General features: G+C 35.2%; 4 protein-coding genes and 3 long non-coding RNA genes across 26 annotated transcripts; 6 read left to right on the forward strand and 1 right to left on the reverse strand.

Annotated features, from left to right (window-relative positions):
• The first annotated feature begins 1,561 nt into the window (after nt 1-1,561).
• LOC117573108 (osmotic avoidance abnormal protein 3) lies at nt 1,562-9,539 on the forward strand. Of its 2 annotated transcripts, XM_034256031.2 has the most exons (8): nt 1,562-1,576; nt 1,865-2,059; nt 2,132-2,356; nt 2,425-3,057; nt 3,490-4,310; nt 8,475-8,664; nt 8,714-8,837; nt 8,899-9,539. In XM_034256031.2, the coding sequence occupies exons 2-8, from the start codon at nt 1,988-1,990 to the stop codon at nt 9,045-9,047; spliced, it is 2,214 nt and encodes a 737-aa protein (XP_034111922.1). In that variant the 5' UTR covers nt 1,562-1,576; nt 1,865-1,987; the 3' UTR covers nt 9,048-9,539. The 2 variants fall into 2 exon arrangements, with proteins under 2 accessions (XP_034111922.1, XP_051864321.1); XM_052008361.1 differs by lacking the exons at nt 1,562-1,576; nt 8,714-8,837; nt 8,899-9,539 and having other exon boundaries at nt 1,616-2,059; nt 3,490-4,057; nt 8,475-8,614.
• Nucleotides 9,540-15,491: 5,952 nt separating this feature from the next.
• Nucleotides 15,492-18,132, reverse strand: LOC117573092 (polycomb protein PHO). The gene is made up of 7 exons (XM_034255996.2): nt 18,033-18,132; nt 17,527-17,810; nt 17,232-17,397; nt 16,437-17,170; nt 16,068-16,365; nt 15,887-16,006; nt 15,492-15,820 (listed from the first exon to the last, which is right to left on the reverse strand). The coding sequence occupies exons 2-7, from the start codon at nt 17,639-17,641 to the stop codon at nt 15,673-15,675; spliced, it is 1,581 nt and encodes a 526-aa protein (XP_034111887.1). The 5' UTR covers nt 17,642-17,810; nt 18,033-18,132; the 3' UTR covers nt 15,492-15,672.
• A 4,507-nt stretch (nt 18,133-22,639) lies between these two features.
• On the forward strand, nt 22,640-23,619 carry LOC117573093 (40S ribosomal protein S3a). Its single transcript, XM_034255997.2, has 2 exons — nt 22,640-23,013; nt 23,087-23,619. The coding sequence occupies exons 1-2, from the start codon at nt 22,673-22,675 to the stop codon at nt 23,550-23,552; spliced, it is 807 nt and encodes a 268-aa protein (XP_034111888.1). The 5' UTR covers nt 22,640-22,672; the 3' UTR covers nt 23,553-23,619.
• Nucleotides 23,620-23,725: 106 nt separating this feature from the next.
• Nucleotides 23,726-27,497, forward strand: LOC127566339 (uncharacterized). Of its 2 annotated transcripts, XR_007955637.1 has the most exons (8): nt 23,726-23,888; nt 24,070-24,103; nt 24,304-24,708; nt 24,885-24,910; nt 25,507-25,596; nt 25,810-25,937; nt 26,485-26,612; nt 27,160-27,497. It is a non-coding gene; the product is annotated as an uncharacterized LOC127566339 (long non-coding RNA). The 2 variants fall into 2 exon arrangements; XR_007955638.1 differs by lacking the exons at nt 23,726-23,888; nt 24,070-24,103; nt 24,304-24,708; nt 24,885-24,910; nt 25,810-25,937 and having other exon boundaries at nt 24,925-25,596.
• A 26,657-nt stretch (nt 27,498-54,154) lies between these two features.
• Nucleotides 54,155-95,633, forward strand: LOC117573248 (protein pangolin, isoforms A/H/I/S). 13 transcript variants are annotated; one of them, XR_004572691.2, is made up of 13 exons: nt 54,239-54,837; nt 55,962-56,377; nt 57,154-57,202; nt 59,516-59,613; nt 66,429-66,540; nt 70,654-70,741; nt 72,768-72,848; nt 72,928-73,077; nt 80,807-80,999; nt 83,664-83,823; nt 85,157-85,226; nt 91,128-91,628; nt 92,975-93,095. XR_004572691.2 is itself a non-coding variant. In XM_034256311.2 (12 exons), the coding sequence occupies exons 2-12, from the start codon at nt 56,213-56,215 to the stop codon at nt 94,257-94,259; spliced, it is 2,457 nt and encodes an 818-aa protein (XP_034112202.1). In that variant the 5' UTR covers nt 54,155-54,837; nt 55,962-56,212; the 3' UTR covers nt 94,260-95,633. The 13 variants fall into 13 exon arrangements, 8 of the variants coding, with proteins under 8 accessions (XP_034112202.1, XP_034112203.1, XP_051864323.1 ...); XM_034256311.2 differs by lacking the exons at nt 83,664-83,823; nt 91,128-91,628 and adding an exon at nt 81,840-82,005 and having other exon boundaries at nt 54,155-54,837; nt 92,975-95,633; XM_034256312.2 differs by lacking the exon at nt 91,128-91,628 and having other exon boundaries at nt 54,247-54,837; nt 92,975-95,633.
• A 2,739-nt stretch (nt 95,634-98,372) lies between these two features.
• Nucleotides 98,373-102,786, forward strand: LOC127566340 (uncharacterized). 2 transcript variants are annotated; one of them, XR_007955640.1, is made up of 3 exons: nt 98,373-99,237; nt 99,309-99,479; nt 99,562-102,786. It is a non-coding gene; the product is annotated as an uncharacterized LOC127566340 (long non-coding RNA). The 2 variants fall into 2 exon arrangements; XR_007955641.1 differs by having other exon boundaries at nt 99,355-99,479.
• Nucleotides 102,787-104,112: 1,326 nt separating this feature from the next.
• On the forward strand, nt 104,113-108,312 carry LOC117573135 (uncharacterized). 5 transcript variants are annotated; one of them, XR_007955639.1, is made up of 11 exons: nt 104,124-104,350; nt 104,410-104,568; nt 104,640-104,750; nt 105,176-106,224; nt 106,308-106,385; nt 106,448-106,512; nt 106,618-106,661; nt 106,725-107,445; nt 107,494-107,629; nt 107,695-107,900; nt 107,986-108,305. It is a non-coding gene; the product is annotated as an uncharacterized LOC117573135 (long non-coding RNA). The 5 variants fall into 5 exon arrangements; XR_004572642.2 differs by having other exon boundaries at nt 104,130-104,350; nt 106,101-106,224; nt 107,986-108,303; XR_004572641.2 differs by having other exon boundaries at nt 104,113-104,350; nt 104,410-104,580; nt 104,640-106,224; nt 107,986-108,312.
• The last annotated feature ends 9,761 nt before the right edge of the window (nt 108,313-118,073 follow it).

The raw sequence follows: 118,073 nt of genomic DNA on the forward strand, positions 1-118,073 counted from the left end.
ATACTTGAATATACCAAAGGCTATATTTGCTCTATTGGTATGGTACACATTCGAACTATATCATACCATAATACTCTATTTAGACCAAGTGCATCTGCTTCAATGATGTAGTTCTATGATGCAAGTGCTTACACCAAAACTGCATCCCGCGAACAGCTGTTTACGGGTGAAAAAGTAAAGAAACTCAGACAAAAAGAACAAGTAAGAAAGTTACAGTCGAGTGTGCTCGACTGTGAGATACCCGCTACCCATTTTTAATAAGGGCCAAATATTGCGGTATTATTTTAAAAATATACCGAAAATACTAAAAAATACTAAAAATTTACCAAATGATATGTTTGGTATATCGATACAGGACACCATTCAAAATATACCACAGACGGCACAATGTACCAGATTGTCGCCCAAAACAACTAAAAGCCCTAGTAAGTAGGCGTTTTTGCCCATACAAAAGTATTTCTTTAATAACTTCCACAATTTTTATCTGATCGCAACTAAATTTTCAGAAATCATAACTACTATAGTAATTATAGTATATACCAAAATTCGCAACTCTAGCTTTAAAATTGCGCTTGTTATTCGATTTTTTTGATTTGCGGGGGCGGAAGTGGGCGTGGCAAAAATTTGAAACAAACTTGATCTGCGTGCAAACATAACAAATGCTATCGAAAAAAAATTATAGCTCTATCTCTTATAGTCTCTGAGATCTAGGTGTTCATACGGACAGACGGGCATGGCTAGATCGTCTCGGCTGTTGACGCTGATCAAGAATATATATACTTTATAGGGTCGGAGATGCCTCCTTCTTCCTGTTACATACATTTCCTGACGGCACAAAGTTATAATACCCTTCTACCCTATGGGTAGCGGGTATAACTACCAGTTAATTGTCAATGAAAAAAACACAGTTCAATTTTTACCACTGCCAAATGTCATGGATAGACAATACATTGTTTTTCATAAGAAAAAGAATTTACTTTGGAAGGACCTGATGGGACTAATTATCATTTTCATGATCTCCGTAAGTGCCGGGAGAGCCGGGAGAGAGTCACGACAATGCTACAATTCAGCCTGATCTGTGCAGACGTGGATTTGACATGAAATCCTTGAGTGGCCACCATACCCTTAGATCTCAATATTATCGCGATGATCTGGGGGTGGTTGGCTAGGAATTTGTACATGTCCGAAAAACTATATATTACTAAAGATTAATTAATCGAAGCAATAAAACACGCTTGGTCAACTATTTTTTTAAATTATGTCAATCAATTATTCCCAATCGAATTTATGAAGTAATTTCAAATAGAGGTGGATCCTCACATTATTAATTATTCTTAAGTTTGTTTAAAAAATAGTATTTAAATATTAAGTAGGATTTCAAATTATCTCATATGGCGGCGCATTCGGTTTTGCCTACGCGTTAGTTAGAGGTGGAGCTAACCTGATGAAGCGCAGTGTATATTTGTTGGATATAAAAGCCTTCCACCCTATGGATAGTGAGTATATAAACTGCAGCTTTATCTGTTTTAGTTTTTGAGGTGTTTATACGGACAGACAGGCAGGCAGACAGACGTGGGTAACGTTTATAAAATCTATTATCTGTATTTTTAATGAAACATATATTAACTTAACAGACGATTAAATATAATTTATTATATATATATATATATATGAATAATAAAAGTCAATTAAGAAATGCATGCATATTATCACCAGGAGCCATGATCTACACGTATCATATGTATGTACATATACATATATATTTGTGGTCACCTAGGTTTATTTTTTTACAAATTAACTAATAAAAAAATTTAAATCATGTAATTAAAAGTGATTTTACAACTGATATCTATGAAATTTGAAGATAGTAAACATTCGAGTGTGCGTTCAAGTTCAAGTTCAAGTTAAAAATCAATACACTGAGCAACGGTGCACGACCAACTAAAGAGTTCGTTTAGTGAAAGTAGTTTTTAAATTATAATACATCATGGGTGAACATGTGAAGGTTATTATACGCTGTCGACCAATGAATCTAAAAGAAATTCATGAAAAATGTGATGTAAGTGTTTAGTAAAAGAAAATTCGCACCATCATGTATCTTATTTCGTTGACAATGCCTTTATTTTGCAAGAACATTGTGGAAACTTCTGATTACGATGTTTCTGTGTTAAATCCCTCGGCACGAAGTGCACCAAGAAAATCGTTTAGATTTGATAGCGTCTATAATACATTTTCGAAGACCGAGACTATCTACAATGATATGTGTTATGCATTGGTGGAGAGCACATTAGAAGGGTATAATGGAACCATTTTTGCTTATGGCCAAACAGGTTGCGGCAAAACTCACACAATGCAGGTAATTACTTACAATTTATGTATATATATAACCACGATGACTTTAATGATAAGTTGTTATTTCTTAAGGGCGATGGATCGATAAAGGATGCCCCAAATAAGGGCATCATACCAAGATGCTTTGATCACATATTTGAGAAAATTTCGATAGCAAACAACGTCAGGTACCTCGCATTAGTAAGCTATTTGGAGATTTACAACGAGACTATCAAAGATCTTTTAAGTGAATCGGACTCATCATCGCATACAATTAATCATTCATTAAAGGATGTACCAGGTATCGGCGTTACAGTTCCTTCCTTAACTACCCAGCCGGTGAAAAATGCAGAAGAATGTTATAATTGGTTGAAGTTGGGTAATAAGAATCGGATTACAGCAGCCACATTGATGAACGAGACAAGTTCACGATCACATACTATATTTACAATAAGTTTGGAGCAGATTGAAAGTTCTGTTACCCAATCATCAGATTTGAATAATATGTCGCCCATAATTGGATGCATTCGAAGAGGCAAATTGAATCTTGTCGACCTTGCCGGCTCTGAAAGACAATCCAAGACAGGAGCTATTGGTGAACGTCTAAAAGAAGCTACAAAAATTAACTTATCGCTTTCGGCTTTGGGTAATGTTATATCAGCGTTAGTTGATGGCAAAACAAAGCATGTACCGTATAGGGATTCAAAACTGACGAGATTGCTTCAGGTAGATATAAAAATTGTTAATTATCGTTCAAAGTCTAAGTTTTTGCACTGGTAAACAAACAATTTACAATTGAAAGCCAAGTGATTGGTATCGCTGAGCGGCTTGTTGGTAAGTCAATATGTCAACGTCCAACAAAAAAAAAAATCTTTAGTCCAAGCTTTTTGTCACACTGAAACCATTTTTTAATAAAATCGTATTCTTACTTAAGCTTTTAAATTATGCTGTCTTATTCTGTCTGTTACGTACTTTTCCTGTATAAAAATGAGTATTTAAAAAAAGAAATTAAGTCCCCATTGACAAAGTCTGTTGTACATATGTACATGGGCATATAAAATATTTGCAAATAATACATTTTTGTCGCAAATTAAAAATGGCGTGTAGATTATTTCCAGAGTCGATTGCAATATTGATATTTATTGTCACTTTTTATAGGATTCCCTGGGAGGCAATACAAAAACTATTATGATATCATGCATTTCGCCAGCTGACAGTAACTATGATGAAACATTGTCAACTTTACGGTACGCGAGCCGAGCGAAAAATATATCCAACATTCCCAAAATCAACGAAGACCCAAAAGATGCCCAACTGCGTCAATATCAAGAGGAGATAGTCAAATTACGAAAAAAGCTTGAAGAAAGTAATCAGACCGAAAATGAAATATTTCAAAAAATTTCTAAGGATAATGAAAAATTGCGAAAATTATGGCTGAATGAGAAAAAATCTAAAATGCTTACACAGGAGTTGAATAATAATAAGGACAATAAGCGAACAGGACAACCCCTCAATAAAGATCTATCAATTGAATTTCAATCTGATGATGGAGGAGGAAAGGAATGCGTTCAATTAAATGCACGTCGGCATATTGATCTCATTAAGCATGCTCTTATTGGTGGTGAAAAAGTTAATGACATGCAACTTCGAGAACGTCATAGACAACGCAAAAAGGAAGCTCAGCAACACTTGAGTGCGATCGCTCAGGCATTAAGCCGCATTGAAAGTAATGATCGTAACCTATTGCAAGTTCATTATGCAAATATTCAACACGAAATTTATACCAAAAATGATCGTATTAAGATGTTCAATCAAAAGATTAGGATGCTTGAGCGGGAGATTGAAGATTTAAATTCGGAGTTTCAATTGGACCGCGAAGATTATTTAGATGAAATTCGACAGCTTGGTCGCCATCTGAAATTCTATCAACTACTGTTTGAAAAAATGTGTCGTATTCTTCGTAAAAATGGAAAGAATTGGTAATTTGAATTCTTTGTGTGTGTTTTCATCTTATTTGCCAACTCTAAACAATATCCTGTCTTGTTGGTTTGATATTCCTTGCCACTCAGGAGGGTTGCTTCCGGCCTAGTTTTCTTTTTTCTCGAATATAATTGATCATCTGATGCTGGATAACAGAAGCCTACGAGATTATACACGTTTTTACGTGTGATTAAATTAAACAGGGCTCGACTAACTGCCTAAAACTCGTCCACATCTGTACGTTTCAGCTCAGAGAAGTTTGATCCATAGAAGTGAGCTATTTAAAAATAAAAATTAGCTTCAATTTTACGACAAATTTTTTTAAATATTTGGAAAAACATGTTTTTCAAAAGATGTTTACGGAAATTGCAAAAAAATCGTTTAGATTTTTTAAAAATGTTGAAATTTTTCCCGGTCGAATGATTCAAAATTGATTGCAAACGATAGTCTACACCACAGAATTTAAAAAAGTAAAGCTCTCAGATTCTCCAAATTATGAAAAATATGAAGTCTATGTCCAGTGTTGCAGTTTAGGTTATTATAAGCTAGTTCTAGCATATTTGAAAATTGAAAAGCTTCTAAAGTTTGTATCTAGCTATAGCTTGAAATATAGCTTTTTTTAAATTCATCTAGCAGATTCCAGTTTTAAATGTATTTGCGACATAAACGGTTTGTTATTATGGCATGAAAATATAGGAGCTTGTACTTTTTTGGCCGATGGTTATGTGCATTTCATATGATCGTGAATTTACTTCTAATCGATAGTGTCATCGAAGATCGATAGGTTGCAGCGCTCGCAAATAACTGTCGACCGTTTCTCGTTGTCTGCAAATAAGTTTCTTTTCCTGACCATACGAAAAGACTCAGTGAGCAACCGATTTATGGGTTCTTGAATGAGATCGCTTGCGCTCATAGCGAAACCCTTTTTATACCCGCTACCCATGGGGTAGACGGGTATTATAACTTTGTGCTGGCAGGAAATGTATGTCGTCGTGATGGTGGGGTTTTAATTGCAGTAGATGCTCAATTTGCTTCAGAATTGATTGATCACACTTCTGATATGGAATTATCCCTACTTCAGGTGTTGCTCTGTATTTAACTAATTTTTCTATAATTAATAACATTTGTAACATGCTTTCTGATCGTGTTTACTTTATAGCCCTTGGTTATTTCAATATTGTTGGTATCTCATGGCATTTCGCCAATAATTTGAATGGCTGTGCCCCTCTACATCCCATGTTATTATTTATAGTCTTTACGGAGTATCATTGTCTCAGATTAATGGTATTCCAAATTGTTTAAACAGGTCTCTAAACCTTATTTTTGTTCTAGACCCGGATTCCTGTTTTCTATCGAGAACATTTCCTATATCCTCTCCTGAAGACCCTTACCATCCAACTCTAGAAATTATGCTGGAACTCCCATATATTGCGTCAGAGTCTAGTGTACGTTGTGGTGAGCGTTCTCGTTGTTTTCGGAAAACCGATTTTGAGAAACTTGCCCTGCTTATATCTGGTCGCAACTTTCTTGATGCTTGTGTTCCATCAAGAATTCTAAATTTGTCTGATAAACCCTTATGGTTTATTAAGAAATTATCGAACTTAAAAAGTCGTAAGTCGAGACTTTACAAAAAATTCAAGGAAACTGTCTCTTTTATTGATTTTCTCCGCTATTCTGTTGCTCAAGCTGCTTTACGCAGTCATAACAGTGAGTGTTATAATAATTATTTGAGTAGGTGCAGAATAAGATTTCAGCGTGATCCAAAACGATTTTACGACTTCGTTAACTCGAATCTACACGGATCTACTCGTAATCGAAACCTTTAATGTCTTTGGAGAATATGACAGTATCTAATGGTCCTGATATTGCCGATTTATTTGCGGACTTTTTCCAAACGATATATTCTGTTCCAAGTTTTCATCACCTCTTACTCTATAAACTTAATCTTTTAGGGTTGCCTCATAGCCTAATTAAGTGGATCTCCTCATACGTTTCCAACAGAATACCGAATGTTTATTATAATGGCTTTGTAATACAAAGTTTGTATCTAAATGTGTCCAAGTTACTTTTGGTGTGCTCCAGGGTAGTCATTTGGGTCCGCTATTGTTCACTTTGTTCATAAATGATGATGGTGTTAAGCTTTGCCTGACATTTAATAATAGTCTTGCGAGCTCACTGTTGCAATGTGACCTTAATCGTCTAGAATCTTGGTGCAGTGTAAATACATATATTACATCTCAATTGCAATAAATGCTTATGACCTTCTTTGGGGTTATTCTAACTATGTTTTATATGATACTCCTCTAGAGAGAATAGAGTCTATGAATGACTTAGGGGTTTTGCTTGATGCAAAACTAAAATTTGGTAAACACATTCTGTCTGTTGTAAATAGGTCCAGCAGACAGACTGTTGTAAATAGGTCCCAGTAGACACTGGGATTCATAAAACGCTGATCAAAAGAATTCAACGATCCCTACATCACTAATACTTTAAACGTTTCATTGGTTCGCCCCATCCTTAAGTATGGATCTCTTGTCTGGAATACCCAGTATAGGGTTTATCAAGATAGGATTGAGTCGGTGCAGAAACAATTCTTGTTATTTACTCTTCGTAGTTTAAATTGGAACCCTAATATTAGATTACCACCCTATCCCAGTAGACTTTTATTACTAAACCTTCCTTCTTTTTCTGACCGTAGATCTATGCAAGGTGCTGTTTTCATTCGGAGACTAATTAATGATGAAATAGACTCTTTGGAGCCGTTAAGTCAAATTAGTTTTGCGGTTCCGTTCAGAATCACGAGGAATCTTCTTCCTATACTCATTTCACGTAGCTCTACTAATTTTACTTGCCATAATCCCTTCCGTATTCTATGTGCGAATTATAATAATCTCAATAACGTAGTTTGCTTTAGTAAATCTATTCCTCTGCTCAAAACCTTATTATTAGCATATTTATCGAGTATGTAATTGTTTATTATCTTATTATACATATACCCTAACATATTTTGCTTCCCTATTAATATAGTATTATTAGTGTATTTAATTAGCGTCCAGCGTCTTTTAATATTTATTCGCGGCTTTCGATTATTACGTGCTGTTCACAAATTTATTTTGTTTTGTCCACGCGTCAAAAAGCCCGACTTAATATTACTGCCATTAGTAGGTCAACGTCCAAATAAGAATAACAATAGCAGGCATAAATACTAAATATAATAACGTAAAAATAATAAACTTAACGAGAGCGAAGGCGAGGATGCGGGCTCAACTGTGTAGAATATATACATATATGTATATAATCTTTACAGTAACGTGTGGTATGTGTACATATGTTTTATCTAGAACATAAAAACCTAAGTCCTGTCACCACTTGTAGCAAAAATATTTGTGCGTACCTGTCGGAATTATTTAAATTCAGTTCCTTTTATATTTTTTAGCTTTTAAGCCCATTCAATCCAACGAAAAGCTTTCGAAACTTTTGAAAATGTATTAAAAAAAAGTAGCCAAGACACTTAAAAATATAAATATACAGGCGTGGTAAAGTTTTCAATTTCCGTTAGTACGTTTTCGATTTTAGATGCTCCGGTATTCAAAACATTCGGACATCGTTTTCAATTTTTTATTTCTTTCTGCTGAAGAAGCTGATTTGTGTTTTGGTCAAAAGTGAAGAACTGCATAGATCTTTCACGATTTCTTATGATAACAATATATTTGCCTTTTCTCTTTTACGCAAATAAAGTCATATAACTTACATTTTCTAGAAACAGTTCAGTTACCACCTTTTTAATCAATTGTATTGCTGTGATTTAAACTAATCTTTTCATTCACTTTTAGCATTTAAGTAATTAAATTAAACATATTAATTTACAAAAAATATATTTACCACAAATTCAACTATATTGATATCATCCATTTCATTATATATCAATTTGTAACTAGTTTTTAATTCCACCAAATATACGGAAGCTTTTGCGATAACTCAGGGAGACAGATATATGTAACAACAGATAATTGTTGTTACCAACGGCAACATTTTATTTCCGAATTCGAGCTGGAGTCAGAAATAAGTAGATTTAAAAATAATTACAAGTTTAAATGAACTTCTGGCGAACAAGTACTATTCATAATAAGTACAAACTTTTTTTTATAATAAATTTATATTAGGAATCCTGAAGAAATTATGGAAAATTCCGTTTGGAATGATGACTTAAAAACATGGAGATTACCAACCGCATTAGGAAATACTATAAAGTTACCTAGAACAAATCCTGGATCATCTTTTCAAATAGCCAAAAACAATATATTCGATGCGAATGATAATAAATTTAATTTGAGGGATTCGGAGGACAGCGATGTGAGTATTGCAAAATACGTTTTTTGGTCTAATCTAAAATTATAATCAGTTAAGCTTGACCGGATCTCCAGAAAACTATAAAATCAATATATTAAAGAACTATTTTCGGCCAAATCGGAAAAACATAGATCAACATGCTCAAAGGACAAATAAATCACAAGTCTATATGCGTGGTAAATAAGATAAAAAATAATTTTGCGAATAATTTTTATATTTATAGAATTCATATTGTAGAATTTACAGCTCATAAGAAGGCATCGATGCCTGTTCGAGAGTTGCAAGCGACAGCTCTAAATAAAATTGAGACTTTTAATCAAACTTTTGAAGAAGTAGACAATTCAAGCGATTATATGGACAAGAAGAATCCGACACCGATTACTTAAATTTATTACTGACATATGTACAAATTGACAGTGCAGTTTTTTTTTCCTTTTTTTCATCGCCCCGTTGCTCATTACAAGCGTTTTCGCAATATCCGCTTACAGCCAAACGAACTATGTACATGCTAAGTACCTGAGAGAACTCTCAAAATATCAGCTGTGATACAACGTCAATAAGTTCGTTGCCAGCAGCAAACCCCCGGCATCTGATCAGTATCAAAGTGCATTAGCATCAACAGTGCACGAGGCTGCTTCAAGAATCAAGACAGCTAGCGACAGCAGACTCAACCTGACAAAAGTAATGTTTTCAAAAAATAAGAAACTCAATTACTCTACTTTAATATACAAAATATAAGTTAACTGAATTCAACGTTCTCTGGAATATTGAACTGAAAACGACACCAGCAACAAATGCTGGCCGCTATGTTACGATTGCGAAACCATGAGTTTCACATTCGAAGAAGCTTTACAATCACAAAATTGTATCCCTTAGTTTAGTATTGGAATTGTCTTGCGTATCGCTTTATTTCATTAATAAAAACTAAATTTCAATTCTCAATAGTTTTTTTTATTCTCAAACAAAGTTCCAGAGTTTGATCGGTATTCATGTAGATTACTGTAAGAAGCTAATTTATATCTTTGTGCATTCTTAACAGCGCATCTACCAAGGAATTGTGTTTAAGGTTGCGACCGACAGATCGCCAAAACTCGGTTCTAATCTTTTGTTTAATTAAATTAATTATTAATTTTTCGCAAATACAACTCTGCTGGTAATCACTACATCTATTTAAATTACTCATGCGCTAACTAAAACTGTCTTTTCCAAGTTAAGCGCTGTTCCCAGATGAGCAAAATTTTCAATATGTGGAAAAGAAATATATTTCGCAAGTTCCACAAATTTTAGAGTGTTCGTTATTGGTAACACCTATGACCCTAAATTTGGCACGGAAATGGTAAAAAACAAAAGTTTATGGCCACACCACTTTTACCTATTACCTAAATGCAATTATTGCAAAAAAATAGATGATATAACATTGATTGCCTATTTCTAAAGCGACAATCAATCCCAGTCACATATGAAAACAAAAAATACTGCTGCAAATGTTAAACTTAACGGCTCACCAATTCCACAAAATACCTGTGTGAAATATCTGGACTTGCATCTCGACCCCTAATAAACATAAAAAAACACATTAAAGCAAAATGTCAGCAACTCAGTCTTAAAACACTAAAAATATCATGGTTGATAAAGTCGAAAATCAGAAACCACGTTGGGAAACAAAGTTCGCCGCTACAAATCCATAGTGAAGCCTGTTTGGACCTACGCTATACAGCTCTTTGGGACTGCTAGCAATTCAAATATTAAGATATTTAAGCGTCACCAATCAAAAACTGCTACCAATTTGTTGTATATAATGCAAATATTCACAAAGATCTTAATATTCCAACCAAAAATGAAGAAATAAAAAAATTTAATAAGAAATACATCGATAGACTCCATAGCCACGAAAATAATTTAGTCTTAAATCTAGTAGACAACAATTTAACAGTAAGAAGACTAAAAAGATAGATAGATACTCGATCTTCCCGATACATATATCCAGCCAACTGAAAATATGTTACACGGGCATTGGAAAACTGCTATTTCTGTTAATTTAATATAATTTATACAATTTACTTATTGTTTAAACAGACGGATTGTAAATAAAAGAAATGGCAAAAAAAACATATTATTGCAACTTGTTGCAATATTTTATTGATTTTAAGTTAAAACGATTGCAATTCTTAAAAAGAAATCAAAGTTGAAAATAAAAGGAAATACATATAGGCATAAGAAAATATTTAAAGAATTGGTAATTGGGTGAAATAGCGATTTCACTTTGTTGGCATGTATTATCTAAAAAACGAAACACTTTTTAATAATTTGAATTATATTTGTCAGCTCAAAATAAAAATGTGAGCTTATGAGTGGAAGCTTTGAAAGCTCTCCGAAGCTTTAAAACTGGACGTTTTCCGCATGATACAATAACAAAAGGTAGTCTCGTCAGAAAAAAGCTGGTACCCTGTCTATGTTAGCAATGAGTGCGAGTGAAAGAGGCACAGCGTGGTAGTGTGAACGAGACGACAATGAAATGCGCATTAACCCTTAGACGATGATATTAATATTTACATATTTTGAAGCTAATATTAATGTATCCTTGACTTATTTTTTAAATGTAAATTGTTTATGAACAATATTAATAATATATATGAGAATTCTCTAATTCTCTAAATGTTTTAATTCTATCCGTGTCTACGGCATACATTACAACATGTCATTTTGCATAAGGGTTAATTGCGCTAAAAATTCGTCCGCAGACAACCTCTTGCGTCGAAATACGAATGCGCACTGACGAAAGTTTTTTTCCGACGAGACTACCTTCTATTATTGTATCATGCCTTGTATAATTGTATCATGGTTTTCCGTGTTACTTAAATGCATCATGCATTCGCGCGCAAAAATTACTGTGTGATGCGTAGTGTGTTTGTGTTAATTAATAAAAGTGAAATAACTTCAAAATCAGCCAAATAAAAATTATTGTTCTTGAAGGTAAGATATTTATTATACAAATCAAGTTGAATATATGCAACTTTACACAAATAATTCGTTGCAGCGGTGAAATTGTGATGAGTGCCTTGAGGCACTGTTGGGATACCACGCGACCTTTTACAAACACCGCTTATTTCACAACTGCATGCAATTTTTGTGTTTGTTTCTGTTTATTAAATGGTTTCTCATTGGAGACAAACCGAAATGGCAGGTCGAATGCGTAGGCGGTTTAAATTATCCGAGTTGACCGATGAACAGTTGTTAGATTTGTTCAATGATGTTGAAACGGACGAGGAACTCTTGGTGATGACGATGAAGACAGCTTGGATTTAGTAGAAGCACTTAACGCGGCATTAGAGGACGCCGAAACTATTTCATTTATAGACAATAGCGGTAATAATGACAAAGAAAACGTACAGCAGCTGGAAAATTCCCTAAATCCTGTAAAGAGACCTCCTTCACCACTGCCGACAATTGAATACTCAGTGTGTACATCTGAGCCTTCTTCTGGTGGTTTTAATTGTGCCGGTAAGAAATCTAAGTTATAAAGTGGTACTCAAATAAGTAATTATTTTATGAACAGGTGTTGCATTAATAAACAAGGTGCCAACTAAGGTAACATGGAGGCAGCAGTCGATGCAGTTACATGTCAACGACATAGCTTTTCGGGGAGATTCTTCACTTCCAGATTGTATAAAGGAACTTTGCAACACTTTTGCAGATTTTCTGTTACTTCTTCGATTCACAGATTATGAATATGATTGTTGAAGAAACCATTCGGTCAGCAGTAACGCAAAACATAGCCAATCAATTCAAATTCAGCATTGACGATGTCCATCACTACATTGGAATTTTAATTTACATGCCAATTTATCGATACCCGAATATAAAAAGCTACTGGGGTATAAATGCATTTGGACCTGTAAAACACACCATGTCGCGAAACAAGTTTGAAGAAATCAAAAAATACTTCTCACTGTGGGATGAGAGCAAGCGAATCCAGAAAGGTGAGCCAGGATACGATTCACTGTATCGCACGCGTACGTTTTTAAATCACCTTAACCAGAGGTTTGACTCCGTGCCAAGGCAAGCACGACTCTGTGTCGATGAACCACACCATGTGCACCACAAAAATGAGACACCACCTTCGGCAGTATATGCCCAATAAGCCTCATAAGTGGGGTATTAAGCTGTTTGTGTTGTGCGACTCATTTGATTATGTTTACCGGTTTGAAATTTATAGTGGTGCAGGTGCCAACGTTATCTTGCCTTCTCATCCAGATCTTGGAGCTTCGGCAAACATTGCTGTACGCCTGACAAAAACGGTAGAAAGTTTCAAAAACTACATAATTTATTTTGACAACTTTTATACTTCTTTACCGTTGATGGTTTGTCTGCGTGCTAAAGGAATATATATCCTAGGAACAGTGCGTGTTAATCGCATTCCAAATTGCAAGCTTCCGAATGACATTACGATCAGGAAACAGCCGAGAGGTTTTTCAACTGAGTATGTCGGTTCGTCATAAGGCATCGATATAACAAATGTATTATGGAAAGACAATAAAGCCGTTTGCTTGCTATCTACTATGTTGGTATTAAGCCATTTTTGATATTAAATGCAAATGAAGGAATAGCAAAAATAGCTCGTTATGGCAAGAAATCTAAAAGACGCATTGAGGTTGATTGTCCACAAATTATAATGCCCACATGGTTGGTGTTGACCTCATGGATAGACTTATGGGTCGTTATCATATTCGAGCAAAATCACAAGATGCAATGATACGAATTTTTTACCATTTGGTTGATCTGGCAGCGACAAATGCGAATGTTTTATACAGGAGCATTAAAAAAGGCAAACAAGAGCACAGACAAATTGTTGGAGCTTCCGGAGTTTCGGGTATCAATTACTGCTGGTTTAGTGGCATATCAAAGCAAGCGTAAGCGCGGTCGCACATTCCGTGATTATGATTGGAAATTTCCGTCACCATCATCCCAGCGAACTGCACAACCAGGTTGGACAATGCAATCCCCATCCACGCGGAGATCTTCAAAGCCATCGCTCACAGTTGGTGAAAAGTCAAAGCCTCCAGTTTCGGATGTACGGTTTGATGAAGTCAACCATTTTCCTGTTTGGATGAGTCGAGACAGTGGCAAAAGATGGCGCAAACACTGCAAGAAATCCCAAACACAATGTACATATGTGCACAAAATGTAATTTGCACTTATGCTGTACGGCAAATAAAAGTTGTTTCTTTGAGTACCATAATCAAAATCATATACATATGAAAAAATTTACTTAAAGCCCCAAAAGTGTCTTAAGGCAGTTATTTACCTTTGTTCGATTTACAGGTAAACTAAGATTAGTACACACTTCTTGAGGTCATATTTCAAATTAAAAGCTATCAATAACCTTAAAAAATATTATCCAACATAGTTTTTTTTTTATATTTCTACAATTGGGGCTTAGAGGGTTAAGAGAAGGAATGATTCTGAAAAGGTTGGTATATTTTGTGCGATATCTATGGAAATCATGTGATTATTCACTTGCCAATTTTGGCGCCTTAAAAGAATTTCAAACTGCTTTGCAATTCTTTGAAAAAAGCAAAAGTCAAAAAATGAAATGAAATAAACAGAGGAATACGAAAATAAATAAAGAAAGCCATCCGCTATTAAATATTAAGTTGCAGAGCGAATTGCTTATTATGATGTAAAACGGAAAGAAGTAGAGCCATTTGATGAATAATAAATAAAATGTATATATACTTATACTTTTTGAATGCTCTCAGAAGCGCATAATTTATTTAATTGCTTATTTTCGATGGATTTGTTTTTATTGCTATTAATATTTTTCTTTTATCTGGATAAATTTGTTTATTTTTTCACCCATAAACAGCTGTTCGCGTGATGCAGTATTGGTATTAACACTTGCAACGTAGAACTGCGCCATTGAAGCAGATGCACTTGGTCTAAATAGAGTATTATAACATAGCCTATTTCCACTGCCACTCAGTTATTTTACGTTTTGAACCCTTTTTCCTTATGAGTTTTTACATGGGGCGAGCGTAACATTCGACCTGAACGGAAAAGAACCGAGTTTTTTTGGTGCAGTGGAAATAGGCTATTAGACTTTGGATTGATGGTTCAGTCGATCGGGACAAATGGTTTTCCATATGGACACTTCCAGACTTGGAAACTGTATTTTGTTTAATTCAGAAGGTGATTTATGGCTTACGTGTACCCAGCAACATTTCACTCAAAATTTTTGTAATATATCACCAAATGAGATACAAAATAATGAATAGGTATAAAGAACTACGATCTCTCAAATTCATACAAAAACAAATGTTACCCAGTTTGGAATTTAGCGAGTAAGTGAGACAACTTCAAAACTCACTCCTGTTTTTCGATAAGTAACGCCATCAGCTTTATTTTTTTTGACATCAGAGTGAGCGCGAGAAGAAGCCAGCTGCATTACTCTGTACGCTCTGAGTGAGTTGAAGCGAGAAAATTGTATGCAAACTGTTTTCTCGCCTTGCAGTCGATCGCTTCGCTCTCACTCGGACATCTCTGGAGCAATTGCACATGAAAAAATATGCAGTGAGTCATCGCTCTCTCTCTCGCCCATTATTATGGCATCGCTTCTCGCGCGCACTCTGACATCAGCCTTACATACTTTGAATCGATTCACTCAATTTCCACCAAAATATTTTTTAATTTTGTGCATGCGATAGTCGTTATTTTTGTAATATTCTGTCGTAAATAACGTAGCGCCATTTTGGAAATTCCCATATATTAATGTTTCTTTTAATCGAATTGTTGGTTCTAAATGAATTAATATTGGAAACTCAATTCACTGATTTTTATTAAATCTATAATTAGTTAAACAGACAAACTACGTGTATAATGTAAATAAAAATAATGGTCTTAAATTACGCTTAAACACTATTTGAATAACTAAAATGTATTCACCATAAAACGTATGTATATATGTATGTATGTACATTTGAAATAGTTCTCACACTAAAATATGCATATATTTTAATCAGCATACATTACAAAAGACGCTTGGTTAACCGACATAGTATCACGTAACTCGACTTTAATTACATTTGTAGAACTTTCTTCATTGGTACAAAGCTCATTCGTACTAGGACAGGTGGCAAAACGTGGATTATTTGGGTTTCGTCTGAAAATAGTAGTATCATAATTATTAATACTTTACTTTATTTGGGCTCAAAACAAATTAACATACTTAGCTTTTGCATGTGTAAGAATATGTGACTTCAAGTTTGTAGACTGAGCGAACTTTTTATTGCAGGCATCGAAAGGGCATACAAATGGTCTGTCTCCTGTGTGTATTCTTACATGGGTTCTGTTTGTGAAATTATATTTAATGTTAGTGATAAATAAAATAATAAAACAAGATAAATTACCTTAAGTTGAAGTCTAATGAAAAACGTTTCCCACAGCCTTCAAAAGTACATTGGAATGGTTTCTCTCCCGTATGAACTAACTGGTGCCTCTTTAGTTTGGAGCTCTCAACAAAAGCTTTTCCGCACTCCGCACAGACATGAACGCGAGGTCCATGTGTATGCAAGTGCTTGCGCATTGCAGATGAATCCCGAAAGAATTTATGACAGCCCTTATGGGGACAGGCAATTTTCTTATCGTTGACGTATAGCGGAAAATCAGAAGCATCTGTATCATTTGCAATATTTTCAACTGGCGTTGCTAAAAGAATTAAAAAATGCATTCTTTAAGTTGATATAAAATCATCGTCAAATAATGGTATATAAGTTTACCTATGGGTAATGATCCCGACAAAGCGACTTCTGACAATCGCTCACAGTTCTTATCTCTTTGTTTGACGCCTTGATGTTTATCTATCACGGAAACCGTTTGTTCATTAATAACAAATTCACATTCGTGAGAAATATGTCCATTCGAATTTGAATGCGATTCACTTTCTTCACTTAATTTAGAATTGCGATCGACGATTTTGTCAGTTGTATACGTTGCCAACTGAGCAGCCATGTGTTGTTGCATCTGCAGAAAATTCTCTTGTTGATGTTGATAGAGCAAATGCTCATGTTCATGTAATACTATGTCCTTATTTTCGTGAATATTTTCATCGCTTGCTGTTATTTTGTTTGTAGGTGGCATCAGTAATGTTGACACAGCGGTGGTGGAAGCATTTTCATTAAGGCTACTATACTCGTCATCCGACATTCCAGATGCCCACATTGTAACACTAAATTCCCCCTCCATTGTTTTGATTTGTACCAATTTTTGCTCCCAGCGCCGAGACTTGCCATTAACTGATTGTACCAACGCTATATTTTTTCTATTCATTGCTTCTGTACATCTGGATCGACTTTTTATGCTTTCATGTGCTCGTAATTGATGCATATAATTCATAAGGTCATGCGGAGGAACATCCTCTATAACATCTTCGATAGATGCTTTTGAAGCCTTCAACATCATCATAACCTCATTGTCTTGCATTTGCAAATTACTTTCGCTTGACTTCGATTCCCTATTTTAAAATGGAAACTAATGAAATATTCATAAAAAATAATCATTTTAAAGTGACTTACTCTTTTGCTGAGGACAAACAAACATTTGTAGCTATCTTTAATAAGGATTTCTCTCCATAGTTGTTAATAGCATTGTGTTGATCCGACTGAACATACGTGAAAACTTTGTCATTTTGTGATTCAAGAAACATGTTAGCATTCTGACAAATGGCATCTGTACCCAAGACTATTACATGGAAATATGATGAAAACAATTAAATAGGAAAGAAGGAATTTTTGTTTTATTTACTTTTGTGTATTAATGGATGAACCATATAGTGTAACGTCAAATGACTATAATAATATTCAAGCTCACCATCGTTTAGACTGGAAACGTTTGTAGCCTGCTCATCGGGGGATTTGGCAACATCATCTTCATCATTATGAACAAGAATCCCGAAATGTTCATACGTAAAATTATTTGGATCCATTACTTATATATATATATATTTTTTTTTTCCTAATGTAATTTTAAAATTCACTGCATAAATGTGTTTCAATATTTATTTGTTTTTAGGCAAATTCCTGAGCGAAATTGAGCGATGATGGTATAAAAGTCCGTTTTTTATACAAATGTATATTTTTCTTATCTGCAATACACTGTAAATAAGAGCATTCACATTATTTGTTTATATGTTCACATATAAAAAATATAGATATTTTGAACTTATACACCATTGCTTGCCAAAATAATATCAAGAACAAATAGTAGTAGGCATTGTTCAATCCGTACCCATCAATAACATTTCAAAATGACGAATACTCTTGTCACTATAAATAATTTAACACGTGGCACTATAAAGTATGTTAAAAGAATGATACCTTTCAAAATAATTGTATTTTTTTGTATCCATCGAATTCTATCCATTTTATGTAAAACCTTGTTTGTCTGCAAACACAATTTTAAACGAACCAAGTAAAACTGAAATGGATGCTATTAGTAACCTACAATGTGACCAAACTTTTTCAGTGCAATATATCAAAATTAATGATACAATAGAATGGAACGAAAACAATATTAACCGATGTTACTAACAGGCATGCTCCGGTTTTCACTTTTCGTTTTCGTTTTCGATTTGGGACCAAAACCGAGATTTTCGTTTTTAGGTGCTCCGGTTTTCACTCGTTTTTGGTCATCGTTTTGCTATCGGAACGTTTCATTTTTTACTGCTAAAACAGCTGACTTGTGTTTTGGTTAAAAGTAAACAACGCAAAAAAATGTCTTTTGTATGTCCAATTTCGTGCGTGGATTGAGCTCACATAAGGATATTTTTATTCTGCATTGTTTATTTATGGTTCCCCTAAATAAAATATATTTGCCTTTTGACTTTTTTGCAAAGAAAGATTTGATACTTTCTTTAAAAAAATCAGTTGAACGGCAATCAGCTGTTTCCCACAAAAAATGGGGATGCCACCTTTTTAATGCATTTCATTCCGGTTATTCCAACAATTTTTTTTATATACTTTTAGCACATAACTAATTAAATTAAATTAATTAATTTTTAAAAAACATATTTTACCCAACTTCAAAAAAATTTATCGCCATCCGTTTGATTATACAAGTATTTTTAACTTGCTTTTTCATTCTATCGAAAGTATGGCAGCTTAGGCGATAACTCATGGTGTCGGACCTATCGGTCGCTCACCAAAACGAAAATTGTTGTTGCCGACGGCAAAATTTGATATTCAAATTTGAGGTGGGGTCAGAAATTAGTCGTTTTAAAAATAATTACAAGCCTAATTGATCTGCTGGCGGTCTTAAAAGAACGACAATAAACCAATGAGTCAACTACTTTTTTTCCTTTTGCAAATAAGATCCAATTTAATATAGAAAAAGGCATTTACTTTTCATTTCGGCGAGTCAAATTTTCTCGAATTGCAATTCGAAAAAATCTTGTGAAAGTGAAAACGGGAGCACCAATTTTGTCGTTTTCGATTTCAAAACGAAAACGAAAACCGAAAGTGAAAACCGGAGCATGCCTGTAAGTTTTAATATAAGCCGCCATAAATATTCTTATTTTCTCTAAAACAAATATTTTTATTGTCCCCTTTCAAGCAATAATTAGAGATCGCAGATAGCCTTTTGTTACATCATAAAAATTACAATTTATGGCAATGGAAAAGACAGATTTTTATTTTGTTGTAGTTTTCTACTTATTCTTAAAATTTGTGTAATTGAAAAAAACCAATAAATATTTTTAAGCTCTTTTATTTATATTATTGACTTTTTTTTAATTTTTAATTCTACAGATGTGAAATGTGTAATAGCCTTTTTCCAGTGCACTAAATTTGTTTACGTTCGTCCAAGTCCCGTTTGGTGTTTCCATTAACGCAAAGGGAAAAGTAGGGGCAACGGTAAATTTCTCAATATGTCCGCTCTGAAATGTCAACTGCTCAAATGTAAACACCAGTTGGCGAACAATTCAAAAAACAGCACGCGCCTTTTTAAAATGGAAAATATTCTTAAATTGCAAGATTTTGATGAGGATTTTAACGAAGTGGAGGAAGTATAGGCCATTGCCAATAGTAAAGAAATCGCCATCAGTATGGGCCTATGTAAGTAGAATTGCTGGCAGCAACGTAATATTTACATAAATACATTTACTTTTAGCAACGGCATAACTCGAAGAACAAAGCCTCGGGCATGCCACTCCACCATATTGACGGCTTGCGAATTTTTTTGGGCTCATCTAATATATAAATAATTTGCTTTAAAACGAAAAAAACAATTTTTTTTTTCTATTTTCATACCTTGGCGCACTTAAGTGTCAGCTGTTTGTTAAGTGGTCAGCTCTTTTTCGTTGTCATATCGACAAGATCTCGTGTGATAACCCAAAAAGAGCGTTCGCTATTTCTACGTAGCTCGCGAATGTAGAAAAACCGACTTTTTTCTTATGGGTTTTTACATGGGGTGAACGTAACATTCGACCAAAACCGAGGTTTTGGGTACAGTGGAAATAGGCTATAAGGCATTAACTGACGATACGTTTTTTAGGGAATGTTGGTAAACATTAATAGCACAACAATATTTAATATAAGGTGTATCGATACTGCATTTCCGCACTTACAGGCATGCTCCGGTATTCACTTTTCGTTTTCGTTTTGGGACCTTAACCGATATTTTCGTTTTTAGGTGCTACGGTTTTCATAAGTTTTTGGTCATGGTTTTCGTATCGTTTCATTTTATACTGCTGAAACAGCTGGCTTGTGTTTTGGTCAGAAGTAAACAACGCGAAAAAAATCCTTTCGTTTGTTCAATTTCCTGCGTAAATAGAACTCACTTAAGGATAATTTTATCTTGTATAATTGATTTATGCTTCTCCTGAAATAAATATATTTGGCTTTTGTTTTTTTTGCAAATAAGGATTCTTCAAAAAATCAGTTGAACGGCATTTAGCTGTATCAAAAAAAAAAAATGATGCCACCTTTTTAATGAATTTCATTCCGGTGATTTCAACAATTTTTTTAAAAAAAATTTTAGCACTTAAGTAATTAAATTAAATAAATTAATTTTTATAAAACATATTTTACCCAACTTTGACAAAGTTTATACCATCCGTTTCATTATGCAAGCATTTTTAACTTGCTCTTTCATTCCACCAAAATTATGGCAGCTTAGGCGATAACATATTCAGGCATGCTCCGGTTTTCACTTTCGGTTTTCGTTTTCGTTTTGAGAGAAAATTTGTCTTGTAGAATTGAAAAGTAAATGCCTTTTTCTATATTAAATCGGATCTTATTTGCAAAATGAAAAAAAGTAGTTGACTCATTGGTTTATTGTCGTTCTTTTAAGACCGCCAGCAGATCAATTAGGCTTGTAATTTTTTTTTAAAACGACTAATTTCTGAACCCACCTCAAATTTGGATATCAAATTTTGCCGTCGGCAACAACAATTTTCGTTTTGGAGAGTGGCCGATAAGTCCGACACCATGAGTTATCGCCTAAGCTGCCATACTTTTGATAGAATGAAAAAGCAAGTTAAAAATACTTGTATAATCAAACGGATGTCGATAAATTTGTTGAAGTTGGGTAAAATATGTTTTTTAAAAATTAATTTATTTAATTTAATTACTTATGTGTTAAAATTTTATAAAAAAAAATTGTTGGAATAACCGGAATGAAATGCATTAAAAAGGTGGCATCCCCATTTTTTGTGGGAAACAGCTGATTGCCGTTCAACTGATTTTTTTAAAGAAAGTTTCAAATCTTTCTTTGCAAAAAAGACAAAAGGCAAATATATTTCATTCAGGGGAAGCATAAATAAACTATGCAGGATAAAAAAATCCTTATGTGAGTTCAATCCACGCACGAAATTGGACATACAAAAGACATTTTTTCGCGTTGTTTACTTTTAACCAAAACACAAGTCAGCTGTTTTAGCAGTAAAAAATGAAACGTTCCGATAGCAAAACGATGACCAAAAACGTGTGAAAACCGGAGCACCTAAAAACGAAAATCTCGGTTTTGGTCCCAAAACGAAAACGAAAACCAAAAGTGAAAACCGGAGCATGCCTGATTGTGTCGGACTAATCGGTCGGTCACCAATTCGAAAATTGTTGTTGCCGACGACAAAATTTTATTTCTAAATTTGATCTTGATCTGAAAAGATCGACTATAAACCAATGAGTCATTTTTTTTCCTTTTGCAATAAGATCCGATTAATGTAGAAAAAGGCATTTACTTTTCATTTCGGCAAGACAAATTTTCTCGATTTTATTATTATTATTATTATTATTATTATTATTATTATTATTATTATTATTATTATTATTATTATTATTATTATTATTATTATTATTATTATTATTATTATTATTATTATTATTATTATTATTATTATTATTATTATTATTATTTATAATGTTATTATTTTATTATTATATATTTTTATAATGAAAGGGATGACATTAATTTTCTTGTTAATTAAATTAATTATGTTTATTTTAATTTAAAAATGTAAGTAAATAAATAAATAAGTACACTTATAACCTTACTTGTGTAAATGAGAGCAAGGCGAAAGCAGGTCTTTTGTCTTTTTCACAGCTACAAATGGAAAAGAATTTGAAACTGTAGTGTGTGGCCGGTCTGACGAATAAAAAGTTAACAAAGTTTTACCTACAAATTTCAAATAGGGAACGAAAATCAACCAAAATCATCAAAAAATTAAAGCAGAACGATTTTTAAAATCAATTAATTATTATAATATTAATATAATATTATAATATTATTATAATCGATAAAATACATCGTGCCTGAAAATATATATGTATATTAATTAAATTAAATCTAATGATATCATTATACGGTCTATTCCACAGTTCCAAAAAGTTAATTTTATAGTAATTTGGTGTAAGTATGCCTTGTGATATCGATGTGAAACGAAGCAACCCTGACGATAGTTTGTAAGACGCCTGAGATTTCATTCAACGTGTTTCGACCTTTTCCGGTTTAGGCGTATACCATGGCGGTCGGTAAAAATAAGGGTCTCTCGAAAGGTGGAAAGAAAGGTGGTAAAAAGAAGGTGGTGGATCCATTCTCTCGCAAAGATTGGTACGATGTTAAGGCTCCAAACATGTTCCAAACCAGGCAGATTGGTAAAACCTTGGTTAATCGTACGCAAGGACAACGCATTGCTTCTGACTATTTGAAAGGTCGCGTTTTTGAAGTCTCGTTGGCCGACTTGCAAAAAGATATTGATCCCGAGAGATCTTTTCGCAAGTTCCGTCTCATCGCTGAAGATGTGCAGGACCGCAATGTGCTGTGTAATTTCCATGGCATGGATTTAACTACAGACAAGTACAGGTTAGTTTAATATATTTTTTTTGTATGTCTTTATGTTAAACGTAAAAAATTTGTATGGTTATACTGAAAACAGATCGATGGTCAAGAAATGGCAAACCCTCATCGAGGCTATCGTTGAGGCCAAGACCATCGATGGATATCTATTGCGCGTGTTTTGCATAGGCTTCACTTCCAAGGATCAGCAGTCCCAGCGCAAGACGTGCTATGCCCAACAATCGCAGGTCCGTAAGATTCGCGGTCGTATGACGGACATTATCAACAATGAAGTCAGCAGTGCCGATCTTAAGCAACTGGTTAATAAGCTAGCACTCGACTCGATCGCCAAGGATATAGAGAAGAGCTGTCAGCGCATTTATCCCTTGCATGATGTGTATATCCGTAAGGTCAAAGTGCTCAAGAAGCCCCGCTTCGATGTGTCTAAACTGCTGGAGCTGCATGGCGACGGTGGTGGCAAGACATCTGAAGCTGTAGTATCCGCTGAGGGAGCCGTCATTGATCGTCCAGAAGGTTATGAGCCACCTGTGCAAGAGGCCGTTTAAATTGGAGTGCTATTGTAAATTTCCAATGCATTCAAACCATTGAATAAAATATACAATGATAAAAAAATCGTTCGCGTATGGGATTTGGGTATTTTATTTCTTTGCAGTTTTGACTACGCTTTCCGATTATAGAAGGTTAGTAAATAATAATAACACAATATGTATTACAATATGATGATTTATTTTTCGTCTCTGCCATTAAATTGATGAAACAATAATTTCCTGAAATTTAATGACAAATAATTATTTCATTTATTGATGGGCCATTTAAATAATTCAGTTCAATAATTTCAGAATGATCCGTGATGGAAAGTGCCTCTCCATGTCGAATTACAGGTAAGTTGTATACGTTAATATTTTCAAATTTTTAAAAATAAAATGATGATTTCATATTTGCTACTCTTGAACATTTGTAATTGATGAGACTTCACCTATGTTACTGAGAGACATCATTTATATACAATTCAGTTGTAATTGTTAATCCTTCAATTGATAAACTTTACTCTTTACTTTTCAGGCGTCTTAAATGTCACAAGATTTCTAATAAAATGGTAAGATATATTGCATTTTGTATTTTTTTTTTATAGAATATTGTGAAATTCAAAGTGATGTCTTTTATTTGCTACTCTTGAACTATAATACAATGTTGAAAACATACACCTGTTCAACTGATCCTATTTAATATAGTTTTGATATGTAGAAAACTTCAATTCGCAATTAATGTTTATTATACATTTTAATTTCATTTCAGAATTCTTTCTCTGGTTAACTGAAGGAGTAGTAGTAGACTCAGACTTACAAATGTTAATACAATTAAATTCTACATAAACTCCTTAAATGAATATGAGGTTTTGTTCCAATAAGTATTTTCCCTGTGTATTAGTACTATTTTCTTCCTGCTATACTGGGTTACTGGGTCAATACTTAGTAAAGAAAATTAAATTTAAAAAAAAATTAAGTTCTACAACCATGATGTCAAACTTACTCAACTCGCTTCTAGAGGCCATGAAGAGAACTGTTAAGGAACGCATAAAAATATATTTCTTATATAATTTAATTATGTTGTAATTAGAATAAATCGTAACATGTTAACATTTCGTACAGTTTCAGTCTCGGAAGCGAATGTATTCGATCATTGAATCTCCCGTTATACAAGGTTAGTTATTGAATGTCAATTGTAACATATGCTAATATTATATATTTATGATGAAATATCTACGGATTCCCCATCATTTACAAAATAAATGAATACCAGATACTCTGAGCTTTATTTTTATTGCAGAGTTAAATTTTGTTGTTTTAGTTATTAATGACAAATATTTTCTTTTGCAGACCGTAATTTACAACTGTAATGTCAGGTGAGACTTTCTAAAAACAATTTGAAACATACATTTTTAATAAATATTTACCTTAATATTAGAATTAACTGGATCTGGTGTTAGTTATGAACATCAATTCACAAAAGCACAATATACAGTGGATCACTTATTTCAACCAGCAGTATCCCCAAATTTAAATTATACTAGCCAAACTAAGCGATATTTTAAATTTATTTATACGCCGAATTTTACTTTAATGTTTTAACTTAAAAATATTACTTCATTTATTTTCTTACTTTTTGTTTTCTGTATAAATTCTCCACAAAAAGAAAACATACAAAAAAAGTGACATAGCTTATTACAATCAACAACTTTGCAGCTGTGCGACGGTCAGTTCCTAGGAATTGATGAATTGCTTTGTGCACAGTATTCGAAATGAAGTAATATATTTTGGGTTAAGTCATTAAACAAAAATTCGGCGTTTAAATAAATTTAATATATCGCTTAGTTTGGCCAGTATGATTTAAAATCAGTCAGTGCTAGTTGAAATTAGCTGTGATCTACTGCATGGGTTCACAATTTACACATCCAACACAAAAATGTATGTGTCAGCGATACAATTTCTCCAATTGCAGTCTTTTCTCTAGATGCCAGATTCCTAAGCTTCAATAATAGTCTTGAATCTACATATATTATTTTACTCAACGAAGGTGTCAAAGGCAAAGGTGAGTAATCAATTAGATTTGCTTGGGATAATAATTAAGATATGCAACCATGATGATAAACTTACCCAGCTCGCTTCGATAAGCCATGAAGAGAACTGTTCCTTAACCAACGCATAAAATACATTGCTGATATAATCACATTTGTATATTGATCATTAAGTTTAACGATACGTTAAAATGTTCTAATTCCCATTTGTTTTTTTTTTTTTACAGTCTATATTAAGGATTTACGAAATAAATCCCGTTTCGTATACATATTTGCAGCTATAATAACAAGGATCTACGATATGTCTACCCTTTTTGTATATATATGACATTAGCAGAGGAATTTTTATACAAAGGTGATCAATCATTTAAGTTTCCTTGACATATTAATTAAGATGTGCAACTATGATGACAAACTTACCCAGCTCGCTTCGACAAGCCATGAAGAGAACTGTTCCTTAACCAACGCATAAAATACATTGCTGATATAATCACATTTGTTATTGATTATTAAGTTTAACGATATGTTAAAATATTCTAATTCCCATTTGTGTTTTTTCTTTTTTTTGCAGTCTATAATAAGGATTTACGAAATGTACCCCGTTTCGTATAAAGGCCAGATGTCCAAGCTACAACTATCACATGTATTGAACTTGTATCACTTTAGCAAAGGAATTTTTATCCAAAGGTGATCATTTAGATTTGCTTGACATAATTATTAAGATGTGCAACCATGATGATAAACTTACCCAGCTCGCTTCGATAAGCCATGAAGAGAACTGTTCCTTAACCAACGCATAAAATACATTGCTGATATAATCACATTTGTATATTGATCATTAAGTTTAACGATACGTTCAATGTTCTAATTCCCATTTGTTTTTTTTTTTTTTTTTTTTACAGTCTATATTAAGGATTTACGAAATAAATCCCGTTTCGTATACATATTTGCAGCTATAATAACAAGGATCTACGATATGTCTACCCTTTTTGTATATATATGACATTAGCAGAGGAATTTTTATACAAAGGTGATCAATCATTTAAGTTTCCTTGACATATTAATTAAGATGTGCAACTATGATGACAAACTTACCCAGCTCGCTTCGACAAGCCATGAAGAGAACTGTTCCTTAACCAACGCATAAAATACATTGCTGATATAATCACATTTGTTATTGATTATTATGTTTAACGATATGTTAAAATGTTCTAATTCCCATTTGTGTTTTTTCTTTTTTTTGCAGTCTATAATAAGGATTTACGAAATGTACCCCGTTTCGTATAAAGGCCAGATGTCCAAGCTACAACTATCACATGTATTGAACTTGTATCACTTTAGCAAAGGAATTTTTATACAAAGGTGATAAATCATTTAAGTTTCCTTGACATATTAATTAAGATGTGCAACTATGATGACAAACTTACCCAGCTCGCTTCGACAAGCCATGAAGAGAACTGTTCCTTAACCAACGCATAAAATACATTGCTGATATAATCACATTTGTATATTGATCATTAAGTTTAACGATACGTTAAAATGTTCTAATTCCCATTTGTTTTTTTTTTTTTTTGCAGTCTATAATAAGGATTTACGAAATGTACCCCGTTTTGTATATATGCCAGATGTCCAAGCTACAACTATCACATGTATTGAACTTGTATCACTTTAGCAGAGGAACTTTTATACAAAGGTGATCAATCATTTAAGTTTGCTTGACATATTAATTAAGATGTTCAACTGTGATGACAAACGTACTCAGCCATGAAGAGAACTGTTCTGTAACTAACGTATAAAATAAATTGCTTATTAAAATTGTCTAAATACTACGGTTTTTTTCAGTGTGTATAAATATTGAAAATTGTATTTGAAATATTTTTGGGAAGTGAATAAAATATTTAAAACTAAAATAAAATTCATAATGTTTTTTCCTGTTTGTCTAAACAATTACAATCTTTCAGTTTATTTAACGTACCCGTACATAGTTTTATAATTTTTATACCCGCTACCCATAGGGTAGAAGGGTATTGTAACTTTGTGCCGGCAGGAAATGTATGTAACATGTAGAAGGAGGCTTCTCCGACCCTATATAGTATATATATTCTTGATCAGCTTCAACAGCCGAGTCGATATAGCCATGTCCGTCTGTCCGTCTGTGTGTCTGTCCGTCCGTCCGTATGAAACACTGGATTTCAGAGACTATAAGAGATAGAGCTATATTTTTCGACAGCATTTGTTATGTTTGCACGCAGATCAAGTTTGTTTCAAATTTTTGCTACGCCCACTTCCGCCCCCGCAAATCAAAAAAATCGAATAATAAGCGTAATTTTAAAGCCAGAGTTACGAATTTTGGTATATGCAATAATTACTGTAATAGTTATGATTTGGTTGGGATCAGATAAAAATTGGGGAAGTTATTAAAGAAATACTTTTGTATGGGCAAAAACTCCTACTTACTAGGGGTCTGAGTTGCTTTGGCCGACAATCTGGTACATTGTGCCGTCTATGGTATATTTTGAATGCGGTACTATATCGATATACCACATATACCATTTGATATATTTTTAGTATTTTTTAAGTATTTTCGGTACATATCTCCGCTCGGTACAATTTTCGAGCGGAGATATGGGTTATACGCGCGGAGTTATGGCGCTTTTAAAACGACATCTCCGCCGAACACAAAACGACATATCTCCGCTTGACTTTTAGTGAGGCAGGACTAAGGTTAAAGTGAAAATTTGCTTTTGAACTAGTCAATGCAACATAAAATTCAATGCCAGTGTTGCTGCATGCCGTTTTGAAAAATGTTTATATAATTTTAATTGCTAATAATGTGAGTATGAGGCATGCCTATTAAAACTTAAAGTAGGTATATTATGAGTGGTATCCGACTTTGTATAAAGTATTGGTACAAGGGCCCCAAATTATGGAAACCTCCGTACTTCCTCTAGGAGTTCTCGGTGAAAACGCGTCAGAAGCGCGAAATAAATTGTACAAACGCGATAGGCCTTGTCATGCAAGGAAAAACGGCCTCCTGAATTAAACTATAAACAAATCAGAAAGCTACAATCGAGTGTGCTCGACTGTGAGATATCAAATATACAAAAATACTAAAAATATACCAAATAAGTGAAAGACAATGGCTAAAGGAGAAGGCAAAAAATAAGACGGCGGCCCGCATTCACGCTAGGCTCAGTGGCGTAGCTAACCTGTCCGTCCAGGACAAGGAGAGTCTTGCCTGGGCTAATGCGTAGATGCGTGAAAACCAACTTAGCCCCTTCCCAAAAGACAATAAGGCGCAGACCGGTTCTGCCAACTCAACGGTCTGCTGAGAGTCCCACGCAAGGGGCTCCAGTGACCAAGAGGCAGCGAGCACGTGGCTCCACCAACACAGACAGTACCAGACACAGACAGAGAGCAACTGTTGCGGAAACCGCTAGGCGGCATCTCGCCGTTGCTCTCATCGACAGAGGGAACCCTAACGGGAAAATGTCTGCAGAGCGGTGGCGGTTGACCCATGGCAAGCTGGTCGACGCCCTGTTTGTTAGGATGGAGAGTGCCCCAGACAGCCCAATGCCTACTTTCGAAGGTACGGGCTGGATGAATGGCGTCAAAATCCTAACATGCAAGAACGACCCAACGTTGCTTTGGTTGAGGGCGACCGTCCCCTAACTGGACGACGAGTGATTGGCTCGTGCTGAAGGTTGATGAACCTTTACCCAGTGGTGGGCAGCACGTGATCATTCAGATCAACAATGAGGCCAAGGAGATCTGCTTTACAACCGCAACGGCAAGATGGCGTGGGGCTTAGGGAGCGTGTACCTTTGCCTCAATAAAAATTCATCCCAACGACCAGGACACCCACATGCAGAGGTCAGGGGAGGTTGAGGCGGATCTCGGTCTTGAGAGCGTGACCGACGTCACCCTGAACCTCAGCTTGACTGACGAGACGGAGGAGGTGGGGGAGTTACTGTCCATGCAAACCTCTAATGAGTGTGCTGCAACTCAACTTCCATAAGTCCAAAACGGCTTCGGCGGAGCTACTTCTCGCCCTGGAGAAAGTGTCCACCTACGCGGCTTTGGTCCAAGAACCGCGGGCAACACGGTTGCTGGGCTGAAGTCGCCTAATTACGATTTATACGTCCCGACATTAGGAAGTAGATCGAGAACTGTCATTTTTGTAAAAAAAAGGGGCTAAAAGCTCATCTATTACCTAATTACAGCAATGATGATCTAACCGAGGTGGTGCTGTAGAGCTGTGAAGGATGTATGCTGCTGGCATCTTGCTACATGGCCAACGACGTACTGGCTCCACCTGAAGAGCTGCGGAGACTGGTGGACATGGTCTGCTCCTCCAACAAACAACTAATAATCGGAACGGACGCCAACGCCCACCATAGCGTTTGGGGAAGTCCCGACATAAACGAAAGGGGTGAGTCAGTTCTTGATTTTATCCTGAATTATAAGCTTAGACTAACTAACAGAGGTGAGGAATCTACCTATGTAGGTCCTACCTCTCGTAACGAGCTGGACTTAACTATTGCGATTGTGTGCACTAATGTAGAAGAGTGAAGAGTCCTGGATAGACCCGCCTTTTCTGATAATAAGTACATTGCTGATGCGCAAATTAAACACGTCTGTTTCGTTTGCTAGTTGCAAAAGGAGAGAGCGACAATTTATTGTTTGCCGGTTATTCCGACACTATTAGTTAAAGGAAAAAAAAGATGAGCGAAAGCTTATAACAAAAATGTAACAATGAGCAAAAGAAGAGCGCAAGAAAAAATGTAACTGCTCAGTTAGGCTGAGCAGGCTTACAGTGGACAAGGCGCTTGATTTAACACCGGCCACCTTGGAATACCCGACGTGGGATTTCAAATTACTGGCAACCGTGCTAATTTGTGGATTGGGCGCTTGAATGTCCCGTTCTAATTTCGGCCACCCGTATTTGGCCGTCTGTTCCTCGGGTTACGCCTGCGACCCTTCCAGTTATCCACCGCTGAGGTAGCGTGTTGTCCTTGTGAACCAGGACGAGGCATCCGACCACCAAGCCGGGCTGTGGAGACTTCCATTTGGTGCGGATTTGGAGGTTGTGGATGTAGTCCTTCGACCACGCGAGCCAAAACCGCTGTCTGAGCGTGGATAACATTTGCCACCTTCGCAAATACGTCACCTCTTTGTTGGGCCTGTCTCGCACGGATCCTTGCGTTAGAGCCTCGCCATCGTTGGGATCGGAGCTGAGTGGAGTGAGAGGTCGCGAGTTGGGAATGGCCACGACATCTGCCAGATGTGCTCTGATCACGCTTTGGCCATTTGCCGGACGAGGAGATGCTGCGGATATCACCGCGGCCTCCCAAAGCCCTCCGAAATGTGGGACTCGAGGAGGGATGAAGTGCCATTCCATCCCCAGCTCCGACGCGAACAACTGCAGTTTCTCCTGCTGCTTCGAGAACTCCATCTGTAGCTCCTTGAGTAGGTTGTTTGTCCCGACGAAGTTGTTGGCGTTGTCCGAATACATCCGAAGTGGAACGCCACGCCTTGCGCTGAAGTTTTTTAGGGTTAATAAAAAACAGTTAGTGGAAAAGTCAGCAACCAGTTTTAGATGAACAGCTTTTGATGCAAAACACACAAATACTGCTATATACATTTTTAAAGGAGGCCGTCCCCGAACTCGCAAGGAAACATTTATGGGTCCGCAAAAATCAACGCTACAAATGTGAAATGGATGTGTAGCAATCAAGCGATCAGTTGGTAACTGCCCCATTACTTGTTCCATTAGTTTTGGCTTGTATCGAAAACAAAGAATGCAACCACGAACTATTTGTGTGCATTCTCTTTGAGCATTAATCAGCCAAATTCTTTGCCTCAAGAGCGAAATCAAAGTTTTAACACCAGCATGACAGTTGGTCTGATGCAAGTCTCTTAAATACATTCTGACCAAGGGCGAATTCCTTGACAACAGGATCGGAAAATTGGCATCGTAGTCAATCGGTGGATTTAATAGTCTGCCACCTACGCGAATCAACGAAAGAGATTTCCTGGCTCAGAGATTTTCTGAATAAATGGAGCGAGAGATTGGACATTTGGTTGAACTAATTGATTTGCTTTTAGTTTAAATTCCAAGTTGAATTCGGACCGCTGAACCTATTCAAATAACTTTAACGAGGCAAAATACAACTCCTGTTTACTAAGTGCTGAGGAACAATTTTTTGTTTTTGGCCAGCAAATGAATTTATACACATAGGCAATCACTCGAACCAACCTTTTGTACGAAGAAAAGCGAGCCAGTATAGATGACAGAAAATCAGGGTTGGTAGTTAAACAAACCTGAGCTGATTTTTTTGTTGCACTGTTTTTCAAATCGGTTGACAATGAAAAATGAGGATTCTTAGGCCACTCACACTGCTCTTCCATTAAGAATAGTGGGCCTTCTAACCATATCGAGTCGACTAATTCATCGATGTCACAACCACGAGAACAAATATCGGCAGGGTTTGACGCAGAAGGCACATGTCTCCATGTAACATCTTGTGCGAGGTCTTGTATATTGGATACACGATTTGCTACGAATGTTGCTAGCGAAGAAGGCGACATTCTTATCCAATGTAGTGTGATTTCTGAATCTTTCTAAAAATGCACATTCTGCATTTGCCAAGCATTGGCTTGACGTACGACCACAACTGCGCCAGTAAATACGCTGCACACAACTCAAGTCTTGGGATCGACTTGGTTTTTAAAGGCGCAACTTTTGCTTTTGATGTAAGCAATTTACATTTCACCTTTCCATTTTCATTAGCTCGTATGTATAAACAGCAGCCATAAGCGTGGCTGGAAGCGTCTGCAAATCCATGAATTTGGATTTTGGCTTTGCTGGAATTGGTGTATCGTGGAATGGATTCTTTATCAAGGTTTAGTAGATTTTCTTTAAATCTCTCCCATCTCGTATGCATCTGCATAGGGATGGTTTCGTCCCATGCCAGATGTCTGGCTGCTGGTTCGAAATTGATTTCAGCACCCAAAAATCGGCGTCAAACTGATGTTTGTTAACACGAGACGATATCGTTGTTGACACTTCATGTCGGGAAACCAAATTTGACGTTCCTATGGCCGTAACTGTCAGACACTTGTTGGCTCGCGACAGCCTTAGAGCTTGGGCAAATTCTTCAGACATGAAATTGACCTGAGACCCAGAGTCCAACAAAGCCCTGGCCAACTGGAATTGACCGAATCTATCGCGAATTTTCACAACAGCGGTAGCCAGAATGACATGGTCAACTTCTGCTGTTGACTTGGCGACGTGCGCTGGATGTGACGATGCTTGGATGCTCGAGCTAACAGGCTGTTGATGTTGACGCTGGCTCATACTCGTGGTCTGAGCCTGAGCTGACGCATCGAATCTATGTAGCAACGTATTGTGCGATTTAGAGCACACTCTGCATTTTGAAGATGTGCAGGTGGATATTCTATGCCCAGACTGCAAGCAGTTTAAACAAAGGTTCTGGGTCTTGGCGAAACTGAATCGGTCTGTAACCGGCAGTGCACTAAAGCCTTGGCAACTGCTTATAAAATGATTCGCGTTACAGAACTGACAACTAGGGTTGCTGGACTTAGACGCTGAATACGACGCTTTGGTAGTCCGTTTGGGACTCGGTTCTGGCTTACTGCTCGTTCAATATTTCGAGCTTTCCCCAGCTGAAATATGCTGGTAGCGCCTATTCAAAACATCGACACAATCAGACCATTGTGGAAGCCTGCTATAATCGAGCTGTTCTTCATACTTTGATTTGGTGGTATGATCAACCTTTGACAATACAATGTGTATGAGAATCGCGTTAGTGATATGCCGTTTATCTCCTAGTGACAACAAATTTTCAAAAATTGCCGAAACAGTATCTATGATGGTCCCTAACCCAGATGCCGAAGGTTTATTCATAGGCGAGATATGAAACAATTGTGCGATAGTTTCGAATAATATAAGACATTTGTTGTCGTATACACGCCTCAAGTTTTCTAAAGCCTTTAAGTAATTGACACCCGAAACTTGGAACGCCTTTATTGTTCCTAATGCCTCATCAGACAGACATGAGATCAAGTGATTAAACTTTTCAATGTTTGATAGTGACCGGTCAGAATCTACAAGACTTTCGAAAAGGATTATGAACTGCTTGTATTCTGAGCGCTTACCATTGAACTTTGGTAAGTTCATTTTAGGCAAGTGAGACCTATACGATGCTGGCTGAGCCACTCGGTCCGAATCGGGCTCCTTCAAACTTATCAGATACAACGACCTTGTCTTAATGCATAATTCTTCTAAGGAAGCACGGCTAGAATTATCCGGGTCAATGCAATAAATTTCAGATTGCAATTCCATGTCCAAACGACATTGGATCTCAATTTTGTTGATAGAACCTGTTTCATTTAACACTGTTAATCTAAGCCTCTCAATACTTTCTTCTAGCTTTGTTAATCTAGAAAATAGCAGCGTTAATTTTGCACTATGGCAATTTTCAATCACGGTTTCATTTAATTCAGTTTTTCCTTTTTCGTTCGACATTGCGACTTGGTTTATTTTGCAGGGTTATGCAAGTTAAGCAAAGAGAAAACACACTCTACTAGTAAGAGAAACACCAATGCAAGAACTCAAGAGAATGTTTCTAATGTCAAACATAACAGTGAGCGTAGCTTTAATGTTAGTTCGAGTGAAAACGATCGAACACAGCGAGAGCGAAACTTATTAAACAAGCGAGAGCGAAGATGATCGAACAAAGTGAGAGCGAAACTTATTAAGCAAGCGAGAGCGAAGATTACCAAATAAAGAGAGCGAAAAATAATAATAATAAATAATATTTTAACTCAATGTAATATAAAGAACCTGAAAGCATAATCATAAAGTTGCGAGGGGTGGTTTGAATGTTTTGGCACTTGGATTTCACTTATGTGTGTTGCATCAATTGTTCACTACAATTCAATAATCAGTGTCAGGCAACTGGACTCTTGTTTATTACAAGATATAACAGTCTGAACTGGGAAACAATCACAATGAATGACACCAGGTCCAAAGTTATTAACAAAGTTTTCCAGTTGTTGACACTGTTACCTGTTTATCAGAAGAGCTGTTGACTTCTGATTGATCCATAAATCCAAAAGGCCAGCAACGAAACAACGCAAACGAATGTGTTTGTAATTATACGCACTCAGCTGCCAACTAGGTGTGAAATTAATTAAACTTATCTGTACGATTTCGAGACAAGCAGAAAATCGTGCGCTGCAGATAAGTAACAGATAGTCCTATACAAACAGGCACCGCTGCACATTTACAACTTCACACCATCAGTCAGCACGCATGATTTGACCGGCATGTGACACATGAGTCTCATATGAGTCTCATAAACTTAAGCGATATTAGATAAGGTTATCCTACTTTACAACTGTCCAGACTAATAAACTATGAGATAACTATTGATAATAAGGCTACCCATTGTAAACTATAAACAGATAATAATGAGACCTAAACAAACATTAGTTCTTAAGATATTGTATATATAAACCCTGCATATTCCACAACAAAATCAGTACTTAACGAAAACTCGTGGTATTCACTTCTCCGAGCTCAATTTGTTTCAAGTACAGATTGCGGCAACGAAATTGTTACTGGTATCAAGAACCGGTGGCAGACAAAAAACAAACTTTTCAGCTACATTATTAACATTATCAATTGCAATAATTGAATGTTCTATATGTTTAATTAACAAATCAATAAAATCTTTTTTGTAGTCCCTGCTCGGGCGCCATGTAAAATTACGAAAATAGAAAAAATAATTTATTTTATTTTTTAAGACAACTTGAAGGCTGCTGATGCGCAAATTAAACACGTCTGTTTCGTTTGCTAGTTGCAAAAGGAGCGACAATTTATTGTTTGGAGGTTATTCCGACACTATAAGTTAAGGGAAAACAAAGATGAGCGAAAGCTTATAACTAAAATGTAACAATGAGCAAAAGAAGAGCGCAAGATTGAGACAAAAATGTAACTGCTCAGTTAGGCTGAGCAGGCTTACAGTGGGACAATGCGCTTGATTTAACACCATTCCATTAAACAGGGCTGCTGCAGCTGAGCCGTTCAGAAATCCCCGTAATACGAACTGGGCGAAATTCTCTAGCCTTGTTTCCAAGTCTCTTGGTCCGCCGTGCACCATCAACTGGGTACAGGACCTAGAAACAACTGTTAATGTCCTCTCAGAAGGACTACTTTCCGCGTTTCGCCAATCCTGTATGTCTGGGACGAGTACAGGTCTCTCTTGAAGTCCAACAAGAAGATGATCCGATCATCTAAAAGATTTTCATGGAGAACCTTTTGCTCAGACCTGGAGCTATTGAAGACACCAGACTGAGGAAGCTGCTGTCCAAGCAGGCTTCCAGTCCTAGTCTGCTCAAGTCGGGCGATGGTGTGTGGACGGAGAGCAGTGCTGAAACTTTTGAAGTATTGCTCGCAGCTCATTTCCCGGGATGTATTGGAATAGAGAACAGTGACTGGCAGCTCTTTCCGAGTCTCCCAGTTCTGAGACCCCCTGCCGGTCTAATTACAGACAATAAAATAATTTGGGCTATCGACTCCTTTGCGAAGGTCGGGTCGCCTTGCAAGCCAGGAAGCCTACGATTGTTGCTTGGCTGTCGGGAATCTATTCGGCGTGCCTCGCATGGTGTCATATCCCCACTCTTTGGAGGACCTCAAAAGTAATTTTCCTGCACAAGGCGGGCAAATGCAGTCATGTGGTCCCAAATGACTGCACATTAGAAGAAACTAATTGCATCTGTTGTCCCCAAATCAGCATGCATATACTAAGGGAAAGTCCATTGAGATGGTTAATTGCCAAGTTAATTGCCTATGCCAATGACATAAACATTTTGATAACTAGGAAATGCCCAACCACCCTCAGTTCCGTAATGGAACTTACTTTATGGGAAGTTAAAGCATGGGCCGAATCAGCCGGGCTCAGCATTAACGTTGACAAAACGGACCTTATCCTCTTCAAGAAGAGGTATATGGTACCTGTATGGTCCCCCCCCAAAATAAGGCTGCACTACGTTAAATCCGAGCCATCTGAGGGTGGTCCTGGACAGCAAACTGTCATGGAAGCTCAACGTGCTAGAAAGGGTGAAGAAGGTCACCGGAGCCTTGTACATGGCGAAAAAAATGCATAGCTGCACCTGGGGTCTCTCTCCTAATCTTATGCGGTGGATATACATCTCTGTTGTTCGCTCTATCCTCACCTATGATATTCTAGTGTAGTGGCAGGCTACGGAAAAAAGGACGTACCTATTAATCAATGAAAGGACACAGCGCCAAGCGCTACTGCGTATCACAGGCGCACTCAGGTCGACGCCAACTAAAGCCCTCGAGGTAATTGCTGGCGACGAACCGCTAAACACATACGTGCAATCCATACGGCTATGGAAATCTGCCCTTAAGATTGCTGCAACAGGCAATCTGGGTCTACTAGGCTATCGTCACAGCGCCATTGGTAGGGAGACTACGACCACAATATATATGGAACCGGACTGCTGGCGAGAAGGGTTATGCATTCCCGAAGCCCTCAACCTCTTCACCGACGGGCCGAAGATGGACGAAGGAGTCGGTGCGGCCGTATACTGCTCAGATCCGGTATCCAAACACTCCTATAAACTCCCGGACCATTGCAGCATCTTCCAGGCGGAAGATACAGATACAGCAAGGCTGTAGAAGTGGCTCGGGGTTTACATCACAATTACAACTCGATTAATATCTTTATTGACAGCCAGACTGCAATAAGATCAATGAATTCTGATGTGGTCAAGTCCAAAGTTGTCCTGGACAGCAGAAGAGCAATAGGGTCGCTGAACGCATCTGTGGTCGTGCGTATCTATTGGAACCCAAGCCACCAGGGCATCGATGACCACGAGATCGCAGACACTCTCGCCAAAGAGGGGGTTGGGCTCGATGTCGGTAACATGTACAATGTTCCGATATCCCTGCGAACTCTAGGCCGAGAAATTTAAGTGCGCTCAAGACTTCAATAAGACGCGAGCTGGCGCAATACCAACTCCTGTAAAACTGCAAGGCTGATGTGTGCTTCAATAAACAATAACGTAACCAATTACGTCATGCAGCTTTCAAGGAAAGACTGCAGACTAATGCTCGGCATTTTAACTGGCCACTGTCTGTCGGCTGTCCATGCTGTTAAGATGGGCATCGCGAACAGTGACCAGTGTAGGAAATGAAACGAGTTCGGAGTCAAGGAAACACTTGAGCATCTTCTCTGTAGAAGTCCAGCGTTCCGGATGAAATGCCTTCTTTCGCCGTTTCATAATGAACTTTGTGATGCTTCCCGGCTACCACCTAGGATGCTGCTGGCCTTTGCCAAAAAAGAAGACACCCTCCACCGGTACAGCTATAGACCTCTACTGGTCTATGCTTCGCCCCTAGCAGGTGTGGCCGGTCTAACCTAACCTAACCTAAGCACTAGCCATTTAAAAGTAGGACGAGATTTAGTTAAAAAAGTACGAAAAACAAATGTAAAATGTTAATTGTCATTATCAAATACACAATTGATCGAACCTGACTCATCCTAGCAGCCTGCAGACAAACAGACCGAAGCTGATTTTCATGTAAAAAATGCACAGTTATTGTTAAAAATGACAGTTGAATTCGTGATAGTTACAGCATCACATGTAAAGGCAAAGTTTTCGGCTTCTTTAAAACCCCTTTTCACCCTCTCTACACAATCTGTGTACTTCTCAGATATCAAATTTGTAACTTAAAATCAAATTACAAATTTTTTCAATCTCATTGAAGCATTCAGGTAAAGAGATTTTTATCTCATCTATTTCTACACAAAACAAGTGAGAAAGCTACAGTCGCTACCCATAGGGCAGAAGGGTATTATAACTTTGTGCCGGCAGGAAATGTATGTATAGGGTCTCCGACCTTATAAAGTATATATATTCTTGATCACGGACAACAGCCAAGTCGATCTAGCCATGTCCGTCTGTCTGTCTGTCGATATGAAACACTGAATCACAGAGACTATAAGAGATAGAACTATAATTTTCTTGACAGCATTTGTTATGTTTGCACGCAGATCAAGTTTGTTTCAAAATTTTGCCACGCCCACTTCCGCCCCGCAAATCATCGTAAAAGCGTAATTTTAAAGCTAGAGCTGAGAATGATGGCATATACAATAATAACAACAGTAGTTGTGATTCCTGAAAATTTGGTTGCGATAAGAAAAAAATTGTGAAAGTTATTAAAGAAATACTTTTGTATGGGCAAAACCGGCTACTTACTTGGGCTCTTAGTTGTAGTAGTACATTGTGCCGTCTATGCTATATTTTGAATGTGGTACTATCGTTATAATAAACATACCATTTGGTATATTTATAGCATTTTTAGTATTTTCGGTATATTTTGAAAATAATACCGCAATATTTTGCTTTAATTCAAAATGGGTAGCGTGTATCTCACAGTCGAGCACACTCGACTGTAAGTTTCTTACCTGTTCTACTTGGCCACCTTCACTTTTGGTGGTTTTCTGAAATATACAACGCATTACATTTTTAATTTTTATCGTAATAACAAAAATTAAGTCTTCTTTTTACACATATAAGCATTTCATACACCGGTAAATTTCGCGGGAAAGAACGCACACACATACAGAAATTCACATCCAGGCATATTGCATTTACTTACCTTTGAACATTTTATGAAAGCTGCTTGGTGCTTATTTTTGAGATGGGATAATAAATTTGTGATGTTTCCGCTTGTTTTTATTACTTTCAGGCACAATGCGCACTTTGCTGAAGTAGCTTTCACCTCCTTGTAGAACTCTTTTGCCGAACTGATTTTCTTCTTCTCACTTTCTGGCGTAAGAGTGACCAAACATAAAATATCGGAAATATCAACTCAAAAATATCAATATCGACTATTTTTGCCCAAAAAATATCACGACAATATTTTTTTAAGAGGAAAAATATATATTTTTGATATTTTGATTTATTTCCGACATCCCTAATATACAAATACACAAACAAGTGCTATTGTTGGCTTGGAAACTTTGTAAACCAACAATAGCACTTGTTTGTGTGCACTCCTCAAATTCTCAAAACTCCGTTTTAAATTTCAGCAGGAGTCCACTTACTGACAAATGAGTAGCAGCTCGGATCTTTACGTTGGTCTACTGCATCACTCTCTATATCCTCCAGTAGGGTTATCGAATAGGTAGGTATGAACGGCTTGCCCTGCTCGGGGCGGAGCATAATCCAGTGGAGGTCCGTAGTTGTGCCGGTGAGATGTATTTTCGTCTCAGAAGTCGCACAGTATGGATGGTAGCCGTGAAACATCACGAATATCGTTAAGACACCTCGAATCGACGTATTTCATCCGGAGCCGGAGGATAACGCTGAAACACAGAAAATATGCTCAAGAGTTTCCTTGACTCTGGACTTGTTGCATATCCTGTACTGATCACTATTCGTAATGCCCAGCTTTACATCATGGGCAGCTGACAATGACCAGTTATGCATGATGTGTTTGGTTAAGTTAGTGTTTATTGAAGCACACATCAGCCTTGCAGTTTTGCAAGAGCTGATATTATGCCAGCTCACATTCCACTAAAGCCCAGAGCGTACTTCAATTTCTCTGCCTTGAGATCTCAGGGATATCGGCACATTGCACATGTTGCCGACATCGAGCCTACCTCCTCTTTGACAAGGGTGTCTGCGATGTCGTTACCATCGATGCCCTGGTGCCTTGGGATCTAGTAGATGCGCACAACCGCAGATGCGTTCAGTGACTTTATTGCTCTTCTCCTTTCCAGGACAGCTTTGGACTTGACCATATGGATCTTATTGCAGCCTGGTTGCCAACAAAGATGTTAATTGAGTTGTAGTTGCATTGTATATCCTGAGCCACTTCTGCAGCCTAGCCAATGGCAAAGACTTCCTAGCCTGATAGACCCAGATTGCCTGATGCAATCCTAAGGGCCGATTTTGAGTCTATGGTATGCGCGTATAAGATCAAAAGTTCGACGCCAGTTTTTACCTCGAGGGATTCAGTAGGCGTCGACCTGATATACTGTGATACTCAACACTTGACGCTGTGTCCTTTCCATGATGGGTAGGTACGTTCTTTTTTTGGTGGCATGCCACCACACTAGAAAACCAAATGTAAGAAAAGAGCAAGGAACAGAGGTATATATCCAACGCATGAGAAAAGGAGAGAGAGAAAAGCCCCAAGTATAGCTAAGCATCTTTTTCGCCATATACAAAGCTCTGGTCGCCTTCTTTACACTTTCTAGCACGTTAAGCTTTCATGTCAGTTTGCTCTCCAGGACCACCCTCAGATATTTTACTGCTTGGCTCGGATTTAACGTAGTGCAGCCAATATTTGGGGGGGACCACATGTATACCTTATACCTATTCGAGAAGATGATAAGGTCCGTTTTGTCCGCATTAATTCTGAGCCCGGCTGCCTCGGCCCATGACTTAACTTCCCACAAATTAAGTTTCATTACGGAACTGAGGATGGTTGGGCATTTCCCAGTTATCAATATGCTTATGTCGTTGAAAGAGGCAATTAACTTGGGAGCCCATCTAGTAAATTTTTGTAGCACGGCATTTACAACCTGATTCCAAAGCAGAGTCGAGCAAACCCCACCATGGGGAGTGCCACCTCGCACTTCCTTTGTAATGGTCGAATCGCTCCACGTGGCTACCACCTACCTGTCGTTAAGAAGAGGGTTAACCTATTATTGGATCGCTGGAGCCGTGGTTACTAAGGTAAGGTCCTTCATGATAGCGTCAGTAATGATTTTATTGAAGGCGCCTGTGGTCTACAAGAGCATGGAGAGCCGTCTCAATGGAGTTGTCCTTTAGTAGCTGATTGGGAGGCAAAAGATGAAATTGCTTTTGATGTGCATATCAAGTAGCTTCTTCAACATTTTTAGCAGCAAAGATGTTAGACTGATTGGCCGGAAGTCATTGGGGACCACGTGGCTGCATTTGCCCGCCTTCGGCAGGAAAATGATTTTAGATGTCCTCCAAAGAGTATGGATAGGACACCATGCGAGACACGCGAATAAATATCCAATAGCCATGGAACAAGCGCAGTTTTGCTGTCCTGCAGCATTGTTGGCGAAAGTCCGGCAGACGGTTTCATAACTGGGAGACTAGGAAATAGCTGTCAATCACTATTCTTTAGATTTGAGCACCGGCTTAAGAGTTTCAACACTGCTGTTCGTCCAGACTCTGTCGCCCGTTTTGAACCCGTTTTGAAACCCAGTCCGTGTTAGGGGGGTTTCTGAACGGGTTTCTAATGGGTTAAGAAAACTGTATGTCAATCTAAAAATCTACTTCATACAGATCAAAGTTCGGTCTCGCAATAGCGATGAAACAGTAATTCTCAAAGAAATATCTTTGAGGCACTGCATATATTGCTAGCTTAAAAGACTGGTTACTTTGAAATAACACAAAACTGGCAACAACTTACACTTGCTAGTTCTGCAATCATGTCAATAATTCAAGATTCCGAAAAAATTTTAAACAAGTAAGAAAGCTACAGTTGAGTGTGCTCGACTGTGAGATACCCGCTACCCATTTTGAATAAAAGTAAAATATTACGGTAATAATCTCAAAATATTAAAAATAAATATGCATGTATTCTCGATCGGGATTTGAACTCGAGCACCACCGACCGGGTGGTTAAAAAAAAAAAAAAAATTGTACCTCGAGCGGGCTCGAACCCGAGCACCACAACATGCTCGGGTTGCACTCTACCACCTGAGCTATCGCATTGCTTGTGAACCCTCTATGCATGCAGATACTAATATAGACGAGCATGTATATACGTATACGTATACGGTTTTGATCTCTGAGATCCAGTGTTTCATACGGACGGACAGACGGACATGGCTAGATCGATAGACATTTCCTGGCGGAACAAAGTTATAATACCCTTCTACCCTATGGGTAGCGGGTATAAAAATGTGTGTATCCCAAAAATTTGGAAATTTAATGAGTCTTGCGGATGCGTAATAAAGGAAATAACTAAGGCCTGCATTAATTTTATAGTCTTTCGATTATCATGTGGAAAGCAAGCGTGCTTGCGACGAGATCATTTAATAAGCGTGTGTGGTTATAACTGACCTTGTTTTCAGCCCAATACAAAAACTATTGAGAGGTAAGATTAATTGGAAACTGTAAGAGAAGGATCATAAAAACTATAGAAATTTTAATATGTGACATCCAATATATAAAAAGGCAAGAAAAACATGTTTTAATAAAATTTGAAGTTACGAAAAACATGCCTCTGAACATAATATACGATCCGTCAGATCATTCGTGGTTGCTTTGCACCAACACCCACTAAGCGTATCAAATTGATTCAGAATGGCATCGAGAAGGGCATCGAGAAGAACTAATTGGCTCTCATGCAAAAAGTATGTACATAAGTTCTCACTTAGAGCTGACGCCGTGACTGAATGATGAAGCAGATATGAACCTGTCTATAAACTTAGATAAGCCCGTTTTGGTTTGCAGCATCTCGTATACTAACTCCACATGCCACACGCAACTTGATAGTCAAGGCGAGAATAACAATTCCAAAGATTCCCATCTACAAAATACCGAGTTAAATGTGTGGACTATAGCAATACTTGCTTCCGGATCATTGTCTACCTATATTTTTTTTTTGTTTTGATTTCCTTGTACATGCCAAATTTCGATATAAACAATCTTATTGGTTTTTAAGCTTCTCCGCCGGATTCGCATTACCTCTGTGAGTGTTGGTACATAGTGCCGGGCTGTCATTTCGTTGACCACGCTCTCGTTTTGTTGACGGCGCTCTAGCTTTGTTTATCGCTCTCTCTCTCTCTATCTTTCTCTCATTTTAGTTTTGCGGTTCTTCGATCGTCTGCATTTTTTTGTGTTTATTGCTTGTTTGTTTGTAGTATTAGGTAGCGTCAACGATATTTAACCCTAGAGTGAGTTATATATTTTAAAATTTGTTTTAATTTTGGATCCCAAATTTTTCTATTATTGGTTCGTAATGGTAATGGTTATATCAATATTATCCAAGAAAACCTTGTTAAAAATCATAGAATGTTAGGCTCAGTGAAAGATAACATACAATAAATAAACAAGTAAGGAAGCTACAGTCGAATGTTGTCGACTGCGGTATTATTCTGAAAATATACCACATTAATATTATAATTAATATACCACATACTACTAAATATATCAAAGGTTATATTTACAATATTTATATACTAATATAGAGTAAGCAATATACCAGATTGTCAGCCGCAGAAACTAAAACTATTGCAGTTGGCGACTATAGAATTTCTCACAAACCGAAACCATGGCCATGAGTCGCACATATGCGAAGTCAGTTGGTTCGAAAAGAGGCGAGGCAAAAATATCGGTGAAGTGCGATGGAAGAAAGACGTTTATTGTTGAAAGTGATTTTACATTGTCAATTATCAGTTTGGCAAGAAGCCCGATTGCAGAGTCATAGATGGATTTGACTTTAAGAGTCAAAAACACACCCAGCTTTTTGCACTTGAACTTGGTAGCAACAACACTAAGAATGCAACGAATGCAGCAAAGCAGCGAAGTTAAGGCACAAACGAGAGCTCGAAGAGCAAGATACTTTATTTCTTAAAGTAAAATGAGTATTATTTGTATTATATAGTTAGTAAAACCGTGTTTGACAAATAACTCACGCACAACCGAAAATGCGCTAGCTAGCGCCACTACCTTCGTATTTATACCGAACTTTCAACACAATTACAACATTCAAACTTCACCAAACATTGGCCAAAGAAAGCAGCGAAAAAGGGCTGACAAATTAAGAGCGCGGTGTGCTTTACAATCTCTTTACACTTTCGTTTTCTCCTAGTTATTTTGGCGGCTATTGCTGAACCCAACGTTTATACTTTTTTAAGGCCCTCAGTATGGCATAATTTATTTAGTTACCTAATTTTTGTTTGATGTGCCGTTGATATTCTCCATCTTCCTGTGGAATTCGTTTACTTTTGGTATTACACTCGAATCATAGAATTGTTCAAACGTTATAACATTGCAGCTAGTGGGTATTCAATTCGGAGTTTGTTTACTTTTGCATCCCAAAACATCTGTTTAAATGATGCGGGTTTGGTGTTACACTCGAATCATAGAATTGTTCAAACGTTATAATATTGCAGCTAGTGGCAATTCAAGTTCTATAATTAGTTACAGCGGCATGAACCGGTATGAACGAATTACAATAGATGAGTAATCGAAATTACAATATTCAAACTGCACCAAACTGCAATGGCCAACGAAAGCAGCGAAAAAGGGCTGACAATTAAGAGCGCGGTGTGCTTTACAATCTCTTTACATTTACGTTGTCTCATAGTTGTTTTGGCGGTTACTGCTGAACCCGAGTCGCTAATTTGCTCTTGATGAGATCGGTTGTGTCGGGAATAAGCAAACACAAAGCAAGTGTAATTCTCGTTTATTTTTTTATTATTCGAGTTTCTCTTTTGCGCACTCTTCGTGTGCCAATTGTAAAATTTCGGACGCTGGCTTCTGCAGTGTCGGCAGCTGAACAACAACAAAAACATAACTGTAGTACGATTCTGTGTCCGTTTGGGCAGTACGTAACCCCTCACTCTGCGCGCAGCCGCACAAGAGGGGTAATTAAATCTGCGCTTATCTGTTAAGCTATCTGACTTACTTTTGTCCTTGACAAAACTCAGCAGAAATTTTTGCTGCAGACTGAAACTAATAAGTTATGTTTAATTAGGTAAATATTTGGTATTGGACGGAAATATTTTTTCTAACTCTCAGCTTAGCAATAAGCAGGCTGATTATGAAAAAATGCACCAAGTTGCTGGTAAATTCCCTTTGGAGATAAGGTAAAAAACTATTAGTGATCATCGCCGTTTGTGTTCTGTAACTCAAAATATTAGTACCATAACGCTTACATTTACTACTGCTACTAGTAATACAATTTTTCACTGTCAATAAAACTTCTGCATTTTCATTTACTCCATTTAATGATGCTGCTACCAAGTTGAAGGTTAGCCAAAACCATCTGTCGAGTAAAAGGAAGAATACACTTTCACCAATTGTTAACTCTAAGAAGGTGCACAGAGAATTGTCATTTGTATCACCCTCAGCATCAACCAGTAAGGCAAGCTCTAGGAATAGGTTTGCCTTTCTAGACATGGAAGTCGACTTAAACAGTGACAGACATGTTGATGATAGAAGTAGTGCTGCAGAGGAATGCCCTACTAGCTCTTTGGCAGCTCCACAAACAAATTTATCAAATGATAATATGGAAACATATGACTCAAGCAATAGATTTCAACCTATTAATTCTGATAGTAATAATAATTCTAAAGTTACTTCAAAACCACTGCAAATAATTTTAAGTATTACAAACCTTAATGATCTATTTGATGTCATTTCGGAGGTCACTCGTTTTGATAACGTACTAGTCGAAATTAACCAAGGAGTAACAGCCAGAATTTTTCCCAAGGACTCTAAAACTATAGAGCCATTGTTGATCATTTTGATAAAATGGAAATTGAATTCCATACGTATCAATTGAAGGAAGAGAAGCCTCACAGAATAGTAGTTAAGGGGCTTCATCAGAGCACATTAAGTAGAGAAATTGTTGCCAATTTTAAAGCATTAGGTTTTGAAGCCCTTCAAGTGCATAACCCAAGATCAAGGTCTAGCCGAGATGAGAATCTTAACATATTGTTTTTATTAATATCAAACCTTTTGCTAAAATTAATTATGTATATGATATATGTTAGTAACGCTTTGCCGCCAACGAGTAAGGATAGAAAGGATGCGGAAATCGAAATACTGCCGTCGTTATCCCACTTTACAACGCAGTGTGTACGTCCACAAGATCAACTGCCTACATGTAAGCACTGTAGAAGGAATACGGCAAGCTACAAGGGTTGCCAGTGGTATCAAGATTACCTAAGGCGATCTATGGGTTCGAAGAAACAACCACAACAAAAACAAAAGCAACAACAGTCAACTCGACAGTAACCAATTCAGCAAATGCCTAACCCTTCTGTCTGCAATAGTATAGGCTTATCTTATGCCTCAATTGCAAAAAATTGAAATGGACAGGCTCAGCGCCGTCTACAAGTACATAGCTCGAAGGAAATCACTACACAACGCCAACAACAAAATGTTCTTGACGTTTTTCAATATTGGAGCAACAGCAAAGGCAATTTTTGAAATGGCAGCAACAACTCCAGCAACAGCAGCAGCAGCAATTCTTGTTGTGGCTACAGCATCAGCAGTAGGAAGAACAAATGCAAAACAAGCAGAACAGTCTACGACTTGAACGGCTCGAAAATATGGCCAACTCTATCAAGCAATGGACTGGGCATAAATCAGTTCTCCAGAACCACAACAGTGCTTCCGCCTTAAAATAAACACACTCAAGATCGTCATCTGGAATGTCAATGGCATTTCAGGAAAAGCCAGAGAAGTTAAATTCTTTGCGCACGACTTTGCGCACAACAATCGAGGTGAAGTTGTTAAAATATTCGGATATTCCTTCTATCCAGCGTATAAACCACCACGGCATAATCACGGTAACGGAGGAGCTGCGGTATTGGTGAGGAGCTCTCTTAGTCATTTTCCACACAGTGTTATTGAAACACCAACTATTCAAATGTCTTCCAAAAAGTTGCGACAGGTTTGGGATATATGGAAGTAAGCGCAATATACTGTCCTCCAAGGCACAAAATTGAAGAAAGACATTTTACTGAAATACTGGCTTCTTGTGGCCAGAAGTTTCTGGTTGGAGGTGACTGGAATGGTCGACATTGGATGTGGGGCGACACATATAATTCACCGAGAGGGTGTGAGCTAGTAGTAGGGGCTAAAATACTGGCCACTGGTTCACCAACGAGATACCCATATGTGCCTAAGCACACAGCTACTTTCATTGATTTCGCATTATACCATGGAATACTGGATTCTCAAATAAATATATGTAAAAGCTGGGACCTGGAGTCTGATCACATAGCCCTTATTGTTAATCTGCTAACAAATACTAATGTCAGACCAAGTCCTCGGTTAATCACAAGTCGTACTGATCTCATCACTTTCAAACAAATCCTTTATAACTCTTTATAACTAAATTCAACTCTGGACACTAAAGAAGACATTGAGAATGCAGTCGAAATTCTAATTGATAATATACATAGAGCTGCTTCTGCTTCAACGCCACCTGATCCTGATTTTCGTCCCATAAGCTATGGTATTGTTTTCACAAGGGAAGCAAAAGGGCAGCGAAACAACTACAAACCCTTTTAAGGGAACTCCGAAGCGATTTTTTCGAGCAAAAATTGTCCTCCATGGACTATACAGTTGACGCAAATTACTCACTATGGAAGTGCACAAAATCGCTTAAACGACAATCTCTTAGACAGGTTCCCGTTCGATGTCCTAGTGGTGAACTTGCAAAAAATGAAGTGGAGCAGGCCAATGCTTTCGGTCAACCTTTAGAGGATCGCTTCACTCCCCATAACTTTTCTTCAATAGAACAAAGTAGAGAGACCCATCAAAGTTTGGATACTCCACTGCAGATGTCATTGTCCATTAAGCCTATATGGATTGAGGAAATGTCTGAAGTCATTCAATTTTAGCCAAAAAATAAAGCGGTAGCAGCTATTGATAGGATTTGTAACGCAACGTTGAAGGCTTTGCCTACAAGAGCAATTCTATAAATAGCATTAATTTTTAATGCTATTATTAGGATCCAAGCGTTCCCAAAGCAATGGAAATTAGCTGCGATTCTGATGATTCACAATCCCGGTAAACCAGAGGTTCATCCTGAGTCATACCGTCCAATAAGTCTCTTATTCTCCCTATCTAAGTTGTGGGAGAGACTCGTCGCCAACAGAATTATAGTGATTTTGACTGAAACCAATACAATTTTCGGGGAGGACACGGCACTGTAGAACAAGTCCTCAGATTGGAAAAACATATATTGCAGGCCTTTGGCGACCTGGAGTATTCCAATGCAGTCTTTATAGACATGGAGTAAGATTTCGATAAGGTGTATCATGATGGCGTTTTGTCCAAAATTAAAAACCTCCTACCTGCTCCCTACTATGGAATTTTAAGATCATATCTGGATGGACATGAGTTCAATACTCTAATAACTATCGTATGAGAGCAGGAGTACCACAGGGCAGTGTGCTTGCACCGCTGCTCTATTCATTGTACACTGCTGATATACCCACCCAAACAGCCAACATATGATAGCTCCTTCCAAAGCTCTTATTGCGACCTATGCAGATGACATTGCAGTCATCTATAACTCCAGTTGCCGTAGAGAATCTGCTAATGGAATACAGGAATACCTCAAAACTCTTGCACCTTAGTGCAAACGGTGGAACTTGAAAATAAATCCGATAAAAACAGCGAACCCCTGTTTCGCAAGCCAAGTATCTTGGAAATACACTGGACAAGCCTTACTTTTGGGCAACATTTAAAAGCCACAATTAAGAAATGTAACCTAAGGTTCCAGCAACTGCGTTGGCTTATACAAAGACAAAGCACTTTGCTGCTAAGATGCAAAAGGGCATTGTATGCGCATTGCATCCTTTGGCTTTATGGTATTCAGATCTGGGGGATCGCAACCAAATCCAACTATAAACGGATTCAGGTGTTGCAGAATCGGATACTACGAAGCATAACAGACTGTCCCTGGTTCGTGCGTGGCCGTTATAGTGATATACTTCGAAGACGCCGCAGCCTACTAGCCAGGAAGTTACTTCCAGCGAGACCATTAAGGCGTCTTAAACGGCATGGCTATGCCAAAACAATTAGGCGCCAATAACGCTGACACATATGTATGTAATCCTCATATTTGTGTTGAGGTTTGGTTTATTTTTATACCCGCTACCCATAGGGTAGAATGGTATTATAACTTTCTGCCGGCAGGAAATGTATGTAACAAAAAGAAGGAGGCATCTCCGACCCTATAAAGTATATATATTCTTGATCAGCATCAACAGCCGAGACGGTCTAGCAATGTCCGTCTGTCTGTCTGTGTCTCTGTCCGTATGAACACCTAGATCTCAGAGACTAAAAAAGATAGAGCTATATTTTTTTTCAACAGCATTTGTTATGTTTGCACGCAGATCAAGTTAGTTTCAAATTTTTGTCACGCCCACTTTCGCCCCGCAAATCAATAAAATCGAATAACAAGCGTAATTTTCAAGCTACAGCTGCGAATTTTGGTGTATACGCTGTCGGCGTAGCGCTGTCGAATCCCCCTCCCCTCCATGCTGAGAAGACTCACACAACCATGTTCATCGTAAATACTATTATATAATTCATGAATTTTTCTTAATAACTAACATTTAATTTATTTACAGGTATAATATTAATAGATATTCGAATTTCATTACAGCTATACGGAACAGTATTCGAAGCAAAAGCAAATAAAACAAACAAGGCGGAACAAGAAAGAAATAATAACGGAGTAGGGACAATTATATATGGTATGTAAAGAGATCACAGATAGATATATTTATGTATGTATGTATACGCATATTTGGGTGTATGTATGTATATAAATGTATGTATGCTTGATTCGCTTAAATGTCTACCTTGACCTGCCTAAGAGCTCTTGAGGTTTGGTGAAGGCGATAGGTGATGATATAGTCGATATATGTATATACTTTTTTTTATAAATATAACCAAACATTTGTATTTCCGTAGAGGCAAATGTTGATCTGGATAAATTCTTGTCCAACACCTACTCTGTCATTTCACAACAAAACATTGATTTATTTTACTTTAATTTGTACTCTACTTTAATTAGCTTTAATTTATTTTACTTTAATATAATTTTAATTTACTTCGCAACATTTATAATTCGCTGATCAACAAAAAAGGTCGGCGGAAAAAAAAATATATATCGAGGACTCGAAACCAAAGAATTAATTGCTGTTTATGTTTACGCAACGTGACGACAGTTGCAGATGTTTGGACGTAGCGCATTGGCGGTCGGAAACAGGGCGGGCTTGGAACGGACTCACCAGTCGATTTCCTCCTCCTGCCTCAGCGTTGGCGGCGTTGTCTCGCCCACTATCCCACGTCGTGGATGCTTCTCCACGTCGTTGAAGCGCCGTGTGCCTTCTCGCGGCGACGATCGCCCGCGCTTGTCCAGCGGTGATGTTCTGGTCGTGGCTGTCGTTGTCGTTGTTGTTGCAGTCGTGGTTGTTGTGGTTGCCGTTGCGTGTTGCAGTTGATATTGCTGCTGTTATTGTTGTTGTCGTTGCTCTGGTTGTTGCTGCCGTTGCTTTGGATGTAGCAGCCGTCGCTCTCTGCTGGGGTTGACGTTGTTGTTGTTGCCGTCGCCGCTGTTAAAACCTCAGGCTTGGCAATCTTCTTGCTTGCAACGTTATTGTTGTGATTCTCTGCCGTTGCTGCAGTTGCTTGTTGCCGTGGCTTATTGTTGTTGCAGTTGATGTTGTTGTTGTTGCTTTTTCAACTCATAAGCACACAACTTCCTCTACAGACGCCAGCTCTTTCCACCAAAAACTTTCCTCTCTCTTTTTATATATTTTTCTTCTACAGGTGGACCGACTCCAACCTCGATCAAGAATCAACCTCGTGACACAACTCCGACGAGAAAAAACAGGCAAGATCGTTCAGCACGATCTTCCGGCCGACCGTCTTCAACCTCGATCCAAAATCAACTCCTCGACTCAGAAAAATCCACGTTGTAACCTCCCGTGAAAAAAGTTGACATTCCTTTTTGAACTCCTATTTAACAGGAGGAGCAATAAGAACCGAGCATGTGGTGCTGTGAAAACGAGGCATTGTTGGATGAAATGTTGTATCGTTACACCAAAGCAGTGTTGCCATATTAGCTATTTTATTGCTAGATCTAGCTATTTTGAAACTGCAAAAGCTGTAAGATTTTGTGAAATGCTATTAGCTAGAATTCTAGCATTTTTTTTAGATTCGGCTACTTTTGGCACTTTTTAAATAATACCGATATCGCTTCTATCGATAGGATGTATTTTGTGGTTCACTCAAAAAATTTGCATTATCGATCCTTTTTATAACTCATGTGCGATATCGATAGGATGTATTTTGAGGTTCACTCAAAAATTTTGCATTATCGATTCCGTTTATAGTTCATGTGCGAACTTAGTTCGTTCACTCATGAGCTAGATACAAATTGTGAAATTTTTAAACGGTGAAGAATCTGTTAAGCGAAATACTGGTGGAAATATTTAAAAGATAAGTTAGATAATGTCGAAAGTTATCTATAAGCAACATTTTCACGACGCGTGGTTGCAGAATGAAGAGTTTAAGGATTGGATACGCTAAGATGTGACAGATACAACGAAGGCATATTGCACATTTAGCCAAGTGCAACTTGTTAAAACTAAAGTGAGGAATGGAAGGCATTTGAAAACTCTAAATGCTATTTTAACCATAAGGTAGGCTACATTAATAACTACAATTCTAAGATTTACACTAATAAAATGAATGTTCATTTACAGATATGGACTCAAAAGAAGTGGAATGTGTTGTTATAACTACACATTGCCAACAAAATATTTAAAAATGATATCTGAATCAGATAAATATAAAGATTCGGTTGAGGACACCATAGATTTTAATAAAAACCATTTAAAAGTAACACACAAAAATTAGCAATTTTTTTAGCAGTTTCATATTTTTTTTTAGTTATTTCTAGCATATTTTTTCTATCAATTTAGCTATTTCAGCTCATGAAATTCTGGCAACACCTGACCAAAGGTAAGTAGTTTTTAATACAATTAGGTATTTTAGGGTAAACTCAATTCGGGATATTTTAACGCTTTCAAATTTTCTATTGAATATAGGAAGAGGAAAGAAATTGGTGCATTTAAATTGTTTCTTTGAGGTCGGTTGGTAAATGAACTAAATCATTTTATTTCTCGTAATAATTTCCCCTGAGAAATAGCCTATTTCCACTGCATTGCCTATTTCCACTGCACCAAAAAACTCGTTTTTTTTTTTATCAGGTCGAGTGTTACGTTCGCCCCATCTAGGTTTTTACCTATAAGTAAAAACCTTTTTTTTTACTATTGCGAGCTAAATAAAAAAAATCGATAACGAACGTAGAAATATCGAACACACTTGTTGGGTGACCACGTGATATCTTATCGACGTACCAACGATATAGAGCTCACCACTCAACAAACAGCTGACAATTAAGTGCGCCAAGGTATGAATGAAATATAAAAAATATATATTTTGCTTATTAGAACAAATCTCCAGCAATCTCGTTGAGTAGCATTCACGAAAAAATATTTTTTGAGTTGTGGAAGGAAAATTTGACGGCATTGAGGTCTGCGCAAAAAACTCACACACATATGTATTCAATATGTGAGAAGTAAGAAGTATATGTTTTTATTTAAGCCGCCAGCATTTCTACTGACAAATGGCCTTTCTTAAATTAGATCTTCCTGCGAATACCTATTTAAATTAAAAGAAATCAACAGCTGGCATTTCAGAGCGGTCATATTACGGGGCATTAGGTACACGTTTTTTCAGTCTCAGCATAGCATCGATTTTATCGATAGTGGAAGGTGTGAGATCCTGTTTTAAAAAAATTCTCGTTTTATTGTTAATGAAAAAGACGAGAAATAATACGATTTCGTTCATCCGCGAACTGAGCTTTAAAATTAAATTAACTTTTGGGAACATATACATATAAGTAAGTTTTCATGACCAAAATAATCGTTCGGGAAAAAATTGATTTTATGTTGTATTTTTGGTAAATACTGTTGAGTGATTTTTTTGTAACAGTTTGTATGCGAAGAAAACCTAAAATATACAGTAAAATTTTAAATATTAAATTAAATATTTACCGATTAAACAAATAATGTGACGTAGTGTCAATAAAAAATTGTAGTTGATGTAACCCAGTGTCAATGAAAAAGTTTATGTTTGATTATAACTGGGTCACTTTTTTTTAATTAAATTAAATTTTCTTTGATATTTTTATATATCCGGCTTAAGAATCTTTCAAGAAAGTGCGGTTAGTGTAACTTGGCTATAACACTCGAGTCAACATTTCGATAATAGTTTGTATCGATATAATTCGAAAAGCCATCAGCTGTTTCTGTAGCGAGCAATTTCGACTAACAGAACAATACTCGTTGGTTTAAAATTACGTTTTGAATGTACTGTCGTTTCTGTTAATAACAGGAATGTGTTGTGGAAGCATTTGTAAAATTTTCAGTTTTTAGTGCGCGAGGCTTGGCGAGCGGTCGTGTTAAATTCTTTCGTGGTTATTCGATGTATATTGAATTGTATTTTAATATTTTAAATTGTATTGTAATCAAATACAATTAAAAGAAACACACAATAAAAAATATATTTAGTTCGTAAAGGGTCGTAATAATTTATAAGTTGATGTGATTGCTAAACATTATTCATTCATACGAATATATATATGTATATATATATATATATATATATACCATTTTGACGCATGTTTATGTGTTCATACCCATATGAAAATTAACAAACACATGCAAGAATACAGATGATATTATATCTGTTCCCATGTGTTAGCCTATGCATACATACACGTATGTATCTATATGGTATGTGCAAGTGTATAAAGTACAGCGATTGTGATCGGGATCGTCATCGTCTCAATTCATTTGTGTATATGAATGTGTGTGGTGGCATGTGCGTGTAATTAGAAAAAGTTTCAAAGAATACAAAAAAATAAAAGATAAATATGAAGAAATTATTTTTAAAATAATTTTAATGATGAAATACGAATAAATCAACCAAAAATAATAAAGTGTATATTATATTAACAGATCACACTGAATAAGTGAACAAATACAAAATATTCATTTATTTGTATATGTACTTATGTACACTCACGCGCGCGCGCGAATTCATGCACACTTGATGTTGATGGTGTATGAATAGTATGCAAAAATCTAAAATGAATGCAAATTAATCATTTAAAAAAGTAAATGATTTAAAGAATTTTGTATTAATGCGATTGGTTACCAATTTATTTATTTGGTTGTGCCTTAATCTTAAGCAAGACCATCTTAAAACAATAAGGCACAACAAACATGTTAACCTGTTTTGCCGACGGAGAAAAAAATATTGTTTATATAATTGAATGCGTATAATCTTATTAAATTGCATTTAAAAATAAGGTAAGTCGCTTCAATGAATTTTATATTCCTTTTTTATACTACATTCATCATATACAAACTATTTAAAAGATAAAAGATGATTTGTATGAACGTGCGTTCATACATATACATACGTTCGTTTGTGAATATTTTCGGGAAAAAATATTTTTCGAATTCTCTTTGGTCGGCGTTTTGTTTTGTTTCGTTCGTTTCTTTTTCTACCTGTTGATATCCCACAATCATTTCTCTAAATAGAAACTCGTTGTCATTAGTGTTGTGACGGTGCTTTGTTGTTGTTGTCGTGGTTTTGGGTTCGCTTGTTACCTTGAACTAATAGTTGACGTTATGTTCTACTACGAGTGTGTACCCTAATAATAGTGTATGTGCTTTAAATCTAGCATTTCTTCACCAAGTAGTACATACATACGCTCACTTTATTGGATATACTTTATAGACATATGTACATAGATATGTACACAACCATATGCGACTTAAGCAAACCCGTGTGTGCTGTTGTATGTATGTTTTGATTCTTACCTTTTTTTTTTTTTTTTTGTATATTTGTAGAACATTTAAAGGGACAGTGTAGAGGCATAGGCTGCTAGAATCCCAAAACTTATAATCATCGATTGCCGTTCTTAGTCCTGATCGGCCGCTTGCACAACAAGCCGATAACAAAGAACTTCGAATAAAAAAAACAATTCATTAAAATGTTAACTAGTTTTTAATCGAAAGCAATTTTAAAGCATTTTCTGTAAAAATGTTAATTAAAATACATTCCTAAAATTTTAAAAATTATAGTAGGTGATTTATTTTAAATGTTGAATATGTATTTGCATGTGTGTAAACATATGAAACAAGAATAAAGGCGTTTTTAAATCTTTAGTAATAAAAGTGTTAGTAAGTTGTCTCAATATTTCAACCAATAAATAGCACGGAAATAGCCCCTTTTTAGAAGAATGTGAACCGAAGAGCGATATAAATACAACGTAGCAATAGCTGCAATAATACTTGTCAGCAAAATATTTTGGTATAAAATATATTTTGTTTTTTCACTAACTAAAAATTTGTTGAAATAAAGTTTCTAAATTTGTAAAATGATGAGATTGATCTGTAAATATTACGTTTTATTTCTGATCCTACAGTAACACGACGTGGCGAAAATTTACTCATGATGGATATTTGGCATCGATAAATACAGAAGTAAACAAATCCTTGGATAGCACATGTCTGGAGCGACATGGATAGAAAAACAATTTTACATAATAATAATATTCTACTGAGGTTATCCGAAGTGAATTTGTATTATGCATTTATCATAAGCAAGGCGTCAGCGATATTTAAATAATTTAGGTAACGGTCACCTATTTCTAAATAGCTGGGCAAGATTTGAATCATGCCACATACACATACGCGACATGGATCATCTGGAGATGATTTAGGCAGCACCGATGAAGTCAAGATATTTAAGGATGAAGGCGACCGCGAAGATGAGAAAATATCATCCGAGAACCTTTTAGTCGAAGAAAAATCAAGTTTGATTGATCTAACTGAAAGTGAGGTAGGCCTTTAACAATTTGAATTACTTATTGTCTCATATATAATATATATTTATTTTATGAACGTTACTATAATATTTAATATGATTTTATTATGGTTTGTAATTAAATTTACCACCAACAAGCATAGGCTTGGCCGAAATGGAGGTAACCAGATACTTAAATAGTAAGGACCGTAATTCACATACTAGAGACTATAATTTATACACAAAACAGATTTCAGGATAAATTCATGATTCATAGAATATCTTAGGTAACGGATCAAAATATTATGAAAAGTCTTTAGGCATAACACCAACAAATTTAGAAAGTTAAATATAGATTTGCTTATTATTAGTATTTAATAAATAATGATACATTTTTATTGACAATCGATTATATATATTTTGTACTTATTTAAAAGTTTTATCACAGAAGTGAATAGTATTTAGGTGTAAAAGTATTAAATATAAATAAAATATTTGATTTAAACTGTGACATGGAGCATTACTGCATTAAATATGTATATCAAATAATATATAGCCGACTAAGACGTACCCGATTTGTAACTGTACCTTTGAAAAAGAGTCTTAAATCTATATAGGGAGACATACATACTAGTAATCGTAAGTAAGTATTGCACTCAAAAATAGTTTTACACAATAAGGTCGGTTAACCTGGAATATATTGAAAATAAATAAATACATATAGTTAAATAAATACTTGAATTATTTTGTATTAAATTTAAGTGTCTAGCTAATTTAATTTCGCTTAATATATAATCAAACTTTACATACAGGAAAAGGGCACCAAGACAGTTTCGAGGCCAGGCCACAGCCCCGTATTTAGTAAGTATATATCACAAAAATATATTTTTGTTTACTATTATTTATCATAAAGAATTTCATTAAATTACATTGACAATATATAATATATACAATGTATTTAATCATTTACAATTTTTATTTCATTAAATTGGCTTTTAGGAATATTATTAGAAAATATAAAATGTGACTTATTTTAACTCTTGTTCATATTGATATTAAAGAAGTCAACAATGAGGTGTATTTCAAATAGTGAGGTATTATTCTTAGAATTAGCCCGTTAGCTTTAATTAACTCAAAAAAATAATATATAGAATTGTTGGCTAATTTTAATTTGATCTTCTATAAAATGAATATTGATGATAAAGTTGTTTTGGAGGCCGTAGAATTAGAGTATTATACCCATGTAAAAGTACTATCCCACAAATACAGAGTATCTTGAAGTTGGTTTGCACATAATCGATCTCACTCTCTATAGGCATATTCTTCAGTACCAACATGTGCCCAGACACAGCCATAGCCACAGCCTTTCAGCCATAGTTGGTGTGGGTCGGATAAATAACCGGCTGCTGCCGCCGCTGTCGAGTTTTAACCTTAACATCCGTCGACGTCGACGTCGCGTTGCGTTGCGTCGAGACTGTTCACATCGGCCGGCTTCCATGGTGCTAACAAGGTGATGCAGATCGCCTCGTCGACACGCTACTTACTTCATTTCTTGTTTTCTGTTTGCTACATTTTGCTTTCTTTTTCTTGTGTTCGTCAGCGGGGTGTACGTACCCGTACCCATGTATGTTTGTGTGCGCAAGCATGTTTTCATAAAAGAACGAGTAAATAAATAAAACGTATATAAACGGACACATGTATGCATATCCAGAATATGTGTTGGCATATATACGACTTGAACGTGAACGTCGTACACATGCATTTTAGATTTCCAAAAATATATACTCATACTTTAATACTACATATATAAGTACAAGTTTATTCATTGAACACACAATGAACATTCACTCGTAAGTACACCAGAAGGGCTAGCAACCAAATTTGGTAATATTAGTTTTAAAAGATAGATGTAGAGGGCATTAAGTTTGTAAAACCGTCTTTTTAAAATCAACTTTACTTTGGTTAATTGTATTAATATTTTTTTTTTTCTTGTATTATAGGATTTTTGTAAGCAACATAGTCATAACATAATGGGCTTTTTAGTTGTTTGATACATAACATACATATGTACGTGCAAATATATTTCGTCTTAGCATAAAACTCCATATTCCCCTTTTCCACAATCAGTATAATTTTTTAGGCACCAATTTAAGTATGATTGTAAAAATATATGTACATATGTACACATAAATGTGTTTTTTTTTGTGTATACATAATACACACTGCCATATACTTACATACGTACATACATATCTCCAAGTATTTCTACCTTAGTATTGGAGTCCTTGAAAATTAATGAGTTTTCGTAGAATTGGTTGGACTCGTTCGTCGTGCAGCTGATGTTGAAACTAAAAAGCTGTCGAAGCTAAAGGGCCTGACACCGATGTGGATTGTTCTGCTGTTGTTTTTTATATCAGTACAAAGTCAATTATAACAAAAAAAATAGCAATAATACTTTTTATATTGGTTTAACTAACATAATGTGGATTAGATAGGCATTCGTAAAATTATTATGAATGATTGAAGTAACTCCTGCAATAGTCGATTTATCATGCTGCTCTCTTTAAATTGCTGCCTTTTTGTATTCCATATTTTTTGTTTTCATATGCACTACTTTTTGTCTTATATTAGCAAGGGTTATGCCTTCATTTACATAAAATCAGCACACTTTTAAAACGTAATTTTTTGCACATATATTACATTTAGGGTGCATTCTGTGTATGTAATTGATAACTATCAATACTCTTACAGAGTATTAAATTTTAAAATCAAACAATTTCAAATGGATAAGTAGAATATGTGACCTAAATCCTGATTTTCTAATCTGATTATGATTTTATTAATAATTTTGTTAATAATAAAAAATAATACGCTTTTTAAAAACATTTAAAACGTATCAGGAAAATTACAAAATGTAGCTTAAACTATTGCAATAAACCTATTGAAATCGCAGGCTGTGGACGAACACTATCGATAAGAACGTTGTTAGAAAATATCTTAGTCACAAATTTTAATTAAGAAATTTTTGAAGAAGTGCGGAAAACAAAATGATACCTAAAATATATTTTTATAGAGAAATCGAACATTAAGTACAAGAACATTATCATAATAAACTCATATATTTAAGGTTGAAAGGTGAAATTATTCATTTGTATTGTTACTATTTACTTTCAGATAAGCTTGAGCCCCATACTCATACCTTTAATATGGGATATTTGGTATCACCGTACTCATATGCTAATGGCGCACCTGGTGGATTGCCCGTAACTATGGTGAGTAATGTTTTTTAATTAATACAAATACAAATACATATTTTAGTAAGAGTAAACTATGGTAAAAGACAATCATATATACTACATTTTAAGTTACAGTAAGTGTTTTTATTAAACCATTAAAAATATTATATTCTTTAATAATGTAAAATTATTAGGCAAATAAGGGCACAAACAATTTTAAGTTCGTTGACCGCAATGAAAATGTCTTTATAATATTATAAATAATATATTCATCGCGGTCAATTTGTTTGATAAGTATTATGTGGGGTAAAAATTAACTAAAAACGATGTAAAATGATTATTATCATTTTTTTTTGCTAATGTAGTCTTTTTAACAAATTGATAAAAGGATGTCGGCATTTCCCAACGTTTTAATCCACTCCAAATCACCATTGGCAACTTTTTATATCGGCTAACCAAAAACATTTAAATTTGTTAGATTAGTTAAGAATTGTGGAAGTTATTTAAGAATTACTTTTGTACAGTAAAAAAATGAGTATTGCAAACGGGTTATTTGCTGTAGCTGACAATATATACTCTATGGTATATTTTCAATGTAGTAATATATAAAATATACCCTGCGATATAGTTGAGTAATTTTGGTGTTTATTAATCCAGAATATTTATTACAAATGGGTAGCGGGTATCTCAACATCGAGCACTCTCAACTGTAGTCCTATGTAACCTCAACAGAAGGCCTGCCGCATGTATGTACGTTAATGTTAATGTTATTTTCAATGTAAAGAGTCTCGGCACGGGACAAATTCCGTCATGGAGTTACCCCTATATTATTTGCCTATTGAAATATATAGGAGCTCTTAGGAACAGACTGTATGGCTCACTTGACTCCAAATATACATAAATAATTCTTATTCCCGTAGGGTAAAAGGGTATTATATCTTTATGCATCCAACAAATATATCTAACTGACCCTATTCAGCGTCAGTAACCCAGACGATATCGCTATGACCGTTGGTGTGTCCTTATGAAACACAATTTCTCAGAGTAATATTTTTTTTGAAAGCATCTGTAATTTAATTTAGCACGGAGATCAAGTTTGTTTTCGATTTTTTGACATATCCACTCCCGCAATATTTCTAGTATTTATTCGGTATATTTATATTCTTGAAATTTAAGAACAATACTGCAACATTTTGCTTTCATTGAAAATGACTGTAGCTTTCTTATTAGACGGACAAGGCTAGATCGTCTCGGCTGTTAACGCTGATCAAGAATATATATACTTTATAGGGTCGGAGATGCCTCCTTCTACCTGTTACATACATTTCCTGTCGGCACAAAGTTATAATACCCTTCTACCACATGGGTAGCGGGTATAAAAAGACCGTTTTCACACTGTTTGATGTTATTGAAAATGAATAACGAATATCTCACATTCGAACTGTAATATTCTTACTTGGTTGGTAAACAAAAGATACATTTCCAAAGTGTAAAAACTGAAATATTAGATTCGAGCAATAAACGGATACGTTGACACCACTAGTGCCAATTTAATTTTGTTTTGTTGCTTTTTACCCAATGTTTGCGAAAAATTATTTGATTAGTCTAAGTTGTTAAGCCCAAGAAGTGAAGGTTAGGCAGGCGAATTTTTCCATTATAGTACGGATGTTTCCCTAACGGCATTTTTCTTTCAATTTACTTCGTATTAGTTGTCCCAAACATAAGTCGAATAAAGAAGCTGAGGTCAGGGGACCATTGCGGGCAATGATAACAAAGAAAGATTAAGTACAATAACATCAGCAAACATCCTAAGCCAATACGGCAACAACATATGGTATGGTATATGGTATTGCATCAACAGGTTCTAGTCACTTCCGGCACCGTTAGTTCAAGCTAATGTTGTAAAAATATATTTCCTTAATATATTCCAAGTATTTTATTACCTGGCTCTTTATAATTTACGTCTTCGACAATTCAGTACATTCAAATATTTTTATATATGTGTCCTAATATGAGAATGAAAGATTAATAAGTAAACCGAATTTCTATCCTTTAAATTGATTTATTTTTTGTAAAAGATGAAAGAAAAGCTGGACAAAAATTTAAATCTTGAAAACTTAAATTTTTTGTGAAATTTATTTGAAAAGCTGGATAAAAATTTCAAAATTCACAATCCGTTAAAATTGTGTACTTGTGTATAAGAAAATAAATAAGATTTTAAATCTCATTAAGCAACGCAGTTCCTTATATTATTTGCTTTTGCTATTTCTGAAATCGTTTGGTGTTCTTTGTGGTAGTACTTTCAAGCTTCAGCTTGTACACATACAAACTATCTGCCACTTCTTGGTATAACGTCACACAAAACACATGTGCATATAGAGATTCTCTTTTACTTTGTCTCTTTCTGGCTAACGTATAAAAACAATACCAATCTATGAACTCTCATACACTCAGGCGCAAACACACATACATAGAGACATAGTACCACCAGCGCTCACCTGAATTCTGGCCCATATATGTACGTATATATTGTATGCACTCATATACACATATATATGTATCAAAGCATACGTACTATTCGTCTGAGTATCCGACGAGCTCAGGAAGCAATCTAAAAAAAAAGCAGTGCAAAGCAACCCCAGCTACATGTCATACTCCCAGTGATAGCAGCCTCAGCCAACAACCACCCCCCAAAGTACCGACGTCCTGGGTTCTGGCGTTTCTTATAATGAGAGAGACATAGAACAACCCCCAAATTTTCCGCTGCATTTATTTTTTTTAAACAATGGCGTCCAATTTCATTTATACAGAATCATTTAAGTAAAATGTTTTTCCGTCTAAGCTTCGTTTTTTTTAATTAATTTTTACTCCACCAAAAAAAAAGGTTCAAACAAAACTCTTTCTATAGATTAACAATATATATAAACTCATTGATAATTGCTACGCCTATTAGATCTTTCAACTATAAAAGGAACCTGTCGAAAACAATTTCAGATGCTTCTAACAGAAAAAACCAAATAGATATCATTGTGCCAATTCAAAGTAAAAAAGGATAGATAGAAATCTATCGACTCCGATATATACTGAAACGTTAATGATACAAACTTTGTTTTTATTTAGAAAAATATGCATTCTTTACATTTTGCGAAGTATAACACGAAAAAGAGAGCATATTTCTGATCAGCGTCAATATATGATATAGGCACGTCTGTCTTCAGCTTTCAGTCTGAACATCTATAACATAACAGCAGATTAAATTAGTTTTAGATTTTTACTATGCTCTATGATTTCTAAAAACTTAGTAGCGATCAGATAAATATTGTATAAGATATTTCTTAAGTACTGGAATGCATGTGGATGAATCACGATCGATAATTTTAAAAAATATAAAGCGTCTGAGCATTTTTTTCGTGAAAAGAAATAACATTAATTAATATGGGTAGTCGCAATAATATATGTATAATATATGAAATTTAAAATAAAAAAAAATATATATATAATATAATATGTGCTTGGGATATTGTCGCCATAAAAATTTCTTGCTTGTTTGCTAATCGAATAAGATTCAACACAAGTTGCAGGCTCTAGTTAAAGTGTTGCAAAAATGATTGAATACTTGAATTCGATTAAATTATAAATACACTGGAACGTTAGCTACAGTCGTGTGTGCGTAATTTGAGATACTACCCAATTCTGATAAAAAAAAAAACAATATATGTTTACCAAAAAAAAAGTTAAATAAAAAAAATTAGTGAAAACAAAATATTAGAATATATCAAATGTTGTACTTTGTGTATCGATATATTACATATACATAAAACGTATTCATGAAATAATTTTGGCGTAAAAATTTGTTAACTTGGAAATGAATAGATATTATGTTGGTAGCAAAATTCGAGTTTTAATACTATTATATATAATTGTTACGTCTGACAGGACAGAAAGGGTGGTGGTCAAATTCGAGGACTACCTTCATTTGATTATTACATACTCGAGTACTGTCAATTTTAAGATCTTAGATTTTAATATTATAGCACTTTTATTTGGTTATTCCCAGCCATAAATAAAACCGTATTAAACTCATACAAGTGTTTAGTAATCTGGTAGACTCCTTTGGTTTGCTTATGGCATTATAGAAATATTAAAAACATATTTACATATAAATATTGTTTCCAATGTTTAAGGGGCTGTCCATATATTACGTAATCACTTAGGGGGTGGGAGGGGGTTAAGGAAATGATTATGTTTGATTACATGGGGAGGGAGGGGTCTTGGACAATGATTACGTAATCATTTTATAAAAATGTTGTTGTTAAAAGTATTTATTCAAAAATTGGTTTAGCGCCGATTACTCTGTCGATAAGTACCGAATGCAATAATTCATATAAATGTAGCTGTAAGCTTCGATTGTAAATCAAAGAAACCCCTTTACCGTGTGGCTGGACGGCGATAGGGAGAATGCCTAGTAATTCAGTAATATTAAGGATGTGAAGACCTCGAATGGCTTGACGAGGACTATGTAGACGACGAAGACGAAGATGATACCTGCGGATATAAAGAGATTTTGACAAGCCAACTTCCAATAATAAAAAATATTAAAGATTGGCTAGAATCTCCTTTTGAAAATACAGATTAAAAGAACAAATTTTCATATTTTTCTTTTTTTGTGATTACGTAATCATTGTTAGGGGGGGGAGGGTGTTCATCAAATGATTACTTTTGATTACCAGGGGGGGGGGGGGGGGGGGAGGGGGTCAGAAATCGCAGAAAACGTGATTACGTAATATATGGACAGCCCCTAATCATACCCGCTACCCATAGGGTAGAAGAATATCATAACTTTGTGGCGGCAGGAAATGTATGTAACAGGTAGAAGGAGACATCTCCGACCCTCTAAAGTATATATATTCTTGATCAGTGTCAACAGCCGAGACGATCTAGCCATGTCCCGTCTGTCCGTATGAAACACTGGATCTCAGAGACTATAAGATTTAGAGCAATAATTTTCTTCGACAGATTTGTTATGTTTGCACGCAGATCAAGCTTGTTTCAAATTTTTATCACGCCCACTTCAGCGCCCGCAAATCAGCAAAATTCGAATAACAAGCGTAATTTTAAAGCTATAACTATAAAATTGTCGAATTTATTACAGAAATACTTTTGTATGGGCAAAAACGTCTACTTACAAATAGTATATTGGGCCGACTATGGTATATTTTGAATGTGGTACTACATCGATATGCCAGGCACGCTCGACTGTAGCTTTCATACTTGCTTTTTATACCCGATACCTATAGGGTAGAAGGGTATTATAACTTTGTGCCGACAGGTAATGTATGTAACAGGTAGAAGGTGGCATATATTCGTGATCAGAGTCAACAGCCGGGACGATCTAGCCATGTCCGTCTGTGTGTCTGTCCGTATGAACACCTAGAACTCAGAGACTTCCGCCCCCGCAAATCAAAAAAATCGAATAACAAGCGTAATTTTAAAGCTAGAGCGAATTTTGGTACATACAATATTAACTATAGTATTTATGATTCCTAAAAATTTGGTTGCGATCAGATAAAAATTGTCGAAGTTATTAAAGAAATACTTTTGTATGGGCAAAAACGCCTACTTACTAGGGGTCTTAGTTGCTTTGGCTGACAATCTGGTATATTGTGCCGTCTATGGTATATTTTGAATGCGGTACTATATCAATATACCACATATGTCCTTTGGTATATTTTTAGTATTTTTGCAGTATATTTTGTATATTTTGAGAATAGTACCGCAAAATATATTCCATTTATTCAAAATGGGTAGCGGGTATCTCACAGTCGAGTACACTCGACTGTAGCTTTCTTACTTGTTTAATATCATCAACGATATTAAACTAGAACTTAATACAGGGTACAAGGAAACATTCTTCAAATATAATTGATCTATGGGTAAAACAACAACATACGTTAGTCGATTATTCTGTTTGTCTATGAAGTGATGATTTTTATTGTGGTAAGCGTGGAGGAGTTTAGTAGACCAAGCAAACGCTGAGGGAAAGAGAGAGAAGAGAGCAGCGTTGGCGGCACTTTTTATATTCGTTAAGCGGCGGCAACATCAAAGACATATTTTCAGTTTCGCTGACTCGTCGTTTGCTTTGTATTCGACGTTGCTGCTGCCATTTCTGTTGCTTGATATTATTATTATGGTTGTTGTTTCTGTCGTTTGCATGTTGTTGTTTTATTCATCAAGTCCCAAGTACCTCGTAACAATATAGGTGATGATATGAAACACACATATGCACACAGCGACAGCGCTGTATTTATGAAGATAGATAACTACAATACATTCACAACACACATTTGTAAACTTATCGAAACATTTCGACAAAAATACCTTAGGTGACATTTGTTTACAAATGATTTATTCAATTCAAATATGTAGATATGTAAAGTACATCTTCTTTCTAATACTGAAGTGTTACACAGAATGTCTTATTTTGTAAGCACATTTTTTTGGAAAACAATTTAAAAACCCTTATATAAAACTTGATAAATATCACATGTATGCATTTTCTTCGCTATTAAAAGGTTGAATTTGTAAGATATCGTTATTGATTAAGTATATTTGTATTTACAAGTTATTATTGCTTTAAATATGCAATTCCTTCGATTACTCCAATATTCATACTGCATACATACATTGGAGTATTTATAGAAAAGATGGCAAAAATGAATAATATAAATTATATTTATATTATGTTGTTTAAATGTAGTACAACTCGCTTTTATATGTACTTTATACTAACAGAAAACAGTTACTTAATTCACAATATGTTACAATTAGATATATCAACTTTATATTTGCAGGCAAATAAAATTGGTTTACCGCCTTTCTTTTGCCATAATGGTGACCCACTAGCAACACCGCCGCCTGCACATTGTGGAATACCTCCTTATCAATTAGATCCAAAAGCTATAGGTGAGTTAAATGACCCTTTTAATATATATGTAATAAACACAATGAATCAATGACGAGGTATATATGTATGTATGTATGTATATATGTATATATACACCTGCGAAATTAAAAATAGCACTGTTATATATAACTATTTCGATCAAAGAATTTTCACCATACAAAAAAAGATTCTTAACATAACATTCCAATTTTACTTTTATTGCATTACATTATTACAAGAACCTTTACATATATGTAAGTTATACTAAAAAACGGTAAAAATAACAAATGATACAATTTAAATTTTGCAGATGTAAATACATATGTATATTTTGTCGTACATAAGTGCATTTCGCAAAGGTGCCGATAGTATCGGGAATATAAACATAAATTTTTAAATATATATTCAAAATCATTACATATAATATAAATAATTAATATTTATATAATATAAATATTCAGGAAATATTTTAAGTCCCAAATTGTGAACTTGAATCTAGGATACTATATTAAGTCAGCATTTTTACATTTATTCAGAAGGATTGACTTTTTCACCCGCAAAGCTAAAGGCTAAATGCAAACAAATTATGAAATAATAATTGTGCATGATACGATTTTTATGTGTGAGTGTGTATGCCCGATTATGGCATCCTTTCATTCATTCTGCCAAATTTCCCTCATTGTGTGTATTTGATTGTCGTATAGTATTTTTATTCCTAGGGGTTGCGGTGGTTGGCCGTTTAAGGGCCTGTTAATGGTAATAGTCGGTTGCTTAATGGGAACCAGCGGCGTAAATAAAAGGCATACACTTAAGAGCTGCTGACGGATTACACGGCATTATAATCTATAACAATGCTAGCATTCTAATAATTGAATAACACAATAGAATCTCAGATAACTGCTTTATCTTTTGACGACCGGCCATTCATGAATCATACATGTTTTTTTAGATGCTGCAAAATGGTAGGAAGGTATTTTGGTATTTGTTTTGATAGTCAAGTTGTCTAAATTATGTTTTAAATTAATTGCAAGAAGAAAAATTAAATGAATTTTACGGTAGATAGATATTATAACTTGTGTCAACAGAATATAAATTTAATAGATAGAGGCAGGCATTTCCAAGGGGCAATTTTCTACTTTATTGCCAATGATTGATTAATTACACAATGAAAAGTCTCAAATCGAAACAAGTAGAAAAGCTACCGACTTAAAAAAACAGCGATTTTATGCTTTAAATATTGCAAATTAGTACACAAAAAAAAAACGTATATATATCACATATCAAATACAACATTACTTGTTTTCCCTAATTCTATTTATTCACATAATAATAATTATCAAAAGCTATCAACAGTTTATGCGTAAGAGCTGAATAACTACTTCAGTTTAAATAGTAAACATCTTTGTTGTAATAATTAACTTCTCTCTATATTGGAAAATAAATGTATTTTGGCATATTATATTTCCGCTGCTGCAATAAAAACGCCTAATTGCTGAGCTATTAGTATTTTGAAAAGGGGCGTATTTTCTTTCTACACACTCGATTACAAGGCTGCAACCGTGTCGTGCGTGTTTTTCTGTTGTACTATACTTAAAACGAATAATCGGGTATAGGCTGTAGCAGCGGGTTGTCATCAACCCTCGTGACCTGACCCTAAGCAACCCAGGATCGAAATTGAGATCGCAATCGTCATCAGCATCATCATCATGGGCATCGGCACATGCCTCTTTCAGATGCTCGTAATGATATGCGCAGCTTAAGTACGTTCAATACTCTAAAATGGATGCATTGACAAAAGAACAAAAAGAGATTGCGACAGAGAAAGAGGACAGACCGGTTTTCCTCGCTTTAAAGCAAATAAGCTTTAATAAGATATTTTTACAATAGACAGGGTTGACACTTTTGGCAATCGCGTACAACGGAATCATATCGAATATTTAATACTCTTCCACAATTAATACAATTGAATATTTAATCAATAGACTTTTACTTATCAGTTTACAGTATAATAATCTTCTAGAAAAATATTTAAGTGTATAATAATGTTTTATTCAAATATAACTAACTGTCTACTCAATAGTCCTAAAAAAACTAAACCAAATTTGTTGTTTAAGCTGTGAAGCAAATTTTGGATAAAGGGTAGCGACAGTAGACATAAAATGAAAGATATCCGTATCACTAATTTGGCCAAACGCATTCAACTCGAAATCTAAAAAAAAGCCCCTAATGAATAAAAACATGTTGCACAACCACATAATAATGACATCCTTTTTTACCGTCGCTAGATCCCTTTTTCCTTTTCCTTTTCGACCACACCACCACCCTCGGCTTTCAATGCCACGTTGGCCCGCGGCTGATTGCTTTAGCAGGGACGGTCGTGGCCATAGCCCCTTTTTAATTTTTTGCTACGTGCATCTCTTCTTTTTTTGGATAAAACATTGGCTTAGTGTAATACAACTTCGAAATGACAACATCACTGAGAAATTCATTGTTACTGTAGACCACCAAAATTGTCAGAGATGCTGACTATCATGGAGGAACAACAAGTTTTCAATTAAACTCTATTATGACATGTCAAGACAAATTGAAAATTCTTAAGTAATTATTTATACAAACAATTTTTACAGAATCAATGATAATGGCACGTTTATTTCAATAATGTTACGAGCATTGTACGCAAATGTTTGTATTAATTAAAAAATATATATTATAATACATATAAGTAATTCTCTGAGATATGTCACGTGCGACCATCTTTACAGTGACAAAAAAAAAAAAAACAACCCGAAACAATTTTAAAAATAAGAAAAGGTTACTCTTATTGCTCTAGATTAGTACTTTAATTAGAGCTAAGAATAGTTTTGGAATTATCTTTCTGTTTTTTTTTTCTGTTCTGATAATTGCAAAAATTAACAAATTCGTCCGCAAACCCAAAAAATTAACGAATTTATATATTTTATCGTAAAACAGAACAAGTTCCTAAAATCATTCTTAGCTCTAAAAACAGTGCTAATCCAAGGCTTTAAGAATAACCTTCACTAATTTTTAAAATTATTTTAGTTTATGTTTTTTTTTTTGTAATTGTAAAGATGATCGCACGCGACATTTACCAGAGAATTACCCATATGTATTATTCTTAAAAGCCACGTTTAATTGACTTTTGTTTTATTCGTCATGTATTTTTCATTCAATTAAGTAAGCTCATATCTTTTATACATACATATATATATATATATAACTTGAAGTACGAGTTATTCCATTCATTATACCCGCTACCCATAGGGTAAAAGGGTATTATAACTTTGTGCCGGCAGGAAATGTATGTAACAGGTAGAAGGAGGCATCTCCGACCCTATAAAGATATATATTCTTGATCAGCGTCAACAGCCGAGACGATATAGCCATGTCCGTCTGTCCGTATGAAACACTGGATCTCAGAGACTATAAGAGATAGAGCTATTTTTTTCGACAGCATTTGTTATGTTTGCACGCATATCAAGTTTGTTTCAAATTTTTGCCACGCCCACTTCCGCCCCCGCAAATCAAAAAAATCGAATAACAAGAGTAATTTTTAGGCTAGAGTTGGTATATATAATAATAACTATAGTAGTTATGATTCCTGAAAATTTGGTTGCGATCAGATAAAAATTGTGGAAGTTATTAAAGAAATACTTTTGTATGGGCAAAACGCCTTCTTGCTAGGGGTCTGAGTTGCTTTGGCCGACAATCTGGTACATTGTGCCGTCTATGGTATATTTTAAATGGTGTACTATATCGATATACCAAACATATCATTTGGTATATTTTTGGTATTTTCGGTATATTTTGAAAATGATACCGCAATATTTTGCCTTTATTAAAAGTGGGTAGCGGGTATCTCACAGTCGAGCACACTCGACTGTAACTTTCTTACTTGTTTTTTAATGACACAGAGTTCCAAATCCTTATAAGTGATAGTGATATAGCCATGATAAGATTGAATTTAGTTTTCGATTTTTGCAACCGCGGGAGTAGAAAAAAATATATAGCTGGTTTGACAAACAAACGGAAAGATAAAGAATATATATAAATAATTTTTGTATATTATACTTATAACTTGAATTTTTTAAATTATATGTGAAATGTATTTTCAGGTCTTGCTCGTCCTGCTTTATATCCTTTTACTACGGGCCAATACCCATATCCGATGTTAAGTCCAGACATGTCTCAAGTTGCTTCTTGGTAAGTTTATTAACCCACAATATTCTTTTCGTAAGCCAACTATTCTTCCCGAATTTTATGATTTCATAATTTGTACATAAATGTTAGGTTTAAAGAACTGTTTATTACTACAAACATTTTTTAAAATGATTAATACATAAAAGAAACAAAAGTCCTTAATATTTCTTATTTCGTAAAACGCTATATATGTTTCAATTTTTTCCTCAATATGCTAGATATTAATACCTGCTAAACACAGAGAAGAGTATGTTGTGCCTACAGAAAATATATGTAAGAGACAGAAAAGTCAACTCCGTATGAGGATCAGCAGCAGACACCTAAACACTTTTTAAAGCTAGAGTACATATTTTTTGGTGACAATCTAGATTATATTTTGCTCTTTGGTATATTTTGAATGTATCATACTATATCGATATACAAATGTTGCGTATTTTTGCGTACATTTGCTATATTTCTGGAATAAGATCGCTCTATTTTCTTCAATTGAAAATGTGTATTGGGTAGCTTTCGCGTTTAATTATGAACACTAGGAGCAGAGGTAATTTAGCGAGATAAAAGGGTATTTTAAATGTGTGTTTGGGAAATATATGTAACAAACAGACATATATATTCTTAATCAGCGTCAACAGCCGAGACGCCATAGGCATATCCGTTTATCTGTATGTCCGTATGAGACATAATTTGGACAGCATCTGTTATTTTTGCACGCAAATAAAGTTTCATAAAATGTATTTAAGAAATAGTTTTATATGTCAAAAACATCAATCGAGGCCATTTGTTTTGACTGACAATCTAGAATAAATTGAATTTAGCACTGAATTAATTTATTAAAAATAACATTCGGTATATTTGAGAAATTTTTAATTTATTAAATTTTAAGAATAATACCGCACTGTTTTGCTTTTATGAAAAATGTAGTCGAGCATACTCGACTGTAGATTTCTTGTTTGCATTTGTTTTGCTATGCGCCTTAAAATATATAATATAATGATATTTAAATACCTTCCCATTAAAAATACGAAGCGAACAATTTTATGTTATATAAAAAGAGTTTCTTCCGAGCCCATAAAGTACTCGTATATATATTCCTGATCAGCATTACGAGGGCAGTCCGATAAGTACTTAGCCTCACCGCCCGATGGCGTCACTATCGCAAGATAAATGTACTATCGTGTAGTACATTCTCGTAGGCGGCTACTGTCGAAATATATATATATTATATTTCAGCCGAATCGGACTCGTAGTTTTGTTTTGACTGCGTGTACGGACGTGTCCGCGGATTTTAGAAAAATGAAGAAAAAGCAATATCGGACTATAATTCGATTCTTGTTTTTGGAAGGGAAATCGCGCAGCGAAATCAAAGAGCGCTTTTATGCTGTGTACGGTGACTCTTCTTCTTCTATGGCGTCCGTCTAAAATTGGTTTAACGCGTTTCAACATAGTCGCACGTTGGTTTTTCATGAGCCACGCCCTGGTGCCCCGAAAACGGCTGCCACGGAGGATAACGTGACAAAAATCCACGATCTCGTATTGAAGATGAGACAGTAGGCATCTCAAAAGATCGCGTGGGTCATATCCTGCATAAAATTTTGGGATGCCGCGTTTGTTCACTCCGGACAACAAATGCAACCGTGAGACTACTTCAGAGCAGTGGCCAAATTGGTCGAATTGGTCGGTAAAAACATTTTTAACATTATTTGTATTCATATTGTCGAGGACACAATCAGTTTTTTGTGACTGGAAAGACAGATTTGGTGCGAATTTGTTTTTTTATATTTTTGTCAAATATTTAATAAGATTCAAATAAAATGCCACGTAGTTGCTACCAAATGAAGAAAAAAAGGGATAATAATAATTTCATATGCTGTACATATTAAAATATTTTGCTAATCGCTTGTTATTTTTTCCTCTCACGAACTTTTACTTAGTGTGGTATTTTTTTTTTTTTTTTTTTGTATATAAATATATAATATTTGGTTTATTATTTTATACAATTTCTGACTTATTTTCAAACATTTATTTTCAGGCACACGCCGTCAGTGTACACAGCTTCTAGTTTTAGATCCCCTTATCCCTCTTCGTTGCCAATAAATACAACGCTATCGAGGTGACAATGCAATTAACTAAAATTAAATCTAAATAGTATATTTGCTGAATATCTAAGTTATAAATAATTATAATTACAGCGATTTCCCATTTCGGTTCTCACCAAGCCTTTTGCCCTCTGTTCATGCGACTCCTCACCACGTTTTAAATTCACATCAATCAATTGTAACTTCTAGTTCGAAACAGGAAGGCAGTATACAAGATAGTACAACGAACAACCGATTTTCAAGGTAAGAACAAATTATATATATGTATATATTAAATTAATTATCATGATTGTCGGTTTGCTATATATATATTCATATTTTCAAACTGATGACGTGTTGCACGTAAACGGATTAAATAAAATTGTAATATTTGGAAAGGATATTTGACAAATTTACTAAACTAAAAAGTTTGGAAAACTCAAAATTTAATATGTATGAGTGTCTTCAAAATCAAAACAATATTTAATATTCAGCTATTGAACATTATTACAAATTACAATTCTTAAGATACTGAGATCCATAATCTCATACTTTCACACTCGGTCATTAACACGACCATAATACTTGCGCAGTGGTTCATTAAGTGGGGACTTCTCGGACGCCATATTTAATTTACCCCGCTCCGCAACCCACTTGAACCGCAACCCCCATACATACATACTTACGCATACACAAAATCTCGCACATGCCTAGTCAAACAAATATACATACATACATACATCACCTCACATACATATGTGCATTCACATATATTAAACATTCCCATTGGCCCTTTCAAAAACTATGCGTCTGCGCATTGGATTTCATCCCCTAACATGAATAGCATTGCCCCTTAATTTTAAAGCGATTTCACAAAAACACGATGGGTACTTGCGCATCTCACAACACTTAAATATGTTTGAACTATTTATTATATCAGGGACAAATCAGGCTAAGAACTACCGTCAATTATGACAATTCTCTTTAATTTTAAAGAAAGATCGAATTTGGTTTAGAATTTAGGTACGCCTTCTTCCGCCATCGCCAACAAATTAATATTAAGGCAAACGTAGTTTTAGAGTAAGGGTGCTTAAATTTAGTTATAATTATGCTCGTAATAATACATTAATATTAATTAAACAATTTGATATATAAGCACTTACATTCGATCGGAGGGTCCGATAGGCAATGATTAAATAAATTCAGTAAATAAATATTACTAAAATCTATGCCTTTGATATATACAAATGGTATACATATTAAGTAATTTCTAATAGTTCAACATTGTTTTATTTTTATTATTAGTAAAGTAACCTCAATAATATCATATTTTCATATTGTGAATGAATGTGTCTGGTGATTTCGCGAGCTTATACTATTTATTAAGTATCATTTAGCAGTAAATATTAAATTGATTTGACCGTTAATCACTTTCAGAACGCATGACCCAATGCTAGCAAGATGAATTTTTTACTTAAGATTTTTTTGTGTTGTTATTTAAATTTTAGTTTATTATTATTATTTATTATGTATTTTGAATTCCCAAATTTTAAGTCGCCCCAGTCTCAGTGTCACGAAATGTCAATTACTCAGATTAAAATTCTACAATATGCCGTCAATGCAGCAGAAAAATTGCACATGTCCTTGAAGTCAGCGATAGTAATAACCCAATGGTACCATGGTCGCTATGTGATCATATGGATTCGAAATCAATCTATTAGATATATTTTTTTCTTGAGTTACTAAGTGAGGCATTTTTGCAATATACGGGATTATGGTCAATTTAAATATATTTATATATAGTAAAAATGTGCTGTTAGATAACAAACTTGTATTTCAAATTTGCCCTTCAATAGTACTGTGATAAGATTTGTTTTGGGAATCTTGTTCAATGGCTGTAAATGGTTAGTTGATTAATAGTTGAATTAATTTAATGTAATTTTTAGAGACTAAGTGAAATTTATCTACAATTTTGTTGACAACAATATGCAGCTGCACAGACCTATTTGTTATGATGTTAGATCATCTTTGAAATTGTTTCATCGTAATAAAAATTATAAACACCAAATGGATCAGGCTGGTATATTTTCGGTATATTTATGGGATCAAGCTAATTAACGAGTTTTGCTTCAGATCATCTGCCGAAATTTAATTTTAAACAAGCCAAAAAACTCATGTCATGCAAATGAAATACAAACATACATATTAAAATCAAATTTTATGTTTTTTTTTGGTCGTTGACAAACATAAATTAAATTGCCAACACTTGGAAGCAAATTTAGTTACCCATTATATTAGATGAATTTGCTCAGAACGTTTACAAAAAGATCCCATTATTTCAATTTCTTTACATAGATGGCGCCATTGTTGCACAACAGTTGCCGAACAGTTTATAGCACTGAACGATATGTTGATAGTTGAAAAATAAGGGTGCCTTTTTGGTTATTCCCTTAACAATAATTTAATTTTTTTTAGATTTTGCACTTTTTAATGTTGCCCAAATATTTGTTATATACTTATATCTACCGCACATATGTTTATTGATTTACGATTACTGATATATGTTATATAAGGTTTATTCATTTTTTTATTTAAGTGTTGCGATAAAAGTCGTTCGGGTTGTATAATAACTTGGTTCCTGCCATAACAAGAAATCAATGTCAATTAATCTGATCATCAACAACTAATTTATCCATAATATCTATATTTTAACAAAAGCATAGAAAATTGGTAACCGGGTAGTTGGTACAAGTTATAATTACACATTGAACTTTCTGCTACTCCAAGTAAAAAAAAAAATCATTTATTCTCAGAGTAGAGAAATTAAAAATGCGCTTACTCTCTCGACACGCAAGTTTTCTCTCTCATTTTAGACGTACGCCGGTTTTTTGTTTTTGCATTCTCAGAGAGAACCATATTGAGCAGAGAGAGAGAGAGAGAGAGACAGCGAAGAGTAGCGTAGGAATTATCGTGGCCAGACAACCACTGAAAATGGTTAACTTTGAAGCTACGAAAGTCGGAAGTAATTCGTCAAATTGTTGAGCCAGGCTGCGTATATCCTTGTTAGAGAATCAAATATTTCAATAAAATATCGAAAACTCGGCCGAAATGCAATAAGTTTTAAATAAAATGCGATATGCAACAATTAGCCATTTCATTAGCCGTCAACCCCCGTCAACCGCCAAGCACTGCGAGAAGCTTTTCAACGCGAAACACACAATCTAAACAACTTTTCTTTGGTATCAATGAAATTGGTACAAGTGTAATATATTTAATAATGTTTTGCCTATAAAAAATGTGTGTTTTTGTTTTGTGAATAATAATAGAAATTTAAATAACAATAAAAATGTAAAAAAAATGTATATATGTATGTTTAGGTATATCTGTATTTAAGGAATGTATATTTGTGTATATATAGTATGTTTATATACATGTTTGCGCACATATTACATATGCATATGCATAAAGGTAATATTTTGGTGTACTATACATACACAAATTTCCATTATTCTAAAATCATATTTTCAAAGCAATTGTGACAAAGGCAGGAGGCAAATATCTGGATAACATTAAACTAAATGACTAGCACAACAGCATATGAGAGAGAGAGAGAATGTCAGACATACGGAGAGAATGATACTTCATGTGATTAACATACATGGTGAGAGCCTGCAACACCAAGTGCAAAAAAAAGTTGTATGGTGCAGGTCAAGAATGAAAGAGAAAGTTTAAATTCTATTTACACATAAAAATGTTAGCTTTTCAAAAAGCATTTGTTCGATTTTGAACACTTATTTCATAAACAAGTATTCCTTGAAAAAAAAAAATATCTCCAAATAACTTCTCCAAACTCCATGTAGGCAAGAATTTTTATTTAATATTCAAGTAAGACCATGCACTGAAAACTAGAATATATATAGAATTTTGGGTTACTTTCTGTTTTTGGTGGTTATATGGGAACATACATATATACAAACATACTGTAAAAAAATTATTATATAATAATGAAATAATTCGATATAAATAAAACTACCATTTTCTTAAAATTTACAGTTTACAGTTAAAATTTAGAGCTCAAAGCGGTCAAATAAATTGAATTTAGTGTTTCTTGAACTTATGTATTGTGCGTATAGGTAAACTGTAAGAAACTGTAAACAGTGAAATAACCTGTTAAACTGCAAGTCACGCGAAAATTCCTTTCCAAGTAGTTAATAAACATATTAAATATTAGCCTACATAAACACTGTAGCTGTTATGGATAAGGACTGCATTAATGATCCTGCAAAATTACATTCCCTTGATTATACGGAACTGATTTCAAAACAAAATATAAATATTAGAACTGAAAATAAGATTCCAGAAGAGGTTTTGATTGAATCTGGTTCCCAATCCCCATCAGTTTCACAACAACAAAAACAGAGTCAAACAGTCACTAGCGAATCGGATAATCACTGCAATGAATCAGAGAATGAATGCGTTAAAAATGCAAATTCGATTATTATGGATCACATATTCAATAATCCATTGATTAATAATGCAACAAGTTTGACATTGAAGTCTGAAAATATATTACGTCAACAACAGTATCGTGAATTATTTCAGCAGTGGTCGAAACTGGACGTGGACCTGACACGTGGGCAATCCTCGTGGAATCACAATCGTGATACATTATTGGCTCGTATTTACAGCAATAATTGCTCTTCACAACATCAAAATCTATTGGCAACTCAGTTGATGTATGCACAATTTCTGCAGCAACCGCAACAACAACGCCATGAAGTGATGGGAAGAGATCTTAGGTTTCATTTGTTTGAGTTCCCTGGATTGGAAAAAACGTCAATAGAAACTGAATCGTCGTCATCATCGTCGAAAATTACGCAGGACAACAACAACAACTTTAGAACTCTTAGTGATATTGCTGCTGACGATAGCTTTCAAAGTGATCGAAAAGAAGAGAACATTAATCATATCCTCGATGATCAGAGAGAAAAGTATTCGAAAAGTCCAATAGGAAAACAAACGTTCATTGACTCCAGGAGTAACTTTTTTCGGGAGCAAAAGAATATCCTTTTTGATATTAAGAAGGGCTTGGAAAAGTGGGCATTGCTTTGCAAAAAATTTCAATTAAATCTAAGCGCGTCCCGACAAGCATTTAGATCCCCATATGATGCTAACGATCATGACGTTGACGATGAACAACGGAAATTACAAGATTCAAGCACAGCACTTGAACTTACTGTCCAAATGCAATTAAAGAGTAATCGGAAAAAAATTGATAATATGATATTGCAAGTGCGAAGGCTTTATCAGCAGTGGAGCAGCGCAGAACTTTACTATATACGAAGCTTGCAACGTCTTGGACTTTCACCAGATATTGAAAATGGTTCCTGCTATGTAGATCGAGCAAACCCACGTCAGCTTACACATGATACGATGGCACTAGCAGCAATTGCTCTCTCTGCAGAATGTGATAGACGGGAAGTGAAGCACGAAAATTTTTGGAATCCGTCGGCATCCCACACACAAGATCCCGATATACATTCACGCAGCTTGCACGACATTGAAAATATCATACTGGCACAAGCCGCAACGGTGCTCAATCAAAAAACCTCTTGCAATGATCAAGGTGAAAATACTGATAGTAATAGCGATGAAGAGGCGACGCCTCTGTGTATTTGGCATCCTAGCTCTATATCTGATCAACGCTCAGAACCAATTCAACTTGGCTGCAGTACTGCTGCGGAAATTGTGTTGGAATTCGCATCAAAATCTCGATTGCAGAATACCATGATAAGTGAAACAAATGCTCCTCCTGTTCAAAATCCAAAAGATGGCATGACAAAGAATTGTCCGGTTTTAAACTTATCGCCAATAACTGCTCATGCACTTAAACCAGAAAACATTGTTCCTTGTATTAACGATCCCAGTTACTTGGTGGACATTCAATTCCCTCCAACGCCATCGACGCCACCGACCAGTAGTAACAGTAGTTGCTCAACGGGTCCGCTTGGTGCATCTTCTACTTCAAACAACAGTGGATATCATAATCGCCGGAAATCGCGATTTGCGCGTCGCATTGATATACCTGCAACATTATTACCAAATATCAGCGCAACGAATAATAAGAAGGTATTTCAAGAAGAGGTCGTTTCGATTGCCAATCTACCGGGGTGTGCAAAAACTTCAGCCGCTACTCGAACAACCATCGCCACTTCCTCCTCAACAGTAGCAACTGTATCTACATTTCAAGACCGCACGCTTTCTAATGTGTTAAAGACTCAATATAACTCCTCGACGACGGCTAATGAGAGTAAAATTACAAATGGAAATACTCCAGCTGGAATTGGTACTACTAAAGCCGGTGCTCCTAGCAATAATTGTGAAGGTATCACTGTATTTGACGTCCCTTACGATTTGAGCATTGGAAGCCGTCTACAAAAAATGTAATTAAAAAGTAAAATAAAAGTTTTATGTTTGGGGTACCGAAGCTAAAGCATTATTTTTAACCGCAACCTATAGTTCTTTTCCATCCGCTCAAACAAACCAAAAGTTAGAAAGCCACAGTCGAGTTTGCTCGATTGTGAGATACCCGCTACCCAACTTCAACCAATAAAATATTGAAATATACCAAAAGCTATATTTCGATATTGCAAATATAATTTCAAATTATACCAAACACCAAATTAAGAACTGACAGCAACAGCCGATTTTTTGACATATAAAATTATTTCTTAAATACCTTATAAGACTTTTATCGGATCGCAGCAAATCATTAAAACTAACTATGTTTATTATTAGATTAACAATCTTGTATAAAACTTTCGAATTACGTTTTCTTTTCGATATTTTTGTTCAGTTTACGGGGGCAAGGGTGGTGATCGTGGCAAAAATATGAATCTACAAATTTCATCTGCGTGCAACAATAACAACTCCTATACAATAAAATCAATCAGCTTTTATTCCGCTTGCGTTAAATAATGCCACTTATTTGATTGAGATTGAGTTAAGGTCAGCGACCAGATTTTCTAATCTGAATTTAATGTGGTATATCGATATAGTAACACATTCAAAATGTACCATAGACGACACAATATACCAGATTGAAAGCCAAAGCAACTAAGACCTCTAGTAAGTAGGCATTTTGCCCATCCAAAAGTATTTCTTTAATAACTTCCACAATTTTTATCTGATCGCAACCAAATTTTCAGAAATAAATAATAAACTACTATAGTTGTTATTGTATATACCAATTCGCAGCTATAGCTTTAAAATTACGCTTGTTATTCGATTATTTTGATTTGAAACAAACTTGATCTGCGTGCAATCATAATAAATCCTGTCGAAAATAAATTGTAGCTCTATCTCTTATAGTCTCTGAGATCCAGTGTTTCATACGCACGGACGGACAGACGGACATGGCTAGATCGTCTCGGCTGTTGACGCTGTTCAATAATATATATACTTTATAGGGTCGGAGATGCCTCCTTCTACCTGTTACATAAATTTCGTGCCGGCACAAAGTTATAATACCCTTCTACCCTATGGGTAGCGGGTATAATGAACGCCTTTGGACCGAAAACGATAAAAGTGGAATTGCTGTCAGCGGAATCAATTCCGCTAGCGATTTCTGTGGCCTCCTAATCTATGAGTAGCGAATATATAAGGTGATTTGCATATTACCACCTTGGGCTTTGTTATTTCTATAACCTTAATGTTGCTATCGAATAAAAACTTGAGAGTTATCCCATAAACAATGCAGAATGCGATGACTGTTTTAACGGTTACTATTTAATGTAATAAACCATTTATATAGTTACATATATACCAATAATAATTTTCGTTAACATTCTTACTTAATTTTTAGTCAATTTTAAAATGATTTTTCTTATGATTTTGAAGATTAATTGTCATACATTTTGTATTATTTCATCTTATATTTAATTTATTATTTGGAGACCTTATTTTACTAATGTATTATTCCTAAATTTTGCAGAAACTTGGATACCAAAAGCTCATCAAATTCGCAGTCAAATGACTGTAAAGATAGTTCGAATGATAAGAAGAAACCACATATTAAAAAACCTTTAAATGCATTTATGCTCTACATGAAAGAGATGCGTGCCAAAGTAGTTGCCGAATGTACACTGAAAGAGTCAGCAGCTATCAATCAGATTTTAGGAAGACGGGTAAGTTATTTAACAAAGAACTACAAAAATAAATTATAAATTTCACAACTCAGCTGCAGTATTAAGTATTTTTTGAAAGGTTGTACCGAAATAACAATCTGCCTTTAAGTTTTCAGAGTTTTATCATTTCGACTCACAACAGGATATTAAAGAATAAATAATAGGAAATTATTTTATAAATAACAAAGTAACGTAATTGACCCACTGACTGACTTATATACTTATATATATACATATATATATATATATATATGTATATGTCGGGTTATTATTATTTTCTTCCATATTAAATTACGTGGATTGTATACGGCGAATAAACTTGATCACGCCACTGCCAACTTAGAAGTGTTCGCCAACCTTTTTGCATACCGAAAATGCTCTTCAGAAAAGCTGCAACGAACATACTTCTATCTCTGTCTCTCGCAGTGGCTCAAGCATACACGCACAACAATCGTAGTGTGTATCTCTCTTTCGAGCCTCTATCCTCACGCAACATCTCTCTCTTAAACGTCTAACCTCACGCAACATCTCTCTCTCTCATGTTCGCATCGAACTATCCTGACCATCTGGCGAATAGAAGGATCAAAGCGTACTAACAAACAACCGTTATAGTGTAGAGACAAGAAATGTCACTTGGTACGCGTATTTCATTTAAGTCTTTTACACTGACTACCATAATTTAAGATCCGACATATATATATATATATATACATTTTCTTTATATATATAATAGATACACTGTAAGAGTGGCATATACTCGAACATATGTATATACTCGATAAAGTATACAATAAAACCAAAAAATTAACTCATTCCAACATTAATGATGCATTTTTGTAGTGGCACGAACTGTCCCGCGAAGAACAAAGCAAATATTACGAAAAGGCGCGCCAAGAGCGTCAATTGCATATGGAGTTGTATCCGGGGTGGAGCGCACGAGATAACTACGGTTACGTGTCAAAAAAGAAAAAGCGTAAAAAAGACAGATCGACTGCGGATTCGGGAGGTATTGCACAAAATTGTCAAATTTGTAACACTTTTTCTCTCTATATTTCTTATTTTATTCTTTAAACAACTGCATTCAATTTTTATTTTTCCTTGTGTTCGATTTTGTTAACAAATCTTTCATTGATAAAACACATTGCATATTTTTACATACGACACATATAACTAACAATAACACACACAGCACACACATTTCACATCAGCTACTAATCCACCAAAATAACAACAATTTGAACTAATAACATTTAATTAATTCAAGTAACACTTATCAATGTAATTTGTGTAAATACTTAGAATAAATATTCTCGTACCGTACCTAATATTATATTATTTATCAAAAATTACATTAAAATCATATTAAAATAACATCAACAACCGCAACAAACTTTTGAACATTAAATTCGAAGTGTTAGAAAAGGAGATTGTATGATTCTCACATTTAGCATACATTATTTATATACAGCTTGCACCTACTATAACATGCAGAAATTAGAAGTGTATTATTAACTGCAATAGAAAATTGACCATACTCTCATATTGTCTAGAGCTGCATTTGAAAAGATTTCGAATTTCATTTTTAACGTATATTATTTTACTGATAAAATAGTTCTAAAAAAATAGAAAGTGTTTCAAAAGAGTTATAATTTTCAATTTACAATGATGTCTGGCAGACCTTAAAATTAAGTTTTATTTAGTAGGATTGAAGTTCAAAATTAATAAATTTATTGACAACATTTTCTGTTTTCTTAAACAATTTTGTTATTTTAACTGTTGTATTCTCGGTTAAAAGGTATGTCTTAGCTTTTTTAGATTTACACTTGGCGTTCAATTCTACCTTGATTAGAATTCCCCCTTCGTATGCTCCTTGTCCGTAGAAAAAGTTTTCGGACTACAAATTTGATCAAGGTTTGTCCTCTGAAGTAATAGGTGTACAGAAATTATTGGCAACATAAATACACTTACGATGACACGAATACAAAATATATTTCTTTACGTTAAAATTGGCGATCAATGTCTAGAAATGAGGAAAAAATATTTAAAGATAATATCGTTTTATTTAATGCTTTCATTTCCATAGTTTTTGAGCATAAGAATTAAAACAACACAAAATATATATACGAACTTAGAAATCTCTAAACATGTGAACTTTCAATTGGCTAATGCATGCACCCGAAACCGTCTATAAGATCGATCAGTCAAAGCTTTTCCATAATACTATATGTATCTACGCAGAATATCATCTAATTATAATCGAACGTGATCTCGTGATATTTTCGTTGACAGGACTTTAACCTTTTGGCGTTATTATTATACATATTTAAATAATGTATTTATTTTTATCTAATATTATATTGCCTTACTTTAAAAAAAAAAATTTATTTGCGCATAACGCAATATACTCAACCTTAATATATACAATAATACTTATAATAAAGGTATATTTAATATTGCGATATGCGCAAATTTTGTTTACATATATAACTTATAATAATATAAAATATATAATAATTAAATCAATCGCCTCGACTTAAATTAAAATAATCAATCCACATCGATTGTACTGAATACTGAATACAAATACTACTATTACCTACAATTCTCAATTTTTGCGACACCTTCGCAATCGCATATGACCATATGACCATCTCACAACCCCAGTGGCATGCATTGGGGCGTGAGGAGCAGGCTAAATATTACGAGTTGGCTCGACGGGAACGTCAACTGCACATGCAAATGTATCCCGATTGGAGTTCACGCACGAACACCACACGCGGAAAGAAGCGGAAGCGGAAGCCAGAGGCAAGCAACGACGGAGGAGGTTAGATTTACTTTATTAAACTCTCTTGTACGATACATACTTATGTACTATATCAATTATTCAATTAAAAATCAATTATTCAAATATAAACCTTAATAATATGTATGTCATCAATTTGTGTTGACACTAAATTGAAAAGAGCTTCGAAATTAGTCAACCAAAAAAAAGTCACATCACGCACTATTTAATATGTATGTATAAAAAATAACTACAATATATAGACGTTGCAGCATAGGCTTTAAAATTGAAGGCAGGTTGAGTGATGTTAAATAGATTTTAAGAATAATCGGAATCGGAAAATAATACAATAAATGAATACTATTTTGACAAACAAAAAAATAATAGATATGGTAACTTATACATTTCGACAAATAAAGACAATTTGACATTGTCTAAAATATTGTTTATAATTTATTTCACTAAGTGTGGTAAACTAATCTTCCAACTTCTTCACCCATTCACCGGATTATATGTTTTCTTTGTCTGAGTATCCATAAACGCAATGTAAATTTACAAAAACAAAACGCTGCACCGTTAGTATATATAAAATTGTCCCAGTTGCCTATATTATTTTGCATATATATAATGCTATTTATGTATATTTACACACGTGAAAGAAAAACTACAAAATGTGTGCAGATTGAAAACTTGAACTTAATTGTTATATATACATATACATATATATAAGGCATTATATATATTCAAAATATATAGCCTTTCTTCATACCCATTTATTGCATGCATATTTATGTTTTATATTTATTATATTATTTATTTACATCCAATTTCGTCAAAATCACAGTTTTTATTCTTACACAATTAGATATACTAATAATCCAGATCTTGCATAATTGACGTTTTTTAAATACAAATTACAATCTTATTGTTCAGGGTATTCATTTTATGACATTTTAATAATAGCTTAGAATGGGATAGCAGGATTTTAAATATTATTTAAATTCTGATTATAGACATAGCTTCAATCCAGCGTGAACCGTTAAGTATATTTGTATGTACATATATTAGTTTATTATTATTAAGTTCATTATTCAAGGGTAAGATATACATACTGCCTTTTATTTATCGTCAGTCAAAAATATAGTATGCTGGTATCATAAAACTTGTACTACGTAGCTCACTTCCATTTTTATTTTTTTGTTTTTTAGTTTTGCTGTAATGAATGCTTTGAATATTTTCTAACAAACTAACAAAAGTTGCAAATAAATTATTAATTTATAATCATAAAATCTAAAAAAATACAATATAATACTTAATTATAACTGTTCAACTATCGTTATCAAACAAAAACAACTACAAACAAATTTCTTCTTAGGTAACAATATGAAAAAGTGTCGAGCTCGATTTGGTCTGGATCAGCAAAATCAATGGTGCAAGCCCTGCAGGTAGGTATTCGCCTAAAATACAACATATACTTCATTACCCACATACATAACATAAAAGCTATAATACGCACAAAAACATTTACGTATGGTTATACAAACGTGCTTGAAAAACTACAAAATGCGTGAAGATTGAAAACTTGAAATAACATGACTATTACAACTTTTTATAGTCCGTATCCAGAAAGACAATTTACGATAATCTACTTTATATTTTGGTTAGAGAGTTGCGAAATTAAGATAACACTTGCCTTATGCAAATTGATTCCCTTATATTTTATATTTTAGTCAATTCGAAAACATAAAGTTAACCTAAAGGTATACAGTCCTTGCACAATTTATTTGAATTAACTTGTATTATTTTTTTATGATAAATGCATAAATATATATGTTAAATATATTGAATTTTCAATATATAGAAACCAGCTATCTTGCAGGCGAACATGGTCGAATGAATAATAACCTATTAATAATATGCGTGATTACATTGCATAAAACTCTGCAGGTCGATTGGTGCAAAAAAACTTATCATTAAACCAAACTATAATTTTTGAACTGCGAACTTTAGGGTTTTCTTTGAGTGCTTTGAACTTTATGAACAAATATCGAGCTCTGTCTTTGAAAAGAACGTTTGTGACATTTATTTCTTACACAATTATGTAAAAAACACACGTATAAAAAGCTTAAACTTTTGTTTCTTTGCGCCTACGTTATTTTCGCAGAAGAGTCCGATGTACCTGTCAATGTATTTTTGAATGTAGGATTTCATTAAAGTTTCAGTAATTAGTGATGATAATAGTTTAATAACATAAGGCCAATGAATGAAATTTTCACGTATTCCTAATTTTTCAAACCTGCACTCATATAAATTAGAACATTCAAATGAATACATGCATATTCATTTGCATACATAGACATATAAATATACATATACATATACATATACATATACATATACATATACATATACATATACATATACATATACATATACATATACATATACATATACATATACATATACATATACATATACATATACATATACATATACATATACATATACATATACATATACATATACATATACATATACATATACATATACATATACATATACATATACATATACATATACATATACATATACATATACATATACATATACATATACATATACATATACATATACATATACATATACATATACATATACATATACATATACATATACATATACATATACATATACATATACATATACATATACATATACATATACATATACATATACATATACATATACATATACATATACATATACATATACATATACATATACATATACATATACATATACATATACATATACATATACATATACATATACATATACATATACATATACATATACATATACATATACATATACATATACATATACATACATACATACATACATACATATACATATACATATACATATACATACATACATACATACATACATACATATACATATACATATACATATACATATACATATACATATACATATACATATACATATACATATACATATACATATACATATACATATACATATACATATACATATACATATACATATACATATACATATACATATACATATACATATACATATACATATACATATACATATACATATACATATACATATACATATACATATACATATACATATACATATACATATACATATACATATACATATACATATACATATACATATACATATACATATACATATACATATACATATACATATACATATACATATACATATACATATACATATACATATACATACATCTACATCTACATCTACATCTACATCTACATCTACATCTACATCTGCATATACATAGACATATACAAATGAATATTTTTTTGCATGTTGTCAATAGGTGCTATATACATATGTCATCAAAATTACTAAGTTCATTGATGAACAGTTGATATTCAGTTATTAAAATGAAAAATGGCATAATTTTTTATATTTGGTTTACTACTTTGCTTATTTTTAAATGGTTTTAGCGAGAAAATTAAGGAAAGTACGTACGACTAGCGCAAGTTTCGAAATTTATTTTCACGATAATATTCCAAGTTATGCTATTATTTTATTCGTCAATTTTCCCGCTAAAAAAATTAAAATAAACGACTAAATATATGATACCAATGCTCTTTGAAAGACTTTCCATCTTATTTTATTATTAGATATTTATAAACAAAACAAATTTTAAAAAGTGGTGCTATTCTTAATTTCGTAAATAGTTCCAGACCTCCCATAATTCTTATTTTTCAAAATCACTATCAAATCTAGAACACAATGCATATGCTCTTCCCCAATTACCATATGATACGGCGATCATTATGATTTTGCATTGTATGTAAACCTCTCGACTTCCTTAAATTTATCTAATGGTAATCTCGCTTATAAATGCAATTACATTACAAACATTTCATTAGTTGAAATTACGTTAAACATATTTCGGGGACAATTTTGAGAATTTGCGGGCATGAGAAATAAATAGAAAATTGTCACGACTAAAAAATGTCCACCATACACCAAACTTTAAACAACAACAAGCAATAATATAAGTTCGTCAATGTGAAATATTTTCCATAATGAAGTATAAAGTATAAAAATCAAGCTCTAAGGATCAGCGATTGATTTGAAGGTTTTTCATGCACTTGTGGATAAATTCTGGGTTTTCTTAAAAAAAAATAATATCTCTTATGCGTAGGCATACTAACATTTTAAATAGATTCAATCGATTGTGCTCGTCTGAAAGATATCTGCTGCCCTATGAAAGCAAACTAATGGAACAGCTGTATTATAGTTAAAATAATCAATACCCATATATCTCACAACGAAAAATATTAAAATAAGTAAAAAAGCTACATTGAAGTGTGCTCAACTTTCATATGCCCGCTACCCATTTTGAATAAAAGCAAAATATTGTGGTATAAATTATAAATTCTACCGAGTTAATATACCGCAAAAATAATAAAAATAGTAGAAATAAAACCAAAGGATATTTTATATATGAGTAATTCTATGACGAATGTCGCGTGCAACCATCTTTACAGTGAAAAAAAATAAACTAAAACAATTTTAAAAATAAGTGAAGGTTATTCTTAAAGCTTTGAGCTAGCACTATTTTTAGAGCTCAGATTGATTTTAGGGACTTGTTCTGTTTTACGATAAAAATATATAAATTCGTTAATTTTTTGGTTTTTCATACGAATTTAATAATTTTTGCAATTATAAAAAACAAAACAGAAAACAAACAGAAAAAAAACCATTCTTAGCTCTAATTAAAGTACTAATCTAGAGCTTTAAAAATAACCTTTTCTTATTTTAAAATTGTTTCAGGTTATGTTTTATTTGTTCACTGTAAAAATGGTCGCACGCGATATCTTTCAGAGAATTACCCATATATATATATATATATATATATATATATATATATATATATATATATATATATATATATCGATACAGTACAATATTTAAACATGTAAGAAAGCTACAGTCGAATGTGCTCGACTGTGCGATACCCGCTACCTATTTTGAATAAAAGCAATATATTTTGCGGTATTATTCTCAGAACATACCAAATTGTATATTTGGTATATCGATCAAAATATATCATAGACCACACAATATATCAGATTATCAGCCAAAGCAACTAAGACCCCTAGTAAGTAGGCGTTTTTGCCCATCCAAAAGTATTTCTTTAATAACTTCCACAATTTTTATCTGATTGCAACCAAATTTTCAGGAATCATATATACCAAAGCTAGCTTTAAAATTTTATTCGATGTTTATTCGATTTTTCGATTTGCGGGGGCGGAAGTGGGCGTGGCAACAATTTGAAACAAACTTGATCTGTGTGCAAACATAACAAATGCTGTCGAAAAATTATAGCTCTATCTCTTATAGTCTCTGAGATCTAGTGTTTCATACGGACAGACGGACAGATATACAGACGGACACACGGACATGGCTAGATCGTCTCGGCTGTTGACGCTGATCAAGAATAAATATACTTTATAGGGTAGGAGATGGCTCCTTCTGCCTGTTACATACATTTCCTGTCGGCAAAAAGTTATAATACTCTTCTACCCTATGGGTAGCGGAATACAGAATACATAGAATATAAAATATTCATGATTATTTACCAAAGCAATTATGACCTGACAGTTGCAGCCGTTTTTTGTAATATAAAATTATTTATAAAATTACTTGTAAGATTTTTTCTGACCCATCTGTTATTATTATTGTTTGTACAAAGAATCGTGACGCTAGCTTTAAAATTCCACTTGCTATTCAAATTTTATTTTATTTCCTGTGGAGGTGGGTTTTGCAAATATCTAAAGCCAATTTGAACAGCGTGCAACTATAACAAGTGTTGTAATATTCGACAATATGTATTAATTGTACATTGATAAAGAGGGATAATACATTGGATTTTATATTTGACATTGATAGCGGATGGTCAAATCTAAAGCGAATCGAACTATAGGTTATAAAATTTAACATCAAATTAATATCAATATCTGATATAAAACCAGGTTTCTTGTATGCAACTTTATGACAAATTTCGATAAATACAATGCTGTTTTTCTTACGATTTTGATATACAAACTGTTTAAAATGAAGTTCATATTTTTCAATTATAAATGTATACACAATGTATCACAATACTTATTTTAAACAAATACGAAAGTCACAAAATGAATGATTGTGCGATGGCCGCTAACCATTTTTGACAATTTTTTAAATTTATACGCACTATTTAAAGTTGAAAATTTCAATTCAATGACGTGATGCTGGGAACATTTTAAGAATATTTGAAATTGTTACAAACTTAGAGTGAAAAGTTAAGATTTAAAATTTTAAATTATTGTTATTTAAGTTTTCATTTGTTGACATGCGGTTGGAGCGAACAATCAGCAAAGCTATACAACAAATCATTGCAAAAAGCTTTTAATGAATTTTGACGACAAAGTCGCTTTTTTACTCAGTTACTTCTCATGGTAGTAATTGTTTCAAATTCGAATAAACGTGATTGAAGTTTCTCATCTTTTTTATATTAATGGCTAGTGAGTTGCTGTTACCTTCCTTCTTTGAGTAGGCGGTATACACAGACAACACATTTATCTGTACAAATCGAGTATGATTAAAATTTAAAATGTAATATTAATCTTTAGGTTGATTACAACACAATTAGTAATATCTTATTATTACTGTTATTTTTTGAGTTTTTAGTTCAAGAGTTCAATAGAGTCTATAATATAGAGTAACTCTAAACGTATTTTCTTAATGTTGGGCTGTCACACATTAATTATGGATGTTTTTAATATGTTCTGACTTCGGACATTCCTATTCGAGTTATTAACAATGATTGGGCACTACTCCCGTGCTCCCGTCGATTTTTTATTTTTGCTTATGCTATATTTAATATTTATTAGACTATTAAATGATTCTGAGCCCAAAATTTATATTGCAAACTTGGGGTTTTACTTCATTCCAAGTATGAGCTTTGGCCTTACCAGTTAACAACAACAACGTTAGTGGCATAATGGGGGCTCAGGTATAAACAATAAACAGCTTAGGTTTGGCTATTAATGGCGTTTTAAAATCTTCAGGTTGTAGGCATTTATGATAGCATTTATTTAGATTTAATAGGTCCCGCACACATACTCACAGACAATGTTTCTATATTTGAGATTACAATACCAAAGGATAATTTTAAGTATTATCGTTTTTTTCTAATGCTATACCAAATATATATATTGGACTATTAAATTATCCTATAAAATGTATATTGCCCACTTGCGATTTTCCCTCAGTCCAAGTATGAGCTTGGGCGCCATTTCATCAGTGTCCAACAACAACGCTAGCGGCATTGTCGGGGGCTCAGGTGTTAATAGCATAAGTGTCGGCATGCTTACGACCGGCATAGTTGGTGTAGGAGGCACAGTGATGTTACCAAACTCCTCGTCGAGCTCTTCGTCCTCATCAACATCTTCATCGCTAGCACAAACACACTTACAAATACTGGCCAATAGCAATGGAAATGGATCAACAATATCTACTATTAATGGAAACACACAACATGCACAGCAGACCGTTATTGGTTCCATTCTTGGTAGTAGTAACAATGGAGGTGGAATAGTTGCGACCACAGCAAGTATTCAACAGTTATCCCCCCAAGCACCTCCAACTTACGTCAACTTGTAAAGATTGGATATGATGACGTTGAAATGAGCAGGCAAATTCCAGGATAACATCAATTAAAACTGAACTGCTTGGTACACTCGACCTTCGAGCTTCTGCTCTGCAAAAAATCAGTAAATAAATTACAATTACATATTTAAGTCAGTGTATACCAATTTGCTATCAAATAATATTTTCAAATAATAACAAGAAAATAGCTCTTTCAATAAATAGCTTACCCCATATTAGCATACTTTTCACTAACATTTTTATTTTTGTATTAAAGATAATATCTTTAAAAAAGAATTTGCAATTTTTTGGGCAATGACCAATGACCAATTGACTTATAATTGTGGAAATTTAAAAAATCCAATATTTTTCAATATTTCTTTTAAAGTTAATTTGTTACTGACAATTTTGCTAATGTGGCATAAAAACAAACTAACTTAGGAAATATCTCTTAAAAGTCTACATTTCTATATATGTATGTGCATACTTAAACTGTACATATAAAAGGAAACATATTATATTTATTCTGAATTAAAAATTTGGACATGTTTTTAAATTTAAATACATTTAAAAATTGAGATATTTATACCATGATAGCTATTTTGTAAGAGCTATTTATTAATGTTCTTATTGTTGTTGTTGTTGCTGTTTGCTTTTTGATTTGAATATGTGACCATCTTTAGTTTTACAAAAACCATATTTAAATATGTATATTGTAAATATTGCGTCAATATATTGCTTTATTTCTCGATAACATAATAATGAAGTCTTGAATTGCAATAGACAACATAAAGTCAATATGAAATTGAGTTTTAATTAATATTTTACTTACAGTTACATATTTATTGTTTTATGAATAGCTTTCTATCTAATTGAGTTGTTCCAATCGTGTTCAACAATTTGTTTTTGTTACTCTTCTGCATTCCGTTTATTGTTTCCTTTGCTTTATCTGTTCATAATCCTGTACCTTTTTTTATCATTGAAACATTTTAAAGAGTCTTAACTCTCAGTAAGCACGTTATTGATATGAAATTTTTATATATTTACACCGTTAGGTTAATTTTACAATAAAACTAATCACTACCAATTGAATGTTGTCTCAAGAATCATTTAGCGGATTTAATTTTAATTATTGTGCTATTAAATGAAAGATATTTCTATTTGTTCTTCTTCATAAAAAATACCCATGATATGTAATCGGCATAAATAATTTTTACATATGCATAAGATAGAAGAATTTAAAGAATTTTTTTTTTTTGATTTAGTTTGCACGGTCAATATGTATTTAAAAAATTATTGTTTTACATATATGATATTTGTTACTTTGTAGTGATGGGTCCTTGCACCCTGTGCATGATTTATACAAATTATAATCATGTACTATATTACGGAATGCTTATGTATTTTGGTATTTAGGTTGTGCATGATTCAATTAATAAATGTTGCTAATATTTTTTTTTTATTTACTTAGGCGTAAAAAGAAGTGCATCAGATACATGGAGGCGTTGAACGGAAGCGGGAGGCAGGATGACGGTAGTTGTATGGATGATATTGGCAACATGAGTCAACTGAGCGATGAGGACGAGGACGACGATGATGACGCTGATCTAGCTGGTGCCAGTGGGGGAAGCGGCGATGAGGCGGAAACCAATAAAATGGTAGATACTGAGGATACAGAAGAGTCAACAAATCAGTCAATGTCAAGTCCGGGATGCCTGAGTGGCTTGTCGAGCTTACAAAGCTCAACGACGACGAGCCTTGCCAGTCCTCTGAATATGAATATGTTAACTAGTCCGGCAACACCGCAGACGCTGGCTACAGTTAGTATGCTTTCACTTGCAGTCAATGCTGAGCAGTCGACTGCTACGAATACTCAGCAAACGAAAGGATGTGGATCGTCGAGTAGCGTTTCAACAAGTATCATAATTAACACGCCAAATACCTCAAGTGCCTCATCGTCAGCGACCTCGTCGTCGGGACTCGGAAACGGAATGGGAACCAGTATAGCACCGACGACAACATCAGCATCAGCTAATGAAAGGGCCACGATGCTTGGCACTCGTTTCAGTCATTTAGGTATGGGCTTAAGTCTGTCTACGGAAAAAATCTTTCAATCAAACGTCTATCATTTTAACACGAGCTCGTGCACGGATACCAGCATCAGCTTAAGTAAAAGCCACAGCCTCTCTACCTCTTTGGCAACGAATGGATTTAACACTTATAACGCGCCTGTTAACGCAACGACGTCAGGCAGTAAGGTAGTAACCTCAAGCTCAACATCGTTAACTCCCTTACCAACAACTTCATCGTCATTACATCGCAATCCAATTGGTGCTAATCCGCACGACATTAACAATCCTTTGAGCATCAATCAACTGACAAAGAGACGAGACGATCACAATATTGTGTTAAATGACGTGGCTAATTACGATTCTCAATCGGCAGCAGCATCGATAGCATCACTTCGCCATAGTCCGTATATGAATCCTCACGCAGCGCATCCTCATCATTCGCTATTCAACAGCAGTTTTACACAGCACTTTCAGCAGCAATTAAGTAATCATCTCGCAGCAACCAGCAACAGTACTGTCAACGGGATTGGAATCGGACTCCAAACAGCTGTACTTCCACTTCCAATTGATACCCCCACCTTGACTATAAAACGTCGCAATACATCTGATACTCCATCCACAGCATCTGGCAATGCTGCTGCGACAAGCAGTACCTCGGATACTGGAGCCATTAGCGTCTCATAGCAGTTTTGTGATTTAATTGATGTTTCAACATATAAATATCAATGTATTTCAACAAAAACAACAACAATCACCCACAATAAACGTGCAATAAGAAGCGTTATTTGCCATTTTCTCACTATTGCCATTAAAATAATATACTATTTAAATTGCGGCCATTATTAAAAAAGTGCCAAAAAACAAGAAATTACTGTCATCATAATTATGAGTATCATGTGTACCAAAATATATATATTAATCATTAATTGATTAATTCTATATTGTAGTGTACACTAGTCGTCTCCCATAACAAGGATTGCAGATATATTCCGAGTTCACGAAATAAGGTTACATCATACAAGAGCATCTCAAATTGATATTTGGATTTTGTGGTGTAATTTTATAATGTATAATACAAAATTGCCTTAGGTAAGAGTTTTCGTTATTAACAACTTACTAAAATTTGAGTTCGATAAGGTTAAAAATTTGTATGACTATCATTTTGGGAATAATTTTGATATTTTTTCGTTTCAATTGTAATAGAATTTTGCGGCATTTTACTCTACTTGTACAGCCAAGTAGATCATGAGAAAAATAATAAAATATGATATAAAGTTTTACATTTACTTAAGAATGTGTATGAATTTATAGATACACAAATGTACACAATGTAGATATGTATATTATTTATACCTTTGCGAACATACGTGATCGTATATTGTATATACTCAGTGGCAGCAGTTTGTAGGTTCATACACACACATTTATAAAGTAAAACGTACGAATTTATTGACCATTGACCTGATAGCGACTATTACAATTTAATAATTTCCATTTTTATGTCTGTAGATAAATTGGCATTGTATCATTATATGATAGGAGAATATTTACAAAAAAAAAAAAACAAAAATTGATAAAAACATAATACAAATCTAAATATATACAGATATATGTATATATATTCTAATATTATATATATATATATATATATATACAGCATATTTACATATACAGCATATTTACGACTGATTTAACTGTACAATTATGTTAAAATATGTGGATATTTAAAGTTCTTTGATCTACCTGGTGAATGGTGAATCGGTAGTCTAAAGTAAATTCTATGGTGGGTGCGTGTTTGATAGACACGATAAGCATACAAACTTTGCTGCAGATGTGTATTTCGTTTAACTTGAAGATTTGGGTTCTGGTCAGTGTTTTTGTTTAGTCTGGGAATGCACATGCCTTAAAAACATAAGTCACATTCAAATTGAAATATCGCGTTTATACTCGTTACTGCTCTTATGTACATATATGCAGCAAGAAGTCGTATCGTGAGTCTACAATTTTCACACAATAAAAGCTCATCGAATAAAAACGAACACAATAATATTTTTTAAATGTTAGTTTTAATAATATTTCTATACGCAGTTTTTAAGCAGCTAAAATGAAATTTATTTACATACATACACATATGTATATATCAAAACTCAACGCAGGTAAAGCTGCAGGCTCAGCTCGCTAGTAATTGAATAATTTTATCTCGTTTCACCAACTTTTTAATTGGGCTACTTAACACAAAATTTAAAAACTTATCTATAAATGAGGTTTTCGTCGATTTATCAAGCAAGCAACATACCTGAACAATCCGAATAAATGAGAACTTCAATTAAATTGTTAATTATTTGTTTTTATCGAATTTTCAAGTATGAATGTATTTTTTAGTACACATAAAGGCATAAATTGATGATTAATTAAATATTAAGCTTTAAAAATGTAAAAACAGTGGGCGATGAAAATAAATTCAAAATTAACTTAGATATAAAAAACAACATTATATTGTATATTGTAAATATGTATGTTATGTACATATTTTAATATTATATTTTAGAAATAACATTCATAATTATAGTCATTGCCAATCATAAGTATACGTGTATACATATGTATAAAAATAAAGACTGTTAATGAAATAGTATATATTTATAAGGGTACATACAAATGCATACACAACGTGAATACATATAAACAAACAAATGTATAATTGCATATTATTTATATTTAAAACTATTTTATAAGTGAAAAATGTATATTTTAAGAACAGATACATTCAGACATTAAAACTTACAGTGCAAGTATCTAGATTATAATATTTGCAAAACTTATCACACATTGATAATTAGTTGTGCAAATAAATTAATACATTTTCTGACAATTAAATTATGACTTTATGCGCAAAATATTTACATCATGAAAATACGTATGTTACATCGCATACTTAAACATAGTTCTAATGAAATGTAATCTAATCAAAAGTTACAATTTTAGATTTACTTCCAATGCTTCCAATTTTTCTGTGTTTTTATTTATGTCTAAGCAATTATATCTCTGACTGCAATATTTTTTGATTTATTTATTGAATTACCATTAACTTTAAGTTAAGCTAATGAAAAAAGTAACTAGTACACCATTTTACAAATACGTAAGAGGGGCTTTATATTCACATATATGGATTATAATTCGCGTAATGTCGCGTGCGACCAACTTTTCAGTGAACAACAAAAAACATATATCCTGAAACAATTTTAAAAATAAGAAAAGGTTACTCTTATTGCTCTAGATTAGTACTTTAATTAGAGCTAAAAATGGTTTTGGAATTTTCTTTCTGTTTTGTTTTCGGTTCTGATAATTTCAAAAATTAACAAATTCGTACGCAACACCAAAAAATGAACGAATTTATATATTTTATCATAAAACAGAACAAGTTTCTAAAATCAATCTTAGCTCTAAAAATATAGCTAATCGAAAGCTTTAAGAATAACCTTCACTAATTTTTAAAATTATTTTAGCTTATATTTTTTTTTGTCATTGTAAAGATCGCACGCGACATTTACCAGAGAATTACCCATATATACATGTATATATACTCTTTAATTCATGAATATTTTTAGTTTACATTTATTTGAAAATATATACGTATTTTTTGTCCGATTCTGATTTAAAAATATTTCATGACTATTAAATTGAAGAGATAAAAAAACTTACAAAAAAGAACCTGAATCAAAATACTTTATAGTAAATCCAGCAATTTGCTTTTATTTATTTGTTTATTTGTTAAAACCAAACTATTGATGCAAAGAAAAAATAAATATTTGTCACCATGTAGCCAAAAGTCATAATTTGCATATATTTAAACTATTACAATATTTAATTTTGTAACTCTTATGCACGCAAAATGAGTAAAACTACAAACAAACTTAAATTATTATATTTCTAAAAAATAATCTTAGTCAATAACAAAACTGATTGGTTAATTGTTCCATTTAATTTTAATAGGTCTAACTGTAAGTAGAGATTTATTATTAAACAGTTAAATATAACATGAACCTATCTATATGTATATGTATGTGCATTTGTAACTTTACCTATATATATATATATATATATATATATTATGTATATATATATAAGTTATAAATATTTACATATAAAATGTTATATAAAATATACTTATCATAAATAGATATTTATATTATAAAGTAAAATAAAAAATTCAACAATCACGTAACTAATTATACATAATGACCGAACAACATATTAAAAATTGAAATGAATATAAAGCACAAATTTTCAATGATTTTAAATATACAAAGGGGAGATTGATCCGACAGCCGGCACAAGACAAAAGTTTTATTGGGTGCTGACCTGACCAACTTATACAATACTTATGACTAAGGGAAATTAAACAAGAGTGCATGGCATAGAACCATTAACGGTTAACGGCCAGGTACATTGTTTAGAATAAGTTTTGATACAGTTTTAAATTCATTGGTGTGGAGAATTAAATTGCTTAAGTTTCGCTTAGAATTAAGGGTGTTCGAATTTTAGATATGTGTTGAGGAAGTTTTTTTTTAGAGTGATATTTTTATAGTAATTAGTAATTTTACAATAGTTATGGCTTAATGTTTAGGGACAAGCAGTGAAAGTAGAGATGCGTAGCAAAAACAGATTTGTTTTTAATTAATTTAATTTAATTATATTTATTTACATTTTCTTTCTTTTCCTTTCCCTTTCTTTTTCTTTTTTATTTTAGTTTAAATTATTGTTTTTAATGGTTACGGGAGCGGATGGTGTGTTTGAATTTGAATTGAAGATTTATTGCGTGTGTTATCTATAGTGAGTGTGATGCTAAGATAGCAGCTGACAGTATATTTTTTAGGGAGTTTGGTAAACATTATAATACCCTATTTCCACAGCACCCAACACCTCGGTTTTTCCGTTCAGGTCGAATGTTACGTTCGCCCCATGTAAAAACCCATAAGAAAAAAAGTCGGTTTTTCTACGTTCGCGAGCTACGTAGAAATAGCGAACGCACTTTTTGGGTAATTATGCGATATTTTGATCGATATGACAACGAAAAAGAGCTCACCACTAAACAAACAGCTGACATTTAAGTGCGCCAAGGTATGAAATTAGAAAAATAAAATTTTATTTTGCTTTTTAAAGCAAATCTTTTTTGGAGTGGAGTGGAGTCCCTGCAGTTCTGGAGGTGTCGATTGCCCTGGGTAAGTGCTTACCTCGCCGATCACTACATGGGTACTTACTAAAGTGACCCTATAGTAATCGAACGTCGAACCACCGAGTCGACTCGAGTTTGCGATTGGCCCTATATAAGTGCTTACCTCGTCGATCACTACATGGGTACTTACTAGATTAACCCTATAGTAATCGAACGTCGAACCACCTAGTTAATAAATATATGCGCATTAAAGCATAAGTACAAAATAACGGCAAGCATTGCTTTTGTTTTTGTTATTTTGTGGAAAAAGCATACACAAGATTAAAGACAAAACTTCGATTACGCTTTACATCGCTGTTTGTTTACGCGTCTTTGTTTTATTTTGTGCTACTCTTTTGCTCAAACGCAGCTGTGTTTGCTGGCTGACGAAATTTTGCAAGCATTTGAGTAGAGAAGTGCAAAGCGGATCAATCGATCAATTATTAGGTGAGTTACTTAAAAAATTATATGTAAATGCATGTATTATATGTTTAATGTGTAAAATATTAAATAAACAGATAATAAAAGTACGACAAGCAGTTAGAATAATGTATAGTTTTACAGTGGAAAACTACAATGTGGCTAAAGAAGTGGAATTGGAAATTATGACAGAAAATCTACGTTATGGAAATAATGACAGGCGTTTGCAGCCCTAAAAAAAGAAGACAATTTCTTTGGTGTTATGATCGGTGAGTATTTTAAAAGATAATTATTTAATAATCATTATCCACTTCAATCTATTAAAACTTTTTGAATCCTTTTTATTTCCAGATTCAATAACTGAGGACCAGTTGAGAAAGGCCTTGCAGCTCCAAAAAAAAAAACGATATTTTAAAACTCAAGGTGCCTTAAAGTAATAAAAGTATTATTATTAAAATAAAGAAAAAATAAAATTAAACAAAAACTGAAATTGTAATTGTAAATTTTTTTTTTAATTTATAATGGCCGACTCCTCAATGGGGTCCGATGTAAGCACTTATTTTACTGACCCTTCAATGGGGTCCCATGTAAGCACTTATTTTACCGGCCGTTCCATGGGGTCCCATGTAAGCACTTATTTTACCGGCCGTTCCATGGGGTCTAATGTAAGCACTTATTTTACTGACCCTAATATGTTGCACTATTTCACTAGTTCGTGGTAATCGAGGCGGTGGCGATTGACCCTATTTGCGGACATTTCATACAAAAACGGAAATTAAGAAACGCATGGCTAGACGCCACTTTGTAAGTAGTGAGTGGCTCCTGGTAAGCGCTTATTTCACCAGCAACGAACTAGCGCTCAGAACTGGCATCCACGAGGCTTTGTTGTTCGAGTTATGGGAGGAGAAATGTAGTGTATTTTTTGGCCAATCCACAAGGATGCCAAACTCCACCCTATTAAATTGAAAATTATCTTTAAAAAAAAATTCGCTGTTTCCAGAAATATCGCGCTCCCAAAAACACCCATGCCGTTGCTAAAAAGTAAATGTATTTATGTAAATATTACATTGCTGCCAGCAATTCTACTTACATAGGCCCAAACTTCCTACACTTTGTTAAAATCCTCATCAAAATCTTGCAATTTACTCGTGTTTACATTTAAACAGCAGAGCGGACATATTGAGAAATTTACCGTTGCCCATATTTTTCGGTTCGTGCCAATGGAAACCCCAAAACGGGACTTTGAAAAACTTAAAAAATAACTGAGTGCAGTGGAAATAGTCTATTAGTGGCAGTTGGAATTATGTGCGTCAAGATAGCTCCGTAACTTTAGCGTCACATATAAACTTTTTATTTTCGTCTTTTTACGTGATATTTAATCTTAAATTAAAAAAGTTTAAATGCAAAACAATAGAAAATTAAATTATCTTTCTATTAAATCCATGTTCGTCAAATTGCATGCAGTATTTATGCACTAAAATCGTGAATGAAAAATTGGGGTTGCAACATTTTTGCCAATATCTCGGCTTTGACGAGTTGTCTACCAAATCGGCTTATGACAAGTTATAGAGTATTGTTTTATAAATATACCCTCAAAAAATCACAAATTTATTCTAGGTTGTTTTTGAGATATTTCAGGAAAAGTACGATAACCTCAGCTCCAGCCCCATACAAAATGAGCACAAAAAATCAATGTTGCCGATTTCAGACGGTAATGTCCCGCCAGTCAGAAGCAACTGATGGTGATCTTTATTGTTCTATTACTCTTATAGCAACTTTAACAATATTTAGGCCTTAGGGATAATGTTTACAGGTACATGTTGCCTGCTGGAATTGACTTTACGTTAACATTTAGTTTAAGCTAGATAAATGTTGTCCGTTACGTTGCTAGGGTTAAGGAATAATGTTCCTAAGCAAGTTTTAGTTTTAGAGTAATTGCTGTTTCTTATAGGCTAGGTTTAGGTACAATTGGATCTTATGAAGCTACAGTTTTGATTTAAATATTGGACACGAGTATCAAATTTAGATTAGGCGTTAAGGTGGGTTTAATAAGACTTAGTAATTTATAATTAATCTAAATTTAGTGTTACAATTTTATTACTGTTATTTTTCTCTCTTTTTTATTTTTATATTTATGTACATGTTTAATAGCCTATTTCCACCTCACTCAGTTTTTCTACGTTTTTTAAAGTTCCGTTTCGGGGTTTCCATCTGCACGAACCGAAAAATATGGGCAACGGTAAATTTCTCAATATGGCCGCTCTGAAATATCAGCTGTTCAAATGTAAACACGAGTTGGCGAACATTTCAAAAATCAGCAAGCGCATTTGAAAATGGACAATTTTCTTAATTTACAAGATATTGATGAGGATTTTGACGAAATGGTTGATAAATTAACCGAGTATAGGCCATTGCCACTATTGAAGAAATCGCCATCAGTTTGGGCCTATGTAAGTAGAATTGCTGGCAGCAATGTAATATTTACATAAATATTTTTATTTTTTAGGAACGGCATGGGTGTTTTTGGGAGCGCGATGTTCCTAGAAACAACGAATCATTTTTTGAAGATAATTTTCGAATTAATTGGGAGGAATTTGGCACCCTTGTGGAGCGCCTTTGTGGATTGGCCAAAAAAGGCACTACATTTCTCCTCCCATAACTCGAACAACATAGCCTCGTGGATGCCCCTCCACGATATTGACGGCTTGCGAGTTTTTTGGCTCATCTAAAATATAAACAATTTGCTTTAAAAAGAAAAATAAAATTTTATTTTTCTAATTTCATACCTTGGCGCACTTAAATGTCAGCTGTTTGTTTAGTGGTGAGCTCTTTTTCGTTGTCATATCGATCAAAATATCGCATAATTACCCAAAAAATGCGTTCGCTATTTCTACGTAGCTCGCGAACGTAGAAAAACCGACTTTTTTTTCTTATGGGTTTTTACATGGGGCGAACGTAACATTCGGCCTGAACGTGAAAAAACCAAAGAAAACCGTGCGGTGGAAATAGGCTATAAATGTTGTCCGTTACGTTGCTAGGGATAAGAAGCAATGTTCCTAAACAATATAGTTTTAGAGTAATTGGTGCTTCTTGTAAGCTCGGTTTAGGTACAATTGGATCTTATATAGCTACAGTTTAGATTTAAGTATTGGACAGATCAGATTTAGATTAGGCATTAAAGTGTGTTTGACTAGACTTAGTAATATATAATTAATCTAAATTTAGTTTTACAAGTTTTATTATAATTTTTTTTTCTCTCTTTTTTTTATTTTTATATTTATGTACATGTTTAATATGTCTTACATTTTTAGTTCTAATAAAAATATTGCAACTCTGCCGCTAACTTTTGTCAGTGTAATTAATTCTGTGGGCAATTTGACAGTTAAATAGTATGGTAAACGAGACTGCATGTGTAGTCAGTGTTAGGGTGGGGGGATATAATTTAATTTGATTTATTTAAATTTGCGCGTTAAAGTTATCGATAGAAAGTGTGCCGAAGTTAAATGGTGTAAAGTTGTTTTATTATGTTGGTGGTATGGGAGAATAAAAGTGTGATACATTTGATTTTGGTTTATTTAATTGGCAGTTGGCACTAGTCCCTGTAACAAATATTATTTTGTGCCTGTGGTAGTCTGTTTCCACGGCAGCGTCAGTGGAAGTAAGCTATGAGGTACGCGCGTTAAAGTAATCGATAGAGAAGTTTAATATTTTTTAATTAGCGGATGTCACTGGAGCCAGTAGTAAAAATGATTTTGTGGCTGTTTTGAGTAGTGTATTTTTATTTTAAATTTATTTTATTTATTTTTAGAATTTAGTGGAATAGCCTGTTTTCACTGCAATGGTGGTGGAAAAAAGCTAAAAGATACGCTTGCAGTTCTGTGCTGTGTAGTTATCGATAGAGAAGTTTAATATTTTTTAATTGGCGGATGTCACTGGAGCCAGTAGTAAAAATGATTTTGTGGCTGTTTTGAGTAGTGTATTTTTATTTTAAATTTATTTTATTTATTTTTAGAATTTAGTGGAATAGCCTGTTTTCACTGCAATGGTAGTGGAAAAAAGCTAAAAGATACGCTTGCAGTTCTGTGCTGTGTAGTTATCGATAGAGAAGTTTAATATTTTTTAATTGGCGGATGTCACTGGAGCCTGTAGTAAAAATGATTTGTGGCTGTTTTGTGTAGTGTATTTTTATTTTAAATTTATTTTATTTATTTTTAGAATTTAGTGGAATAGCCTGTTTTCACTGCAATGACAGTGAAAAAAGCTAAAAGATACGCTTGCAGTTCTGTGCTGTGTAGTTATCGATAAGAATTGGAGGTTGGCACATGGAGCAAAATTGATGAAAAATTAGTGTTGTGTAAATACTGCTCTTTTAGGTGAACATGTTCACTTGTTCTTTTTTTTCAAAAGAGTCAACTCACTCATATTGCTCACTTGCTCACTGTTCATTGCTCAGTTGCTCATAGCTCAGATGTTCAGTTGCTCACTGGTTGTTCAGTGCATTACCAATCCAATAAGCACTGCATCTCAACGACTTTTCAAAAATAGATTATGTTACATATTTAATTTTCAAACTAACCGATATCTCTGCATTTTAATTTGTCGCATTACTTTTGCTTCCTTCATTGGGCATTTAAAAATAGTTAAATGAAATCCTTCTGTACTTATTGAATGGGAACAAAATGCGCGAAGAAGAGTAACTAAGCACAAATGAGCAAGGGAGCAAGTGAACAAGTGAGCAAAAATGAGCAAGTGAACACAAATGAGCAAGTGAGCAAAAATGAGCAAGTGAACAAAAAAGAACAAAAAGGAAGGAACATGTTCGCTCGCTCAGTTGAGTGAACAACTCTTTTTTGTTCACTCACTCATGAGCAACCCAACACTATGAAAAATGTAATCAAAGGCACAGAGTAAGTAGGTTGTTACGGACTGGTTGTCTTCCCTGGGGCCGCGCCGGCTGGCTCATCGGTACTCAGGTGGAGTTCCATCCCTGGCCCGCAGTCCGCACAATCGATAATTTCACCGATATTAACAGCTGTTTATAAGAGAAGAAACGCATCACTAACAGAAAAACAAAACAGCTGCCGCGCAATTGAAAATTGCGCAAAAACAAAAGGAAATCCAAAACAAACTATTGACGACGGTAAGTACGAAGAAAATAACAATAATATACAACTCACTGATCCATTTGTGTTTGAATAGGGCCACAGCTGGACCCCGGCGTACCCACCCTGCCTGAGATGGCCACATCGGCGCCATCTACCTTGCGTTGGCCACCATCAGTGGCCGCTCCTCATCCGGCGTAGTGCTGTGGAGTTCCCCTCCCCTCCATGCTGAGAAACTTACACAACCATGTTCATCGTAATTACTATTGTATAATTCATGAGTCTTTCTTAATAACTAACATTTAATTAATTTATTTTTATTTACAGATATTCGAATTTCATTACCGCTACACGGAACAGGATTCGAAACAAAATCAGCCAACAAAACAAAGAAGAACAACAAAGAAATAACAACGGAGTAGGGACGATTTATATATGGTATGTAAGATCAAGGAAAATATGTGCATTTATGTTTTAATATGTACGCATATTTGGGTGTATGTATGTATATAAATGTATTTATGTTTGACTCGCTTAAATGTCTACCTTGACCTGCCTAAGAACTCTTAAGGTTTGGTGAAGGGGCGATAGGCGATACTTTAATGCATATATGTGTATATCTTTATAAATGTGCATATATCTATTCCTCCGCAGATGCGAATGTTGATCTGAATGATTTCTTGTCCAACACCTACTCTGTCGTTTTACAGCAAAACATTGATCTACTTTAATTTAAATTTGTACTCTACTTTAATTAGCTTTCATATTTCGAACTTTAATTTACTTTACTTTATTTCACTTTGCAGTTTATAATTCTTTCATTTTGTTATTTTTCTACTCTTTTCATTTATATCTTCTAACAGTTTATGCTCGATGACAACTCGAGCTCGATCGAGCAATCGTCGCCACCGGTAATGCGGGTATAGGGGCGTGTCGCACTAGAGACCAGAACGAGCACGGGCCTGGCACTGACTCACCAGTTGAATCTCTGCTCCCGGCTCGGCGTTGGCGGTGTCGTCTGCCGCTCGCTGTCCCACGCCGTTGGCGTTACTCCCGTCGTCAAAGCCCGTGTGCCTTCTCCCGGCGACGGTTGCCTGCGGTTATCCAGCGGTTATTGTGGCTGCTGGTGTTGCTCGCCGTTGCTCCGGCTGTTGTTGCTGTTGCTCTGGTTGTAGCTGCCGCTGCTCTCTGCTGGAGTTGACGTTGTTGTTGTTGCCGCCGCCGCTGTTAAATCCTCGTGTCTGGCGATCTTCTTCTTGTTTGCAACGTTATTGTTGTTATTATTAATGTTGTTGGCAATGAGTGCAGCTGCAATAGAGCCACGCGATGCTGCAAGTCGTTGCTGCTTCTGTTGTTGTTGTTTTTGTTGGTTGTGCAATAAAATGCTTAGGCAACTGACCAACGTCAATTTATCAACTGCACTTCTTGGATTAGTAGTTTTTTTTACTGCCGCTTCGTCTGCTGGCAATTTGCACTTGTTGATTTACTCTGCCACGATTTCACAATCTGTTTCCTGCACGTAACCAAACTCTCGTCTCACCACTTCATCAGAATTCAACTCCCGAACAGCCGTTTTTCTATTTCTTTGATGGACCGACACCAACCTCGATCAAGAATCAACCTCGTGACACAACTCCCACGAGAAAAGACAGGCAAGATCGTTCAGCACGATCTTCCGGCCGACCGTCTCCAACCTCGATCCAAAATCAACTCCTCGACTCAGAAAAATCCACGTTGTAACCTCCCGTGAAAAAAGTTGACATTCCTTTTTGAACTCCTATTTAACAGGAGGAGCAATTTTCAAATTTCCCCCCCTGGAGTTGCCATTTCCTATCTCCGATATATCGCCTCGGGATATATCGATAACCCCCCCTAACATTGCTGGCACAAACGATATCCAAAACGTAACAAGGTGAGATTCTCAACCTCGTTTAATTGTTAATATTGTAATTTATTAGTTAATTTTATCTGTTTTTTCCTTTTTTGTTTTGCAAGAAGTGAGCAGTGTGAGTGCGAGTGAGGCAGTGGCTGGGCCGCGTGCGGCGCGTAGCGAGTGCTGACGCAGGGCAAGAGGTAGGAAACGAGAATTTTTAATAAGTTAATACGCGTTTTTAAATCTATTTATGAATGGACAGGCACATGGGCCCATTGGTTAGGCGACTCGGGGGTCCGAAGAGCATGCAACGAGCGCAGGCTCAGGGTAAGTCGAATTCATTTTTGAGTTAATTAAATTGATGATGTAAAGATTACTATTATTATTGTATTATGTCGTTTTTATTTGTTCATTGAGTTCTTTATTTTGCAGATGGTGTGTTCGAAGTTCGAACAGTTGACCCGAGGAGGAGTTAGGTAAGTACAAGTGTATTATTGTATTGTATAGCAAGCTATTTAATCTATTTATTCGTTTTGCAGATTATATGCTGTATAACGACTAGGGTTGTCGAAAATTTTTAAAAATATCGTATCGATGATATTTTTTTTATCAAATAATATGATAATAATATTTCTAAATATCACCAAAAAATATCGATATATTTGATATTTTTGATTTTTTTTAATAAAAATGTTTTTTCCTGGATAATAAAAAGAATACAAGTTTTATAAACTTACATATTTTAATTATATTTTTAATCAACATGTCTTATATGTATCTAAATTGAACATCAAGCCCAATTGGCAGAATTTAAAGATTTTAAAAACACTCTTTGTTTTATGTGTATGTCCGTCATTCGGCTCCTAGCATCGCTTATTGCGCAAGTGGGACGACAAATTCGATGAATTACCGCTGGTTTTAATTGTTTTCTCACAATGAATGCACTTCGCGGTGCCGCCTGTTATATTTGTGTAATTTGATTTAACATTCATTTTTATCTTTATTCTTCTGTCGAATTTCAATTATTAATTTAAGTTTAAATTGAAAGTTTCAATCGACGCTTTGAATTTTGAGTGACCAAGGAAAAAATATCAAAAAAATATCAAAAAAAATATCGTGATTTCGATATTTGGGCAAAAAAATATCACGATATAAATATATCATTTTTAGAAAAAAATATCGATATATTGATATTTTGATATATTATCAACAATCGTTATTAACGAGACAATGATTGGACTGCACTGTCACATACGCAAGGTATGTAGTAGAATTTTTTGTTTATGTTTAAACATGTTTTAATTGCAGTGTCGCAGTGATTTGGAAATTTTATAAATTGAAGTTTAGATATTAATATTAATATTGTATTGTGTTCTTTGTTTATTCATTGTGTTCTTTTATTTGCACGTGGTATGTTGGAGCGGTGGGCCAGAGGAGGCGTAGGGTAAGTACGAGAGTATTGTAGTTATATGGCAAGTTAGTTAATGTATTTATTTATTCGTTTTGCAGATATCATGTTGAGTAAACGAGCAGTGAGTGGACAAAACGCTGGACAAAACGCTATAATAATTGGCGACCGGCGTGTGGGCTTGTCAATGCAACTGATTGAAAGCACTTGTAAATTATTTAAGTAAATAAATGAGAAGAATGACTAGAAATTGATAAATTGTGACCACTCAGGGAACGAGGGAGCGTGCAGTAAGTGCAGACACAGGGTAAGTGAATGAGTTTTTTTTTTAGCCTTTTAATTATTAATTTTAAATACATTAGATGTTAATATATTGTTCTTATGTTTTGCAGGTAGTCGAAACAGCGGTTCTGTAAAGGCGTAGGGAATTGGTTTTTTGCTTTCAGGTGTAAGTGCAGTATGCAGTAGCAATTCTGTACGGGATCCAAGCAGACACACCACACACCACTCACCACCCGCCCCAGCCCAGCACTGAAGGATATTCAAAATATAGGCTATGTTTAGTTTGTTGAAAGGGGCACAGTTGCGGTTAGGTTTATGAATATTAGCGACTGGTTTGTTTCTATTTATAATATTGTTAGTGGATGTATTAAACATTAAAGTCTATGTCATTGGCACGAGTAGTATTATTGTTTAATTTGTGGGGCTGCCGTGTTTTTCACGTATAAGTGTCATGAGAACAGTATAAACAGTCTTTTATAATTTGTTCACCTTTTCCTCCAGAAGCGTCGATATCTCGACCGATCTTTGGAGGGCCAGAAGTAGTTCGCCGTTTGAGACTTCGTATGGCTGCTTGCTGCTTTGTTGCTGTGGGGATCTCCTTTGGGTCTGCTCATCTGCCAGTTGACGTCGATGCTGATACTGCTGATGCTGCTGTAGTTCAAAGGGCTGTTGAGTTTTATTGGCTGGTAGTATCTTCACGTTACTGATTGTGTTTTTTTGCAGGTGGTGCTGAACTGGCTGCTGATGCCTGTTGAGCCGTCCAGGTGCAGGAGACAGGGGCGCGGTCTCGAGCACAGGGCTGCGGAGAACCTGACTGTACGATGGCCTGTCGTTGGCTGCTGGAGCCGACGCAGTAGCTTGCATCGAACTTGTTGGCTGACCCCCTGGGGCTGGAGGCGAAGGCATCTTGTGTTGGCGCGCTGCCTGTTGGTGCTGCTGTGTGTACTGATGTTGGTTATGGAGGTTGTGCGTTTTGGCGTGGTGCATCTGACGGGAGATGAGCAATTTGTTCCTGGTGTCCTTGTACGATGGGCAGCCTTTGTAGCTGCTGATGTGGTTGCCCTTACAGTTAGCACACTTGGAGGCTTCGTCTCTTCTCTTCTGGCATGTGGTAGTAGTTTTTGGTATGACCAAAAGCTTGCCATCGGTGGCATTGAGCAGGATCATTTGGCTTTGCCTGCCTTTCAACTTTTACAAGCTGGAGACCCAGATCTTGAAGCTGCAGGATCTTTAAGTGGGACCCATCTGATTTGGGCTCGATTTCAACTTCAAACAAGTTATATGGCTGATTTGTGAACTTGTTCAGTCAGTGTTTGGGAATCTCTTCTTGCTTGCATTATAGATTTTGCTACTTCGCTTTTAAATGCTGGTGTTTTTATTAACTCAAACAGGCTAATTGGGTCATCGCTGGAGACAAGTTCGACGCGTTTGCGCTTGGATGGTGTCTGTTTGCTGTTTGCGGGCCGGCGTTGCTTCTGCTGTCTAAGAGCCAGTCCTCAATCAAAGGGATGACTTAAGTTGGTAGTTTGGGTTCCGTCACTTGCATGTTTGCAATGGTATGCATTAAGCTGCGCTTCGTAGGGTTGTTGGGTTGTGTTGGTGTATGTGCTGGTAATGGCGCGAGACTTGGCGTCTGTTTTTGTAGTTGTGGATTGGAAGTGGCTGCGTGATGGTTGTTTTTGTTATTATCTAGCTTAATGTTGCCAACGGAGTTGTCGACTGGAGCCGCCATGTTGGTTAGTTTTTGTTGTTGCTTTTCTGTGTTGGCTGTCTGGTTGGTTGTATTTGTATGTTGCGGAGGAGTTGGCAATATTGGCCATGTTGGTTATGTTTTGTTGCTGGACTGATTGAGCGTTGGCGTCAGGTTGTTGTTGGTGTTGAATGAGTATGCCTTTAATGATGGCACTTGTCAATTTGGGTGCGAGATTTTCCGGTGTTTGACCCTGGTTTCTGGAGGATTTCGTCGTCAGAGCTGGGCACATCCATGTCAGGATAGGAGTGGATCAGCGGGCGGGAGTCATATAAAGAGACTACACTCACGTTGGACGACATTAGGTCAAGGTTCACTGTATTGAGGGAGTTTTTCACTTTTGAAGACACTGCTTTTTTTAAATTTTATTTGGTGAAACTGAGCATTTCTCCTTTTTTTTTTTTTGATGGTAATGTCCCGCCAGTCAGAATCAACTGATGGTGATCTTTATTGTTCTATTACTCTTATAGCAACTTTAACAATTTGTTAGCCTTAGGGATAATGTTTACAGGTACATGTTGCCTGCTGGAATTGACTTTACGTTGCTAGGGTTAAGGAACAATGTTCCTAAACAAATATAGTTTTAGAGTAATTGCTGCTTCTTATAAGCTAGGTTTAGGTACAATTGGATCTTATAAAGCTACAGTTTTTTTTCCAGACGCTAATGTCCCGCCAGTCAGCAATGACTGATGGTGATCTTTATTGTACTCTTACTCTTATCGCAATTTTTACAATATTTGGCCTTACGGATATTGTTTACAGGTACATGTTGCCTGAGGGGATTGGCTTAACTTTTATATTAATTTAAGCTAGATAAATGGTATCCGTTCAATTACTTAAGGTTTAGGAACAAATGTTCCTAAGCGATTGTAGTTTTTCAGTCATGAGTATTGGCTGTTTCTTTTAAGCTAGGTTTAGGTACAATTGGTTCTTAGGAAAATACAGTTTTAGTTAAAGTATTGATCATATGTTACAGTTTTAGCTTTAGCGTGGGTTTAATTTAGATTATTTTAGTGATACATTAGAACTTATATTTATTGTTTTAATTTTATTACAAATTTTTGTTTTTTTGTGCATGTTGCAACTCTGCCGCTATCAGTAAATTGGTAACGCTAAAATTAACGTTAGGTAATAGCCTATTTCCACTGCACCCAAAACCTCGTTGTTGTTGTCTTCATCTCCAAGACTTTCGTCGCGGCAAAACAAAATTGTCGTGCGTTAGCTGCTTGTCAGTGAGGCAACTGCACGTTGCAAAACTTCATATGCATACACATACTAATATAGGCGAGCATGTATGTAGATACATACACGCATATGCTCATCGCTCCGCATTTGATTTGCGACTGAACTCAACGCTGCGCGCTGCGTTAGAAGTTCTAACGTAGAAGTTCTAACTTAGAACTTCGAATGAGCCGAAGAGGCTCTGGTGTTCGAACTTCGAACGCAGCGCACGACCCGACTGGGGTCGCCATAATTCAGTTTTTAATGATACAAAAATTTGTATGGTATGAAGCATCTATGTATTGTATGGTTAGTGATAATACGCTTATACAATTTTTATGTTACATAAAATTTAAAGAAATGTTTTTTGTTTTTAGCTCGTTCCCTTAGTGGTAACGCTAAGTGGAGATGCCAATTAAATGGTAACGCTAAATAAATGGCAACGCTTCGTATACTAGAATATACTGGAGTGAACATGGAATTATTTAGTTACCAATTCTGGTCACACTACGTTTGGAAAAGGTAAACAATGCAACGCTTATACAAATTTTCAATTATAAAAATTAAAATAAATGTTTTTTACAGCTCTTTCTCATCATGGCGATGAGCTGTCTCTTGCAGCTGTCGCGCTCGTCTCATCCAGGGTCTGCACCGAATTGGAGCGTCGTCTGTGTTGAGTGTACAATGCGAGCATGTTGCACTTACCCGTTGGTGGTTATGTGAAGCAGCGAGTCGTCTGCCCCCAGGGCAGTGTTGCCATTTTAGCTTAGCTATTTTGAAACTGCAAAAGCTATAAGATTTTGTGAAATGCTATTAGCTAGAAATCTAGCATTTTTTTCAAAGCTTCGGCTACTTTTGGCACTTTTTAAAAAGTTCCGATAGCTCTTTTACCGATAGGATGTATTTTGAGGTTTACTCACAAAAATTTGCATTATAGTGTGATTCTGTTTATAGTTCATGTGCGAACTTAGTTCGTTCACTCATTAGCTAAATACAAATTGTGAAATTGTAAAAACTGTGAAGCAGTGCTGCTAGTGTAGCAATTTAGTTGCTTTAGTTAATTTGCAACTTTTAAACTTAAAAAGGCTATTAGCTACAAATTTAGCAACTTTTTATTTCTCTTTTGGCAATTTGAGCTATTTTACTTAAATCCTTTTTATTATGTATTCCTTTTGTCATTCACTGCAAAAATTGCGATTAACAGTTTGCAATGAAATCGGGGCTTGTATTTATTTAACCATGTGGTTCGATTATATGAGCTACTTGAGTTCACTGTAATATTTGTTAATCCTGTTTTTTTTTTTAATTTCAAGATTTTATTCTTAAATGAATTAAAAATGTACAAACTTGATGAATAATGTTATTTAAAATATTTAGCAATTTTGTTAGCTATTTTTTGTATAATTAATTTTTTGTATAAATTTTAGCAATTTTTTTTCTGAAATCCAGCAATTTTTGCTCCAGAGATTCTGGCAACACTGCCCCAGGGTTTGTTGCTGCGTGTAGTGGTGTGTGTGCATTTGCATCTTGGGTGTAAGCTGTATTTATTAACGTTATCGTTCTATGAAAGTGGGCTGAGCACTGCGCCACATGTGCTTCGTAGGGGCAGTGTAATAGCGTCAGTTTTGTGTGTGGTTTGTAATGGAGGCGTTCAATTGTTGAGTGAAATTTTAATTTGTCTGCTTTTTATTCCAGAGTAAATAGCGAAGTTAATTGCCGATGGCCTTTTTCTTTCAAACGGGAAGTGTGATTCTCCACCTGTAGCCAAGATGTCAGACCATCTAATTACGGGCGGGCAATAAGTAGGCGCAATTACAATGATATCGTTTTTATTGTTATTCGCAGGCACGGTTGCCATTTTTGGTACAAATGTACCAAAACTGGTACATTTTTTATGCGTTGGTACATTGGATCACTTTTTTTCATATCGACTAGCTCTGGAAAATATCGCATACAGTCGATTTGCGATGTTTCGTGTCAGCCAAATTTCTAAGCGAAGAAGAACTTTCCATAGTACCTCTAAGAAAACCTTTGAAAATTTATACAATGGTGATCCTGATGATATAATATCCAGACGTAACCAACTAGTTGCAGAGTTGCAACTCCGACTTTCTTTTAAGCAGGGAAAAGAAATAAGATATTCGTAAATTTTGGACAGACATTGAAAGTAAAAAACGGCGTTGACGAACCGCTGTTCAGGAGCTTAATAAAATCCATAAACAATTTGATGTCGTTGCCACACAGCTCTGCTGCAGCAGAGCGAAAGTTTTTTGAAATTTCGTTAATGAAAACTAAATTACCAAATAAATTAGAATTTAAGACACTAAATAACTTAATGTTTTATATTGCAAGAAATTGATTGATTGTAAATACGTTCACTATGTTTGGTCTACAAAAGACTGTTCATTATTAAAAATTAACTAAGTTTAAAATTTGATTTATTATTATTCAAGTAAAAGTTGTGTTTTTGTTTTCTTTATGTATAATTGATTAAATAAAAGTTCTGTTTTTGTGTGTAAATATTATACTAAAAAAATGAAATATGAAATAATAAAAAATAATTTAAAAAACGTTAACAAAATATACTATTAAAAAATACCAAAAAAAAAATTGTGGTACATTTTTTCTAAAATTGGTACATTTTTTCAAAATTTTGGTACACTAAATTTTTTTTGGAATGGCAACCGTGTTCGCAGATAGCAGGGCAATCGGAGCTGGCTGGAGAAACGTTTCGTTGATTGGCTGGAGTGCTGAGTGTTGGACATCTTTTTTTTTTTTTTTTGGTATGCACCACGGTAGGAAAATCTTTTGAAAGATCCCTTCTACTCCAGTAGAAGGGTATGTGGGATTCTTACGCACTAAAAACCTCCGCCTGCTCCTCTGTCCTTTGTGTCGGCTCACCGGGACGTGTCAATAATGGTAGTACTTCGGTGAGCAGGATAAGTGCTCCTATGCACTCCTTCTATTGCAACGCTGTTTGCGGTTCCTCGGTTGTCTTTAGTCGCCTTTTACGACAAGCTGACTGGGCTGGGGTGGTATTCTTTCCCGCCGACCTCACGGGCATCAGGCGCATTTTTATTGTCTGCCTTCTCGGTTTGTCATCTCGTCGGCACGGACTCGTCTCATTATCTTAATAATAGTGGCCGCCTTCCAGGAGTCTGTATCCGCCATCATAGTCTTAATCAGTTCCCTCGGTCTCATTTGGGAGCCCGTCATTCTAGTCAGTTTCTATCGCTCGTCTGAGAATCTGTGGCACTTGCAGAGTACGTGTTCTGCAGTCTCCACCTCGTCCTCGCAGTACACGCATTGGGGGGTATCGACGTGTTTGAACCTCGCTAGATATGCACGGAAGCAGCCGTGTTTCGTAAGAAACTGTACTAGGTGGTAGTCCAGTTCCTTATGCTTACATCTAATCCAGGCTGCGACGTCCGGGATTAGATGTTGTGTCCAGCGTCCCTTTTGTGAATCTTGCCATCTGGTCTGCCAGTCCACCAACAGTCGTTCATTGGCGCTAGTTCTACTGACCCCTTCGCGCATTGCCGCCGGAGCCTTGATCTCCAAATCGATGGGCGGAATGCAAGCGAGTACAAGTGCCGCATCTTCGGATATGGTCCTGAACCCTCTGATGAGTCTTAGGGCCATTGTTCGGTATACTGCTCGTGCCTCTTTGAGATAGGATGTTCTCTCCGTTACGCTCTTCCAGATTGGAGCTGCGTATAACAGTGTCGCCTTCGCTACTGATATCAGTAGTCTCCTCGCCGGCATCTTGGGACCACCCGTATTCGGCATTAGCCTAGCCAGAACCGTGGTTGCCATAGCCGCTTTCCTGCTGGCATATTTCATATGCTCGCTAAAGCTAAGCCTATGGTCGATTAGGACTCCCAGGTATTTTAATGAGTTTGCCGACTCCAAGTGGACCCCGTCTACTGTTATCTGCAGCTTCTCAACCGCTTTCCTACTGCTTAGCAGTACCACCTCCATCTTTTGTGCTGCAATTTTGAGGCCTACGCTCTTAAGCCATCCTGTAGCTGCCCTTATGGTGTCATTACAGCTTGTTTGCAATTCAGGGAGCGTTTTTGCAACTGCAGTGATTGCCACGTCGTCTGCGAAGCAGTGTAGCTTTGTGTCTCTTGGTTTTGTTATTTTAATTATTCCATTGTACATTATGTTCCACAGGATCGGGGCAAGGACCGACCCTTGAGGAACGCCTGCTGTAACTTCGTAGCTTTTGGGACCGTCTTCCGTATCGTACCAAAGTACCCGGTCTCTAAAATAACTACCGATCACCGCCTTTAGATACTCAGGGATAGCGATCTTAGTCATGCCACTGAGTATGCTGGCCCATGTTGCTGTATTGAAGGCATTTTTAACGTCAGCGCAGTACTTTTTGGCCCCTCCCAGCCATCTTTCCCCCGCTAACGCCTTTGAGGCTATCTCACGGACCTCTTCCAGTGCATCAAGTGTACTCCTCCCTCTCCGGAAGCCGTATTGCTGATGCGCCAGCCCGCGTGCTCCCTCTGTGTACGTTTCCAAGCGGCAGTACAGGATGCGTTCAAAAAGCTTCCCCACTATGTCCAGTAAGCACAGTGGGCGATATCCGCCAGCAGTATTGGTCGAGGCTCCTTTCCCTTTCGGGATGAGTACTAGTCTTTGGTTCTTCCAGCGTGTAGGGAACATTCCCTCAGGAATGCATTGTTGGAATGTATTGCAAAAGATCTCGGGCTTGGCCTCAGCTATGGCTTTAATCACCCCTCCTGGTATTCCGTCCAGTCCAGGGGCCTTGGAGGGCTTGATCCTCTTAGCGGCCGAGACTACTTTCTCCGGTGTTATCCTCATGACCTGCTCACCAGTCGTTATCTGTGCTGGTTGCCAGAGGGTGGTCTGCATCGGGAATAGCTCCTCGACAATTCTGGCCATAATTTCTGGCCCTAATTGTCCTTTCCCTCCTGTTGCTTTGATCCTTTTATAGACTATCTTGTACGCCATTCCCCACGGGTCCTCGTCTATGCTTGTGAGTAATTCCTTAAACGCTCCTGCCTTAGCTTTTGCTATTTCTTTTTGTAGTGCAGCTCGGGCTAGTTTGTACTGCTCGATCAGCTGTGGATGGTTGTCGTGCCCTCTCGCCCGCTGCGCCCTTCTTCTCGCTGAGTGGCATTCTGTCCTCATATTTCCCAGAGTGTCACACCACCAGTATACCGGGGGTTTATTCTTGCGGCTGTTTTTCCTTCGCGGCATTGTTGCATCGCATGTTTTTTCCAGTAGCAAGTTCAGATTCGCCACCATAGTCTCCGCTTGGCCTACTGGATTCTCCAGATCGTCAATAATGTATTTAAGCATTGCATTATCAATTCTTTTCGTGTCCCAAGCACGACCCATTTGCCTCCTCAGCAGTCTATTCGTCCCACTCGTTAATTGAACCTTAAAGATAATTAGCGCATGGTCACTCAGCGTGACGTCGTCCAGGACCTCCCATTTGGCATTCGCTGCTATAGATCTGCTAACAAAGGTAACGTCGATATATGATGAGCCTCTGTCATTGTCAAAAGTCGGCTTGAGTCCGTCGTTCAACAAAACCAGGTCCAGCATGTACATCGCGTCCACTAGTGCTCTACCTCTACGGTTTTATGCTCTGCTACCCCACTCTAACGCCCAGGCATTGAAGTCACCCGCTATTACGTCAGGGCCACGGCCTCTTGCGTGTTCCACCAGCGCCTCTAACATCCCCTCAAATTGTTGCAGGCTGTCACTAGGAGGGGCATAGCAGCTGTAGAAGTGTACTCCTTTAACTTTGCCATAGGCAAAACCGCGTAGGGGGGGGTTTTGTCTTTCTTGCACTTGAAATCCCGCGCAGCACTTTATTGTCGACTTGCCTGTCTCGTCGAATATTGTTTCTACGTCAGCGTTCCCTCCACTTGGAATGTAGGGTTCGCTCAGTAGGAACAAGTCAATTTTCCGTTCCACTGCTGTCTGTTGTAAGAGGCTCTGGGTGGCCCCGCAGTGGTTAACATTAAGCAACATTAATGTATTCCTGTGCTGTTTGCTAGCTCCTGCTTGTTGTTTGGCCTTCCTATAAGTTGGACATCCAGAACTGCCCGTAGCGTGGTTTCTGTCCATATCCTCCTTACATATTAAGCAGGAAGGCTTCTCTACGCATCCTTTTGCTTTGTGTCTTCTGCCTCCACATCTTAGACAGCAGTCTGATCGGTCAGCATTCTTACAGTTGCTGGCTTGGTGCCCGTACCCTAGGCATCTGTAACATCTCTTCGGTTGTACATCCTGAGTAATGCGGCACCGTGACCATCCCACCGTTAGTGTCCCTTTTTTGAGCACCATGATAGCATCACTGGCATCTAGCATAACGGTTGCTGTCTGTGTTCCATCTCTCATCATTCCAAGGCTTTGCACTTCCGGTCTCCCGATTCCCCTAAATTGGGTCATCATGCTTTGAGCAAGATCTTCAGCATTCGTTGCCTCGTCCATTCCAGTGCACTTCAGGGCCGTTCTTTGTGATCCTGAGCGCACGGTGGCAATATTGCTGAGGGAGTTCTCGATCGCTTCTTTGATGTTCCGGTCTCCAGTGTTTTTTCCCTCCATTTCTAATATTAATTCTCCTTTTTGAGTCCTCCTGATTTTGCGGACGAGCTTACCCACCTCTTTCAGGCTCGGATCCTCCTTAATTTTTCGAAGGATGTCCACGACAGACATCTCTCCTGTCTTTTTTAGTATAAGTGCCTCCGGTTTCTTGCGGAATCATTTAGGCCTTACTTTTTCCCACTCCTTGACGCTATGGGTTGAGTTTTCCGGGGTTGGCTTCTTCAGCACCTCTGCATATTTGGCTGCCCTAGGAGCCTTTTTCCCCCTCTTCCCATCGGCCTCGTGACTATTGTTGCTTGCGCCGCAGGCGTTCCAGGATGCGATTTTAAAAGCCATTCTGGTTGCCAGTGCGAGAGGCAATTGTGCAATTGATTGGGGCTGGAATTGGATATCTTCTGTCTGGATTGTGCCTATTCGTCATGTGCTTTGTCATTGGCTGGAGGATTTAACGGCTCCATAGAGATGTCTGCAATTTCGTTTGGGAGCTGATGTTGTTTGACTGGTGATGTTTGAACTTTTTGTACAATTTTATTGTCTTTATGAATTTGAACATAACATAGAACAGATTATCTATTCTTTTTTCCATGTTTCTGAACATCATTGTATTTTATTCAATGATTTTTGTAAGAGAGC

Source organism: Drosophila albomicans, unplaced genomic scaffold (assembly GCF_009650485.2).
Source record: "Drosophila albomicans strain 15112-1751.03 unplaced genomic scaffold, ASM965048v2 ctg37_pilon, whole genome shotgun sequence".
Lineage (NCBI taxonomy): Eukaryota > Metazoa > Arthropoda > Insecta > Diptera > Drosophilidae > Drosophila > Drosophila albomicans.

Excerpts from the sequence above, each read along its gene's own strand:
- LOC117573108 (XM_034256031.2), top strand. The coding sequence starts at position 1,988 with ATGGGTGAACATGTGAAGGTTATTATACGCTGTCGACCAATGAATCTA. Across the intron at positions 2,357-2,424 it reads GCAAAACTCACACAATGCAG|GGCGATGGATCGATAAAGGA; the intron begins GTAATTACTTAC and ends TTATTTCTTAAG. Across the intron at positions 8,665-8,713 it reads GGGATTCGGAGGACAGCGAT|TTAAGCTTGACCGGATCTCC; the intron begins GTGAGTATTGCA and ends AATTATAATCAG.
- LOC117573092 (XM_034255996.2), bottom strand. The coding sequence starts at position 17,641 with ATGGATCCAAATAATTTTACGTATGAACATTTCGGGATTCTTGTTCAT. Across the intron at positions 16,366-16,436 it reads GTCGGGATCATTACCCATAG|CAACGCCAGTTGAAAATATT; the intron begins GTAAACTTATAT and ends TAATTCTTTTAG. Across the intron at positions 15,821-15,886 it reads CTTACACATGCAAAAGCTAA|ACGAAACCCAAATAATCCAC; the intron begins GTATGTTAATTT and ends TACTATTTTCAG.
- LOC117573093 (XM_034255997.2), top strand. The coding sequence starts at position 22,673 with ATGGCGGTCGGTAAAAATAAGGGTCTCTCGAAAGGTGGAAAGAAAGGT. Across the intron at positions 23,014-23,086 it reads TTAACTACAGACAAGTACAG|ATCGATGGTCAAGAAATGGC; the intron begins GTTAGTTTAATA and ends TACTGAAAACAG.
- LOC117573248 (XM_034256307.2), top strand. The coding sequence starts at position 77,068 with ATGGATAAGGACTGCATTAATGATCCTGCAAAATTACATTCCCTTGAT. Across the intron at positions 81,000-81,839 it reads ATCAGATTTTAGGAAGACGG|TGGCACGAACTGTCCCGCGA; the intron begins GTAAGTTATTTA and ends GCATTTTTGTAG. Across the intron at positions 85,227-92,974 it reads CAATGGTGCAAGCCCTGCAG|GCGTAAAAAGAAGTGCATCA; the intron begins GTAGGTATTCGC and ends TTATTTACTTAG.